Source organism: Biomphalaria glabrata, chromosome 15, assembly GCF_947242115.1.
Source record: "Biomphalaria glabrata chromosome 15, xgBioGlab47.1, whole genome shotgun sequence".
NCBI classification, from domain to species: domain Eukaryota; kingdom Metazoa; phylum Mollusca; class Gastropoda; family Planorbidae; genus Biomphalaria; species Biomphalaria glabrata.
Genome location: NC_074725.1, coordinates 4,586,594 through 4,711,677, shown reverse-complemented (window position 1 = coordinate 4,711,677; position 125,084 = coordinate 4,586,594). Strand labels below are relative to the sequence as shown.

General features: G+C 37.1%; 2 protein-coding genes across 3 annotated transcripts; both read left to right on the top strand.

Annotated features, from left to right (window-relative positions):
• Positions 1-4,020: 4,020 nt before the first annotated feature.
• Positions 4,021-78,390, top strand: LOC129923206 (FMRFamide receptor-like). 2 transcript variants are annotated; one of them, XM_056013248.1, is made up of 6 exons: positions 4,021-4,341; positions 8,238-8,377; positions 25,292-25,646; positions 26,488-26,771; positions 52,046-52,192; positions 74,202-78,390. In XM_056013248.1, the coding sequence occupies exons 3-6, from the start codon at positions 25,315-25,317 to the stop codon at positions 74,648-74,650; spliced, it is 1,212 nt and encodes a 403-aa protein (XP_055869223.1). In that variant the 5' UTR covers positions 4,021-4,341; positions 8,238-8,377; positions 25,292-25,314; the 3' UTR covers positions 74,651-78,390. The 2 variants fall into 2 exon arrangements, with proteins under 2 accessions (XP_055869223.1, XP_055869221.1); XM_056013246.1 differs by lacking the exon at positions 8,238-8,377.
• Positions 78,391-92,903: 14,513 nt separating this feature from the next.
• Positions 92,904-120,740, top strand: LOC106050906 (maltase 1-like). The gene is made up of 12 exons (XM_056012653.1): positions 92,904-93,233; positions 95,740-95,919; positions 97,592-97,749; positions 103,371-103,496; positions 107,077-107,199; positions 110,439-110,554; positions 113,107-113,290; positions 114,378-114,563; positions 115,656-115,790; positions 116,880-116,975; positions 117,834-117,981; positions 120,458-120,740. Exons 1-12 carry the CDS (start codon positions 93,062-93,064, stop codon positions 120,571-120,573), a joined length of 1,740 nt encoding a protein of 579 aa, XP_055868628.1. The 5' UTR covers positions 92,904-93,061; the 3' UTR covers positions 120,574-120,740.
• Positions 120,741-125,084: the final 4,344 nt, after the last annotated feature.

Below are 125,084 nucleotides of genomic sequence, written 5' to 3'. Positions count from 1 at the left end.
ACCGTTTCTGTGTTATTATCGAGTTGTTGTTTTTATTCGTAACTCCAGCTGAACCCAGAGACATCTGGACGAATTAAGAAACTAAGGTAGCTGAACTCAGAGACTTCTGGACGTATTAAGAAACTAAGGTAGCTGAACCCAGTGACACCAGGACGTATTAAGAAACTAAGGTAGCTGAACCCAGTGACATCTGGACGTATTAAGAAACTAAGGTAGCTGAACCCAGAGACATCTGGACGTATTAAGAAACTAAGGTAGCTGAACCCAGTGACACCAGGACGTATTAAGAAACTGAGGTAGCTGAACCCAGTGACACCAGGACGTATTAAGAAACTAAGGTAGCTGAACCAAGTGATACCTGGACGTATTAAGAAACTAAGGTAGCTGAACCCAGTGACACCTGGACGTATTAAGAAACTAAGGTAGCTGAACCAAGTGACACCAGGACGTATTAAGAAACTAAGGTAGCTGAACCCAGTGACACCAGGACGTATTAAGAAACTAAGGTAGCTAAACCAAGTGACATCTGGACGTATTAAGAAACTTAGGTAGCTGAACCAAGTGATACCTGGACGTATTAAGAAACTAAGGTAGCTGAACCCAGTGACACCTGGACGTATTAAGAAACTAAGGAAGTTGAACCAAGTGACACCTGGACGTATTAAGAAACTAAGGTAGCTGAACCCAGTGACACCTGGACGTATTAAGAAACTAAGGTAGCTGAACCCAGTGACACCAGGACGTATTAAGAAACTAAGGTAGCTGAACCAAGTGACACCTGGACGTATTAAGAAACTAAGGTAGCTGAACCCAGAGACATCTGGACGTATTAAGAAACTAAGGTAGCTGAACCCATTGACACCAGGACGTATTAAGAAACTAAGGTAGCTGAACCCAGTGACACCAGGACGTATAGAGAAACTAAGGTAGCTGAACCCAGTGATACCTGGACGTATAGAGAAACTAAGGTAGCTGAATCCAGTGACATCTGGACGTATTAAGAAACTAAGGTAGCTGAACCCAGTGACGCCTGGACGTATAGAGAAACTAAGGTAGTTTCTAGCCAATTAAAAGTATAGTAGAAAGCAGTAACATTTAAAATATGCGTCCTCGGTTTAGGGCCCCTAGATTTCAAAACAAAGAGAATGACCAGAACTGATGCAAAATAGAGCCGGGAAGTTTCAACAAATGAATATTTTCATTTGACTCAGAAAGCACCATAAGTAAACACACTAAATCCAGAGAGACTCCAAGACAAAAAGCGCATTTCTGTTCCATACGCTCTGATGAATTCCTACAATTTTGTTCTTCCCAAGAGCCATGACAGCAAGGAAAAAGCTGTCTAAATCAGTCAGGAAAACTAATGACTAAGCAGAGTTTAAATCTTTAATTAACATTTACGGCTAGATTTGAACATGGATACACGTAGGACTTAATTATCTTTGCTTTCAAAATTAATATGTAATTTATAAGATAAGATAACTTCGCCTACATTGTTTCTGTCATGTCCTCCGGAAAGACGTAGCCCAATCTCAAGTAAATAGAATGATTTCTTTAGACGTGTTGATCTCCCCTTCTGGCTTGTCAAGAAAATACAAAGTTAGAGAAATATGACACTGATTAGTCAAGGGAGACTACTTGTTTACTTTGTTTTTAATAGGGTCCCACAAGGGCCACTACTTTCAGACAAACTATGCATGCCTTAAGTGCTTTTTGTCTCACTGTTTACTAAATTAGTGAGCATGATTAAGTTAAGTTGGCCTCCGTCAGTCGTAGAGCGACTCTGGTTCATCTCGAACACTTTTTCACTATTTTGGAGAGACACTCCCGTCCACAAATATCGCAAGTTAAGGTGGCTTTTCCTTTGGTAGTAGAGGAGCTGGACATTTTTCGTAATGCACGTTTTTCTTCATCTGTTGCGGTCTAGAGCTCTGTCTGTCAGTATTGATGTTCACTGATTTGAGGTCCCGTTTTATTACACTTATGTAACGGAGGTGGGGGCGACCAGTTTTTTTTTTTTTGAGCCAGTCGCGAGTTGTCCGTAGAGGATGACTTTCGGGATGCGATTGTCCTCCGTCCGGCGAACATGCCCAAGCCAGCGCTGGCGGTGTTGTCTGAGGACTGTAAAGATGCTGGGAATACCTGTTCGGGCAAGGATCTCAGTATTGCACACTTTTTCTTTCCAAGTGATTGTCAAGATCCTTCGGAGACATCTCAAATGGAATGAGTTTAGTTTTCTCTCTTACTTTGCGTAGGTGGTCCATGATTCACTGCCATACAGCAGTGTACTCATACCGCAATACTTGTAGACTTCCATTTTGGTCAACATAGTTAGCTTCTGGTTTTCCCAAACTCTTGGCCTGAGTTTAGCGAAGGTCAAGGCAGCCTTCCCTAAGCGTTTTTTTATCTCCTCTTCTAGAGACAGGTCATCTTTAATTGTGGATCCCAGATAGCAGAATTAGTTTACGGAGTCCAGCTTGTTATCGTCTATGAGGATGGAGGGTGGTGCTGTAGCAGATGGTCCCATAACATTTGTTTTCTTCGTGCTAATACTTAAGCCTAATTCTTTACAGGCCTGAGAGAAGCGGGACATTAGTGACTGAAGTGTGAGTGTGCCACTACCGCTGCGTCATCCTCGAGTAGCATATCTCTTACGAGGGTGGCTCTGATTTTAGTTTTGGCCCTCACTGTTTACTAAATTAGTGCTCATGATAAACGTGGTAAAATTAGATTACGATCTGTAATTAGTTTTAAATGTATTTCAATAAAATTTATTGCCACTGTGCTTGCAAAGTAACACATCGTGGGGAGGAGGGGAGGGGGGAGATATATTTAGTAACGTATCTGAAGAAATCAAAGAACGATCACTCGCTCATGCTACTTTCATGATAGTACAGCAATAACTTTTACTATCAAACGAATTATATGTATCATAATTACATGTCAGGTATATTCGTGTGAAAGTATGACTTACAAAGCACATTTATTTTTTTAATTATTTATTTGAACTGTTATATCTAATAATTACAACATAGTTAAAATTAATGGTGCGGACTCGCACCGTCGGCATTAATAGTAATAAGAATATGTTCCGCCTTTTTTTATGTCCTGTCCACAGCATTTACTAGAACTGTAATTTAAAAATCATACAAAAATACTTTTAAAAAAAGATTATATACAGTTTAGGTACCGCAAAACTACTGCCATATATATATATATATATATATATATATATATATATATATATATATATATACATGACATCTGCAATGACATGTGTTTGTTTTTTTTTACACACAAACTCACGTATTAATGATAGGCCCTATGTTGGACTGCATAAAGTACCCAAGGGATAGCTACAATTTGTAGTACCACCACTGAATAATGGAATCATTTGTAGGCCAGAAGGATGTCACTTCTTATTTAGCTCCTCTATGAGCAGTGCTAAATATTAAGGTCTGCTCCTCTAAGCCTGTTACTCAAGATATGTCCATTTTTTTCATCTGAAACGCGTTTTCGCTGTTTATAGGTAAGTCGCGGCACAATAAAGATAGATATATAAAGATATAGATACTGTATTGATATATATATATATATATATATAGTTTGATATATATATATATATATATATATATATATATATATATATAGAGAGAGAGAGAGAGAGAGAGAGAGAGAGAGAGAGAAGAGAGAGAGAGATAAATAGATACATAGATAGATAGATAGAACTAAATACATTTCCAAGCTACTCAAGAGAGTGTGGAAAAAAAAGGAATAACTATAATTGTTCTCAGGATCTAACTATAGACATTAGAGCCTATTTATTAATATGTATGCGTGTATGCGGACAGTCCGTATTATATATTATACGCTCTTTTTTTATATAGATATCTAAATGTATATTTTTAGAGTTTCACAACCATGAATAAAATCCCATTCTTACAACCAATGACATAGAGAATCTAAGCGTCTAGACAGACTTACATTAAGATTAGCCAAGATTACATTTAATAGGGGGTGGGAATGACGGAATAGAGCTAAGGCTTCTGGTGGCATGCAGTCTTCAGAATCACCTAAAATGAGTCGCTTTTTTATGTGTGTGTGTGTTAAAGAGAGAGAGAGAGAGAGAAAAAGAGAGAGAGAGAGAGAGAGAGACGAAGAGAGATCGATTGAAGTGATAGCACATAAAAAGCGGCCGAGTTAGCAAGCTTGACCCGACACCCGCTAATCCAAGAAACACCAGTATCTATCTCACCGCCTTGGAGAGTGTACGCTTTCTGTCTGGAACTCTGGCTAGACAGGGGAGTTCATTTAACCCAATGAACTGGCACACAAAGAGAGGTAACTTTGATTTTATTATTTGCTAACCCAATTTAAAAAATTGACAAAATTGTTGTTAAATATGATGTCAGAGATTATACAATTAACAATGTATGTAAATATTGAGTTAGAAAAATAAAAAATAAACATTATATTACTAAAAAAAATTATTATATTAATTGTTATGTATACTTTATCTTACCATTTTTGTATCATTATATTTTGTGATCCTGGAAGAAAACTATCAATCTGATTATAGCGATCAAAACAATAATGGTACGAATAGTTCTACTTAAGATTACAACTCCTCCCACCCCCACCTCCTTTTCCATATTAATCGGAAAGTAATAAAATCGGCGGTAGGTTCCTTACTGCGGCATGAGGCCGGATTAACAAAAGAGGCATAAACCCCAAAATATTAAGGGAAAAAAGGTAGGGCCTAATGGTGCCAAGGAAGGGGGTTGACAATGTTTGTTGTTAAATTCGAACCAATGATTGCTTTAATTAAAAGCAGGACAAAGTATTGAGAAGGATCAAAGAGAAAGTTTGTTATGAAGGGCAATTTGGGGGTGCTGTGTTCAACTTAACTCACATCACACAAAGATTATTCCACATAAGTAGATTGTCGATTATTTGTATTAACTGGGAACGGCTGCTGTCCGGTTAGTCGACCGTCCGGATAACCGAATATAGAATATTATAAACGGTCTGTTTCAACAACAATATGCAGAAAATTTAAATGAGGGTATCGTATCGTAGGTAATTATGAAATTCAAGTAAAATATACATGGGAACAAATCATTATACGTAGGCGAGACAGCCGGTATGACCTCAACTGGGGCAACAAATTGTAGTCTTGTTCTCAAGCCTTAACTGGGGCAACAAATTGTTGCCATGTCCTCAAGCCTCAACTGGGGCAACAAACTGTAGCCCTGTCCTGAAGCTTCAACTGGGGCAACATATTGTAGTCTTGTTCTCAAGCCTTAACTGGGGCAACAAATTGTTGCCATGTCCTCAAGCCTCAACTGGGGCAACAAATTGTAGTCTTGTTCGCTAGCCTTAACAAATTGCAGACATGTCCTCAAGCATCAACTGGGGCAACAAATTGTAGTCTTGCTCGCTAGCCTTAACAAATTGCAGACATGTCCTCAAGCATCAACTGGGGCAACAAATTGTAGCCCCTGTCCTGAAGCTTCAACTGGGGCAACAAATTATAGTCTTGTTCTTTACCTTCATCTTAGGCAACAAATTGTAGTTTTCTTCAACGGGGCAACAAATTGAGATTGTAACATTATAAACTCTGTGGTCAGTGTTCGATTTTAAGGACTAACAGAACAGTGTGCACTGTTCTCATTCAAGTCTAGAGTTACAAGAGCCGAAGGCTCATTTCTACCTGACATTTTCAAAGAAGAAGCGACGAACGTTGAGAAATCAATATTGACAGTGCAATAACCTCGTGTCGATCTAATTTGTTAAACAGTCTTATATCTGGGTTAGGTCTGGGTTAGGTCTTTCACTTAGGTCTTCTTTTTACGTCTTTTGGATACGTTTGGTGCTAGGTCTAGCCGTTCTAGCCGTTAGGTCTTTCACTTTTTGTATGCTAGGCGCTGGTGAAATTTAGGTATTGCCGAAGCTATAATAATATTGACAATGATATTATAACAATAAAATTGAAAGATTTAAGGCTTAACAAAACTTTCTAGAATGTCCCTAGAGAAAACTGAGGACTTCCTTTACAGCTACATACTTTGTCAAGAGGCCAGCACAAGCCTCAGGCTCTGGAATATCCATTTATAAGCCACACTGAATGGGAAAGTGCCTGATGTGGAAAACATTGCGCAACTCATTTCGAATACAGAACTATTTATCCAAGACATTTGAGAATCTAATGATAATATAGAAAAAGAATTATAAGTTTTTTCTCAATGTTATTTTATGGTCTCAGAACTTTCCGTCCGAAATTCCATCACTAAAATGTCCATGTTCTTGAGTTCTAATTTTAATTACATATTGGATATGAAAAAAAAGAAAGTTCTTTTCCTCTAGATTACCTTTATGATTACATTTCTTCTAAATTAAAGAAATGCATTGTCTTACATAAGGAAAATCTGTAATATTTTCTCATGGCGTAACTCTGGGGAATCACCTTTTTTTTTTCATCTACTTAAGTCTGTTCAACCGTTGGGTCACCACAAATGATCTGTCGACCGTTTTTCTCCATTCCTGCGTTTTGCCTTGGATAGAATCTCTTTCAATGACAGGCCCGTCTATTGTATCGAATCGCTTTCTCTGTCTGCCTCTTATTCTTGGTCCATATTTTTATGGTGTGTGTGTGTGTGTGCGCGCGCGTGTGTGTGTGTGTACGTATGATGTGAGTGCATTGACTAATATAATATTCGTCACATGACAAAGAAGACTGGCCTGCATTTTCAGTGTATAAAATAGGGTTAACCCTGACGAAAAAATGGGATATCTGTGAATACTGAATGGTACCTTAGGATATGTTGAAAATCCTTCAACATCTTGTGATATAGTTTGCATTCCGATATAATTGTACATATATTAAAGTTTTGTAGATATTTCTTCATACAAAACGTAAAACAAATAAATTTAAGACAATTTCTCCAATTTTTGTAAGCGCGATATGCTTTGCTCTTAATAACTAAATGAATAATAGATTTTTTTAAAATCTAATTTTTTTTAACTCCACATTTGTCCTCCCGTTTTCCCTGTATGACCAATTAGATCAGGGGTTCTCGACCTGTGGATCGCGACCCCCTTGGGGGTCGATTTACGACTTGCCAGGGGTTGCCTAAGATCATCGAAACTATGGATTGTTATAGTCTATTTTTCTAATGCTGTATCTGTTGGGGGGGGGGAATCGCGGCAGAGTGGTTGATTGTAAAAGGGGTCGACGAGCTTAAAAGGTTGAGAACCTCTGAATTAGATAGTAATTCTTTTCCCAAAGATATGCATAAACTGTTAAACTTCGAGGAAATTCATTAGAGCCGTTTTCAAGATCCGTGTCCCCACATTTTTTTAATAGTGTTTGGACCCTATGAAGAAGTTGCAAGCTTATAAGAGGGATAGTAAAAAGGAAGTGTATTTTGTTCTTTAAATAGAATTTCAAACTTGCATTTAAATTAATGTGTGAGTTTATACAAAATCCTACTCGGGTGGGTTGGATTAGTTGAATGGAGTTACAAAATACCTAAAATAAATTAACATATGTCATACTCTTAATGATACATAACATATTTAATAGTCAAGTCTCTTTTACAATTAATCTTAACTTGCCAATTCTTTATCGGGTCAAAAAAAAACAACATAAAAAAATAAATAAAATAAACACAAATAAACCTGGGTTGATACGGTTCTCGAAAACGGCTCAAACGATTTTCCTAGAAATTTGGAAAAGAATTACTAGCCAGTACTCCGCACAGGGTAAACTCGGGTTTGACAGCTTATAGTTTTTTAAAAGTTTAATAGAAATTTTAATTAAATTTGTTCTGGATGTCTAGACACTCTCTATACGCCAGCGGGTACTCCAGCAAGTGTTCACTAAAGATTTAAATAAATAAATATTTTTTGCGCCTCGTCTGGTAGGCCTGGATCGATAGACCTATCTTTTGTTCACTCTGAGTAGATTTTATTATACATGCGCTTATCCAGAAAATTTTCTCGGAGAAAAGGGGGGGGGAATTAGGGTCTGGTAAAAAAACGTTCCTTTTTTTAAAAAAAAATCTATCATTCATTAGTTATTAAAAGCAAACAAATAACTCTTTGCGTCATATACCAAGCTTCACAAAGAAGGAATTGTCTATGTTTAAAATTAAATTTACGTCTTCCGCATTGTGTGGCTGTCGTTTTCTTACTGTAAGAAAAATCATGTCTTCCTTTTAATGTTTTCAATACAGGTAAACAAAATTTGCATATTTAAGGCAAACATAGCTCATTCAAAGTAGACTAGCTCTATTAAGCTACTCCACTGTGTAGACACTGGAACTATGACAATTCTGTGGCAACTTATCTTGATGGTTAAAGATACAGCATAGAGGTTAGTATACTCAAGTGTTGTTTGTTGCCTTGGCACACTGAGCAAGGGCGTATTTAAATAGTAAAGGTCATTCCAACAAAAATAATTCGTTCTATTTTTTATAGCTTTTGTATCACACATCTTTCATGCTTATAGCATGATCAGTGCGCCAGGTTCAAATTTCTTTTATAGGCCAGTGCGGGGTTATGATCCAAGCTTACGCCCCCTTGTTAGGTAACGGTTTTTGGCCACTCAGTCATACATCCCACTGTAAGTGTTTGTTTGAGTTTGATACAAACTTGCAATGTTTGTTTTGTTTTACATGGTTCGGGTGTTACTTTGCAATCTACATCCTAGCTCAAACCTTACGCAGGACTCACTCCCCATTGATCTCAGACAGACAACATGCTACACCACTTTTAAGAAGAACATTAAGACCTATCTGTTTAAAACGTTTTTAGATTAACTGTCATTTTAGCTCTCATGTTTTTGTTTGTAATGTTGTTACAGCGCCTTGAGCCTACATTTTGTTTGTTAACAGCGCTTTATAAATAAAATTATTATTATTATTATTACATACTAGCCCCAAACCTCACGCAGGACTACATCCTAGCCCAAACCTCACGCAGGACCAAGGGGGATAGCAGCGGACGTATATTAACCCTGTACCATTGAGACAACCGAGCGACAGTCCAGTGCGCATACCGCACGGCCAGGCAGCCATCCAATACCTAACATCCTGATCTTCTTTGATAAAGTACAAAAGAAAGTTGTGCGTTGATCAGATACCAATCTCCTTAGTAGACCTAATCACGGAGCTGTGACGTGACAACAAGCTATTTGTCTAAGCTGCCCACAGGTTGTGACGTCGCAGGCCTACTAAAACGATTGGTCTCGCCTGAACACCCAATCAAATCAATCTCTAGTCCCCCCCCCCGCCCACACATTTACGTAATACTAAGGGGTATAACTTAACAATTTGTTTCCGGGAACAGCTGCAATTTAGAAAGGCCAATGCCATCTGATCTTTGACATAATCAATTTAGGAAGAAAAAAAAATTGAATTAGAAGCCACTGTCTCATTCCACATCCAGCACAGTTCTTGTTGTTTCTTTGGTTCACTTATTAAACCTAGATTGATCTAGAGTCTGAACAAAATTATTTCCCTTGAGCATTGTATTTTTTTTTTTTACTTGGGGGCGTACTCTTCATTGACGTACACATTTCCTTTAACATAAACATTTGAATCAAATTATAATTTTACTTCATTAGAAAATGTGTGTGGGGGAAAATGTTTAAAATTTGGCTTGAAAAATTAAGGATTTTTAGTTTGTTTGTTTCTTAGATTTAAAAAAAAAAAGGATGTGCTGGCGTCCTTGGTCACTCTTAATCTTTACCTTTTTACAAAATGTAGATATAGGTAGTTCCCAGATCATTTAAAAACTGTTTTTAGGGTGCGATGGCTGAGTGGTAAAGTGCTTGGATTCAAATTCAAAGCGTCCCGGGTTCGAATCTTGGTGAAGGCTGAGATTTTTATTATGGGATCTTTGGGGCACCTCTGAGTCCACCCAGTTCTAATTGGGTACCTGACAAAAGTTGGGGGAAAGTAAAGGACGGTTGGTCGTTGTGTTGGCTCTCGTTATTCTTTGGCCACAGAAACAGATGGCTTTTTCATCAACTGCCCTATAGATGGCAAGGTCTGAAACTGGAGGTTTAGTTTTTTTATGTTTCTAGAGAAACACATAGAGTTTAGTCATACCGAAAAGAGAGAGAGAGAGGGAGCAGAGAGAGAGAGAGAGAGAGAGAGAGAGAGGAGGGGGAGGATGGAGAGGGAGCAGAGAGAGAGAGAGGGAGAGGGAGAGGGAGGAAGCAGAGAGAATTCTCTTTCCAATTACTGTGACAGTAACGCTAATTACTTCTCTTAGGTTTAATGCACTGAGTGTGTCATCGTCTCCTGGCTATTACATTAGCACTGACGTGATTGAGAAATGTAAAAACTTTCCCTTGGGAAATAGGACTGCATTAGTATGGTAGAATGTTTTTAAAAAAGCAGCATATCACTTGAAGTTTGTTTTTTTTTTCTTTTTTTTTTTAGATCTGTTTTATAAAGAGGCATCAAAATATAGTTCTTAAACATACGACGTTGTCCCTGATTTACAAGCCTCGATTTATCATTTAAATGCAATTAAAATGTTTGTAAAATGTATTACATGTTTCGGATGTTCCTTCCAATTTAAAGATAATTACTTCCTAGTCCAAACCGCCCGCAGGACGACGGGGGATCGGAGCGGGCAGGGTTTGAACACTGGACCATCGATAAATCTCAACGACCACGACCATGAAGCTATCCATTAATATTTTTATTATTAGTAACAACTGAAATCAATATAATATCTATCTTAATAAAATAGAGTTAAAATTGTAACAGTCAATGTAATCTTATATCATACAGACGTTACTTAAAAAAAGAAGATGATTACGCCCTACGCGTCATGCATCTAGTCATGCATGTTAACCAATGACTTAAATTCTGCCAAGTCACTGGATTTCCTGGCTGGCTCAGGCAACCCATTCAATACTTACATTGCACTAGGTAAGAAGGAGTATTTGTACAGCTTTGTCCTTGCATATGGAACGAGGAACACCTACAATCAATCTAATATCTATCTAAATGAACTAGAATTAACGTTTCACCAAATCAGCATTAAAAATACAGAGTGTTTAGATACAAAAAAATAGACTGATCAAGAAACTATATATATATATATATATATATATATATATATATATATATATATATATACATATATATATATATATATATAATATATATATATATGTGGGGTATAATCTATACTGAAATAAATGGAAGGGAGACGTCAGTTATCATATTATTCATGGACGTTTTCACACAAACTAGGACATTAGTTAATTAGTTTTCCTCTCGTGTATCAAGTATTTCTTTGTTCAACTAGCACTGGGAAAGACTTTTAATTTGTATTTTCCTATGAAACAGAATTGCCTTTGGAAAGAACGATTCTAATTAGTATTTTCTTATTAAAAGGACTATCACTTGGAAACAAAGGGTTCTAATTAGTATTTTCTTATTAAAAGGACTATCACTTGGAAACAAAGGGTTCTAATTAGTATTTTCTTATTGAAAGGACTATCACTTGGAAACAAAGGGTTCTAATTTGTATTTCTTATTAAAAGGACTATCACTTGGGAACAAAGGGTTCTAATTTGTATTTCTTATTAAAAGGACTATCACTTGGGAACAAAGGATTCTAATTAGTATTTTCTTATTAAACGGGCTAGCACTTGGAAACAAAGGGTTCTAATTAGTATTTTCTTATTAAACTTGGAAACAAACTGCTGTAATTTGTATTTTCCTATTCGAAAGAAGGAATTTTAAAAAAAATTAATGATCCTTTTGAAGTATTTCATTTGTGCATGGTATTTTGAAATTATGGTCCATTGTCTTATGCATTATTTCCACTTTGCGGTAAAGGCGTCAGTTATGGGGAGTCTCTAGAATACTCTAGACAGAAAGACGTCACTTACTCTTCCTAAATGTAAACTTAGGCCTAAATACACATCTTTTAGTTTTATTGGAGTATAAGCATGTGACAGAGTGAGACAAATCCAAATTGATTTTCTAACAATCCTCATTTCTTACACCATACAAAAAATGTAAAAGTAAAGTACACTCTATTAGACATTTCGATCTCTAGTGCAGATGATGTAAAGGTCATCTATTTATGTGGCCGATGATTTTATGTGACCATCACAACGACCTAATCACCTTACTTCCCCAACTAAGGTCAGGTACTTATTAGAGTTGGATGGATTCAAGGGCGTCCTTAAAATCTGGAAATTCAAAATCCCAGTCGTCACCAAGATTCGAACCCGAGACACCCCGCAAAGCGTTTTATCACTCAGTCAACAAGTACCATCATACTACAAATTCTAATACAAACTTTTTAAATCTGAAAATGTACATATACAGTATAAGGCTTGTATTCGATGCCGACTACTCAGAAGAGGTACAGTATTGCTAAATTGCGCTTTGGGCTGCAAGCTGTCTCCACAGTATTTTACTGCTAGAAAATAAATCTAGGTGTTGTTGGTTGGTCGTTGTTTTGTAGTCCGAACAGCAAGTACAACTAAACCTATGTAGACGTATTAAATTTTTGATGGAATAATCTTGAACAGACTTCTTTTTATACAAAAATAGTTGGCCTCATAGAACGACTATGGTTCATCTCGAACACTTTTTTATGTGTCTGTGGAGCCCTATTTTGGAGAGAGACACTCCCGTCCACATGTATCGCAGGTTAAGGTGGCTTTCGCTTTGGTGGTAGAGGTGCTGGTCATTTTCCGTATGGCACGCTTTTCTTCCAGATCTGAAATGTAGCAGTAGCACAAATGAAATAATAATCTGAACAAAAATCTAGGTCACCGCTGTTATGGAGTGTGTGTGCGTTTCAGTGAAGGAAGGAGTATTATTTTTTGGTCTTGGAGAATGATGAAATCACGCCAGGGTCTGTCATAATCTATGTTAAGAACGGCAGATGAACCAGTAATTTGAAATAGTAAAGACGTGTTTTTTTAGTGAGTGACATTTTGTTTAAATTTCAGTTTATTTCATGACTATTAGATCTATCTCTCACGTTAAATCTGTGAATATTGTAATAGAAATTATATGAACTTTTGTTCACAAGAGAAGTTTGTTCAGTTTATTTAAAGTTTCTTTCAATAAATACGCCTACATCGCTTACATCGGTTGTACCAACGATTTGGTGATACAGTACAACGACCGACCGACAACAACTGCACAACCAAGTCTTTACTGGCTCACGTCTCTTTAACACATACGCCCCTTCAACCGAAACACACGTGACTTAAATTAACATCCATTATGACAGACCAGCTGGTAGTTTCATCAGCTACTCTGCCCTTGGCACATATACACACATATTAGCCTCCAAAAAAGAATGTCTTTTTTTCTCTCTCCTCTAATTTAGATAAGAGGTTTCCAAACTGTTTTCTGCGGAACCCTAGTGTTCCGCGAGGCTAGAATGGGTTTTCCACGAACTACTGAAATAAGTAACTATTAGGCCACCAAGTGAATTAGTTTCTCAAAAAATAAGCAGTGTTCCGCTAAATATTCAGAATGTGCGACGTGTTCCGTTAAGGAAAATGTTTGAGAAACACTGGTTTAGATGGATTGAAGAGGTATTTTAAAACTTTTAATGTTTCCAAGTCAGTGATACCCAACATTTTTCGGCAGGAAAAGAGAGGTGGTGACATATGCATAAAACACCTGTGATTGACTCGAGGACCAAGAAAAAAAAGCCCAGAGTAAATGAAGGAGGCTGCGTAGTAAAGCGTTTGGCTTCTGGAACAGATGGTCCCAGGTTCGAATCCATGGATTTTTTTATTTTGGAATTTCTGGGAAGACTCTTAAGTCCATCAACCTCTGATGGGTATCTGACATTAGTTGGGTAAAATTATAAACGGTTGGTCGTTGTGCTGGCCACATGACACCCTCGCTAACCGTGAGCCACAGAAACAGATGATCTTTTCAACATCTGCCCTATAGACCGCACAGTCTGAAAGGGAAAATTGAGTAGAAATGAGCCACAGAAACTTATTATTTAGTGTTGGCAGAACGCTCGGGGCTTGGATAACACAGCGTTGTTGGCCTGCGGACAGTAGGTTAACCACAGAAACAAATGACCATTACATCATCTGCCCTATAGACTGCTTAATTTTGAAAGGGAAAATTTATCGGAAGTTATCCACAGCAACTTGTTAGTGTTGGCAGAACGTTTGAGGCTGTTGTAGACAGTTGTAGTACCGCGGGCCGTAGGTTAACCATCAGTGTGCCAAGTGGTTCATTTACCAACTAAATAAGCTAGACCATAAATTCAGTTCCATTGCTTACTTAGTTTTAATTGCATTGTTATGAACATATTGACACAATATTGTTAAAAACCATGTCCGCATAGTATGGCTTTAACACACTGAATCACTACACAACACATTCGTCTCTAACATTGCGTGAACACATTCTTACGGACCAGTTACAAGCACATGTAAACATAAGAACGACAATCGATACAGTAAATAATTTTCAAAACATGCATACATTTTAATTCGTACTTTTTATTTCTTCATTTGAATTTGCCTTAAGGGGCGCGGTGGCTGAGTGCTAAAGCACTAGGCTTCCGAACTGAGAGTTCCCGGGTTCGAATCTCTTTGAAGACTTTTTTTTTTCGTTTTCATGCCCTAACGCAGCTGTTTAGATCTGCCTCTACAACATCACGCCGTCGTATTCGTGGTCTGCCATTAGGGCGCATGCTCGTTGGTTTGTGCGGGTAAACAATCGTTGTTCCCCGGTACTCCGACATATCATCGAAGTGACCTACCTAGCAAAGACTGCTTTCTTTTCCAAAACTTATATCAACTCACTCTGACTGTCTGTCTGTCTCACTAGCGGATCCAGAACTTTGGAGTGGGGGGGGGCGAATTTTTTTCAAACCCTAACCCTAACGCCCAGCAAACCCTAACCCTATGCATAAACGTGCGTACAGCGCGCGCGCGCACACACACACACACATATATATATATATATATATATCATTTCTCAACCTTCGGCGAAAAACAAAACAACTGGGGCCCCGACGACAAAAGTGTTTTCTTGCTTTTTTCACTGTAGAAACGTATTCTCCTGACAAGTACAGCTCATTATTCATCAATGGAGTTCGGGGCGAAGCCAAAAGCGTTTTCTTGCATTTTTCACTGCAGAAACGCATTCTCCTGACATCTACAGCTCATTATTCATACTATTAAAAAAGGACCTTGAAAATATTCTAATATAAATTTATAGGCCCATAATACATTGCAAATAAAAAAATTATTCGATAAATAGTATTTAAGAAAATTGAAGTATAAATTGTGAGTTATAGTCCCAAATTTATTTAACTAGAAAAATATCAGATTGAGTAAAGGTTGGGAAAAGGCGACTATGAAAACACTATTTGAGTTTAGAACTCATCTCAATCATGACTTTTATACTGAAAAATTTCGTTTGAATGCAAAGTCTTTCTTAAAATAATTATGATAAATTCATGTGAAATTATATAAATAAACCCTGTCTGGAAATGGGAGGGGCGGTAGAGTGAAAACGATTAATCTTAGCTTCTTTAATAATTTCTGCTAAATATTGCATTTGGCATTAAAGAATAGGGGTGGGGCGACTCGATATAAGAATTTAATTTATAGTGTATATAAATTATATTAGTGACAGATTTTTTTAAATTTTGTAATTTCTTAACTATAATACAAAAAGAAAAAGTATTGATTTTTCCGATGGGGGAAATGCGATTGCATGTATCGCCCCTCCCAACTGGTACAACCATCTTTCATTTAAATTTACTAATGATACAATTTGAGATTAGAGTATGGTACGACATAATAAACAATGGGTCACATATCAATACGTAGTTTATATTATATAGATATTCAACTAATTTTGTTCACAAACTATGATTCTCCACAAAAATAGGACCGCCCCCCAGCACAGTGGCGTAACTAAGGGGGGGGGGGATGGGGGGGGAGAATTTTAAAATCCCCCCGGGCCCCCACCTAGGGGGGGGCCCCAAATGGGTGTCCGAAATTTATTTGTAAATACATAAATTAATATATTTGATTGACAAATAGTGTCAACGGGTGTCTTTTTTTAATCAACATTTATGGATTAAATTTATCACAAAGACTAAACCTAGATATTTTAAAAATATTTTTGCCGCACAGATCAGTTTTCAGAGAGGTATGGTTTATCCATTTTAAACTTTGTTGCCACGAATAAAACTGCATGATATACAGCGAATTCCAGGTATCTTGTTACCTCTACTAATAATAGATCTAAATGGCGAGTATTATATGGCTACACTAATTAACCTTGAAGCAAAATTTACAGAATCGAGTATAACTAAAAGTTATTCTTAACAATGCTAAAATTGTCCATTATTCGGGTTTGGCGTCTATAATTTCAGAATTAAACTTCACACTCGAGTTATTACCCCTTTATTCATCTTTCCTCAATCCAATGGAAACTCTCTCTTTTTATTTACATCTAATCTTTTGCTTTTGCACAAAACATAAACCAAAAATAATGACGTAATATCATATAATATTAATACATCCTTCCTATTGAAGTTATTATCACACCCTTCCTTTTAAAGTTCTTAATAGTGATATCTACTAGCAGGGCCGGCCCTAGCATTTGCGTGGCCCTATGCGAAACGGATCGCGCGGGGCCTAGTCTGGGTAGGGATAAGCATAATGTCAAAATTATTATTTTTTGAATTAGAAAATAGGCCTACTTTCGTCTTTGCAATAAATTTTTATCAAATGAAAGCTCGCAGCCTCGCAATGCCACTTTTTATTTATTGGCACCCCAAAACGTCAATTTCGTCTATTCTTCAGGAGATTTGAATAAATTCAAAAAAAAAGTTCAGGACTTTATCGTATATTTTGCCTTTTCATGAGATTTCCTGGAGGCCCTGAAAAATCAGGAGGTCGCGAAAACCCTGTTATTTTATATACGTTATAATTGTTTAATTTAATAATGTACACTTGGAATTAGCGCGGGGCCTATGAAAGCGCGGCGCCCACTGCGACCGGCACTGTCTACTAGGAACTTTAACAATTCGTCCACTTCTGGTTGTCTTGACTGAACAAGTTCTCAAGACGTTGATCTATAACTGTCTGTTTCGTTTGTAGCAACAGTTTGCAGTTCATTGTCTTCATCGGTATCATAGTACCTAGAGATGTCTTCATCGAAACTCTTATTTAAAAAGCGTTGATTTCTTCTGTATGTTATTCCATTGTTTGTCTTTATGATGTAAGATCTGGGTGCTGAATTTTTTTTTATGACAACTGCTTTCTGCCATGTTTGACCTAGACGAACTCTCCGACAGAATAATCTTTAGGTAGTCTTGCTTTTGCATCGTATTTCACTTAGCTTTTCATCTGTCGTTCGTTGAGTAATGTCTCTGCATTTTCAGCTACCAATGGTTTCAGAAGATTGTGATCAGTTGGAATGATTCCCTGAGTCTTTTACTCGTCAGCAGTTGTGATGGTGAATACGGCAGTCCACTTATCGGAGTATTTCTATACTCGAGCATAACGAGATATGGATCTTTCCCACTTTTGTATACTCTGAATCCTTTTGCTTTCGCACAAAACATAAACAACCAACAATGACGTAATGCCATATAATATTAGCACAGAATCTTCTTTATGCAGTGGAAAATTACGAATATAATTAATATAGTTCGGAAGAAACTACAAAAGTCTGGACTGCATATACGGGAATCTGCTAAAGAAATTAGTACCCTTTCATGCTTTCTGCAAAATGATGAGAAACTGACAAAAACCCAATCCATCGAAAAATCAAAAGAAGGTAGTGAATACTATGGATTCCCTGTAATCAAAACAACCATATGAAAGAAAAGACTTGATGGGAAGTTGAGTTCTAATGTAGGACTGTCAATATTACTGCAATTCAAACGTGTTGCGACAGAAGTGCTGGACAGATTTCATATGGAGATGAAGGGCAGATTCCAAAGGCTGGAAAGAAAATGGATACCTTTGGGTTTCTTCTTGAACCAAGACACCTGTTAGAAGACACGCTTGTGACAAACTGTGCTACTTTTCCTGTTTGTATGATGAAATAAATGGAAAATCGCTTTTTCAATGATGTCATTGATGCACGAGCACTTTTCATCAACAAACAGTAATACAATCACCAATAGACATATTGAGGAAACAGGCTTCATATGGGAATTACGTTTGCTAAGACTTTGCAACCTCCTCCGAATACCGCTAACTCAGGCCACTTCCATTACATCATGTGAGAGATCATTCTCAAAGCTCAAGCTCATCAAAAAGTATCTCAGGAGCACAATGACGCAAGAAAGGCTTATCATGGTTTTAATGTTAGTGAAGTCACAAATACTAGAAAGTATCGATGTAGTTGATGTTATAGATATCTTTGCTGCACAGAAAGCAGGACGTGAAGCGATATCAATTTAGATTTGTCACTTGTGCATTATTTAACTAATAAACAACGGTATTATTCATTAAAAGAGTCTTGATGATTACTTTTTGTTAAGTTTACTGATATACTGAACCAATTTGATTTGAGGCTTATATATTTTTGCGTACATTATCTCATGTCATATGTCGAATGTCAAAATGCAAGGGGCCCCCAAAGAGGTCAATCCCCCCGGGCCCCCGAATCCCTAGTTACGCCCCTGCCCCAGCACTCAGAGGGCTAGAGTGGGGAGGGCAGTACATGCAATCGCCCCCCCCTCACCCCACCGAATCGGCTAATATACCAGAAAGGGAGCGACATAATATAAAATGTATATATTAATTCAACTAATTTTGTTCACAAACTATGATTTCTCCATAAAAACGGACCGCCCCCCCCACTCAAAGGGTTTAGGTGGGAAGGGCAGTAGAGGTATTCGCCCCCCCCCCCCCACCAATCGGCAAACAGGGAACGATATAAAGATCGGTTAAAATATCTATAATAAGTTTTAATAATATAGATATTTAATTGATTTTGTTAGCAAGCTGTGATTTCTACAAACAAATTGGACCGCCCCCCCCCACTCGAAAGTGTAAGGGGGGGGGGCGCGGGATTGATACCATCGCCCCCTCCTGACCCCACCAAATCGGTCAACATACTAGTGGGGGGGGGCGAAATAATCTAAAAATAGGTTGAAATATAAATAATTTGTATATATTTTTAACATAAGTAATAAATTCGTATACAAATTGTGTGAATCCTATACTAAAGTTCGTCCGCCTCCCCCCCCCGGGGGGGGGGTCGGCCGAGTGGGGGGGGCGATCGCCCCTACCGCCCCCCCCCCTGGATCCGCCAGTGGTCTGTCTGTCTGCTAAACAATTTGTACACGTTATTTCTCCCTCACCCAAGCTCGGATCAACTTCAAAATTTAGCACACCAAAAAAAAAATTCACAAAACAATTATCAATAAAATAAAAAAAATTAAACAACTACTGAATTTGATTATTATGTTCGGTATCGAACAAGGGACAGTTGGGGTGTTATACGTTGAATTAGCTCCCTTTATACTTTGTGTAGAGAATTAGGTCGTCGCTTAAAAGTTTGAAACTAACAATAGATAAAAATAGATAACTGTAAAGCCTTCTATTTTCAATTGCACTTCGCTGGCTCAATGGTAAATGTATTGGCTAGAGCCCTCGAGTCGTACACATTTTTTTTATCTAAATACATTGAAAAAGCCATCACGGTGACCTTCACACAGATACCCCATCCCCTCCCCCGCCCCCTTTTTCCAACTGGTCCAGATAAGTGATAGGATCATTGCGCTTTGAGAGAGCTAAAAGCAGGAAATAGCGCTAAATGAAAACATTTGGTGAAAATATTTCTATTCGCACAGATTTATCATTGTTAGTCTAGATCTATTATAAATATAATTACATGATTGATCTAAACTAATTAATACAATTGCCCTTAATATGAGGTTTGTTTTTATAAAAAGTATATTTTTTCTTTTTTTTTTTTTTTCATCAGTATATATATATATATAGGCATCAGGGGCGGACTGGGTGTCAAAATCGGCCCAGGCATTACCATATAACCCGGCCCACAAATGACATGTCATATTATATGTGTATAATATATGTAGATAAAGTTTGATAATGCGTCAAATACTGGATGTATGCTTGCGTAGGATTACATACTGTATTTTATTTATACATGTATGTAGTCTGAAAACTATTAACAGTACAATAGCAGCCTTAATAAGTTTGAAATGAATATATTGTTATATCTCTGCTCCCACATTGAAGCGTATGGTACGCACCAGGGCACTGTTAAAGACGAGTGAGTGGGTAGAAACAAGATGGTGGACTGTTGATTCCAGCCAAGTAGATAGAGAGACAGAACAGAGATAGATTAGAAGCTTAGAACCGCCTGAGTTGTAGAAGGGATCATTGCCAGTGTGGTAAGCGGGTCAGAAGCAGTGTAGGTTGTCTGGTCAGGAAGAAGTCGTGTGAGGAAAGTGGAAAAGGTCATTCCTGTTAGTGTATGTATACTATTGTTCCTGAGACATGTCATGTGACCTGCGTTAGTGGCAAGATAGAGAACCCTGTTGGAACGTTAAGACATAGGCGGCAGCAGTGAACGGTGTATGCTAGTGGAAGGCAGTGGCGGAGACAGTGAACCCTGCAGGCCAGAGCAGTTAAATGAACTCATAAGACTTTTATGTTGTGATCGTCTAATATCTTGTAAAAAAAATATCTCTTCACCTTTATCTTTCGTGGAGTGTTTGCCCTCGGTTACAATAGTATTAAATGTTACGTTATGATATTACTTATAGATGACAGATGTTACTTAAAAAAAAAAAGAAAATAATTGCGTCCTAGGCATTTCATGTGTCATGTCACTGGGTGTCTGATAAGTCGTTGGTTTTCCTGGCTGGCTCAAACAACCTATTCCATTTAAAGACTAGAGTAAGCAGAACGGTTAGAGGGGAACTTAATGTGAAAAGATCTTGCTTCGTCTTAGTACATTCTCAAAAAACGCGAATTTTATAAGAATGTACCATGACCCATTATTTATAGGGCCTGATTTAAGTATGTGGGGACCCCGGGGCAGGGTTTTTGTGAAGGCCCCCTACAGTTTTTCAAAAGCTTTCATGAAATTCCACTTAGAAATAAAAATACTTATATCTAAAAACATGCTAAATTTAGTCTCACTTTGCTTTTTTTAAAAACTTTTAATCTGAAAATTTTAGTTTTAAGAAGTGTATAATTTTGAGTTTGTGGAGGGTAAGGGCCGGTAAGGCCCTTGGTAGATGTACTGCCGTAATTCCGGAGATGCATTCATATATTACGAGCATGCCACAAGCGGACACTTAACGACAGCGTTGCCAGCCGACCTAAGTTTTAAAGTGTTAGCTTTAAAAAGGAAAAAAAAAATGATACTTAAAAGTTTCAGAGACGTCGAAATACCGATATATATATTTCCTCGGGGATGTAGCCCCGCCTGCACTCCCTTAAATCCGGCCCTGATTATTTAAAATATAAATCTCCTTTCATTAAATATCGGATGTATCAGCGCTAAATAAAACCAGTTCATTAGTATAAGAATGTACGTCTTTAATGACTTCGAAGTAAGCAGAAAGTTTGTACATGCCGACCAGCAAAATGATCAGACCAAACACAACCACGAAGACATCAAAGCAGTGCTGAAGTCCATGGCGCTCGTACATAACAAAACATTACGGTCTGACGTTTTGCAAATGATAATAAGTATAGTGAAACGTTTTTGATATTCTAGTTAAATTTTAAACAAAATTAATTGTCCAAAAAAAAAAAAAAAAACTTGAACATCTCTTTCTTGCTGCTGTCACTTTTTTTTTTTAAAGTTGTCTTGAAAAAAAAAGTTCTCTGGTCACGACCAGACCGGCCCATTTGGTACCGGCCCACCGGGCATTTGCCCGAATGCCCATATAGCTAGTCCGCCCCTGATAGGCATTGTGTAAATACACTACCTGTTTACACTTCTCTTGCAACCTTGAGGCGTACACCATGTGACATTCCATGTAAATGCGTTTACTTCATAAATCCTTCAATAAGCAGAGCTCATCTTTTGTCTGACGCTAGAAACACGTGACAGACCTTGTTATGGTAAACATTATTTCACTGTGACAAGAGACACTGCCACCGTAAAGGTCATTATCGTGCCATCCTCAAATGACCAGACGTCCAGACAAATAACTCTTCCTTTTATAGCCAGGAAATCGCGTGCTGCGATGGGGGAGGAGACGTACTAGGTAGCTCTGAAAGGAATGATGCGTTATTAACTCCAGCCCCAAACTGGCCTAGGGAGGCATAAACAAGATCAGTTCTTAGATCCTTGTTCAAACGTAAAGGTCTTTGAAAATCTGACAGCAAATTATAGGGTGGAATATTAGTAGGTCATATAGCGAGAGAGAATTGAGCAGCCTCGCTGTCGAGCATGCACATATCCCACCGCCCACACTATCGAAATATTAGAAAACAAAATAGATCAAAATGACTTGAAACTATTGTTCTAAATCAGCCTTATTTGGCCTAAGGGTCATTTTAATTTCGACACTCGAGTTGCGGGCCATATCGTCAAAAAGGTAAAAAAAAAGAAAATAAACAATTTTATTATAAACCTGTGACTCTAGCCCTTGCAATAATGAATGAGAAGTTTATCTGAAACCAACTTCTTTTCATCTGGTTACATCAATGAGACGGCAAGTTGGAGCAGCCTTTGTGATGGTTGAAACTCTTTTTAAAACATGTTTTTGCCAGTGGGGGTCTAAGAGCTACTAACTTCTCTATGATTTCAAAGTTGCTGTTTTTGCCTCGAATAAAGATTTGGATCAGTATCAGATATGTCGGTGGACTCGTTAGCGGAAATAGAAAACATTACCAAATCTTCTGCCCTGTCTTTTAGTTTTGAATTGAGATCTTATACCACATCCTTCACTCGTAATTCCCATAAGACAGCCTTCAACTGCATTCCTTTTCTTGCTCATGAATGACTGCAAGCAAGCACTTTTTTTTTACGCATTCGAAGTCTGAAAATGACTTCCTTACTCTGTCGATATGATCAGCTCTGTAGCTGGTCTTTCAACAGACTTAATTCTTAGAAAACAAAATAGATCAAAATGGCTTGAAACTATTGTTCTAAATCAGCCTTATTTGGCCTAAGGGTCATTTTAATTTCGACACTCGAGTTGCGGGCCATATCGTCAAAAAGGTAAAAAAAAAAAAAAGAAACAATTTTAGTATAAACCTGTGACTCTAGCCCTTGTTAGATATTCGTATCTCTTTGTCTTATTTAATTTTGTGTTATAATGTTGGGTGTTATGTTCTATAAAAAGAGCTCTACATTTCCTCTATAAAACATAAATATATTGGCTTTTTATCAGTGCCACAATCCATCAAAGAAATAGTAAGAGCCCTAAGGTAGGGAAACATTTTTTTCAATTTTTTTATTTGTGTGGGGACGTGCTATTCAACACTTGGTGGGCTGATGTTTAGGCGGGCCGGATGAAACGACGTCGCGGGCCGATGTTCTAAATTATAGTCATTGAAAATGTGTGTAGTTCTGTGAGTGAGTCTTTTTACAAGATGCAATAGAGTGATCGTCATATAATAATATTCAAAAAAATGTATAACACCTACAAATCTTTGAATGTATGAATTTAAAATAATGAATGCCAACTTTTATGATTAGACTTCTATTTGTGAACGAAGAACCGGAAGTAGAAGATATTTAATGTTAATTTCTTTCTACGTTCAGACATTGCCAGTGACAGATCTGAATGGAGACAGCGTGCCGCCTAATGCATTGATCGCGGGGGAGGATCTGTCTAAGTAAGAATCTCTTCCAGTAACAGGCCTGTCCACTCTTTGATGTTGTCTTCTCATCGCTTGCTTTGCTTGCATCCTTTTCTTTTTCCTGGTACTGCTCCCTGCAGGAAGGTCTTTGCAAGCCCTAAGGACTCTATGTTAAAGTTTTTAGTTTGCGTTTTTTGACAGAGCTCAGCAGGTCATCGTGGGATCCGATTGATTCTTTTCCGAATCTTGTCATCTGTGATGCGGTCTTTGTATGTGATACCTAAGATCCTTCTATATCATCTCAATTCTTTTGTTAGGATCTTCTTCTTTAGTTATGTAGTTAGCGTCCAACATTCGCAGGCTTACAAGAATGTTTCCATGATGAGAGAGAGAGCATCAGTCTGATTTTAGTGTCAACGGCTATGTCTTTGTCTTTCCAGATTGTTGTGACTTTCTTAAGTGCTGCTGTGGACTGTGAAATTCAGGTTTGGTTCCTTCATTTCAGACGATAGCTCCGAAGCATTTTAAGTATTTTAAAACTACTGATTCTTACCAGCGTTTCGCCTCCAATACAAGATGTCCCTTTTAAAGCTCTGTTGGCGAATGTTTATAATTTGTTTTTTCGGCATTGATTATTTCGGTGATGATCACCTAGTCATCTAGCTCATCTTCTCTACAAGACCATTTAAGAAACAAAGATTGAATAATAAAAATAATAAATAATAATATATTATATCAGTTCAACTCTTGTAGCAAAAATAGAATTCGATTGATTGATAAACAGTCTATAAAGACATGGCTTAACTAGTAAACAACAAGTACAGATACAACAAGCAATATAAAAAAAAACAACAAAAAACAAAAACGAAGTTTATCAAAGGGAAAGAACCGCTAATTGTTGCTTTTCATCTCAAAATTATGGGTTTAGCTTCATTTCTGCTATATACAACAACATTAATTAATTAGTACAAAATGATTAACTAATTGGTTAATTTTTGGAGGGATTCGTGTATTGTCAACGACTATGAATAATTATGCAAAATTTCAACTTGATCTGAGAATGGGAAGTGGGAGGAAAAAAAAGTATCGAAACGTAATAAGGGGCTTGAATCCAAATATACATCCACATCTCTCATTAATTAGCATTTATTCCCCTTATTTCGATATCAAACAAAATAATTAAATACCAACAATTAATTAATTAATCAGTTAATTTTTTTGATTGATTGATGTCTTGTCAGGTTCAATGAATAATTGTGAATAATTGTGCAAAGTTTTAACTTGATCTAAGAATGGGAAATGTTCAAACTTTTTATCATACAGACAGACAGATAAACAGACAGACAGAATGAGTTGATACCCGATTTCTAAAAATAAATTTGATTTTAGAAGAGCTGAAATATAAATTCAAATTGTAGTTTTTCTTAGTTAAACGATTTAAAAACCCAACATTTTTAGTAATATGAGTCTTTATGGTTATGTCATCAGCCATCCTCAAAGTTACCTGGGAAATGCCGAACCACAGTACATATGTTTCTAATGTCAGCTTAGATATTGGGGGCGGCATTGTGGAAAACATCACTAGGATTACCACGGCGCCCGACTACAGCAACGAGTTGCCTAACTTCGCGGACATTGCTGACGTCCCTTACAACGAGGTCATGCAGCTGCAGAAGTTTGTGGTGCCAGTCTTGTGCCTGCTGGGATTCTTCGGAAACCTGACCTCGGTCACTATTTTTATGGGTCAGACGCTCAAAAAGAAATCGTGCATCATGTATTTGACCACCAAGTGCCTCACTGACACCCTCTTCCTGGCCGCCCTACTGGTCGTCTGGCTGGGCGAGTAAGTATATTCAACAATTATTTTTTTTTTAAACTATTAATAGGTGATTTTCATACCAAAGTTTGATTTGTAAGATCCCCTTTACATTCTAAAAGTAGGCCAAATTAAGTACACCCAAAAGGGAAGGGGGGGAGTGACACGAGAATGCGATGAGGAGTAACGTGTGGGGAGGGGTTCGAAACCTAAGAAAGTAAAGATTTTGGAATACATAGACAAAATTAGCACTGTCAAGGATGAAAGATCAGTGTTGCCAATCAAATCATACTAGCTTTCCCTAAATGAAGACCTAATGCCTGGCACTCTGGCAGCAAAGGACTTTGATCTTCTCCTATTGTGAGGCCGTCACCTGTAATTTCAAAGATGTTTTAAAACCTTTTTACTTTTCATCTTAACAGCTAAGGAGTTTGGCCTATCGATTAACCACTTCATAATAGCTATAATTGTTAACAATTCCATATTTTATATCAGTGTTTCCCAAACTGTGTTCCGCGGAACCCTACTATATCGCGAGGCCGGAATACGTGTTCCACGAACTACTGGAGTAATTAACTAGTAGGCCACCACGTGAATTAATCTATCTAAAAACAAAATAAGCAAAGTTCCGCTTAACTCTTACTCTCCGTAATTATTTACCACATTCTGGTGGAATCAACGTTGGTATCGTCAGTTAGGAGAGAAAGAGTTAATACTCTGAATGTGTGAAGTGTTCCGTTAAGAAAAAAAGTTTTGGGAAACATGTTAATTATATTGCCAAATCGATTAACCACTTCTTGATAGCTATACTTGTTATAAATTGTATATGTTATATTGAAATAACGTTATAACAATTGTTATGCCGCAGTATTAAGGTGTACTGGTTTCACCGCCACGGCGTCTGCCAGATGATCGTGTTCATCACCTACGTCTGCGGCTTTCTGTCTGTTTGGCTGGTCGTCATGGTTACGGTGGAGAACTACATCCGGATATGCCACCCTCACAGAGTTCACGACTTTTGCACCACGGGGAAAGCCCAGGTCGTCCTGCTCTGCCTTGGGATCCTCGCCATCTTCTGCTACAACTTCCCCCTCTGGACGACTCACATTGTGATCATGGCGAACAACACGAGCCGCTGCTCTCTCGTTCCAAGTAAGTTAAACCTTGGTACAATTGCTTTACAAAAAAGTTTAACTTTAGTCATAATTACTGGATCTAATAAGTTCAACTTTATTCTAAATACTGGACCAAGTAAGTTCAACTTTAAACTCATTAATGGACCAAGTAAGTTCAACCTTAATCTAATTACTGGACCAAGTAAGTTCAATCTTAATCTAATTACTGGACCAAGTAAGTTCAATCTTAATCTAATTACTGGACCAAGTAAGTTCAACCTTAATCTAATTACTGGACCAAGTAAGTTCAACCTTAATCTAATTACTGGACCAAGTAAGTTCAACCTTAACCTAATTATTGGACCAAGTAATTACAACTTTAAACTAATTAATGGACCAAGTAAGTTCAACTTTAATCTAGTTACAGGACCAAGTAAGTTCAACCTTATCTAATTAGTGGACCATTGTACACTACAATGTATTCAAATAAACTAAACTTATATATCTACCTACTTACTTTAAGTAAGTATAACTTCAATTTACTTAGCTACACTACCACACTATAAAATGACAGTGGTGACAACGCTTTGTTAGACCTACCAGATAGATCTACTTACCGAAACGCGTCTCGACGCATACAATTCGTCGAGTCTAAAGGAAACGAGTCTCCGGGGCTTAATTATATCTTCTGGGCAGACGTTTAGGGATGCTGTTCATTACCGGCCGAATATGGCACACGGGCCATAGGTTGGGCACCACTTTGTTAGACTTACGTAGATCTTTTCACTTGACCAAGTAATTTCAACTTAAAGCACTACTCCTAGAGCGCTACACTTGATTATGAGTAAATCTTATTCTTTTGGTCACTTCCTTGTGCAAACAAGCGCGTTAACTCGTTTTTAGAGGGCTTCTGTGTCTATGATTGTAAGAGTAGCGTTCTCTTCACAATCTGTCAACACTGTTTATACTGGATAGCGTTCATTCATGACCTTAGCACTATAAATAGCTTTTGTTACCCTCCCTCCTTGCTGCCACGTTACTCCATGGTATGAGGAAATCCACACAGTGACGTCACGATGACATGAATAAATCTAGAGTTTCCATCGATTAAGAAAATGTAGTTGTCAATTTCTGTAGAGTATTATCGGCAGTTATTGGTCCAGACACTGACAGGTCATTATAGAAGGCCTCAGCACTGACCTGCTACGTCACAACCTGTGGGCAGTTTGGACCAATACCTCGTATCCACGTCGTACAGACCTATGACGTGGTCATTAGTTAATATACATGACTGAATGCATGACGCGTAGGACGTAATCATCTTCTTTTTTTAAAGTGATGTCTGTATTATATAAGATAATTAAGATATATATATATATATATTATATATATATGGCTCCTTTTGTCTCGAAAGGCAATGGATGCGCCCAAATGAGTCACTGGTTTTGGCTTAATCTTGAGACGGGGCAGAATCTTGTGTGGCTAATCAAGCCAATTCTAGAACGGCAGACTTTGCCACAATTCGTACATGTGTATGCCTCTGATTTAGGGCTAGCAGACAGGGCAGCTTTCTTTTTATCCCTCTTGATTAAAGCCGCTTCAATTCTTTTGTTCTCAGATAGATATATATAGATATATATATGTGTATATATATATATATATATATATATGTGTGTGTGTGTGTGTGTGTGTGTATATGTTAACGTCCACATAGGAGAAGCAGCTTAAGTTAATAATAATATTCAGATAAAGATTTCTTATTCTATATTCTAGTTCAAATTCATACAAGTGCTCCTTTTCCCTAGTGTGATTAAGTTGAAAAAGTTGCAGAAAAAATGCCCTGAAAACCAATGACTTAGCAGAGTTCAAGTCTCTAATTTAACCTGCATGATTAGATTAGCACCTACGAGTTAAAAGTAATTATCTTCTATTTTATAGGAACGCCTGTAAATTATAAGATAAGATAAAATCCAAAGCATAAAAAAAAATAATTAATTAATTAGTGTTAATTAGGTAATTTTGTTTCATATTGAAAAAGGGAAATGAATCTTACATTATTGAGACAAATGTCTGTAAATGTGAAGTTCTTCCCCCCATTCTTTAAAAAAAATATTTTTTTTTTACATAGTTTACTTGTTTTTATACCGACCAGAAAATGATTCATTCATATATACGTGGGCCTTCGAGATCCTGTTGAATGTTAAATGCCTATAAAATCAATGTACATTTATTAGTTAAACTCCACATTTCTGTGAGACAGTACATTCAGGGGAGACAATCCAATTAGCCTGCTCTATCGTGAATCTTTTAAAAGCTTTTATTTTCGTTTTCCCCGCACTTGTAAACTTACAAATTCAATTTACAAATCCAATAACAGCACAAGGAAGCAAGCAGGAAAGAAAGAAAGGAAAAGAATGGAATAACTTCAGTGTTATGGTGCTTTCTCTTTCTTTAGTTTAACTCTGTATATTCCAGAGTCGGCCTTAGGAGGGGGTGGGTGGGCCAACAGGCCGCCCATGCCACTGGTATATGCGTTAGGATGTTTGCCGACTCTCACTACACGAGACTTGATACGTGAAATAAAAGTAAAGTTCCCCTTTCAGACCTTCCGCTCTATGTGTCAGATGATGTAAAGGTCATCTGTTTCTGTGCTAGAGGTGTATGTATGTCCCGTTTAGAAATCAAAACCGTTTGACCAACCTTGATAAAACTTGGCAGAAATGTTTCTTGGGTACAAACTAAAACCGTTAAGTATGTATAGTAGCCCTAAAACAAACTTAAGACCCTCAAAAAAAAAAAAAGTTGCCCAACTCTATGAAAGTGATACTATTTCATGGATCTAGGCCATGTTTACGTTGTCGACATGATGAAACAAGACTGAGAGGTCACGCATGCGCAGAGATAAAAATCTTTGATCTAATGGGTTGGTAGACATATGACGCGACAGTTTCTGCGTACTAAGCTGATCCACCATCTTGTATTATATAAAGATAAATATTGGAGAAGAATGAGACATGGGGTGACGGTTTTAGATCACAGCTCCGTTAAGGAGGGAGCGATATTTCGAAGGTAAGATAGGAGTGGATATTAGAAAATGCGAACTTACTATAAATGGTATCACTAAAACTTACGTAATGAGTTAAACAAAAAAATACTTTTCAAAAATATTAAACTTATATTCAGTAAAAAATTACACCAAAGTCTGATTTTTTTTTTATCAATCATTAATTTTTTTTTTAATAGATCTAGAATTCTAGATTAACAATAATATGGAAATTGTTTTTATTTAGCGTAGTTTTCTTGCTTATACCGGACTCAGTCCGCTATGGTCTACTCCCATGGACAAGTTGCCTGGGGGGGGGGGAGGGTAAGGGAATCTGGGGGAAGGTTTCCGTGCTGTCTTTTCAAAATAGATTTTAAAAAAAAAGAAAATTGTTCGAGTGTGAATTCGAACTCGGTCCTCCAAGATGGAAGGCCGACATGTTTGCCACTGATCCTTTCAGACACTTTTAAAAATGTAATTTGGCAAGCGACCTCATTTTCTACTCAAGACTTATCTCCCTTTAACGTGGTACACTTTTTTTTTTTATATAAAACAAAATTAATTAATAACGACTAATTGATTTAATAATCGGTTATGTCTTGTCATCGACAATAAAAATTTTTTTGCAAAGTTTCAATATGATCCAAGGGGGAGAAATAACGTGTACAAGATTTTCATCAGACAGACAGACAGACTGTCACAGTGACTTGATATAAGCTTGGTAAAAAACGTTTTGACTCCATTATGCTTAAAAATTGTAGTTGGTAACATACACCATCTAGAGCAGGGGTTCTCAACCTGTGGTTCGCGACTCCCTTGGGGGTCGATTGACCATTTGCCAGGGGTCGCTTAAGACCATCAAAACTATAGATTGTTTTTGCCTACTCTTCTATAGCTGTATGTGTGTGTCTAGGAGGGGGGGAGGTCGCGGCAGAGTGGGAGATTGTAAAAAGGGGTCGCCGAGCTTAAAAGGTTGAGAACCGCTGATCTAGAGCAAACCACATCAGGTATTAAATAACTTTTAAAAGGCATACTTAGGATTTGAATGTCCATTTCGTACGAGCTACAGTTTATGGTCGTGAATATGGAGTTATTCTTTTCTCCCTTTCTTTTCAAACATCTGCTGGAAAGTTTTAAAAAAAACAACAACATGCTTTTGATTCAAAGAAACAAGAGAATTTGGAATTACTTTCTTCTCGACATGGCGTCCTCTGCACAATGATACAAAATTAAACTAGAGTGAGATTTCAGTCACTGACCTGGACAATTACTGGCGCGTCTCCTGCCCTCTGGGGTGTACTTTTGTTCATTCTCGTCTGGAAGTTGTTGTCTACGCATTACGTCCCTTGTTGGTTAAAACATCCAACGTATTGTCTGTTCGAGAGGAGCTGGAGTCTCCCGTACACTCAAGTTTCATGTACACCAAAAATACCATTTAAAAGCTTGATGAATACATAGAGGTGAAGTTTAGAGAGATAACAACAAGGATCACGTACACCCGCCTGAACTGACGTACACACACACACACATATTCACACACGTTCACTCATTCGCTCTTTCACACACACATATAACAATTATATAATCAGTAAGTTACAAACTAACCGTACTTATTTTTTTTTAAAACCAGTATTCTTTTAGTGGCATCAGAGCTCTGTGGAGTTTCTGTGATATCAGAGCTTTGTAGAGTTTCTGTGACATCAAAGCTGTGTGGAGTTTCTGTGTGTGACATCAAAGCTGTGTGGAGTTTCTGTGTGTGACATCAAAGCTCTGTGGAGTTTCTGTCTGTGACATCAAAGATCTGTGGAGTTTCTGTCTGTGACATCAAAGCTTTGTAGAGTTTCTGTCTGTGACATCAAAGCTCTGTGGAGTTTCTGTCTGTGGCATTACATCTCTGTGGAGTTTCTGTCTTTGACATCAAAGCTTTGTGGAGTTTCTGTCTGTGGCATTACATCTCTGTGGAGTTTCTGTCTTTGACATCAAAGCTTTGTGGAGTTTCTGTCTTTGACATCAAAGATCTGTGGAGTTTCTGTCTGTGACATCAAAGCTTTGTGGAGTTTCTGTCTGTGACATCAAAGATCTGTGGAGTTTCTGTCTGTGACATCAAAGCTTTGTGCAGTTTCTGTCTGTGACATCAAAGATCTGTGAACTTTCTGTCTGTGACATCAAAGCTTTGTGGAGTTTCTGTCTGTGACATCAAAGATCTGTGGAGTTTCTGTCTGTGACATCAAAGCTCTGTGGAGTTTCTGTCTGTGACATCAAAGCTTTGTGGAGTTTCTGTCTTTGACATCAAAGCTTTGTGGAGTTTCTGTGAATTGAGATGAGCTTTATGAAGTTTTCACCTAACATCAGCGTCTCTTATGGATGGATAGACGGACAGCGACTCACGCTTCCAATCATCTCACACGACAGCTGCATCTACTTGCGACTCTTCTCTGATAAAAGAAAAAGAACACAAAAATAAAATAACGCAAGAATTTCCATAATGTGTTTGTGTTCATGCGACTCCAGAATTCTCGTCGTTAGATCTAAAAAAAAATAATTTAAGAAAAACAAAGAAGTTTATTTAAAGGGATAAACAGCACAATTACTTCTATATATTTTAATACCGCCATCTCCTTTTATATATATATATATATATATATATATATATATATATATATATATATATATATATATATGTATATATATATATATATATGTATATATATATATATATATTGATCTCTCTTATCTATATTTAACTTTTAATAACTTTTTTATAGAGAGTATTTTTTGCCCTTATGCTGTCAATACTTATTGACTGAAATGAACTTATTTCTTCATTTTTTTGTATTAATTTGTGTGTCTTTTGTTATTTCTTTAACTGCATGATTTTAATTTAGATTTTTAGTTATTTTCAAAGTACAAAAGCTTGTTTGCATTTTAAATGAATTTTAATATTAGATCTAATAGCTGCTAGAAAGAAAGACAAAACAGCAACAGAAAAAAGTTGGCAAGTAATTCAAGGGAGATAGTCTAGTATTAAGCATTCAAAACAATATTGTGTATTTCTAATGACGATATATGGTAATAAGAAATAATACTTAAACAAGATTACAAAGAGAGTTTGTGTTACACAAACTCAGAGGCGGCCCCCTCGAAGTCGGATCCCTGTCGGATCTGCATATTCGCAAATAATATTCAAGAGGTGATTTAATTTTGATGGAAAATGTTTTACACGTTTCGGATGTTCCTTCAGAGTTGAAGATAATTACTTCCTAGTCCAAACCTCCCGCAGGACGACGGGGGATGGGAGCGGGCAGGGTTTGAACCCTGGGCCATCCATAAATCTGAACGACAGTCCAGCGCGCAAACCGCACGACCAGGCAGCCATCCGATGGTCAAAAGTAATAATGTTTCAAAGATTCATTTGCCGTCAATTTAAATTTAATAAAAAAAAATAGTAGATTAGTTTTAGTATATTAAAACATTACAATATTGATCAAAACGTTTGGAAATGAAAATCTAAACTTTTTTTTTTACACTTTAAGTTTAGAAATTGAAATTCTACATCTTAATCTAGTCTATTTTAGTCTAAACTAGATCTAGAAATTCTAGATCTAGACTCTAAAATAATTTTAATTAGAATATAAATCCAGATCTAGATATACTGTAATAAAAATCTAGATCTAGTTTAAAAAATCTAGATTAGATCTAAATCAAGATATCATTCCTTTTTTAAACGCGAGTCACATAACGAGGCTTAATAAACATTACTATACCGAGTTCTTTTTTCATTTCATTTGAAGAATTAATTCCATATAACGTCAGAGGGAAAAAAAAACACTACGTCACACGGCCTAGCTAGACTAAAAATCGCCTTCATCTATAAGAGCCATTTATCGAGTGTTCATAGACTTTGGTGCACCGAGTGCGTTCTTTAAGCATTTCATTTAAAGAATTCATTCCATATGACGTCAAAGGAAAAAAAAACACTACGTCACACGGCCTAGCTAGAATAAAAATCGCCTTCATCATTACGAGCCTTTTATCGAGTGTTCATAGACATTGGTGCACCGAGTGCGTTCTTTTAGCATTTCATTTAAAGAATTCATTCCATATGACGTCAAAGGAAAAAAAAACACTACGTCACAAGGCCTAGCTAGACTAAAAATCACCTTTATCAACACGAGCCATTTCTCGAGTGTTCATAGACATTGGTGCACCGAGTGCGTTCTTTTAGCATTTCATTTAAAGAATTCATTCCATGTGACGTCAAAGGAAAAAAAAACACTACGTCACACGGCTTAGTTAGACTAAAATATGTTTTCATTAATACAAGCAATTTTTTCGAGGGTTAATAGACATTGGTGCACCGAGTGCGTTCTTTTAACATTACATTTAAAGAGTCCATTCATATGACGTCAAAGAAAAAAAATTCCATTACCTCACAATAGGCTAGTACCGGTACCATAAAAAAAAAATGTCTTTATTTACACGAGATATTTAACGAGGGTTCATAGACATTGGTGCACTGAGTTCTAATAGATATTATTTAAAAAGGATCAAAGCCGCATTGTTTTTGCGTTTTGTCTGTCAGTCGGTCTGTCCGTTATCTTGATATAAAAAAAAAACAACTAAAAGTTATTAAAAATTGATTAACCTTTATTTTACGTTTCAAAACATCGCAATAATTTTTAGGTATGAACACAATTGAAAAGTTTATATAATAGATTGTTCCGGATGTTTGTATAAATAGTAAAAGAAAAAGAGAATTTCAGATATTAGTAATACCGTTAATTAATTTTTTTGGATGGTCTCGTATAAAAATTAGATGTACTACAGCCACGTGGAGAGATTTTCATACCTTACTTTGGTGTTTGGATTCTGTTTTCCTTAAAAATCGGAACATAATATTAACGATAATTAGATTTTTTAATGTTTTAGGTAGAAAGTTAAATGTACTGTAAGAGAGTAGTGAGTTAAAATATTTTTCATAAAAATCCGTAAAAACATTATTTCGTAAATGAGAAGATTATTTGTTTATTAATTAGAAGAGGGAGATCAAACAATTATTTGGCGTTAGTAGATTTTTAAATAAATTCGGAAATTTCTGGCGACGATTTGTAAGAAACAAAATCCGGAACTTCCTTTATCGATTACAAAACTTCTATGTTATGTTTTACAAGAAAATTAAATGTCTAAAAAAGTAATTTTCAGTAATCAATTCTAGTAAATTACTTTTTTTAAAAAGCCATATGCGATTTCAAACAATCATTAGGCATAATTCATGTTTTATAAAACAATATCCGGAACATTTTTACACTTAATGAAATATAAGTCAGTATAGAGATTATGATTTAGCATTAATATGCTATTTACATAAAAAACGGAACAACATATTATTGATAATGTGTTTTTGCAACGTTTAAGCATGGAAATTGAATGTAATATAAGTTAGAAGAGCAAACAAACATTTGTTGGCGTTGATTAATTTTGCACAAAAAAATCCGGAACAATCAATTTTAGATACTTAAAACTATTGAGATGTTATGGGAGGAACATTAAAGGGTAAATCAGATTTTCAATAGCTTTTAGAGTTCTAGTTTTTTAAATCTAATCGTGACGGACAGACCGACCAACAGACAAAACGCACAAAAATAAGCTTCTTTTATTCGGATGGGGGCACTAAACAAAAAATAAATAAAATCTGATTTTTAAAAAAAGTTTAAGGAATTGGTTTAGCACCTGATCATGTTGCGACGTTACGCTACTGCACGAAAATCGCTGCATAAAAAGTCCATTTAAAAAAATGTGCGTGATATTTACATACAAAGTGCATTATTAGCCTTTATAAACAAACAGAAATGTTTTCTTTTAATTTTAGCAGCTAGTTGACCAGAAAAAACGTCTTTAACTATTATTTGTATTTGTTGTAAACATTTCCTGTACATTTTAAAAATATATTTGACTTAGTGATACTGAAAATACACAAAAATTGTCCATCTTTGTTAGCATATTGTAACATTGCCTCCCTTACATTTACGTAATTGTTTTAGAATTGGTGTATTTTTATGAAAAAATCGCTTGCATAATTAATTTTATAAATTAAACGGTTTGCTTTTAGAAAACCAAAAGTAGCCGTTGCACCTAAACTTTTCAAGCCGGATTTAATGATGAAATAATATTTTTCATATCTCTTCTAGTTTTCGAGATCTGAGTGTGACAGACGGACAGACGGACAGACGGACATTTTGCACAAACCTAATAGCGGCTTTTTCCCCTTACGGGGGCCGCTAAAAATATATTTTGAAAACTATTTATCTCCGAAGAAATCAAGTTACATATTTGTAATCTGTATTTTTTTCTGCATATTTTTAAAATATAAGAGAAACCTGATTTAGCGTATTTAGTCACATAAACTAAAACCCGCTGGACAGAAAGTTATTCCATTTCAATCTCTACATTATAATCGATTAGATCATAAACAAGTTAAACCCATTGATAATTTCAGATCTACTATATCTGTTCGGGGAGTATTTGCACTTTTACGCATAGTCGATGACAGATATAGTAGATCTGAAATTATCAATGGGTTTAACTTATTTATGATCTAATCGATTATAATGTAGAGATTGAAATGGAATAACTTACGGTCCAGGGTAACAAAATAGGCTTCTAGAAGCTTAGTGAAAATGATTTTATTTTTTAAAAAAATCTATGTATTCATTCTGATAAAATCTCAAGTACATGCTATTTATTCGGCTAGTTGTAGGGTAATCTCTTCTAGTGAAGAGTCAGCTCATGACATCATTTGAATAGGGGCCTGCTATCTCCACATAAACTTTTTTATGAAATATAAGGGCAGTGAGACACACACACACACAGACAGAAAGAGAGACAGACGGAGCCATAAAGAAAAACAGAAAAGATACAGACAGAGAAAAAAGAAAGATAAAGAAAACAGAAACTGACAAAATAAAGACAAAAGCGAGAGACAGACAGAAAAAAAACACCATTTGTATTTTTTTTTTCTTTTACCACGGCGAATGCCAAAACAAAAAAAAATAATTTAGAATGTATTGTTGTTGTTTTGTACATAGAGAAAACATAAATAAAAGATAATTCGTAAATAGTTGAGCACTTCATTGAATGTTAAGATTGAATGTGAATTTGTTGTTTTTTTGCCATAAAAATATATGAGTATTCTAAAAAACGTGAACATTTAACAAACAAAAAATAGCATAACAGATACAACTTGTATAATTATTTAAACTCTGTGTATGTATTGTTCTGTTTAGACTACCAGAGATATGGTTCGAACGATTTGCCCCATAGAACAGGAGGACCTACCTTCTACGTCAGTGATGCCCAACCTAATTCGACCCGCGGGCCGTTTTAATTTCCGACACTCGTCTAGCGGGCCACATGACTGAAAAGTTACAAAAACGAAATGAAATTGTTCTGAAACTATTTTGGTAGAAACTTGTGGATTTAATACTTAGCTAATAGGTTATTGGACAATTATCTTTGTTACGTGTCAGAAAATAGCTTCATTTCTCGACTTAAAATGTGAGTACCAGTGTAGGTAGCTTAACCACCGACTCATTTTATGGTCTCTTTTCCCCATGGATCCTCCAATCTCTAGGCGTAGTTTAACACTCTTTTATTCGCGACACAAACCAAGAATGCCGCCATATTTATTTAATAATGCCGTTTTTATGTTGTTGTTTTATTAAACAGCCCAGACACTTTCTTTCTAAAATAAATATGTTGGCTTATTAACATATTCAACAAAAAAAGTACAGACAGGTTCACTTTTCCTTGTAGATTCTACATTCAGAGTTCCAAAGCATAAACACACAAATGTTAAAGATCATAATACCGATCCATCGGCGAAAAAATTAGGGCCCAAACGTAAATAAAGATACATTTTTTCAACCTTTTTTTTGGAAGGGAGATTTCTACACTTTGTGCCGACTATTCGGTGGGCCGGATGGAACCACATCGCGGGCCGGATGTGGCCCGCGGGCCCTATTTTGGGCATCACTGTTCTACGTAATTAAACGTTGACAGTCTAGAACAGGGGTTCTCAACTTGTGGGTCGCGACCCCCTTGCGGGGTCGATTGACGATTTGCCAGGGGTCGCCTAAGACCATCAAAAATAAGGATTGTTATTGTCTATTCTTCTGTTGCTTTATGTGTGTGTGTATGGGGGGGGGAGGGTCGCGGCAGAGTGGGATATTGTAAAAAGGGGTCGCCGAGCTTAAAAGGTTGAGAAACGCTGGTCTAGAAGAACACTAGAGAAATCAATAGTTTTATCACTGATAGCACTTCGATTCGAGAAAGAGGTACATCAACATGTTTCTAACTAACTTGTCTAACACAATGTTACGTAAATATTTCCCTTGACGGCAGTGGAGCCAAAGTTAATGTCTCTTTATTACAAAACTTAAATCAACTGTTTCTGTCTGTCTGTCTGTCTGGTACATATTTTGAACACGTTATTTCTCCCACTCTCCATTCTTGGATCAAATTGAAACTTTATACAATTATTTGATGTAGCTAAAAAAAACATGAATCGATTAAAAAAAAAGTTGTGATTTAGTTATTGGTAACTTAATATCTTGTTTGATACCAAAAAGTGAAATTAATACTTTGGTATTACGATATATGGTTACATATATGGGGTTTTGTCCCACTAGATAATTAAACACGCTATTTCTCCCACACCAATTCAAGGATGAAGTTAAAACTTTACACAACTGTTGTTTTTTTACCTTACAAAACAAGAATAGATTGTAAAACTAAATAATTAGACAATTTGTAATTAAAAACATATTTATATGGTTGATATTGGAAAAGGGAAATAAACTCTACATTATTGAGATATAAAGTTGTGAATGTGGAGTTCTTCCCATTTACGCTTTTGTTTGTTTAAAAGTATATTTTTATATTTCGCTTGTTTGTTTTTTATAATTACTTTTGTGTAACAGATCTACATGCTTATAACATTCTCGGCACGCTCTTGTCCAGTCTCTACAGTGGGCTTGTGGGAAGTGGCACTATGGGATATTTCCGACCTGCTATTAGACGCTCAGCAAACGCGAACTCAGCTCAAGTCGGGACTCGACCTCGATCCCCTTTGACAGGTACCCAAGTGGTTAAAACCAGCTGGCCACACATCCCTGAAGGCCCAATTCATTACCTAGCCATAGAACTGCAAACCAAAAACGTTATTTTTGTGCAGATGAACAGAAGTCTTGAGAGCCCTATGGCGCTGCGTCACAGGCCAGACTTGGCCCGACGGTCGTAATTTGGACATCACTGCGTTACGATATATCACAGGCCAGATCAGGCCCGAATATCGTAGTTTGGACATCACTGCGTTACGATATATCACAGGCCAGGTTTGTCCCGACGGCCGTAGTTTGGACATCACTGCTTTACGATATTACAGCAGAAAAAAAAATATTTAAAAAGTGTCTACGAAACCTACTGAAAACAAATTATCTATATTTGGACGTCACTATCTCAATATAATTAATCTTACCAGAAATAAAGACATTATTTACTAGGAATTTAAAAAAAATAATACTATCCTAGCCACCGACTTAATTGATAGTCTGTTGTCTTGCCCGGAAAGATAATTATCGGTTAGCATTCCAGCCAGAGTGCCTTCCCCGTAGTTAAATTACGTCATGTTGTAGTGGTACTATAGAATTTGTACTTTTAACTTTTATCATTGTTATAAAAGTACGCCAAAAAAAAAAACAAAAAAAAAAAAAAGTGATCACTTCTTTTTTTTTACGAACATGCCCTTAAACTATTTTTTTTGTGATACATATTTTCAAACATGCGCAGTCCAAAATCAACATAGAATTGCGTGAGGCAATTAATCGCCGCCCTCCTCTTTTTCCTAACATTTGTGCAATTAGTTCCATGAATAAGACAGATCTTAAAATAGGTGCTCCCCATTCCCCAAAAGGGTACCGATTTAGACTCCTAGTAGGAGTAGTCTTTTATATGTTTGTAATTTAAGGGGAGGGAGACATGAATGAAAGTTTGTATTTACGGGGGACCACCTGATGAAAGGGGTATTTGTCTTTTCCCTAGTTGTCTCCCTGTTTGCTGAACAATAGTGTGGAAAACATTGTGGGAAACTTTTGGTCAACAAAGGAAAATGCCGTGAGATATTGTGAGTCTAGTCAGAAAGGTGGGTGTGGTGTGCGGTGTAGATTACTGGTAAATCCGGAACAAATCCATTTTTTCCCCATTTTGCTTTTTTTTTTTAAATTTTTGTTAGCAAGTCGGATTATAAATAATTAGGTGTTTTTTTTTGTTCTGATGTCTCTTTAAAGTGCAAGTTACACTTCCTCGTTTTGTGTTTTAAACCGTTAGGTGTTTCATAATGTTATTGAACTTTATACATTCTCTCTTTCGATTTCCTCTCTTTTTTTCCCTCCCTCCCTCCCTCTCTCTCTCTCTCTCTCCTTAACACGCCTACACCTATTTAAAAATAGATAAGCTTCTTTGTTTTGTAAACCTTTTATAATTAATAATTCAAAACAAAAACAACAACAAGATTACTGAAGAAGTAAGCGCTTTCACACAAACTCGTAGGTGGCCCATGTAGGGCCATTGTTTGGTAAGCAAAGCAATCAAGGGGATGTATATCTTTTTCAAAAGTTTATATCAACTCATTCTGTCTGTCTGTCTGTCTGGTTCACTTTTTGCACACCTTTTTTCTCCCACACCCAATCTCGGATCGAAATGAAATTTTGCACAATTATTTCTGTCCCTGACAAAACAAGTATAAAAAATATTTAACAATTAGTTAATCAATTATTGAAAATGTTTTTTTTATCTAATAAAGGAAAGAAAATAGTATTTGACAGATGTGGCTGTATGAATTCAACTAGTCCCCTTTATACTTTGTTTAAAGAATTACGTCGTCGCTTAAAAGTATGAAATGAACAATAGATAGGAAACCTTCTATTTTTATAAGCACTTTGTTGGCACTTTGGTTAGTGGATTGGATTGAGGAGGCTTAAGCTCTGACGGTAACCTTCAACCAGATACTTCCATCTTTATCACCCCCCTCCATTCCCAACTGGTCCAGGTTTTAATTAAATTGCATACTTTTATTTTTTCGTTGTTTATTATTTATTTTTCTATTTCATTTGGGGGGGGGGGGCACCAAATTCACTTTGCCTCCAATTATCTGGCGGTGGCATCGTCTAAGATGATCTTAGCGTCCTTACTTAAAAATTGTGTGCTTTAAAAGGCACATGACAATTGTTTAAACAACTAGGAAGGATTGAAGCCAAATTTCGAATATTCAGCACTGTACAGTCTACATTTTGTTTAGGTTTGACGAGGCTATTAGTTTCATGCAGACACAATTAAGTTATTTAAATAAGGTGTTAAGTTAAACATAGATTTCTTCATACGAATAACAGGGTGAAAACTCAAATTATTCACCGCCTGATATGTCATTTTTGTAAATCATTTCGTATTATTTAAATTTGAAAATCTTGTTTTTAGATAGGTGTATATGCTTACAAAAAAACTTTATTATTTATTATAAAAACATACAAATGCACACTCATTGCGTACCTATTTTGAACACGATAAAGGCGATCTACACGCGATAGGCATCTCTCTATCTCTCTCTATGGCCTCCTTCAGTCACGAAGCGACTATGGATCATTTCATGGAAATGAGATGAATGCCTGGGCATTAGCTGTGGTCGGAACGATGTCGCCCACACATCAGTTCCCCCCACTCCACGCAGCTGATGTATCCAAAGGAACGGCAGTGCCGATACAGTTTGGGGTCAGCGGCGTCGCAGGTTCGGGCAGAAGGGGCTCGTTAGCCATGGCTGGCTACCCACCTAGGAGAAGGAAAACTCTGCCTTGCAGCTATACCCAATCATGGGAAATGCTTCGGGAGTCAACCCTGAGGAAAAATCAGGAGCTGGCGACCCAAAGGCAGTTTGCAGCACCCATTGCGAGAGGCATACTGTTTCAATAAAAGGGAACATTTAAAAGACACCATTTGTAAGCCTCCATGCACTAATGCTCCATACTGGGATTAATCCCTTACAGCACGGTCCAGGTATCTGGCAGTGTTCTGTATGGTTCACTAGTCTCCGTACAAGGCGAGACCCCGCATGCACCAGTTCTGTCTGTTCCAAGATTAGTCCTATCTTCGATTGTGTTTCTGAGCACCCTGCATTCGTAGAGGATGTGGTCTACGGTCTCGTCTTATGTGTGACAGTGTCGACATCTGGAATCGTGGTCTCTCGGTTCCTAACCAATTAGGTTCCTATCGGACAGTGTCCAGTGCGGAATCGTGCTAAGATTGCTTTCTGTCTAGCTCCCACAGCTCGTCTTTTCTGTTGTTTTTTTTTTTTGTTATTGTTTATGTTTTTCTGCGTGTTGTTGTTGTTGTTGTTTTTGTACTTATCTCTTGCATGTTTGTGTTAAAGATTCTCTACGTGATTAAAAAAAAATCCATTCTTTGAAATCATATCTCCCCATATTGTTTTTATCAAAGCCTTTATAGGCCGGTGCCTATTGTTACACTTCCGGTGTCTACGTGAACTGTCATTAGCGTTGAAAAAATGTCGTCCATGACCAGATACTGTTTCATGTCGTCAGAGAGTGTGGGGGAGTCTCCAAGCCCGTCGAGTGGTTCATATTAACGACCACCGCCCTACTGGAGATGAACGAGTTTTACATTTTTTCAACTAAGACAAAGATTGTTTTTGTTTTATTGATTCCTTCTTGGAGATTTGTTGTGATGACAAGGACAAAGAAGATGTTCATTGATGTCTTCACCACGTTCCCCCAGTCAACGAAAAGAACTTACTCAGTCTGACAGAGTCAAGAAAAAAAACAAGTTTTTGTAACGTTCAGGTATAATCTTAATGGACAAATATCACCCACGTCGCGACGACCTGATTTAGGTATAATAGAGCGGATGGCTGTTGTCTTCTAAGAGTTTTCTGACTTTGCTGAGTCTTTGCTGTTGAAAAAAATTCTTTTAAATTTGGTAGCAGTCGAGGTCTCAAGAGACGTGTCAACAGGAAGTTGATTTAGTCATTGCTTTTGCGAAATAGTAACGTTTTTTAAAGAAAAGATAGGAGAATGAAAAGTAGTGAATTAGTAGAGAAAGTTTGTATTTTATTTTCTTGTTCCAGAGGTTTCTACTTAAAGTAGAACGTCGTTTATCTGGACGCCAGTCTTCCACAATGTCAAATATCCGGACTTTGTTTTGTGTGTAGTCTTCGTCAAATCACTCTATTGCTCTCTGGCCTTGACCTATTCCGACTGTCTCATAGCAAGTGTTTCTGAAACTCACCACGTGTATATTTAAATTTTACATGAGTTTTATTTTTAGATTCGGTGCGACACCCCCCCCCCCCCCACATCACAATCACCACCACCACCCTTTCACTTTATAATATTTTATTATGTTTCTAGTGAAATTGACCGTTGTATAATATTCGGCATTCTGTTATCCGAACTATCGTGTATTCGGACAAATCCTGTTTCCAATTGATCTGGATAATTGACAATGTACTATATGAACAATAGAAAGGGGAGTCAAGCTTATATCGGGGTCTTTCAGTTAATAAGTTTGAAGCTTCATGTTAAATACTCTTGTGAATATGTTATTGAAATTAAGTTATCTTATGTGCTCATATTGTGTGATCAATCTTATTGCGATTTCTCCTGGTAGAATACAAGTGTATTATTTCTTAAAGATGATCTCATTTATCTCTTGTTATGGCATGATTACGAATTAAGTTATTTGCTTCATAGAAAGGGAAAGGCGCGACTAGTAAAACCAAGAACAGGATTTTTAGAAGGATAATGAAACGTAAACAGACTTGACGGCTTTAGAGAGAGGCAGCTTTTTATGAATGTAGAGATTTAGCTTGACGACACTCGACTGCTCCCATCGTTATTATTAAACGTCTTATTTGACATTCGCTATCGGCGTCGACTAACTTATATTGTTGGCCTCTCGCCTGTGTTATTTGATTTCGTCGTTTGTATCTGTATGAGCCACAGAGCAGGGTGCCAGGACATCCGCTCTGTTATCAGCAGCAGACGCCTTGGCTGGCTTGACCACGTTCGTAGAATGCCAGTAGGTCGACTTCCACAGGACATCCTGTATGGCGATCTAATAGAAGGCAGGAGAGCCGCTGGTCGCCCACTTTTACGGTATACGGATGTATGCAAACGCGACATGAAGCTCTTCAAAATCGACACTAGCAGCTGGGAAGAGGTGGCACTGGATAGATCCACATGGAGAGGGTAAAGGAAGTGTCACGGATTGCAGATGTCATACACAACAGAAGCAGGAAGAAGGGTGAAAATGCAACGGCGCCTGGTGATTATATATGCCCAACCTGCGATCGCAGCTGTGTATCAAGGATTGGCCTCTTTAGTCACACAAGAAGTTGGAAAAGGGAAAAGATCGTCTCTCGAGACGTAAAATGCCACAGATGAGCCACAACCACAAACACTCTTTACCTAAACAAACATATCTGGCTTACTTCGGACATTGGATCGTAAGAGTTATCTTCTGAAAAAAATCGTAAACCTATTAACTACTTAATGTCAACTTTACAGTTTTACGCTCTTTTTATAAGAGTGTCCTAGCGGCCCTAGCATACTTTTGTATATGGTAAAAACATTAGACACCAACTTGTAAGAGGACCAAACTCTCAGGCGACAATTTGCCGATCTTTGGCCGCACAGAGTGGGAGGTACTAAGTCTAATCTCCTACTGAAATACTGTTTAGCAATGCTTAATGTGATGGTTATTGATTTCTTCTTGTCTAAAGACCATTCTTTCCCATTAAACATTTGTCTATATTTTGTCTTCGATTGATTTTTATTAAGCAATAACATTCCCCCCCCCCCTGATGTTATTATACATAATGTTGGCAACTTTGAATATTTTTGTTTTGTTTGTTTTAGATGTTCTTTTAGAATTGTAGATGGTTAAATCCTAGCCCCAACCTCCCACAGGACCTCAGGTATGGCACCGGTCAGGGTTAGAGCCCGGCACTGTTCAGAAGACAGTCCAGAGCGCATACTACACGTCGTGGCAGTGGAAAAATTTTTTTTTTCTTCAAATGGTACTGTGTAAAATCAAATGTTTGTGTGTGTGTGTGTTGTTTTAATTTGCAGCCTTTGTTTTAATTATGTCATAGTGATATCATAATTACCAGAAAATGACTTTGCGAAAAAAGTCTGTCTGTGTAGATTGTTTACTGCTATGTCGTGATATCAATGCTGGAGTTTAGAGGTCACGACCCATTGATATCAAAAGTGTGATTTTGTGTTTCTTTTTATTTGGTTATTTGAATATACTGTTGTTGTTGTTGTTGTTTTTTAAACTAGTAATGCTGAGGTGGTCAATTGTAGTCATACTAAATGACCAGTTGTTTTCCCTCAATATAAAAAAAAATCAGGAAAGTCATCATTATCATCATCATCAAACTCCATTAGAGTGAGGGCTTGAGAGGCTCAAATCCTCTCTTGCAAAAGCCCTGGACAGAAACCCCGCTGTCTTGCGTAGTGCATAAATGTCGTCATACAGGTCGAGAATTTTGGGTTTTCCAGACCTGTCGAGACGGAGATCAGCAAGTCTGGGGCAGTCAAACAGAATATGAGGCACGGTTTCCTCTTCTTCCCCGCAGCGGGGGCACCGTGAATCAAAATTTGGCCATAGCCGCGAGAAATATGAGCCAACAGGACAGTGGCCTGCCCTGCACTGTGCTATAATAGCTTGCTCAGGCCTGGACAGCCTCCACCACGGGGAAGTGCGGTCAGGGCGCCTCATGCGCTCCCAGACTCCACGGGCTTTTTGGGACTTGTCCCAGCACTCAAACCACTTTTCCATTTCTGTTTTTTGAATTATAGCCAGGGCTTGATGAAAGCTTACAGCCTGATCAGTGGGTGGAATTTGCCCTCCCTGGTGGGCCAAGGAGTCTGCAATTGTGTTGCCAGTCACACCTATGTGACTCGGTACCCACTGCATTATTACAGGGGTGCCATAGCGTTGTTTAATGTTATGTGAAGCCATGATGACAGTGTTGATATTGGGGGGCCATGGTCCGGGGCTTTGCAAAGCCTGTAGTACAGATTTTGAGTCAGTGACCACAACAATCTGTGTTGCCCTCAAATGTTTCTCGCCGAGTTGAGAGTCAATGACTTTTAAGGCTTCACAGAATGCCATGGTCTCCGCATCAAAACTGCAAACACTACCACATGGTCCAAAGATTTTGACTGTGTAAGAGCCAAGAAAGTCGATGTAGGCTCCATAGCCTGCTCTTCCAGAATCTATTGATGCCGACCCATCAGTGTATGCAAAAATAGCACTGGGCTTGAAGGTATTAATGGTCTCCAGAGCTAGGATTTGAAGGTTGTTAGATGAACGGCTTTGCTTAGTGGCATTAGGGTCTACTAATTTCAATCGTATGTCTGGGGTCGTTGGGCGACACCAAGGGGAAAGGGGATGAAAGAGTTGAATGTTTTGTCGGTTGGTGGAGAGGCCAGCTTCATCAGATAGTCTAGTGGCATGATGCATAAAAGACTGCGTCTGGATACGTCTTCTGCATCTCCAACCATCCACTAGTTTTCTAGCTGGGAGGTATTCATCCAGCCTTTTATACCGCTCATAGCAGGTCAGTACTGACCTTTCCCTCCTAAGGTTTAGTGGACCAATATTAGCCATTATTTCAGCCGCATTTACTGGACTAGTAGTCTATCTGTGATCGGACTGCTCCTAAATACAGGGATCGGAGCATGTCTGCTCGGGCTCCCCACTTCGTGGATGCCAGCTTCCGCACAATGCAAAGTTTCCCTGAGGCCTTTCTTACAACATCCTGGATGTACTCACACATTTTTAGTTTGCGATCTAAAGTTACACCTAGGTACTTGGGTAGCTTTTCCATGCTGAGAGCCACTCCGTTGAGGGAGAGCTTGAAAGGTTGCCCGAGAATGCCAGTCCCGAGTGTGAACAGAGAATAGAAAGACAGGAAAGTAGCAATGGTTGGGGATAAGAGTGTCCATGCATTAATAAAATTTCCAAGAAGTGACCATATAGCCGAAATACAGAAACTCTTCTGAACATTCGCATTTTGATTTCTTTTTTTCTTTTTCATTTTTCATTGTGGCATTTTACGTCTCGATAGACTATCTCTTCTTTCCCCTTGCAGCTTCTTGTGTGACTTAAAGGGAAACTCCGATGGTTTTTCACATTTGAGTTATTGACATATTTCAATTCTGCGTGAAAAGTTGTATTAGTAAACATTTTACCATTTTTTATTTAAATGCTTAGAAACATTTATATTTAATATATTAGACAGTAAATTCTTGACTACTAAAAAAAAACGGGGTTTTTTGATATTTTGTTTTTAGGTTAGGCATACGTCACTTCCCTCAATAATACTGAAAGGGAAACTAGATTGGACCAATCGTATCGCTTCATTCTTACAGTAGCTGTTAGGCTGTTAGGCTTAGTGACGGCCTAGTCCAGAGCTACGGTACAGTTATATATAGATAGATAGATTTAAAAGCATTAGGACAACCAACTCGAGAAATAGAGTAACATTTTCGTCTAAGCCCCTCCCCGTCCCAAGAAGTAATAAGATCGCAGGTCTAACTGATTCGAACAAACTGGTCAGTGTCAGGCTGGTCGAGACTACGTGTAGTCGGTCATGGCAAGACAACCAAGCGATAGTGTTTGTTGTGTGTTGAGTGGTCAGGCCAGAAGATACACACTGCCGTGGTTAGTCAAGCATTTAAATCTCCTTTAACACGCATTGTTTTCTTTGCTTACAAGATCTAGATCTAACTGCTTAGACGAAGATTTATTTCTTTTACGAGAATGTAAAGGTTACTGTAATGGTTTTCCGTTATACAGTAAGTCAATAGATTAAATTAATAGGCATGTGTGACGTCACATAGAAACCCGGTGAAAGTCTGACCGTTTTGGATGCGCAGGAAAATTACGTCAGAAAAATATCGATTACTAAGTTATTATTGCAAATAAAAACAAAATAATAATATATTCAGTATCTGTAGATCAAAACATATATTATATCAAAATTTTTCAAAACCATCGGAGTTTCCCTTTAAGAGGCCAATCCTTGATACACAGCAGCCACAGGTTGGCATCTGCAATCGTCAGGCTCTGTGGCACTTTCGGTTTAAGTCAGGTATCCAGTAAGGCTGAAGAGCCCCTCTTACTGTCGAAAGTGGTACCTGGCGTTCCAGCTTACTCCAATCAGGTAGGAACTTAAGGGCGGTAACTACCACTTTCTGTCGAGTTTTTCTTCAGAGACATTACTGTCAGAGATGGAGCGACCTCTCCGTTGCCGAGGAAAAGTGTGAGTGGTAAATCTGCGAGTGCTGGGCTGCCCACAAACTTATATAACTCCTAGACGGCTTAAAATAATAATAATAATAGTAATAATAATAATAATAATAACATCAACTATTTAACGACAAGACACTACTTTATGTTAAAAGATTCATGGAAAGATTGTTCAGGATACAAGAATTAAAAGTCATATTCATATTTTGTGTTAATCTCTTTTTAGTTTGAATTACTTTGCTAGAGTTCCTTCACCAGAGCTATTTTGATGCTGCTCAGACAGATTGTTTTGCTTTATGTTAGCTAGTGTAATTTGTTATCGCTTTGGCGAGAAGTACCTTGTACGTAGATCTAGTAATCTAGTTGTTACTTCGTATGCTGCTATTGGACGACCATTGGTCAGTACGCTGTATGTGGGGAATACTCTCTGAACTAAAACTATATTGTGGCTGGACTCTAGAGCAGCGGTTCTCAATCTTTTAAGCTCGGCGACCCCCTTTTTACACTCCACCACTCTGCCGCGACCCCCCCCCACACACACACAGAAATAGAAGAGTAGACAATAACAATCCATATTTTCGATGGTCTTAGGCGACCCCTGGCGAATCGTCAATCGACCCCCTAAGGGAGGTCGCGACCCACAGGTTGAGAACCACTGCTCTAGAGTAATGTGTGGGATAAACAACCAAATACACCTTGTGCATGCAGACAATAAGGCACGCGCCGCCTTTCCACGTGACTCTCAACATAACTATATTTAAATATCACGTGACTTAAGGTATCCAATCAATACTTCAAATGGTTTTATTTACACGATTCTTCCGAGATGAAATTAAAAATGTCCTAAAACTATAACATCAGCAGGATGGCAGGAGATGGATACGGGGCAGGGTTAGGGACCATCTTGACGAGTTTGAATCGCATTCCACTACACCAGGCAGACATGTTTGTTTCTGAATTTACAACGGACAGAGTTCCTCTTTTCTTCTGGAGTTTTTTTTTTTTTTTTTTTTTTAATCCACATAAAAAATCGTTCAGATGAAATCTTCAAGTCATTATGTCAACAACACAACAAAACATTTTGTGCTTTAATGGGACTCTCGGCGTATTTTCAGTGAGACATCTGACGTGTCTTTAACGAGACAAATGATGTCTTGAATGAGACAAACGATGTCTTGAATGAGGCAAGCCGTTTTGTTTTCATTTCTGACCCTGAACTAGAAATCGTACGTCAATGATGAGGACAATTTGATCTCGACTTTCAGCCATATCTCCCAATGACATTATTTCTATAACTCAGTGATCCCCAAACTACGGCCTGCGGGCCATATCCAGCCCATGACGCGGTTATTTTTCCTTGCTTAAAATGTCTGCGCAGTGAGTAATGAGACCGCATAAGTTATATTGGGATTTTTTTATTTATTTATGCGGACCGTTATACGTCACCTACGCCTTCCCCTATCCCTTAGTCTTTTGAACCGTTGGGGCACCACATATGATCTATCGACCGTCTTTCTTCATTCCTCTTTTGTCTTGATCATTCGTTGATGTTGTCTCTCAATGCTTTTTTTTCTGTCTGCCTCTTCTTCTTTTCCTGGTACTGTTCCCTGAAGTTGTTTTTTTTTTCTACAGTGGTCAGCAGGTCATTGTTGGACCCAATCACCGCCGTGATCTCGATTTTAATCTCTTCGTTAATAATAAGAATAAAAGAAAAAAAAAATGTTTCGATGAATTGAACTTCGTCATCGTAGCTAAATTATGTAGGTCACATCTCGATCTAAACAGCCGTTCGAATACGCTTTGATCTTTAGAAACATTTGCGACATTATTACTTTTTGTTATTTTTGTTAAATCATTTCTCTTTTACCTTTCTGTTTAAAATAAAGTGACAATCTATTTATTTAGAAGATTTAGCATTTTTACGGAATATTGCTTATGTTTAAATGAAAAAAAAATTTTTTTCGAAAAAGTCAAAGATGTTAAGAAACACCTCAGCCTGGGTTTAGGTCAACAGAGAAATATATGTTAGTGACGAAAGGGGAGATTATTGTTACAGTTTCTTTAGAGTTCCATTAATTTATTCTGATAATTGTTTAGCGGGCAATTTAAAAACAAAAATATGTTTTAAATCCGAAGTCTGTGTGTTTTTTAAATCAACTCTGTAATTTTAAATAAGATTTTTTATAGCATAGTTGGTCTTGATTGATTTAAGGTAATACCGCTCACCCATTATTAAATCATTGAACATCAATACTGACAATTGGGAAGACATAGATCTAGACCGCAGCAGATATTTACAGATAGTGACCTAGAAAGCTATGGACAGTGAAATTACATGGGTCTCAGCTCAGGAAGAAAAACGTACAATCCGAAAAACGGCCAGCTCCTCTACCACCGAAGCAAAAGCCACCTTTACCTGCGCTATCTGTGGACGGGAGTGTCTCTCCAAAATAGGGCTCCATAGCCACATGAGGAAGTGTGCTCTGAGATGAACCATAGTCGTTCTACGACTGAAGGAGGCCAATGATGAACGAATGAATGAATGAGTGTCTGCTAAGGACAAGGGTGGGGGGACATTCCAGACCTCATCTTATCGCCCTCGTGGAAACGTCTATAAGGGGAGACAGAAAGACCAGAGGCGGCCTTTAGGGGGGTGAGGGCGAGTGGGGCAACCAAACCAGACCCCGCACCTGCGAGGAGGCTCTGTGATAGGAGATTCACTTGTCAACGTCTATCTCGAAAACCAGACCAGTTATCCTAACGAGGACGCCTTTCCAGGACCAGAGGCGGCCTTTAGGGGGGTGAGGGCGAGTGGGGCAACCAAACCAGACCCCGCACCTGCGAGGAGGCTCTGTGATAGGAGATTCACTTGTCAACGTCTATCTCGAAAACCAGACCAGTTATCCTAACGAGGACGCCTTTCCAGGTAATTATATGATACGAATTACCATGAGAGCTCTTAACATGACATTCTTAGGTTTCGAAATACCGTATGGCCACTTGACACTTGCCCGGGGCACCGCGCATTGCTAAGGCCGCCTCTGGTTAGACCAACTGGAATGGAAACATTGCCTCTAGTGGGCTCCCATAGCGCGTTCTAGCGAGCAAAACTTGCACGTGGGGAGGATAAGGGAAAGGTTCCCCTTCCCCTATATCATCTCACTATGTCTGTCTGTCTGTCTGTCTGTCTGGTAAAAAGTTTGAAGCATGTTTTTGTTTTTCGCCTACTTCCCATTCTTGGATCAAGTAGAAACTTTGCATTATTATTCATTTTACCTGTCGCCTGTCAAAACATGAATCAATAAAAAATAATTGCCAATAAGTTAATTAAGTATCACTAATGGAACATCCTTAATTTGATCTCGAAAAGGGGAATAAATACTACCATTACTACATGAGAAATATGGATGTATATATTGATTTATTCCCCTTATTACCTTTTGCCACGTTTTTTTTTTTTCGCATTCTTGGATGAAGTGGAAATTTGCTTTTTTATTCATAGACGATGACATTACACGAATCAATCAAAAAAATTAACCAATTAGTTAATCAATTAGTAGTAACTAATTAATTTTGTTTAATAAAGCAGAAAGGGAGCTTAACCCTGTCATCTTTGGATAAACAGTAGTAATTAGCGGTTCTCTCCCTTAGAATTTTCTTTTTTTAAAGTTAAATACTGGCCTCTAGCACACACACACACACACAAACATGACATTCTTCTTTAAGGTCTGCTTACAAAAGATGTCATTTTTCAACAGAAATCCTTAGAGATCGCAGTTTTTTAAATAACAATGAAAACCTATGTTATATTTAGTCAAATTATTTTGTTTAATTCAGTATCAATTTTTTTTTTTTAAACATTATGATTTGCACCGTTTCAGAATTCGCACACTTTAACGAAGGTCTGACCTACTTTGATACCATCGTGACGCTAGTGGCGCCATCTTTACTTGTTCTTCTGTTCATGGTGTGTATATTCAGCTCATTGCTAGCAGCCTACAGGAGGAACAGACGCATGAGAAAACTTGGTAAGTAGAGAGTCTTATATGGGTCAGTTGGCGGACCGAAAAAAGGTGGACTAGCTTAAGTCTTTCAAAAGATAATAGTTTAATGAAAGAGAAGCAATACGTCAATGCAAGCGCAGCTTCTCAACATCCGGTTTACAGTCAAAGGGGGCGAATCTATAAATAACAACTTTGGGTGCATCCGATGTAAATATTACGGACGTATTGAACTATTGATAACCGAACTATTTCACTAATAATGAAATAACTTGTGTGCACTCTACAGCACTGGAGACTCATATTTCCAAGCTCTGTCGCTTGTAGCACAATGTAATTTTCATTTCTTAGTTGGTATCAGTGAGCTTTCAAGATGGTGTTCTTGACTTATGTTAATAAACTTCAAACAGCCGGTACAACTGAACCGGTGTAGGCGTGTTATTTCCCTAACGTAGAACTTGAAATGCAACTTGAAATGCAACTAAATATAACTTTTATTAATAGATATAATACACATCTGTAACAGGGAGGTATTGTAGATATATATGCAAAAATAGGTTTAGATTTTTTATTTTTGTATTGCTAATTTGTGCAAGTTCTGTAATGCTAAATACTGGATTTACAAAAAAAATAACTTTTTTTTTTAAAGATAAAAATCTATTTAGTATGCAAATAAGTTGGACATAATTTAAAACAACAATTAATAAATATTTATTCATATTACCGCGTGAACTGCAAAGCACACAGAAACCCATAGAACACAAAACTAAACGAATTTTTTTTTTTTACGAAATGTTTTTTTCTTGAGGCTTTAAATAAGAGATTGACCCTTTACAAATCAATTAGATCTATTAGATATTCATTATAAGACATCAGTTAGGCCAGGTTCTTATTTAACTTCACATCTACTTTCACCTATCCCTTGGTCTGCTGGACTTTTGGGGCACCACACAGGATCTGTCAACCTTCCTTCTCCATTCTTCTCTGTCATTTGCCTTTGATAGAATTTTATTATGATATTTATTGTGAAAATATTGAAACCTGCCTTTTTTACCTGCCTAGGTAAACCACTTCTGATAGAATTTAATACCGATATTCTTCTGAAAATATTGAAACCTGCCTTTTTTACCTGCCTAGGTAAACCACTTCTGATAGAATTTAATACCGATATTCTTCTGAAAATATTGAAACCTGCCTTTTTTCCTGCCAGGGTGGACCACTTCGGGGGCCGATTTTGAGTTTGTGTTTCCCCACAAACTGTCTTTGTAATCTTTTTTTTAGGTTCCGTTAATCCTCACCTTTGTTCATATCGCTTTGTTAATTTAATTTAAAGCGTAATCTTAAACATCAAAGTGTAAACACTGAGTAGATTACTCAGATTAACATGTAGTGAGAAAAATACACATTAACTCTTTCTCTCCGTAATTATTTACCACATTCTGGTGGAATCAACGTTGGTATCGTTAGTTAGGAGAGAAAGAGTTAAGAAACTCGCAGTAACCTGGTATATAGTTAGACAGTTTTAAACGCGGTTATTAATCCATCTGTAGTTCTGAACTGACTGGTGGTACATGTATTTATGTCGCCACTGCCAAATCTCCTTAAAAATGCAATAAGTGGCATGTAGATCTTCACATGTCAATTACACATTGTATATCTTCTTCTTACATGTCAATTACACATTGTATATCTTCTTCTCACATGTCAATTACACATTGTATATCTTCTTCTCACATGTTCATTACACCATGAATGTAATATGCAGTTTTGCGTTTCTTGTGTTTTATTTCCATGATTGGTTTATTTATTAACCCTTTTATCACTAGTGCAAAAAAATATAGGCTAATAACTTGTTAATGACATTGCCTGAACACCATTGAAATAGACTTGCAAAGATAGATGTGGAACTAGTGTGCTACAGTATCAAAGTCAATCTTGATCTGTTCAGCATTGCTATAGAGCTAGAATACTCCAGGGTCTCCGTTATTTCCTTTTCTCTTTGTTTCGGTCGTCATGGTAACCTTTAGCGTTACGGGTGTCGTGTTTTTTGAGAGAATATTATCTTTCAAATTAGATATTCTACAGTGACAACGACAACTATAGTCTTCTCTTTCTCCATCTCCAACTAGCGTACCTATCAATGCCCGTCAAATGTGGAGTAAGCATTTGCTTAAATATGCATAATTGGGCAATCCATAAGTGATGTACAGTCTCTAGGGAGAAAGATTTATGTCAATGTCTTTGGGGAGTCAAGGGTGTTTCCTATAGTGCATGTTTAAATAGAGAAAAGCTAAGTCTCTGAGAGATTCTTATATCTAGAGGTGATGTTTCTGATAGATTCTTATACCTAGAGGTGATGTTTCTGATAGATTCTTATACCTAGAGATGATGTTTCTGATAGATTCTTATACCTAGAGATGATGTTTCTGATAGATTCTTATACCTAGAGATGATGTTTCTGATAGATTCTTATACCTAGATGAATGTTTCTGATAAATTCTTATACCTAGAGATGATGTTTCTGATAGATTCTTATAACTAGATGAATGTTTCTGATAAATTCTTATACCTAGAGGTGATGTTTCTGATAGATTCTTATACCTAGAGATGATGTTTCTGATAGATTCTTATACCTAGAGATGATGTTTCTGATAGATTCTTATACCTAGAGATGATGTTTCTGATAGATTCTTATACCTAGAGATGATGTTTCTGATAGATTCTTATACCTAGAGATGATGTTTCTGATACATTCTTATACCTAGAGATGATGTTTCTGATAGATTCTTATACCTAGAGATTTTGTTTCTGATAGATTCTTATACCTATAGAAGATGTTTCTGATAGATTCTTATACCTAGATGAATGTTTCTGATAAATTCTTATACTTAGAGAGGATGTTTCTGATAGATTCTTATACCTAGAGATGATGTTTCTGATAGATTCTTACACCTAGAGATGATGTTTCTGATAGATTCTTATACCTAGATGAATGTTTCTGATAAATTCTTATACTTAGAGAGGATGTTTCTGATAGATTCTTATACCTAGAGGTGATGTTTCTGATAGATTCTTATACCTAGTGATGATGTTTCTGATACATTCTTATACCTAGAGATGATGTTTCTGATAGATTCTTATACCTAGAGATGATGTTTCTGATAGATTCTTATACCTAGAGATGATGTTTCTGATAGATTCTTATACCTAGATGAATGTTTCTGATAAATTCTTATACTTAGAGAGGATGTTTCTGATAGATTCTTATACCTAGAGGTGATGTTTCTGATAGATTCTTATACCTAGTGATGATGTTTCTGATACATTCTTATACCTAGAGATGATGTTTCTGATAGATTCTTATACCTAGAGATGATGTTTCTGATAGATTCTTATACCTAAATGAATGTTTCTGATAAATTCTTATACTTAGAGAGGATGTTTCTGATAGATTCTTATACCTAGAGGTGATGTTTCTGATAGATTCTTATACCTAGAGATGATGTTTCTGATAAATTCTTATACTTAGAGAGGATGTTTAGTCTTAGTCTTATACTAGTCCAATGTGCACGATGAGTAGGGTTCTAAAACTACAAACCAACAAAAAAAACAACTCTATTGCCGTATGACAAGGTCTTTGAAACTCGCAAAGAACTTCCTTCTGTGAACAGGTGAGCAGTACCAGACAAAGTAAGCGATGGAGAGACAACATAAATGATAAAGAGTGCACAGGCCTGACATTCAAATAGGCTCTATTCAAGGCAAAAGACAGAGAGGACTGGAGATCTACATCTTATCATAGGAAGACATTGCCGTTATTGTCATGTATAAGACATTAACCACGTGACTTATTTCAAAGTAGGTCAGAGATTCAGAAAAAAAACAAAAACATTTCAGTTTCTATGCCCTGACCACTGGCTGTCGTTTACGGCTTTATCAAAAAGACCATTGCTGTCTTAAAAAATTGGGTGCAAAAAGTTGTGTTTTTTTTTTATCCAGGGGGTGTTACTAGTAAGTGTGTAAAACACTTTACTGTACTATTACTTGAACCATTGCTTATGTGACAACTGTCATTGACAGTTGAAACTATTGTTTAGGACACAATGGACTCGAAATAGCCATGTCACTTGACATTAAGTTACTGACATGAACGACACTTACACACAAAGCGGTCTGTTTCGGAACTCAGTCTAGTGGATTTCTAAATACCACAAGAGTCTAGCATTCTATTGCAAAGCAGATCTTCAGCTCATCACAATATATAATTAGCATACAGTCATAACCTGAAAACATTACAAAACAAGGAAAATTAAAGAAAAGTTTCTTTTTTAATCAATTCCTCATTTATGAAGCTATGACGGTCTAGTTATTTCTCCTTCGAGGGATTTCTTGGAGGCGTGCTGGATGAGCAGTAAAGCGCTCGGTTTCCGGGTTCGAATCCAGGTGAAGACTGGGATTTTTAAATTCGGGATTTTTTGGGAGCCTCCGAGTCCACCCAGCTCTTGACCCAACACTAGTTGGCCAGCTGTGCTGGCCACACTACACCCTCGTTAACCATGGGCCACAGAAACAGATGACCTTTACATCATCTGCCCTATAGATCGCAAGGTCTGAAAAGGGAAACTATGTATTTCCTGTAATGCTTCAACATTGGAAAGAGTCTTCATAGAGCACCTGCATAATCAAGTACTTCTTTTACAGTCCTGCTAATTTCTACAGAAGACAAAATGTACACAAACGTATATCTATTTATTCAACTCTATACTGATACTAAGAAACATTTGAGGTGAGTGTGGGGATTCCCGCTCAAGTACTCTGAAGTGAGTTCAGAAGAGAAGGAATTTGACAAACCAACAACAGAGTTTTCCCTGTGTGGCCAATGACACAAACTTACTTACTTACTTTCTTAATCCTGTGCACTCCCAGGGAAGCATAGGGCCGCAACCACACCTCTCCACCGAACTCGGTTCTGAGCAGCTTTCTTCATCTGCTCCCATGTCATTCCAGTACCCTCAGCTTCACTGATGACGGACCTCTTCCAGGTTTGCTTGGGTCTGCCCACTTTCCTCTTTCCTTGTGGGTTCCAGTCAAGTGCCTGCCTTGCAACATTGGTAGCTGGTTTTCGCAGGGTGTGTCCTATCCAGCTCCATTTTCGTTTTGTAATGTCTTGGGCTATGGGCTTTTGTCTAGTTCTCTCCCACAAATCGATAGTAGTTATCTTTTCTGGCCACCTAATTCCTAATATCTGGCGTAGGCATCTGTTAACAAAGGTCTGGAGCTTTTCCATGTTTGTTTTAGTGACTCTTCAGAAACTTGGAGAGATGACACAAACAGAAGCTGTCAAACGTGATTTGAAAAATCGTTAAAGACGTTTTTGAAATCTACGTCCAACCTATGTCCGTCCACCCATAAAGAGTTGGCAAGTGAATAAGAGGAACTTTCGACAAGAAAATTTAAAATGGTCGTGGATTACTACATGGTCGTATGCGCTACGGACTGCCGTCACGATGGTCCCGGGTACGAACCTTGCCCGCTGATGTGCCCATGGAAGTCTGGGCTTGGACGTATTCATCTTGAAGGAACATCTGAAACTGATAAAACAAAACAAAAAAAATAACGAAATAAAAACTTGAAACGTCAATCAATATGAAAACACAAGTCAAAGGATTTAAAAAGCTAAGTCATCGTTGTTGGCAAGGTCAGTCAATACGTATGACGTCACGTCTGGTCAGTCAAGTATTCACTGTTGGTGACTGTTTGAAATTGGTTTGATTAAACCAAGGATTTTTTTAAGCCAGGGATAGTCGTAATGAAGTTCTACACTTTTCTCATTCTTTTTCTGATCTAGTTTATGAGGGCCCTAAGGGTTCGCCGTACTCACATGAAACATTTGTACACAAACTCACTATAAACGGTGTGCATTGTCGTTGCCATAAGAGTACGGTTGTTAAAGTATTGAATTAATACATTCTACTTTTCTGGAAAGCGTGGTCGAGAGGCTAAGTACACATGAAATTGGCTTGAAAGGGGCTCGAGGTTCGACTCGAGCAAAGTTGAGAGCGCCTAAAGGCAGCACGGAAAACCTTCTCCCAGTTACCCCCCTCCCCCCACTGGTCCACAAATGAGATTGGACCATAGCGCTCTGAGCATGCTATAAGCATGAAAGTAGCGCTATATAAAAGCTATAATTTAATTCTACCTTTAAATCCTATCTTTAAAAATGGTTTATTGGTGTATCGACCACCGGCGGACAATGGTTATGCTTGCCCTGGATGTGACAAAATATGTAGGTCACAGCTGGGGCAATGTATCCACGGGAAATACTGCATTCCTTATTAATCTTCTGACTCGAAGACAAGCCTTATTATTGGTGTAATCATAAATCTGTATACTTATTAAAGAACAAAAAAAGATGTATACTTATCGACAACTAAAAAAATAGCAAGTCACAACTAGGCACAATGAAGGGGAAAAAAATTTGTTCAATAATTTTAGCGAGACTTCAATCCCCCTGATATTAATTGGACACAAAAGTGGCGGTAGGTGTCTATGTAAATAAAACGGATTGAGGCCTCAAAAGGAGGCTTAAGCCCAAAAAAGGGGCATTAGCCAGAAAAAAGCTTTAGCTGATTGAGATTATCCACAATTCCACAGAAAGTACACAAGACGCCAACAAATATCCTCATTTCTCCTTCACAAAGTTTATTTATGATAATGGTTCTCACTTTGGTGAATTCAAGGACAATGTTGCGAATCCTTGTCCGTTAAATGTTTTTGTAAAGCTCTCTCTATCTCTCTCTCTCTAGGTATGTGTGTGTGTGTGAGAGAGAGAGTCATATCAATTTTATAGTCTTCTTTTTATGAGCTCTTCAAAAACTACCCCTGGGACTAAAGTCGCATACAGGCAACATCTTGCAATACATCGCGGTCAATATTAATTCCTTGAAACTTTAACTTCATGTATAACAATAAGAATAATATATAATTAAAAAATGTCATTTCAATGAATCAATAATGACCGCGATTGCAATATGATTCATGTATGTCAGTAAGTCTCATGGGTTGTTTTTTAATCTATTCAACTAATGGAAGAAAAATAAACACAATTCAATTTGTACTTTTAAACTTAAACCTTTTAAACAGATCGAAATTCGAAGCATGTTTTTATTATTATACTAGTAGACCTATTAGTCTTGATTTAACTCATCTCTTTGCCTTCATCTATCCCTTAGTCTGATGGACCGTTGGGGCACCACACAAGATCTGTTGACCATCTTTCGCCATTCCTCTATGTTTTTTTGCCTTGGATAGAATCTCTTTCAATGACAGGCCCGTTCATTCTTTTTACGCATCTTCCCTATCTACCAGCAAGTTGTTTTTCTAAAAGTATTTTTTTAGTCGAGGGTGGAATAACTATTAATATAGTTTATATAGCGCTACTTTCATGCTTAAAGTATGCTTTGGTCCATTCTTATTTGTTGACCAGTAGGGGGATAAGGTTTACGTGCCTCTTGGCGCTCAATAAGCACACATCTGCTTGAGTCGAGTGTTGAACCTCGAACCCTCTACATACGTAGCCAAGCCAAGTTCAAGCGTACAGCCTCTCGACCACGCATCCCGCTAGTAAAGATTTGAGAAACACTGCATTAAAATCGGTGTGAAATGGCTGCATAATAAGATTTGACGTGTAGAAATGTGACTTTTTTTTTTTGGAAATGTGGTCGAGAGGCTAAGTAAGCTTGAACTTGGCTTCGCTTGGCTACTTATGATGGGGGCTCGAGGTTCGACACCCGACTCGAGCAGAGTTGTGCTTACTGATCGCCTAAAAGCAGCACGGAAAACCTTCTCCCAGATACCCTCCCCCCACTGGTCCACAAAAAAGATTGGACCATAGCGCTCTGAGCAAGCTATAAGCATGAAAGTAGCGCTATATAAAAGTCAAAATTTAATTTTAATTTCAAAATCCTTGGGCAAGAAACTCTACCCGACTCTAACGGAGAAAAGATTCCTAAACGTTATCTAGACTGACTGGACGCGCCCATCTCTTAACACTACACTAAGGTATCCTGAAACAGGGTGTTGTTTTGTAAAGTAGTTCTAAGAAGTAAACTTTTTTTGTTCAATCCTAACCTATATATCATATAATATGCATAATATCACTTTCGCTTATCCCTTAGTCAGTTAGACCGTTGGGGCACCACACAATATCTGTTTACCGTCTTTCTCCGTTCCTCTCTTTTGAAAAGGAAGTAAGCTTTATTAGTTTAAATCATAGATTTACGTAAATATATAGTTATGTGATTAATACCTCATTCTTGAATTATATATTTCTAGACTTTGAATAAAAAACTTTAATTTTCTGCCCCACACACATAAATGTTACTGTACACTGCGTACTACTCATTTGTGTAAAAGGTTGAGGGAAACTTTTGAAAAAAAAAAACACAATAAAATATGCTGTTCTTGGCTTTAATCACGTGAATTAAGTATCTCTCTTAATCTCTTTTAATCTCTCTTAATTTCTCTCTCTCTCTCTCTCTCTTTTTTTCTATTTTAAAACTGAATTATTGTGTTTAGACGTATCGAGTTTCATTGATTCCAAATATAGAATGTGTGACAATCAAACAGGGGAAATAGATTTATCTTGAAGTTTACATCGACCTAGACAAATCCAAAGCCTATGTAAGCCTGTCGGTCGCGTTCGTCATTGTAAAGAGATTATTTCCAAAGTCTTCAAAAAATATATTATTTATTCTTTATATGCAATATCAAAATAAATAATAATTATGTTTTGTTAGGAAAGCTTACGTAAATTTATACGAAATAATATCACAATTAGATCTATACAAATTGTAGAGCTACAATATTATGAATAGAAAGTTATGGAAATATAACTCGAGATGTCGCTAATTCATATTTCACTAAACAAAGCTTAGATTTGTAATAGATAAGTAGATATATAAACAGATAGACAAACATTTCAATTAACACACTATAGAAGCTAAATGTAAACTAAACGTAACTTTTAAACAAATTTTTTAAAAATCTTTTTAATATGTACTAACACACTAACAATTAAAATTGATTAAACCGTAAATGCCATTTGGTTATAATTGGCCAGCGCTTAGCTGAGTGTTAGTGTCACTAGATCTAGCACATAGAATCCCTAGGACGTGAAACCACACAGCGCCAAAGTGAAACAATACAGCACCAGCGTTTAACCACATAGCACCAAAGTGAAACTAGATAGCACCAGTGTTTAACCACATAGCACCAAAGTGAAACTAGATAGCACCAGTGTTTAATCACATAGCGCCAAAGTGAAACAATACAGCACCAGCGTTTAACCACATAGCACCAAAGTGAAACTAGATAGCACCAGTGTTTAACCACATAGCACCAAAGTGAAACTAGATAGCACCAGTGCTTAACCACATAGCACCAAAGTGAAACTAGATAGCACCAGTGTTTAACCACATAGCACCAAAGTGAAACTTGATAGCACCAGTGCTTAACCACATAGCACCAAAGTGAAACTAGATATCACCAGTGTTTAACCACATAGCACCAAAGTGAAACTAGATATCACCAGTGTTTAACCACATAGCACCAAAGTGAAACTAGATAGCACCAGTGTTTAACCACATAACACCAGAGTGAGCGTGAAACCGGGATGAGGGGTAAAGTGGAGAGTATTTTACGACCTCGCGTTCATATTTGTAGGCTTTTAAATGTTCTGTTGTAGCTGAAGTGAGACGTCTATTGTGTACACGCACTTGAGTTGTGTTGCTCTACGCTAGTTCAAGTTTAGTATCCAACTCACAAGGAATGGTTTATACATTGTCTGACCTAATATCACATGCTATCCAGATTCAAAGCAGATGTAATACAGGAGAGAGAGAGAGAGGAGAGACGGAGAGAGAAGATAGAAAGGAAGAAGAAAAGGAACAACAGAGAGAGAGAAAGAGAGAGAGAGATAGAGGAAGATAGAGAGAAAGAGAAAAAGGAACAACAGAGAGAGAGAGAGGAAGATAGAAAGAAAGAGAAAAAGGAACAACAGAGAGAGAGAGAGAGGAAGATAGAAAGAAAGAGAAAAAGGAACAACAGAGAGAGAGAGAGGAAGATAGAAAGAAAGAGAAAAAGGAACAACAGATAGAGAGAGAGAGATAGAGGAAGATAGAAAGAAAGAGAAAAAGGAACAACAGAGAGAGAGAGAGGAAGATAGAAAGAAAGAGAAAAAGGAACAACAGAGAGAGAGAGAGGAAGATAGAAAGAAAGAGAAAAAGGAACAACAGATAGAGAGAGAGAGATAGAGGAAGATAGAAAGAAAGAGAAAAAGGAACAACAGAGAGAGAGAGAGGAAGATAGAAAGAAAGAGAAAAAGGAACAACAGAGAGAGAGAGAGAGGAAGATAGAAAGAAAGAGAAAAAGGAACAACAGAGAGAGAGAGAGAGGAAGATAGAAAGAAAGAGAAAAAGGAACAACAGAGAGAGATAGAGGAAGATAGAAAGAAAGAGAAAAAGGAACAACAGAGAGAGAGAGAGGAAGATAGAAAGAAAGAGAAAAAGGAACAACAGAGAGAGAGAGAGGAAGATAGAAAGAAAGAGAAAAAGGAACAACAGAGAGAGATAGAGGAAGATAGAAAGAAAGAGAAAAAGGAACAACAGAGAGAGAGAGAGGAAGATAGAAAGAAAGAGAAAAAGGAACAACAGAGAGAGAGAGAGGAAGATAGAAAGAAAGAGAAAAAGGAACAACAGAGAGAGAGAGAGGAAGATAGAAAGAAAGAGAAAAAGGAACAACAGAGAGAGAGAGAGGAAGATAGAAAGAAAGAGAAAAAGGAACAACAGAGAGAGAGAGAGAGGAAGATAGAAAGAAAGAGAAAAAGGAACAACAGAGAGAGAGAGGAAGATAGAAAGAAAGAGAAAAAGGAACAACAGATAGAGAGAGAGGAAGATAGAAAGAAAGAGAAAAAGGAACAACAGAGAGAGAGAGAGGAAGATAGAAAGAAAGAGAAAAAGGAACAACAGAGAGAGAGAGAGAGAGGAAGATAGAAAGAAAGAGAAAAAGGAACAACAGAGAGAGATAGAGGAAGATAGAAAGAAAGAGAAAAAGGAACAACAGATAGAGAGAGAGGAAGATAGAAAGAAAGAGAAAAAGGAACAACAGAGAGAGATAGAGGAAGATAGAAAGAAAGAGAAAAAGGAACAACAGAGAGAGAGATAGAGGAAGATAGAAAGAAAGAGAAAAAGGAACAACAGATAGAGAGAGAGAGGAAGATAGAAAGAAAGAGAAAAAGGAACAACAGAGAGAGAGAGAGAGAGAGAGAGAGAGGAAGATAGAAAGAAAGAGAAAAAGGAATAACAGAGAGAGAGAGAGAGGAAGATAGAAAGAAAGAGAAAAAGGAATAACAGAGAGAGAGAGAGAGGAAGATAGAAAGAAAGAGAAAAAGGAACAACAGAGAGAGAGATAGAGGAAGATAGAAAGAAAGAGAAAAAGGAACAACAGAGAGAGAGAGAGGAAGATAGAAAGAAAGAGAAAAAGGAACAACAGATAGAGAGAGAAAGAGAGGGGAAGATAGAAAGAAAGAGAAAAAGGAACAACAGATAGAGAGAGAGGAAGATAGAAAGAAAGAGAAAAAGGAACAACAGAGAGAGATAGAGGAAGATAGAAAGAAAGAGAAAAAGGAACAACAGAGAGAGATAGAGGAAGATAGAAAGAAAGAGAAAAAGGAACAACAGAGAGAGATAGAGGAAGATAGAAAGAAAGAGAAAAAGGAACAACAGAGAGAGAGATAGAGGAAGATAGAAAGAAAGAGAAAAAGGAACAACAGATAGAGAGAGAGGAAGATAGAAAGAAAGAGAAAAAGGAACAACAGAGAGAGATAGAGGAAGATAGAAAGAAAGAGAAAAAGGAACAACAGAGAGAGAGAGAGAGGAAGATAGAAAGAAAGAGAAAAAGGAACAACAGAGAGAGATAGAGGAAGATAGAAAGAAAGAGAAAAAGGAACAACAGAGAGAGAGATAGAGGAATATAGAAAGAAAGAGAAAAAGGAACAACAGAGAGAGAGAGGAAGATAGAAAGAAAGAGAAAAAGGAACAACAGAGAGAGAGATAGAGGAAGATAGAAAGAAAGAGAAAAAGGAACAACAGAGAGAGCGAGAGGAAGATAGAAAGAAAGAGAAAAAGGAACAACAGAGAGAGAGAGAGATAGAGGAAGATAGAAAGAAAGAGAAAAAGGAACAACAGATAGAGAGAGAGAGATAGAGGAAGATAGAAAGAAAGAGAAAAAGGAACAACAGAGAGAGATAGAGGAAGATAGAAAGAAAGAGAAAAAGGAACAACAGAGAGAGAGATAGAGGAAGATAGAAAGAAAGAGAAAAAGGAACAACAGAGAGAGAGATAGAGGAATATAGAAAGAAAGAGAAAAAGGAACAACAGAGAGAGAGAGGAAGATAGAAAGAAAGAGAAAAAGGAACAACAGAGAGAGAGATAGAGGAAGATAGAAAGAAAGAGAAAAAGGAACAACAGAGAGAGCGAGAGGAAGATAGAAACAAAGAGAAAAAGGAACAACAGAGAGAGAGAGAGATAGAGGAAGATAGAAAGAAAGAGAAAAAGGAACAACAGATAGAGAGAGAGAGATAGAGGAAGATAGAAAGAAAGAGAAAAAGGAACAACAGAGAGAGAGAGAGGAAGATAGAAAGAAAGAGAAAAAGGAACAACAGAGAGAGAGAGAGAGGAAGATAGAAAGAAAGAGAAAAAGGAACAACAGAGAGAGATAGAGGAAGATAGAAAGAAAGAGAAAAAGGAACAACAGAGAGAGAGAGAGGAAGATAGAAAGAAAGAGAAAAAGGAACAACAGAGAGAGAGAGAGGAAGATAGAAAGAAAGAGAAAAAGGAACAACAGAGAGAGATAGAGGAAGATAGAAAGAAAGAGAAAAAGGAACAACAGAGAGAGAGAGAGGAAGATAGAAAGAAAGAGAAAAAGGAACAACAGAGAGAGAGAGAGGAAGATAGAAAGAAAGAGAAAAAGGAACAACAGAGAGAGAGAGAGAGGAAGATAGAAAGAAAGAGAAAAAGGAACAACAGAGAGAGAGATAGAGGAATATAGAAAGAAAGAGAAAAAGGAACAACAGAGAGAGAGAGGAAGATAGAAAGAAAGAGAAAAAGGAACAACAGAGAGAGAGAGGAAGATAGAAAGAAAGAGAAAAAGGAACAACAGATAGAGAGAGAGGAAGATAGAAAGAAAGAGAAAAAGGAACAACAGAGAGAGAGAGAGGAAGATAGAAAGAAAGAGAAAAAGGAACAACAGAGAGAGAGAGAGAGAGGAAGATAGAAAGAAAGAGAAAAAGGAACAACAGAGAGAGATAGAGGAAGATAGAAAGAAAGAGAAAAAGGAACAACAGATAGAGAGAGAGGAAGATAGAAAGAAAGAGAAAAAGGAACAACAGAGAGAGATAGAGGAAGATAGAAAGAAAGAGAAAAAGGAACAACAGAGAGAGAGATAGAGGAAGATAGAAAGAAAGAGAAAAAGGAACAACAGATAGAGAGAGAGAGGAAGATAGAAAGAAAGAGAAAAAGGAACAACAGAGAGAGAGAGAGAGAGAGAGAGGAAGATAGAAAGAAAGAGAAAAAGGAATAACAGAGAGAGAGAGAGAGGAAGATAGAAAGAAAGAGAAAAAGGAACAACAGAGAGAGAGATAGAGGAAGATAGAAAGAAAGAGAAAAAGGAACAACAGAGAGAGAGAGAGGAAGATAGAAAGAAAGAGAAAAAGGAACAACAGATAGAGAGAGAAAGAGAGGGGAAGATAGAAAGAAAGAGAAAAAGGAACAACAGATAGAGAGAGAGGAAGATAGAAAGAAAGAGAAAAAGGAACAACAGAGAGAGATAGAGGAAGATAGAAAGAAAGAGAAAAAGGAACAACAGAGAGAGATAGAGGAAGATAGAAAGAAAGAGAAAAAGGAACAACAGAGAGAGATAGAGGAAGATAGAAAGAAAGAGAAAAAGGAACAACAGAGAGAGAGATAGAGGAAGATAGAAAGAAAGAGAAAAAGGAACAACAGATAGAGAGAGAGGAAGATAGAAAGAAAGAGAAAAAGGAACAACAGAGAGAGATAGAGGAAGATAGAAAGAAAGAGAAAAAGGAACAACAGAGAGAGAGAGAGAGGAAGATAGAAAGAAAGAGAAAAAGGAACAACAGAGAGAGATAGAGGAAGATAGAAAGAAAGAGAAAAAGGAACAACAGAGAGAGAGATAGAGGAATATAGAAAGAAAGAGAAAAAGGAACAACAGAGAGAGAGAGGAAGATAGAAAGAAAGAGAAAAAGGAACAACAGAGAGAGAGATAGAGGAAGATAGAAAGAAAGAGAAAAAGGAACAACAGAGAGAGCGAGAGGAAGATAGAAAGAAAGAGAAAAAGGAACAACAGAGAGAGAGAGAGATAGAGGAAGATAGAAAGAAAGAGAAAAAGGAACAACAGATAGAGAGAGAGAGATAGAGGAAGATAGAAAGAAAGAGAAAAAGGAACAACAGAGAGAGATAGAGGAAGATAGAAAGAAAGAGAAAAAGGAACAACAGAGAGAGAGATAGAGGAAGATAGAAAGAAAGAGAAAAAGGAACAACAGATAGAGATAGAGGAAGATAGAAAGAAAGAGAAAAAGGAACAACAGAGAGAGAGATAGAGGAAGATAGAAAGAAAGAGAAAAAGGAACAACAGATAGAGAGAGAGAGATAGAGGAAGATAGAAAGAAAGAGAAAAAGGAACAACAGAGAGAGAGAGAGATAGAGGAAGATAGAAAGAAAGAGAAAAAGGAACAACAGAGAGAGAGAGAGAGATAGAGGAAGATAGAAAGAAAGAGAAAAAGGAACAACAGAGAGAGAGATAGAGGAAGATAGGAAGAAAGAGAAAAAGGAACAACAGAGAGAGATAGAGGAAGATAGAAAGAAAGAGAAAAAGGAACAACAGAGAGAGAGAGAGAGGAAGATAGAAAGAAAGAGAAAAAGGAACAACAGAGAGAGATAGAGGAAGATAGAAAGAAAGAGAAAAGGGAACAACAGATAGAGAGAGAGATAGAGGAAGATAGAAAGAAAGAGAAAAAGGAACAACAGAGATAGAGAGAGATAGAGGAAGATAGAAAGAAAGAGAAAAAGGAACAACAGAGAGAGAGAGAGAGAGAGGAAGATAGAAAGAAAGAGAAAAAGGAACAACAGATAGAGAGAGAGGAAGATAGAAAGAAAGAGAAAAAGGAACAACAGAGAGAGATAGAGGAAGATAGAAAGAAAGAGAAAAAGGAACAACAGAGAGAGAGATAGAGGAAGATAGAAAGAAAGAGAAAAAGGAACAACAGATAGAGAGAGAGGAAGATAGAAAGAGAAAAAGGAACAACAGAGAGAGAGAGAGGAAGATAGAAAGAAAGAGAAAAAGGAACAACAGATAGAGAGAGAGAGAAAAAGACAAACACCCTGTAAGCCGATTAAATTGATGTCATCACCTTTTCTGAATATAATTCATCTTGATTTCTGATTAGCTAGTTGTTTGTTTTTGGTCTTCTTTTTATATGTTTCTTGACTTTATTCTCATAGAATGAAATGCAGTGGAATCTGGTTCTTTGGACCAGCGGTCAATCGAACCAGCCCATTATTTAGATCAAAACGATCGCGCCTCGATGTGCTCCGACTAAGCGAATTCAAGTGTTTTGACATATCCACAATAGTGACATCAGATGTGTCTATTTGATAAACTTTACAGGAAGATTTGTTGTACCCTAACCAGTGGCGTCACTAGGGGGGTTAGGGGGGTGACACTCTGAGCTGACCGCACCGGGTGACACCCACCCTAGTGACGCCACTGACCCTAACAACTTTTTGTGCTCGCCCCCATGAGGACGTCTTCCACAGCGTAGCTCCCACTGTAGACATTGCCCTCAACACTAACATCTGACAGAGGCGAACCCTGGTCATAGCCACATTCTTATATGCTTGGGAAACCTGGACGCTGACTGTATACCTCGAAAAGAGGATCATAGCTGTGGAACTGAGATGCTAGAGAAAGATCTAAGGTGCCACTTACATAGACCGCATCATAAATGAAGAGATTGGAAACAGGATTAATACAGTTATTTGACCCCACGATGAGCTGCTAGCCACTGCCTAAAAAACGCAAACTAAAACTCTATGGCCTTATCACCATGTCCTCAGGGCTCGCAAAGATCTTCCTACAAGGAACAGTACCAGGAAAAAGAAGAAGAGGCGGACAGAGAAAGCAATGGGAAGGCAACATGAAAGAATGGACAGGCTTGTCAATGACATCAATTCTATCCTAGGCAAAAGACAGAGGAATTGAGAAAGATGATCAACAGATTGTGTATGGTGCCCCAGTGGTTCAACAGACCAAGAGAAAAGTGAAGGGATATCGTAATGCCGGGGGATTCTAGTATTAGTGAAGACCATTTTTTTTAGATAGACTCAATGAACTGATTTAGAGACATGATACACGTTCACCTCTTTTATTTCCTTAAACTCAGTTTGAAATCGAATATTCTCTTATTTTCTGGTACAGGGATCTCCAACCAAAGTGGTTCTCAAACATAATAATCTCAACAAACACTCCTTCAACAAAATGTTGTTGTGTTTTTACATGTATAACTTTTATAATATACATTTTTGGTAGCTTTTTGCACTTAAGGGTCCGCGAGGAAGCTTTAACTATGTAAAATGTCCCCTGGTCTAAAAGGTTGAGAATCAGTGATCTATGTTATTGGAGAGAATTGCTGCTATTTAGATAACCAGAAAAGACGACAAATGAGTATGCATTTTTCAAATCAACTCTGGCTGACAAAAACGAGAAACTCATCAATACTGTGAAGAGACGAACGCTGAGCTGGTCATATTGAATGACTTGACCAGGGCCGGATTTAAGTAAGTGGAGGCTGCGGGGCCGGATTTTGTGTGGAGCCCACTATACCTTTTCGAAAGCTTTAATAAAAATCCAGTTATTAATAGTACTACTCCTATCTAAAAGCATGCCATAGTTTACAAGAAAGAAGTTGTGTACTTGTACAATTATTCTAATTTTTCTGATATTCACGTAACACCTTACCATTTTGAAGGATCAGATTATATTGTTATAAACTAGTTTCATTTATTTCTATGTTTAACACAGAAACGCAGGACTGACGTGTGATTCTCTCTCTTTTTTTTTTTAGCCCCGTGACGTCAGAGAGTTAGCGACATTATGCAAATACCTAGAGACTCTCCCCAACGCGTGGCAATTATCTCTTAAGCCGAAAAGAGAGAACCGCTTAAAGCTCAGATGGCTGCTTAGCGTCAATATGTAGCCATCAGGTTTTTTTATTTTGTGTCACACATGTTGTAAATGATGAGACCTTACGGAAGAGTTAGAAATAATGATCGGTTTTTAAAAGCATTTACAACAACAACAAAAAAAAAGAGAATGGACCTGATTCGAACTCGTGGCTCACGCCGCCTCACGCCAACAAACTAACCACTCTGCTAGTCCGTTTCTTATGACTAAAGCAGATTGTATAGTTTTGTATTGCTTGTTTCAAACTTACTTTAAAGCGGCGACCTATAAAGAGGAATAATTATGCTTATACCGCCAATATTAACGGAAGTCCAGTTGAGAATTGCATATTTTGCCACAACTGATGCAGGTAAAGCCTTTGTCTGTCCGATGGAGGATCGATATAAGTACATGTTTATTACATTAGAAATACGTGGATTTTACACTTATAAATACATGTATATTAAATTAGAAATACATGTTTATTACAATTATAAACACATGTATATTACAATTAGAAATACGTGTATAGTTCAACTCTGAATTTATGTACGTCAGTTAGTATTGTAGCATTCCAATTTATTTTGTTTTACTTTCATTAAAATTGCAGTACTTATACTGTTAGAGTTACATTTCTTTTCATTTGGCTTTTCATTTCCTTCTAACATCTCCACACCCATAATCTCTCTCTCTCACGCACACACACACACACAATCAAAACACACACTTCGTCTCACAAAGTCACACACACAATCATATACATTTGTATCTAGCAATAATTTTCCAGCCTATACATCGAGTTCTAAGGTTTCTTCATTTCCTTTCAAACTCCCTAGCAAACAATTCTCTTGACTGTAACAGACTAATGAAAGTATAATGAGGTTATTTTTTTCCCTTTTCCTTTCATGTGCACTAGTTTTGAATGACAACTTCTAGACTGCAATTTAAAACAAAAAAATATGAAGCCAAAAAAAAAAACAAGGTTTCATTTTGCAAGCAATTTTTTTTTTTAAACTGTCGTGTCTGGTGTCAGAAAAACGTGACCCAATCACATGAATGTCTGAACTCAGTGGACAGTTCAACGTGTCATTTGAATAAACAATTATTAAAGAGAAACAAAAGTTAATTTCTTGTGGGCTGAATTAAGACCACACTCTGTGTGACCGTCAAGACAGTTGAGGTCAGAAGAAATCAGGGTAATAAGATACACATTAGAAAAAGAAGAAGAAAACTTGCTGTAAGGTTTTATGTAAGTTTAAATAAAAATGTGTCAACGATTGAGGGAAATTTTTGAAAAAAAAAAAACACACAATGAAATATGCTGTTCTAGGATCTAAGCGTGTTAGGCAGGAAACAATATGTTTGAGCAAATCTATTTATTTTAATGTTATCTTTACTATTTTAAAAAAAAGCAAAATATTTGTTAAAATTTTATCTAAGTGGAAGAGCCGCAAAATTACACACACACACACTTTATCTCTCTCTCAATCTCTTGATAATGCAAAGTTTAACTCCCTTTTTGATATCAAACATAATTAAAATAATTACCACTAATTGATTTAATAATGTGCATGAGATCTGACAGAGTCAAATGTTGCTGTCGACAATAATTGAAGTGAAATTTCAACTAAATCTAAGAATGTGAAATGCGATTTAAAACAAGGTTACAAAGAGAGTTTGTGTTGAAACACAAACTCAAAATTGGCCCCCGAAGTGGTCCAGCCAGGCAGGTAAAAAGGCAGGTTTCAATATTTTCCGAAAGAATATCAGAATGAAATTCTATCAAAGGCAAATGACAGGGAAGAATGGAGAAAGAAGGTTGACGGATCCTGTGTGGTGCTCCAACGATCCAGCAGACCAAGGGATTGGTGAAAGTGAAGATGAAGCTAAATGTGAACCTGGCCTAACTGATGTTATATAATGATTATCTAATTGGTCTAATTGTTTTGTAAAGGGTCAATCTCTTTATTAAAGTCTCAAGGAAAAAAGAAACATTTCCAAAAAAAATATCCTTTAGTTAAGTGTTTTATGCATGTTGAGTTGCACTGCAGTTCACGCGATAATATGAAAAACTACTTCATAATTGTTGTTTTCAAATATGTTCCACTTCTATACATATCAAATAGTGTTTGTTACCAGTAATAGTGAATAGTTGTAAAAATGGTGTATTTTGATGTAAAAACTGCTTGCATAGTTGATTTTAAAAAATTAAATTTTTCGCTTTCAGAAAAGAAAAAGTAGCCGTTGCATCAGAACTTTGAATGGTCTAAAATATCATGATGTAGGTATGCAAATACAAAGGGGTGAACGGTTGAAAAAGACGAGACAGTACAGACATGTGATTCTTATACAGTGAAAGCACTACATTTTAATTGATCTGAGATATATCTTTAAAAAAAAAACGGCGAGGAAAAGCAGCTTGCAGGATTCGATCCTAAGACCTTCAAGATGACAGTCCAGAGCGCATACCACAACACCCTTCAGCCTACCATTTTATTTGTAAAGAAAGTTATCGAGCTTCTCGCCTACAAGGGTTAGTTGGACTAGCTGTTATGAGGTACAACCTAATATACAACCCAGCAGCAAGCATCAATAAAAAAATGTATGATCTAATTATCATCGACTCTATCATCACATGTAGCATCAAATGATCACAACTGTATCATTAGATTATCATCAACTGTATCATCAGATTATCATCAACTGATCATGCAATCTCCGCTGATGCTAGAAGCTGGAGTTAAACAAACAAATCATGTTATTGCCCAGTCTTTGCAAAGAAATCTATTTACAGTTATTCCAAATGTTATTTTAAACTTAAAATTGCAAGTAAAAAACAGGTTGTACCAAGAGAATCGGGCACTTACAACTTTGCTTTGAACCTGCTGTCTGTAGTCCTGTGACACTTGTGGGAATTTATAATAAAAGCCGTCACACCTTAAAATAGCTTTGAAAGATAGGATTAAGTTGCCAGCACCAGAGGTTTTAGTTCGATACCACACGGGAATGAAATGCTGTGACGTCAAGAGAATGCGTTTATCAAAACATTGTCTGGTTCAAACTTAGCAAAACAAATTCGCGTGCCATTAAGCAAAACAACATTAAGTGTGAAATTGCTGTTTATTAAACATTGTCTGAAGGTTTCAAAACATAATTATTTGAATCCTTTAAGAGCTTCCATGCTTTGTTTTCATTATAATCACTTAGTCTTAGTTTGTAGGCAATTTATGTTTGAGAACAAGTATAATATACTAAATGCTTTTTTTGTTTTTAAAAATAACGTTTATATTAAATGTAATTGTATGTCCTCATATGACTAAATCATGTAATTAATTTTTAGTTAATCAAGAAGCACAATAATAAATATGTGCTAATGGAAATATTTGTACCAATTTTTTTTGTTCAGCGCTATATCATGTTCTAAGCATGTTTGGTTTACAATAGTTCAATCATCTGTGTTGAACCAGTGTATGAGTGTGTGTGTGTGGGGGGGGGGGAGGTAACTGTGCTGGCTTTTCAAAAGCAATTTTTTTTTTAAAGTTGCTCGACTTAATTTCAAACTCAAGGGCTCAAGCCTCAATGATGTAACGCCGACACGCTAGCCACTGAGCTAGACAAGTGCTTATGAACATAGAGGGTTTCATAATTACAATAATATTAACAATAATAATTGTTTCAAATTTGTAGGCAACAATCTAATTATTTACACAAGGCTTATCTCCCCTTAGCTAGTACTGTCTCTATATAATCAAAATTTAATAAATTACAACTAATTGATAAAATAATTTTTTATTGATTCACGTGTTTCTAGGGACGATGAATAACTCTGCAAAGTTTCAACATGATCAGAGAAAGGAAAATTGTAGAATTTCTCTAATTCAGTGATGTTCCTAAGAATGTTACTCTTGTTAAATGTAAATGTTTGTTATAAAAAGGCTTAATATATTGGACTGATGTCATCCCATAAAAAAATAAATAAATAAAGTTTAATACTTGACTTGAAATGTGTCGTTCAATTTTCATGAACCCAATCAGATGGTTTACAGTAAAACGACAAAGTTCTTTTTGATTAGTTTCATGAGTATCGCAGCTTCTTTTATTGTCTGGTACTTGGTTGAGTTCTTTGAGACGGGAGAGAAGAATTTTTTTTATACACAGTAGTTTCATCCTCAGAACATCTGATGATTGATGTTTCTTAAATCTACCCAACTCTTCACCAGTGGCGTAGCTAGTTTGGGGGGAGGGGGTCCGAATTTGAAAATCCCCCTGACCCCCACTTAAGAGAGGGGGGGGTCCCCAAATGAGTGTCCTAAATTTTTTTTTACATTAAATATTACGCCATTATCTCATGTTATGATGTTGAATGTCAAAATGCAGGGGCCCCCTAATGAGGTCAAGTTTTCCGGGCCCCCAAATCCTTAGCTACGCTACTATTCATCACCATCGTCCTCTTTCCACCCGTTCAATGATTATTTCACAAAGCCATTGTGTAGTATTCAGGGGCATAGCTTGGAATTTTTCATTATTTGGGGGCCCGAGGGGCTTGACCCTTTTTGAGGCACCTGCATTTTGCTAACATTTAATATTTAATGTAAAAAAAAAAACCCACTCATTTTCAATTTCTCCCCCCTCCTCCCTCTATCCTAGCTACGCCACTGGTAGTATTTGTGAAATATTTTATCCAAAAAATGAGCTTTTTCGTTCTGCATATATTTGCTCCATTTTCTCTCTATTGTAGGTCGACAACGCCACATACATTTCTTCTGCTTGTCTCCCTACGGACGCGTCACCGCCATGCTGCTGGCAGTGTCCTTGACCTTCATTACCCTCCACACCCCGAGCCACGCCATCCGTCTGCGCCTTATCTTCGGGGAGATCCTTCTGCAGCACCCGGAGCAGTTCCTGCCCGCCTTGCGTCTGCAGCGGCTCTTCGAGCTGCTCTACTACACCAACTTCGCCACCAACTGCGTCATCTACCTGATCTTTGGAAAGACGTTCCGGGACCTCTACAGGCGGTTCCACTGCTTCTGCTGCTACAAGGGCAAGCTGATCGACATGGACCGCGACTCAGAGTTCCTGCAGTACATATGCGACTCTGCGCAGAGGGAGGAGGCTCTTTGCGGGACCACAGAAGTGGAGAAAATCAGCGTGGAGGCGATCATGCTGACAGCCAGCGAAGTTCACTGACATGGCTTTAATACCTTGAAATCTAGAAGACATGCCTGCTCAAAAGTTATGACAGTGTCCACGTCTGATTAAAGATCACGTGATTCTACGCCATAGTTGTATTTAATACATTTGCTTGAAGCCACAAAGAAAGTCTAAAATATCTCGGTAATGGATATAGAACTATTTAACGAAAGACATGTTGACCTGTTTTTAAACATATATTTGTTATATATTATGATTACAACAATGTTCGATAGTCCAAAACAATGACCTAAACATGCTAAAGATCTCCTCTTCAACAACAACTTTTCTATCATCTGCGTCAGTTAGATGATTTTACATGCGGTTCCGTTGCTCCTGCTTCTGCTAAGACAAGCTGGACCGCAACTTTCCTGCACTACGTTTGCGACTCTGCGCAGGGGGGGGGGGAATGGAAGTTGTTGAGTCAGCATTTGAGAACATCATGTTAACTGCCAGCGAAACTCAATGCCATGATTCTAACCTGTTTAAATCTTGAAGACATTCATAATTTCCTACACATATTCAAGCCCCATATAGCAGTATACGATCGTGATTTAAAAAGTCACGTGATTCTGTCATTGCTGCATTCGTTCTGCTTGCTTGAAAGAGGGGGGAAAATAAGCCAAATCAATATTTAATCTTTTGGTAATGGTTTTACACCTTATAGCCAAACGAAATATTTATATATATTGCCTAATTTGATAACTGCCATGGGTATAGAAAAGATCTACCTAATCTAAGTTTGTAATAACTACCTTTTACAAGATCTACTTTTCAAGCATTGATCTGTGTAGTACATTTACTGAGAATGTATATTTGACATTGACGTGAGCGGAGTTAAAATGTATTTAGACGCTCCTTTCATCAGCTCGCCTTCCAGTTCTTGGAAATTGTTCGTATATCAAAACAGAATACCTCGTGAAGTTATAACTACGTGTACACACTTCCGGTGGCTTCCATTCAGGATGTAACCACCCAGCCGGCCTTTAAGGATCTATATCTTCACAGTTCAAATAAACTAGACAAGACTAGATTGAAACAGGTCTGCTTTCTGAAAAGAACAACAAAAAAATGATAACATTGATACTGTAGGGGTGATGAGATTTAACAAAGCCCTAAGGCCTAAGGTAACCTTTATACAAGAACATTGTGTGGTCAGGCTAAGGTGTAACAAGGTTTACTTTGATATTGTTACGTATTTCTGAATCTTCTAGCTAAATGTACTAGTTGGCACACAAATAAAAATACTGCAAAGAACTTGACGACTAAACTTTCAGCTTCATATAACTTTAATGACTATTAACTCTAACAATTCGTCACTGTAACATGTAGCGTAGAAGACTGTACAATATCTGTCAGTTTACACTTAGCTATACTTCGTTGCTATTCATCTCTTTACTTCGTTGCAATTCATCTCTTCTCAACTTGCATCGAGCCGTATTCCACAGAACAGACCAACGACACACTTCCCTGTGTCGCTCCAGGTCTCCCAAAGCTGAACCAAGTCGTACTCAAGTCTACCGAATCAGAGCCGTACACGTCTTACATCGACTGTAACGGCTCAAGTCCACTGTAGTTCGCTGTATAGACTTTAACGACAGTAGTCCACTCCAGTTAACTCTACCCTAGTTAACTTGCATCGAGTCGTACACATCTCTCTTATTTACTGTCTCGCACAGTAGACTACAGTACCGACGACTCATTCACGACTGACTTTCACATTAACTCTCTGGCTTATATAGAGTCCCTTATCGCTTGTCCAAAGTTGCACAAACACGGCTAGTATCCTCTGGAATAACACGTGAGGAAACGTCACATCCTGGCTTTGTTTATACATGTAGATTCCAGAAAACATCGGCTGCAGTGTCATCTTGCCGGGGTCACAAGTTGTGACCTCTATCTGTCACTGGACATTGCTAGTACCTTCTGGAATAACACGTAAGGACACGTCACATCCTGTCTTTGTTGATACATGTACATTCCAGAGAACACCCGCTGCTGTGTTATCTCGCCGGGGGTCATACGTTGACCTCTACCTATCACTGTCATTTGTAACAATATTATATCAATGTTGCAGAGACCAAAGGGCTTGTAATTGGTTCGACTTGTATATTATTTTCAAAGAGATGATAACATACAAATGAATTTAGTAAGTCGATTTATGGACACATTAAGTTTATTACACAATACAGAATAATATATATGTATATAGGCATTGTCTTTGATTCGGAAGATTAAGAATAAGTGAAGTAATTCACATGACCACGCCAACCGAGTAGTGACCTACATATTTTGCAGCCCGTAAAGTAGACAAAGCCGTTATTTGCGGAGGATCTACTTAACTTGTTATTTCATCATCTGCCCTTTTCTTCGCCAAGGCTCCTTCTATGAGTCTCAAATGTGTGTGTCCCTCGACCTTCCTGAGAGATCTCCCTCTGAGGCCATCCGCTATCCCCTGCCTTCCTCTATGCCAGTGAGAGCCAACTGGTGCCTGATTTCATCCTGATAGTGCTTGCGTGGTGCATCTCTGTTACGCCGTCCTGTGATGTAGTTCCGTAGTTCCAGTAGAATTAACATCAACATCCAATATTAAATATCTGTCAGAAAAGCTCAATAGTAATTCTCAAACTCGTCTTTCTAACCTCTCAACACAAAAGTAACTGTCCAAAAACTTCATAATGGCATAACCAGATTTGTTCAGTCTTTAAAAAATTCGACTTTGAACTCTTTCTCTCCGTAATTATTTTTCCACGTTTCGAAGGAATTCTTCATTTGGCTCAATACTATTTCACTCCCCTGTTATGATTAAGCTTCAATAGCTTTGTCGTTTGTTATCAGAAAATGTTGTATTTGGTATAGGATTAAAGGGAAATGCATGCTCTTTTTATGTAATACAAAGTCAAGTTTTTAAAATTAAGAATTAATTTAATTTAATGAGGTCAAATCAACGATGGTATCGTCGATTAGGAGAGAAAGAGTTAAGTACTGTTCACACACTTTCATCCGCTTTGTGTACATTAAATTTTAAATTTAAATATGTTTACCTTGACCCCAATGCCTAAAGGCATGGTTACAGTGCTGGGTGTATTTGGGGTCTACACCATGGGGAGAACATTTATGAAAGACCAGGGAGAAGCAAAGGAAAAACAAATGGCGCCTTATTTCCTCACCTCACAAACTATGACATAAAGAAAAAAAAAGACTGGTAACTACACTAATCACTATGCCTTTATTTACGTTGGCGCCTTTTTCCTTAGAGAAAGGAATGATCGCGACCCCTTTTGCATTAGGTGACCTTCACCTATCCATTAGTCTGCTGAACCGTTGGGGCACCACACATAATCTGTCTACCGTCTTGTTCCATTCCTCTCTCCTCTCTGTCTTTAGCCTTGGATTGAAATCTCTTTCAATGACAGGCCTATGCTGTCTTCCCATCGATTACTCTGTATAAATCTTGTTTTCCTGGCATTGTTCCATTTAAACAGAGCTCTTCATGAAAACATTCAATGGTATTAAATTAATAGACAAAAGGATTAGCCGTTCAGAATGAAAGACAATATCTTCTATATAACACTTCTAAGGCCGCGACGTAAAATTATTATACATTGGCCAAATCCAAAATAATATTTTGTTGGAATATAAAAAATGTCTAATACAGTATATTATTTGTTATATATTAGATAACAAAACATTTGTTACACTGTAATAAACCATGATTCTGTTTTATTTCAATGTAGAAAAAGACTGTGTTAATAAAATAAAAAGATTGTATTAATAAAATATTTTAACTTTTTTTGAGTTGTTTCGCAAGTTGTGTTTATATAGCTATGGCCTCCTTCAGTCACGAAGCGACTATGGATCATCTCATGGAAATGAGATGAATGCCTGGGCATTAGCTGTGGTCGGAACGATGTCGCCCACACATCAGTTCCCCCCTCTCCACGCAGCTGATGTATCCAAAGGAACGGCAGTGCCGATACAGTTTGGGGTCAGCGGCGTCGCAGGTTCTGCCAGAGTGTAGCACTGGGTGCTGCAAACTGGCTTAGGGTCGCGAGAGTATTTTTTATAACACAATGTTATCTTATGATAAGAGTATTTTTTTTAAACAACACAATTTTATCAATCTCATTACTTATAATACTTTTTCTTTCTTTTTTATATATGTTACAGACATTCGTTACAAATAATACTAAAACACATTAACAATATACTCATTTCCAAGTTCATTTATATTCTACTAGGTGTTAGGGTTTCCTGGTTAAATCAGTCATGTGGGAGCGTGGTCGAGAGGCTAAGTGCGCTTGAGCTTGGCTTGGCTTGGCTACCTAGAAGGGGGCTCGAGGTCCGACACCCGACTCGGGCAGAGTTGTGTTTACTGAGCGCCTAAAGGCAGCTCAGAAAACCAACTCCTAGATACCCCCTCCGCCCCCCCCCCCCCGGCTGGTCCACAAATGAGATTGGACCAAAGCGCTCTGAGCATGCTATAAGCATATAAAAGCTGTAATAATAATAATAATGCCCCGCGAATCTCTTACTACGTTCGGTGAATATTTCATTTTAGTGTGCCCGTGTGTGAAAAGACCTCTATTGGGTTACATTATCTCGGTATGTTATTCCTGGGATCCTTCTCAGCTGTTGATGATATACTAAACTCAGCCTCTTGTCTGCCTGTATGGATGACATCTATTTCTTGCCAGCAATGGTGGCCGTTGTAGCAATGATTGTATGGACAAGGTGGATCTTGGTCTTCAGGCGAAGTTTTTTGTTGGCCCAGGCCTTAGTTGTTTTTATTCCATTGACATGTCATTAATTATTTCTAAACGCAACAACCGAGTGCTCTGAAATGATGTACAAACTACATAATCCATAGCTCCGTGATCAAAACGGGAATAGGCCTGCAGTGTAACAAGACTGGTAGCTATAAAACCTTGAACAGCAGACTTTTCCTATGGCAGTACAGGGGAGGGGAGTAGACCCGTGCTATTACTAACTTAATCCTGTGCACCCCCAGGGGAGCATAGGGCCGCAACCACACCTCTTCACCGAAGTCGGTTCTGAGCAGCTTTCTTCATCTGCTCCCATGTCATTCCAGTATCCTCAGCTTCACTGATGACTGACCTCTTCCAGGTTTGCTTGGGTCTGCCCACTTTCCTCTTTCCTTGTCGGTTCCAGTCAAGTGCCTGCCTTGCAACATTGGTAGCTGGTTTTCGCAGGGTGTGTCCTATCCAGCTCCATTTTCGTTTTGTGATGGGCAATGGGCTTTTGTCTAGTTCTCTCCCACAAATCGATAGTAGTTATCTTTTCTGGCCACCTAATTCCTAATATCCGGCGTAGGCATCTGACCCGTGCTATTGGAGCATGAAATTGGTTGCCTGAGCCAGCCAGAAAAACCAGTGACTTGGCAGAATTTGAGTCATTGGTTTTGGTCAACATGTATGAATAGACAGGACACGAGAGGACGTAATCATCTTCTTATTTTGAAGTAACGTCTTTATTTGATAAAATAGGATCTTTTAATATAGTGGTCTCGTTTCATTTGCTAGTTCAGGTAATGAAATCCAAAGAGTGATTAAAGACAAGAGTTCCACTAAAATAGAATCTTGAAAGAATCTTTATAATAAAATTAAATATGTTAAAAGTCGACGAATTGGATTGTGTATTCATGACATTAATCACAGGCAATCCCAAGATGCTAAAGTAATTAAGGTCTTGAAATAAGATACCGTCTTTGGTTGACGTCATACTGGTTTTGAACATAACATCTCAACATTAATAAATACCTAATACCTTATTTTGACTCTTAAAATTATCTTAAACTACGTAATTCAATTGCAGCTTTTAAAATTAATATGTCGGAGCTAAATATTTCTTGGGGCTCTAAGTGATGTGTGATTGTTCCAAAGGTTAAATCCGGACCTGTTTATACTGGAATGAGAAATGGTGTAACAACTGTTTAATTGCAAAGGTGTAAAAGTGAATGAGAAAAGAAGTAACAACTGTTTACTTGCAAAGGTGCAAAAGTGAATGAGAAAAGATGTAACAACTGTTTACTTGCAAAGGTGTAAAAGTGAATGAGAAAAGATGTAACAACTGTTTACTTGCAAAGGTGTAAAAGTGAATCAGAAAAGATGTAACAACTGTTTACTTGCAAAGGTGTAAAAGTGAATGAGAAAAGATGTAACAACTGTTTACTTGCAAAGGTGTAAAAGTGAATGAGAAAAAATGTAACAACTGTTTACTTGCAACGGTGCAAAAGTGAATGAGAAAAGATGTAACAACTGTTTACTTGCAACGGTGCAAAAGTGAATGAGAAAAGATGTAACAACTGTTTACTTGCAACGGTGCAAAAGTGAATGAGAAAAGATGTAACAACTGTTTACTTGCAAAGGTGTAAAAGTGAATGAGAAAAAAATGTAACAACTGTTTACTTGCAAAGGTGTAAAAGTGAATGAGAAAAGATGTAACAACTGTTTACTTGCAAAGTTGTAAAAGTGAATGAGAAAAGATGTAACAACTGTTTACTTGCAAAGGTGTAAAAGTGAATGAGAAAAGATGTAACAACTGTTTACTTGCAAAAGTGTAAAAGTGAATGACAAAAGATGTAACAACTGTTTACTTGCAACGGTGCAAAATGAATAAAACGTTAAGTTTGTCCTGATATAGTTCGGAAGAAAATGTCCAGTTCATAGTCATGTTTTTTTAAAATTATTGTCATTGTTTTTAAAAATCTTTTCTTATCATTCGATATTTAAGCATTATTCCCCTTTTTGAACTTTAGCCCCTCCAATTCCCTCCCTTATCTCTCAACTTTTAATCTGATATTTAAAATTTATTTAAGATTGAAAAAAAAATGTTTTCTTTCGTGTCTTGTTATTTCTCTCTTTCCCTTCTCTTCCATCTTTTGAAATGTTTCATTAGTTTTGGGCGAGAAACTTTGTCTTTTAATTGATTTGATAAAAATCGTTAATCATATTTCTCAAGCTTTGCCATTAATGAAAATTCACATTACCAAAATTTTTTTTTAGTTTTTCTTCCTGGTAAAAATGTTTGAATTTTTTCTACACTAGTGTTTCGACCGGCATGGTTTTTATCAAGTTGAAATTAACATTGGCAAATTTCTTTAAGATAAAATAAGATAATTTTATTAATCTTATTTTTGTTGTGCGTTGTCCACTTTATACGTATCTAACGTACATTGTCAAGTGATCTTGGCCAGTGATGTTCAAAATATGACCCGTGGGCCAAATTCGTGCTTTCATCCGGACGTCAAAACGTCGATGTATAAAATGTATCTTTACCTACGTTAGGGCTCTAATTTGTCTCTAGTGAATTGGTACCATGACCTTTAACATTTATGCGTTTATGAAATGGGACTCTGTTCAATCTACAAGGAAAAGTGGACGGATCTTTACTTATTTACTGAACATTATAAAAAGCCGACAATTTTGTTCCATAAAGAATATGTGGCTGTTTATAAAAGAAAAACGGAACAACATGTGAACATCAATCTTGCCTTGTGCCCCGAATAAAAGATTGTTAAACTACGTGTACTAGATCCACAGGTTTCTACTTTCTTATAGTTTCAGGTTAATTACAGTTCGTTTCTGTATCTTTTCGTTGTCACGAGTAAGGTCGAGTAAGGGTATCACTGATCTAGGCGGATGTGGACAGTAAGAGATGGTATGTATGCAAGTGACACCCTCGTAGAAACGTCCGTTGAGGGGAAGGGATAGGTAAACACGGACAAGGAAAGTTTCCTCTATGGTACAGATACTTACTAGCCAACATTCGTTGCACGTGGAAAGAAAGTAAGAAATACTCCGCTGGACGGTCCAGTTCACCACGTCGTTCTTCAAGGGAGACGCACGCTGACCGGGCGGCCCGCTCATGGTTAGTGGTGGTACAGTTTAGAAATACGTCAGAATCTCTAGCGAAGTCGAAACCGGCGTGGCTCAGTGAGGCGTGACCCAGATTAAATGGTTGTGTAGGTGATGGGCGACCCTGGTATAGAAGGGTCGCGGTGAAGAAGGAATCTCTCTATTCTAGCCTCTGGGTAGAATCGAGATAGTAGTGCTAGAATCTAGAAGTTAGATTCTCGCAGTCCAGTCGACTGTTTAATAAAATTAATAAGCTAGATATTCATAGATATTCATGGATATGTATTCTCCCGGTCAAATCTGAACCAAATCAACAATTGAAAGACAGAAACAAAGTATAGATCTATGTGGAGCTCAAGCATTAGTGAGAGGTACTAGACCCCAGAGGATCTACACACCAGAAGTAGGGGAAAGACTGAAAAAGATGCAGCCATCTTGTGATTACAAATGCTAACTTTTGAGAGTAAATGTATATATCATGGACTGGCCTCTTTGGTCACGTTGGAAAACTCGGTGGTGTAGCTCATAATATGAGCCTTCTATTCATCTGCGAATAAAAGATTGTTAAACTACGTGTACTAGATTCACAGGTTTCTACTTTCTTATAGTTTCAGGTTAATTACAGTTCGTTTCTGTATCTTTTCGTTGTCACGAGTAAGGTCGAGTAAGGGCATTCTTTCATGGAAGAAAATTAACACTCAAATTTGTTGTTTTATCTTTTATTTTTTATTAAGGAATTCATTTTTAAAAATCTTTTCTTACTTTCGTTCAGTCATTTCACAAACTTTTACATAATCCAAATATTTGAAAGAGAAGAAAAAAAAAAGAGATCAAAATGCATACTTCTAAACAACTTTTGAATAGTTCGTGTTAATGCAATTAAAATATCTTTACATCTTTCCACAATCAACTTGGATAATTGCAAATAGTTTACGTGACGATATACCAATCATTATTCGTGAGCTTATGCCACCTCTGCTCCTCTGGGATTTTAGGCAAAGAGAAACTTGTGCTCTTTCAGGATTGATATTATTGAAAGGTATGATCAAGAAAGGAGGCGCGGTGGCTGAGTGGTAAAGCGCCTGGCTTCCGAACCGGCGGTCCCCGGTTTGAGTCCTGGTGAAGACTGGGATTTTTATTTCGGTATTTTTGGGCGCCTCTGAGTCCACCCAGCTTTAGTGATTACCTGATATTGATTGGGGAAAATTAAAGACAGTTGGTCGTTGTGCTTGCCACATGACCCCCTCAGAAACAGTAGGCCACAGAAACAGATGACCTTTACATCATCTGCCCTTCAGACCACAAGGTCTGAAAGGGGAACTTTTTTTAATGATCAAGAAAAGACCCGCAATCTAAAAATAAACATTGACCAATTTTACTTGCAAAATGAAAATAAATATGGACATTTTTTTGGGACTAATCTTTCAACATCTAGTGACCCGTAGCTGGAGTAGCGGTCCCTGCACGGAACAGTGGCGGTTACTGTATAGGAATATAAGCTCCCCGCAGTCAGCACTGTTCTCAGCCACTTGTAGCGAGTGGGGCCCAGGAACGGGGACGGAGCGCTGTGTACACGGCACGGCCCGGTCTGGCCCAGTCAACCGATATGACCGCCTACCGTTGAGAGCCCTCAGACAGGACAGGGGTGAAGAGCCCTATGGCCAGGCCTGGTAGTTAGATAAAAGCCTTTCTAACCACCAACGAGATCGCCCTACTAGACTTCACTGAAGGTGCCACAATATTTGTTCTATTTTATCAGATAGAATTTTAGTCTGTTGAACCGTTGGGGCACCACACATGATCTGTCGACCGTCATTCTCCATTCCACTTTTATTTCATTTTTTTTTTGTCTTGGATAAAATCTCTTTCGATGAAAGGCGCGTCAATTCTTTTATGTTGTCTTCCCATTTCTTTGTCTGCCTCTTCTTCTTTGTTCTGGTGATGTTTCCTGAAGGAAGGTCTTTGCTAGCCCCGAGGACCTTGTGAGTTTGTCATAAAGTTTAATTTTGCTTTTTTTTTTTTCAACTCGTTTGTGAGACTCTTTAAAAAAAAGAGTTCAGACAATTCGAACAACAATATTTTTTTTCCTTATGATTCTTAAAACAAAAAAGAAAAAAAAATGGAAGATTCATTTTAACAACCAATTTTTTTTATTCACAGAAAATGCTAATAATAATAGGCCACCTACGCCTTTATGTATTTTTTCCTATATTTAAAAACTTTTACAATTTCAACGAAACAAAGAAATAAGGGTAAACAATGGTATTCTAGTTTCTAGTTTTTAAAGGGTTTTTTTTTTACAAATTAAAAAAATCATGACGTATGATCATAGACATAAATAAATAAATATATATATGTATGTATGTATGTATGTATGCAGGGCCGCCGCTACCTATTGTGCACTGTGTGCATTGCACGCAGGCGGCCGAATTTAGGGGGCGGCCAAATCATTATTCCAAGGTTATCTTTTTTTTTAAATTATTATTTTTAGTTTAATTTAAAAAATTATTTAAATATTTTAATGTTATATTTTAATTCTAAATTATTCCATTATCCTGTAAAAACAACAAAAGAAAAAAAAAGATATTCTTACATGGAAGTTATTTTGGAAACTTATGAAAGAAAATTGAGCGAAAGATTCCCACTATAGGCGCCTACTCCTTTCTGACCTTGAATTTTCGCGGATTGTTTGTAATATTTGTTTTGAATGACGCTTACAGAAGCAGATCAGTTAACACATTTGTTTCTTTTTTCTTCTTAGTATCTACATACTACATATGAATATTATTGTTTAGTAGAATACCCCGCCTTGCGAGCAGATCTAGTCATTATAAAGTCAGTTCACTTGTATGTTAAGAAATGGCCGTTAGTTAAGCGTAGAAAAGTTTTGGGTGATTATAGAGGTAATATTAGTAATAATAGTTCGTCCATCGTGGTTCGATGATGACCACTTTGTCATCTAGGGGGCTGAGGGCTTTGCACTGGGGTTTTGTGCCTCTTCGTGTGGCTGGTGGGACCTATGTGAGCCCGGAATGTTCGGCCGCACACTGGGCAGGTTATTAATATTTTAAGATTATAGATGTAGATCTACATTGAGTTGTAAGCTACAAGCCAAAGACCGACCAACAGCTAAGGGGGAGAGGGGGACGACAAAAAAAAGGATTTATTTTCATTGTAGTTATTAATATATTAGTAACATTAGTAAAATGACTTTATTACCAATGTTTAAAAATTAAAATATCTTAAGTAAGAAACGTCGTTCATCTTTTAATAAGACTTGGTCAAATGTAGACCGTTTTCGCGAGAGGCGTATGCAACAATATGGGTAAAAACGTTTTAAAAGAGAACCTGACTAAACGTCTCCGCTAGTCTGATTCTTCTGGCTTTTCTTATCTCAGAATGGTCGACTTTCTTCCGACTATTACAGTTCATTATAGAGACGATTTTTGGTGTGAAATAAAGGTCCGCCACAGAGAAGTCTTACTTTCCACGAAGATGATCATAAATAGACCACGCCCATTACATACGTCCGTGTGTTATATGTACCTGGAATGTCCTCGCATGATACTGTTGACCAGGGCTGCCTCTTTATTATTAGACTTAATATGATTCTCAACTTTTATTTTTACTAGGATGAAAAGTCCGCTCGAAAAGAAAACACTTTAATGTTGGCCTCTTAAAACTATTCTCTCTTCTTATTACGAGAAAAAAAGACGCCAGGAGAAAGAATTTCTGAAGCTGAAATAAGCTCAGAATAAGCTCAGCGCCCCGGAATCATACCCCTTGGCTACTTGAGCTGAAACTTGCCGCATCTCCAATTCTTTCTCCATGAAGAGCTTTTTACAACGCTTAAAAATGATGTAGGCAACACTATATCTGAAAGTAAAGCACGGTTTATATTGAAATTGTATGTATGTGTGAGGGTATGTGCGTGTGTGTGTGTATGTGTGTGTATGTATGTGTGAGGGTATGTATGTGTGAGGGTATGTATGTGTGAGGGTATGTATGTGTGAGGGTATGTATGTGTGAGGGTATGTATGTGTGAGGGTATGTATGTGTGAGGGTATGTATGTGTGAGGGTATGTATGTGTGTGTATGTATGTGTGAGGGTATGTTTGTGTGAGGGTATGTGCGTGTGTGTGTGTGTGTATGTATGTGTGAGGGTATGTGCGTGTGTGTGTGTGTGTGTATGTATGTGTGAGGGTATGTATGTGTGAGGGTATGTATGTATGTATGTATGTATGTATGTATGTATGTATGTATGTATGTGTGTGTGTATGTATGTATGTATGTATGTATGTATGTATGTATGTATGTGTGTGTGTGTGTGTGTGTATGTATGTATGTATGTATGTGTGAGGGAAATGCGCGTGTGTGTGTGTGTGTGTGTGCGTGCGTGCGTGTGTGCGTATGCTATTCAAACACCAAACAAATAAACATATTTAATCGGTCACTCTTTTTTTTTTTTTTGTCTTATTCAATGCTTTTCAAACTTTACTCCAAGCGTACTTTTTTAATTTCATGTTTCAAAAACAAAACAAAACAAAAAAAAACAAAACACTTTCATGTTTCTATGTTTGAAATTCAATCTATATTTAATTAGGTTATCGTCTACTTACGATAACATTCTTTGGACGTCCATTTTTCCTTGTTCATTGACGTCTTCTACCTTCTTCTATAATATTTTATTTTAATTATTGACATTTTTTTTTTTTTTGACAAGCACACAGAAAAGAAATTTCGTAAAATTGTTGTTCTCAACAAATATTTTAAATAACTACCCACGCGTGAACTTTAGTCTGTTAAAACATATATATTGTGATAGTATCTCTTTGTATCTGTTTTAGTGTAAAACAAAAAATCACAAATATTGAACAGACAATTTTTATCACGGAAATTATCACGTTAGTAAAACAAAAAATTGATTTGTTCCAGAGCTGGGAAAAGTATTAGTGTTTTGACGACTATTGAACATTTGAATCATTCGGCCATCTTTGAACAAGTGGTGAAAATCTGTCACTGAACAGGTGATGTACGTTTGAATCATTCACCCAGAGATGAAAGTATAGAACGACTTTATTTTGCTCTCTCATTTAAAAGAACGACACTATAGATGTTTGATTAAAGACAGTCACGTCAAACCCTAACGTCGAAGTTTGATACAACTCACGAAATTTCGTACATAGCTTCCTTTTACCTCCTGGACTCTTGCTAAGAATCGGTTTTGACTGATTCGCAACCTGACGACTGCTAGTTGTGAAAAATTTTGCTATCAAACATTTGTATTTTATTTTTAGTCTTGCCCCAAAAGGCCGCAGTATATATATATATAAAGCATTAAAATTATCACACAAATATCGCATTTTTATAAAGCAAATGATTTTTTTTATGTAGAGACCTAAATACCACGATGATTAGGCCAATAATAGAATATGCATCCTCTGTTTGGGATCCCTAAACTCTAGATAATACAAAAGAACTGGAACAGACACAAAATAGAGCAGTGAGATTTATAACAAACGAATATTCACATTTGACTAGAGTAACACCTTTAGTAAAATCACTAAATTTAGAAAGCCTTCAGGACAGAAGGCTCAAAAAGTAAAGTAGCAACTATACATAAAACACTGAACCATAATCTTTAAATACAAAAACAAAATTTAATAAAATACTCAGAAAGACACAAAGATAATGACAAATTCCTTGTTCCATATGCTAGGACAAATTTGTGCAAATACCGCTTCTTCCCTAGTGATATTAGACATTGGAATGGGGTTGCCTGAGCTAGGCAGGAAAAACAGTGACTTAGCAGAATTTAGGTCATTGGTTAATATATATATGTAAAAAAGAACAGACTACGTTGGGCAGGTCACCTTGAAAGAATGTCAGACAACAGAGGAGCGAAAATCGTATACAGGCAAAAACCAAAAGGCAGGCGACCCAAAGGCAGACCCCGAATGCTATGGATTGACGATGTGGAAGCAGATCTGAAGCAGCTTGGGGTTAGGGCGTGGAGACGAAAGGCCCAGGACAGATCTGAATGGAAGGATGTATTAAAGCAGGCGAGAGCCCTCCATGGGCTGTATCGCCACTGGGATGGATGGATGGATGGATGGTTAATATGTATGACTAAATGCATGACGCGTAGGACGTAATCATCTTTTTTTTTTTTTTGAAGTAACGTCTGTATTATATTTATATAAGATAAGATAAGATAAGATAAGATGATTGTAGAAAGGGGAAAATGAATGTTGTTGACGTGAAAGGGGGAAGCAAACAACTAGGCCCCCTACACACACCACTAAAATTAACCGGTCCAAAATGTGAGAGCGTATTTGTGTCGGGGATTCATTATGAAGAGGTTCTTTCTAAATTAAGTCAAAAGTGTATGCGGGAGAAAATTACGATGCGATGGTAAACAAGCAAAAAATAAATAATTCTTTAAAAAATAAAATCAGAGCTCAGCTAAAGGGGAAGAACTCCGTCCTTAAAAATATATCTAGCAATAATTTACAAGTTATGTCCCTTATTCCATATCACACCAAATAATTGATTACCAATACAGATCATTGAGTTCACGAAGGACTAACTTTTGTTGGCTGGTGAGGGGGGGGGAGAGAGAAGGGGACCATAGTGTCAAATGATCTATATTGGGAATACAAGGCATTATCTTAAACACACGACTCCAAGAACACCTTAGAGACATTCGCAACTTTACAACTAAGCCCGTCTCTATCCATTTGAATAACACACATCATAGAGGTACCACCGACCTCTTCGTCACTGCTATACAACAATGCAATGACAAAACAAGGTTACAAAGACAGTTTGCGTGGAAACACAAACTTAAAATCGGCCCCCGAAGTGGTCCACCCAGGCAGGCTTCAATATTTTCAGAAAGAACATCCAAATGAAATTATATCAAAGACAAATGAGAGATAAGAATGGAGAAAGAAGATTGACAGATCTTGTGTAGTGCCCCAATGGTGCTGCAGATCAAGGGATAGGTGCAAGTGAATGCAAAGTTAGATGTGAACCTGGCCTAATTAGTTCCCCTTTCAGACCTTGTGGTCTATAGGGCAGATGATGTAAAGTTCATCTGTTTTGTGGCCTACGGTTAACGAGGGTGTCATGTAGCCAGCACAACGACCAACCGCCTTTACTTTTCCCCAACTAATTAGAGCTGGGTAGACTCAGAGGCGCCCAAGGATTCAGAAGTTGAAAATCATAGTCTTCACCAGGATTCGAACCCGGGACCCTCGGTTCGGAAGATAAGCGCTTTACCGAGCCTCTCCTGGTCTTTAATAGATGTAATTGTTTTGACAAGGCTTCGTCTGTTATTTGAATTCTGAAAACTGAAAATATGACACAGGATTAAATAATGCTCAAGAAAATGAAGTTTATAAGATTACTTTTCGTTTTAAATTAGGTCTAACTTATAATGCATACTAATTAGCTTTTTCTCTTTAAAAAGCTGCTTGCATAACTGATTTAAAAAATTAGATTTTTCGCTTTCAGGAAAAAAAAAAAGTAGCCGTTGCATCAGAACTTTGAATGGTCTAAAATATTGTGATGTCGGATTTTCAATATCTTTTCTAGTTTACGAGATCTAAACGGGACAGACGGACAGACATTTCGCACAAAACTAAAAGCGTCTTTTCCCCTTTCGGGGGCCGCTAAAAACAGCCGTCTGCAGATCGAAAACAAACTTTTTTACATGTCAGGCACCCTCCAACCTCACGTGATCAACAACCAACACACTTTTATTTAATTTGCGATGGGTACTAACACTACCCTCTTAACCATTCATCTTTGCTTGACTTCTTCGCCCCCCCCCCTTTTCCGATTTCCCGCGCTTTTACACCAGCGTAGCTCATTTCTTTAATGCCTCGTTAGAGAACAACAGCGGACAGATAAGTTAACTTAAGCCTATTTTGTGTTAATTTTTTTGTCATTTTTGTTTGTTTTGTAGCTGATGAAGGACTTGTGGCCCAAACCTCCTTTGTTTTACATGGTCCGGCAGGGTTACATATGTGCATGTTTTTCGTATTTTTAAAGAATGTCTCCATATTTATGCAGTATGTTCCTTGCCTTCAGCTCCAAACTCATTTGTTAACACGTGGAGCGGCAGGGAAAAAACTCCTATTCCGCCTGCTAGCAAAAAAAAAAAAAAAAAATACACCACAATTCGAGGTAAGTCCCACATACTTTACATAGTCTATTGCATATTCCACATTTCCCCTTTGGAGTGTTCTAGAACTATACAAAAAAAAACAACAGTTTTATTTAGATTGCATGAAAGTCTTCTTGTGACGAAATTGGTAATTATTATTTTGACTTTTATTGTCTAATAGAATTAGCTCCTGTCACTGTAGAATGTGTGTATGTGTGTATAATCATGTATTGTCAGTTGCAATGTATGAGTCACATGAGGAGGCATAAAACCCCCAGTGGAAAGCCCTCACCCCCCCCCTTCTATGATAAAAGTGGTCATCATCCAACCATAATGGACGAACTATATATGAGAGAATGACCGGAAGTGTTTAAGTTTGAACGAGGAAAGTGGCCAGTGTGTGATAAAATTAAGTTTGTGTTTGGTGATTCGAATGAGTTATTTTAGTGTGTTATAGTAACAGCAAGAACTCGAGGGACACCTAGACGATTGGTGAGAGATTATTTAACTGCTTTGTGAAGGTATTTAACACTCTGTGGACTGGACCTGTGCCTCTTTCTCCACGAGTCTTGATCAGATCATTAGATATTACTTTTATAGCGTGACCTTTAGCATGTGCAGAGTATTTTCTTTCTACGACACAGTGGCTCATTTAATTCGTCATATTGTTTGATATTATTTTGAGGCTTGTAAACATTAAGCCATTTGGTTTTATTTTCTTTTTTTTTTAAATCCTTAATAATAAGTATTTTTTGTAATCATCAGTAAATTACATACGTAGAGGCTATAATTGGTTGCAATATAATTCGGCACCACCCAATACCGTCAGACTAACGTGCCAGTAAGTTGCCAGTACAAGTGTCCCTGTTCTTATCACCTAATACTAGCATCAGGTCACACTTCCTAGTTAGATCTATGGTAATTTTAAATTTCAACATTTCTTGCGACCAAAACCTGGTCAACTTAGTCAATAGTAACTGCTGTAACTAGTGTTAAACGAACAGGTTATATTTAATGAGTAAACTCTGCTACTATTTTTAATTTACATAAATGATTTACCAAATTGCATTACCTCAGGAACAAAAGTCAGATTATTTGCAGACGATTTTACAAAGAGAATTAGATGAATTACAGAAATGGGAATCAAATTGGAGCATGTCTTTCCACCCAGAAAAATGTCAGTTGTTAAAAGTAACAAAAAAAACTAAAACAAATTAATTCCACTTATCTTATTCATGGCAAACCAGTAACACAGACTAAAAACGCAAAATACCTAGGTGTTATAATAAATGAAAAACTATCATGGAATCCACATATTGATGAAACTACAAAAAAATCAAACAAAGCATTAGGATTTATTAAAAGAAATTTCTATAAATCAAATAAGAACATAAAACTAAAATGTTATTTAACCTTGGTTAGGCCAATAATAGAATATGCATCCTCCGTTTGGGACCCCTCAACTCAAGAAAACATTAAGAAACTGGAACAGACACAAAATAGAGCAGTGAGATTCATAACAAACGAATATTCACATTTGACTAGAGTAACACCTTTAGTAAAATCACTAAATTTAGAAAGCCTTCAGGACAGAAGGCTCAAAAGTAAAGTAGCAATCATACATAAAACACTGAACCATAATCTTCAAATACAAAAACAAAATTTAATAAAATACTCTGAAAGACACAAAGATAAAGGCACATTCCTCGTCCCATAGGCTAGGACAAATTTGTACAAGTACTCCTTCTTCCCTAGTACTATTAGAGCATGGAATGGGTTGCCTGAGCTAGCCAGGAAAACCAGTGACTTGGCAGAATTTAAGTCATTGGTTAATATGCATGACTAAATGCATGACGCGTAGGACGTAATCATCTTCTTTTTTGAAGTAACGTCTGTATTATATAAGATAAGATAAGATAAGGATACGAAACTGGCATTTAAAAACATTAACGGAACTTAATATTAAAGATATTGAGAAAAGTTGCAAGGCCGGTCAAATCACGCCCCCAGCTTTCGTAAAAGTGTGGACATGTGTAGGTGTGGTCACAGGTCAGACAAAATTCAGTTTACACAGCACATGACACACTGTGTCGCTATCTTGCATTGTCTTGTACTTTACAAGGCTGAGATAATGATTGACACTACTTATGTGTGTTTTCAGTCAAAAACTATGTCTGATTCAAGACTCACTAAAGATAAGGCTAGAGCTAAGTCAGAATGTAGAAAATGGAATCAGATCAAAGTCGTAAAGTAGAGAATTAAACCTCAGTTTTTGTTCAGTCCGACAGTTTATAACGCAGTCCAGAGAAACTTTGAAATATTTTTTTTGAGGTCTCGAATTTCCTGGTCGTGGCCAAGATGCTCTTGTTTCTATTTTTAATGTCGTTCAGTGGTCTAGGTGTTAACGCGGAAGGGAATACGACAGTGGGCGTTAGCTCGAATCTCACCTGGTGGCAGAAGGGAGTGTTTTATCAGATCTACCCACGATCTTTCCAGGACTCGAACGGAGATGGTGTTGGTGATTTGAAAGGTAAATCTTATCAGAAAATGACACATGAAATATTTATTTAATTATAAAGTGTAGGACTAACAACAAGATTACATCTCCCTTTCCCCACCCCTCTCTCTTTTCTCTTTTTCATCTAATCTTTTCTCTCTTAGTCTCTTGTTACTTTCTCTATTTCTTTCTTCTCTCCTTCTTTCTAAACAATCTCTTCTCTCTGTTTCATTCCTTCCCTTCTTTCTAAACAATCTCTTCTCTCTGTTTCATTCCTTCCCTTCTTTCTAAACAATCTCTTCACTCTGTTTCATTCCTTCCCTTCTTTCTAAACAATCACTTCTCTCTGTTTCATTCCTTCCCTTCTTTCTAAACAATCACTTCTCTCTGTTTCATTCCTTCCCTTCTTTCCAAACAATCTCTTCTCTCTGTTTCATTCCTTCCCTTCTTTCTAAACAATCTCTTCTCTCTGTTTCATTCCTTCCCTTCTTTCTAAACAATCACTTCTCTCTGTTTCATTCCTTCCCTTCTTTCCAAACAATCACTTCTCTCTGTTTCATTCCTTCCCTTCTTTCTAAACAATCACTTCTCTCTGTTTCATTCCTTCCCTTCTTTCTAAACAATCTCTTCTCTCTGTTTCATTTCTTCCCTTCTTTCTAAACAATCTCTTCTCTCTGTTTCATTCCTTCCCTTCTTTCTAAACAATCTCTTCACTGTTTCATTCCTTCCCTTCTTTCTAAACAATCACTTCTCTCTGTTTCATTCCTTCCCTTCTTTCTAAACAATCTCTTCTCTCTGTTTCATTCCTTCCCTTCTTTCTAAACAATCTCTTCTCTCTGTTTCATTCCTTCCCTTCTTTCTAAACAATCTCTTCACTGTTTCATTCCTTCCCTTCTTTCTAAACAATCTCTTCTCTCTGTTTCATTCCTTCCTTTCTTTCTAAACAATCTCTTCTCTCTGTTTCATTCCTTCCTTTCTTTCCAAACAATCACTTCTCTCTGTTTCATTCCTTCCCTTCTTTCTAAACAATCACTTCTCTCTGTTTCATTCCTTCCCTTCTTTCTAAACAATCACTTCTCTCTGTTTCATTCCTTCCCTTCTTTCCAAACAATCTCTTCTCTCTGTTTCATTCCTTCCCTTCTTTCTAAACAATCACTTCTCTCTGTTTCATTCCTTCCCTTCTTTCCAAACAATCTCTTCACTGTTTCATTCCTTCCCTTCTTTCTAAACAATCACTTCTCTCTGTTTCATTCCTTCCCTTCTTTCCAAACAATCTCTTCACTGTTTCATTCCTTCCCTTCTTTCTAAACAATCTCTTCTCTCTGTTTCATTCCTTCCTTTCTTTCTAAACAATCACTTCTCTCTGTTTCATTCCTTCCCTTCTTTCCCAACAATCTCTTCACTGTTTCATTCCTTCCCTTCTTTCTAAACAATCTCTTCTCTCTGTTTCATTCCTTCCTTTCTTTCCAAACAATCTCTTCTCTCTGTTTCATTCCTTCCCTTCTTTCTAAACAATCACTTCTCTCTGTTTCATTCCTTCCCTTCTTTCTAAACAATCACTTCTCTCTGTTTCATTCCTTCCCTTCTTTCTAAACAATCACTTCTCTCTGTTTCATTCCTTCCCTTCTTTCTAAACAATCACTTCTCTCTGTTTCATTCCTTCCCTTCTTTCTAAACAATATCTTCTCTCTGTTTCATTCCTTCCCTTCTTTCCAAACAATCACTTCTCTCTGTTTCATTCCTTCCCTTCTTTCTATCATAACAATTGATTTAAAATTGCTTCTTTCTTCATTTCTCTCTTATACCCACATTTCACGCTTTTTTTTTACTCATACACTTTCTCTCTTTCCATCCTTCACATTTTTCTTTTGTTAAATTCTATCTAATCCTCTCTCTAGCTTATCTTTTTTTCTCTTACTCCTCTCTCTTATTCCTCTTTATTTTAATCTTTTTCTTTTATTTGACCTTTTTTTTTGTCTCTTTTTCTCCTTTATCTTTTCTTTTTTTTTTCTCACTTTTAAAATTCTTTATCTTTTTTTTTTTTGTCTCTTTTTATTTCCCCCATCTCATCTCACTGTTTCTCTCTCTGTTTTTTTTTAAATCCTTTGTTTTCATGTACATGATTGTGAGAATTACCATTCATCATTTGTGGCCTTGTTTTCTATAAATCATATTAAATATTGTTTTTTCATAGGTCAAGATGTCTTCCCATGTAAGAGAAGACACGTAGTTGTTAGAAACAAATGCTCATTAGCCCATGATGAGAAATCTGGACATAAACCTTTTGAATACACTGTTACAGTTCTACAGTTCTATATAATCAAATCAATTCTATTTGTGAATTTGTGAAACCTATTTAGCCTAATTATTTTTATTTATTTATTTTGTGCTTTCTAATTCGCGTAAATATTTGACCAACACAGACGAGAAGAAAACTTGTTGACCTGCACTAAATTAGCTAAATGTAGAGAGTAACTGAAAATCGAAATGACTTTCTGAAATGACCTTACAAATAATGGTAGGAAAAAAAATGTTGCAGGTATCACTACAAGAATCGGTTACCTGAAAGACCTTGGTATCGACTGTGTTTGGCTGAGTCCAATCTGTCGATCTCCCATGAAAGACTTCGGTTACGATTGTTCTGATGCGGAAGATGTGGATCCTATCTTTGGAAATCTAGAAGACTTCAAGGAACTTTTAGCTGAAGTCCACACTCAAGGTGTGTCTATGTGTCTGTTTGTGTGTGTGTGTCTATGTGTCTGTTTGTGTGGTGTATGTGTGCGTGTGTGTAGGTCATGAAATTTTATTAAATCCCATACTTCCTGAATTTTTTTTTCTTGTCTAAATTGAGTTAGTCGGTTCCAGGATGTTTTTCTTTGTTTTTATTAACTTTTCAATGTTTCCCCTTTAAAAAGTTACAATTACATTGCTATTATTTTGAAGATCTCTAATTATTTGAAAACTTCAACAACATTCGCTATATTTTTTTTTTAATTTCTTTTTTTTTTTGTTGTAATTTTTGTTTTGTTTTTGTTTTGTTTGTTTTGTTTTCTTTTATGTATAATATTTTCTTTCTTGTCCTGCCAGATTAAGACTTGTCCTAATAAAATGGACACTTGGAGATTTTCACGATAAACTGACCCATGTCAAGGACACCTGATGAACATTAAATAAAAAACTAAAATAAGAAATGAGTTATATATTAAACATTATCTCAATGCAAAGCAGTTGATCTTCGTATCTGCTCTCCTGTAGTACAGTTGATCTTCGTATCTGCTCTCCTATAGTACAGTTGATCTTCGTATCTGCTCTACTATAGTACAGTTGATCTTCGTATCTACTCTGCTATAGTACAGTGGATCTTCGTATCTGCTCTACTATAGTACAGTTGATCTTCGTATCTACTCTGCTATAGTACAGTTGATCTTCGTATCTACTCTACTATAGTACAGTTGATCTTCGTATCTACTCTGCTATAGTACAGTTGATCTTCGTATCTACTCTCCTATAGTACAGTTGATCTTCGTATCTGCTCTACTATAGTACAGTTGATCTTCGTATCTGCTCTCATATAGTACAGTTGATCTTCGTATCTGCTCTCCTATAGTACAGTTGATCTTCGTATCTACTCTCCAATAGTACAGTTGATCTTCGTATCTGCCTCCTATAGTACATCTAGTTAGTTGGCCAGTTGTTTTAAATACGTTGTCCTAGAGTCTTATGTTTGCTTTGTGTTGAAAGAGCCTCTTTTCTTTGCCTCTTTTTTGGGCTTTATGTGCCTCTTTTATGGGCCATCTTGCCTCTTTAGTGGGCTTTTTTAAATTAATTTTTAATAGGTTTTTATTTGTAAGTTCTCATAATTCACAAGTATTAAATCATAAACAACTGAAAAGTGATTAACCTAAAAATATAATAATAGTATTAGAAATAGTATTTAATATCAAAGACATACTACCTAACCATTGTATTCAACGATTCAAAATAAAATTTCTCTCTTCCATGCATTTTTTCTAAAAATTCCAATAAACGTAAACATGGTTTCATTAATTTGCTTTTCTTATAATTTTATGAAAATAATGAAAAGGTCATGCGCTTCACAGTGGCAGCAAAACATGTCATCATTATTGGTTTATGTTAATTTGTCTTCATTTAATCAACCGAAAAACCAATGATTTTGCAGAGGGTTAGTCTCTAATTGACTAGATTAGAACATATGAGCAATACTTTACTTTTTTGAAGATATAACTAACATTCAAGATTATTGACAATAGATAAAGTCTTGAGATCTGAGAACTATAAAGCTTAATATCGATTTCTCGTTCAATTTCTATTATTTCTGCTAATCAACCATCTCTTTTCAAAATGAAGTATGGTCTTTATACACTTGCCAGGTCTGAAGCTAATTGTGGACTTTGTACCTGGCTACACCAGTGACCAACACATTTGGTTTCAGAAGTCCATCCGACGAGAAGGGAAGTACACCAACTATTATGTCTGGGACGACGGCAAGATACTGGACAATGGGACACGCGTGCCACCAAATAACTGGGTACTTTGTACTTTCTTTTGTACAAAACTTGTATCAACTCACTCTATCAGGTCTAGTTCGAATCTTGTGCACGCTTTTTCTCTCACTTTCCATTCTCAGATCAAGTTAAAACTCTGCACAATTATTGATTATCGAAGACAGTACACGAATCAATTAAAAAAACAAAACATAACCAATAAGTTAATGAATTAGTGGTACTTAATTAATTTTGTTTTAAATAGGAAAAGGAAGATAAATCCTGCAGTATTGAGTGATAATTCAGTCATTGTGCAGTTCTTTCCCTTTTAAAAGCTGTTTTTTTTTTTTTTGCTTTTTTTTTTTTAGATATATGTGTTATTATTATTATTACTTTTATTATTGTAGCTGATTTGTAAGACTTCTCTTTAGTTCTCACTATGATCTTATTGATTACTTTTGTGGACATTTGGGAAAGGATATGTGAGAAAAGGTTTCCCTGTGGTGTTTGGGGGCTCAGCAAACCCGGGTATGGTCTTCGTTTACTTCGGGTTTGAACTCCAGCCCCGTGTTTAGAAGCCAAGTGGTTTATGACGCAGAGCCTGACGTCCCACTAAAAATACATCATTCTTTCTTTAATATCGATGATTTGTGTCCATTACACTTTCCTTTGTGTTTTTGGGAGTGCATTAGCATAGTACTTGGCGATGTCAAGTCTGTCCAGTAGTTCTATAAAGGAGACATTTGCAGTACTTTACAGGTTGCGAAAGAAAAAGAAAACTTTAGCCATCAATCTTGTAGCATAATTATTGTCAGTCCACATTTTCGGTGGGTAAACACTTTAGAAAGACAAAGATACTGAGATCAGATTCAAGCGCACCCTGGTCATGGCCACGTTCTTATATGCTTGCGAATGTAGTAGAAGTCGAGAGCATGATCCTAGCAAATTGAGATGCGAATTGAGATAGGTATCACAAATAAAGACCGCATCACAAAAACTACGGGATCACAACGGCTATTGGAATCTACGGTGACCTGCTAGCCACTGTCGAAAAAAAAAAAACTACTTAAACTCTATGGCCATATCACAATGTCCTCGAAGCTTGCAAAGACCTTCCTTCAGGGAACAGTACCAGGAAAAAGAAGAGCAAAGAAAGCAATGGGAAGATAACATAAAAGAATGGACTACGTTTAAAGCAAAAGACAGAGAGGAAAGGAGAAAGACTGTCGACATGTTATGTGTGGTGCCCCAACGGTTCATCAGGCTAAAGGGTAGCTGAAGATGAAACCGTTTTTGTTCCTAAACTGTTTTTTTTTTAATTTTGGTCTGTTTTTAGTCTGTTTAATGTCTTTGGTCTGTGAACTGTTATTTTTGTGTCCACTTATTTTGGTCTACCCCGGGTTGTTATTTTCACATGCCATATCTGGATACCCAACTGTAGTACTTTTTGTTTGTACAGGACCGTCCCTCGAGGTTTCGCTAGTTGCTCACTAGATTTTGAATTAATTCAGGGAAAACAAGAAAACGTCTTTTTTAGTCGGTTTTTAGAGCTGTCTAGAAAGACTCATGGTAAACACCCTTTTGAATATTAGACGATGGTAAGGATTTCTTCGAATGACCAGGAAAAAGATGATAATCTCTTCATTGACTTCATGTTGAAGAGTCCTCATCAACTAGCACAACGTTTTGAATCCCGACTATTACAGGGTTCAGTTCTTTTAAACTACATCAAATACCCCGCAGGTACCAGGCTGAAGATCAAACAAACATGGGGGGACAATCTTACTCGTACTTTCCAGATTTAACTGCGTGAAAACAAAATTGTATTTGTCAAGTGGACTGGAGACAACGAAGAAAGTGGAGCACAACAAAGCAGACAAAAGTGGAACAGAAGTAAAGTAGCAATCATACATAAAACACTGAACCATAATCTTCAAATACAAAAACAAAATTTAATAAAATACTCTGAAAGACACAAAGATAAAGGCACATTTCCTTGTCCCATATGCTAGGACAAATTTGTACAAATACTCCTTCTTCCCTAGTGCTATTAGAGCATGGAATGGGTTGCCTGAGCTAGCCAGGAAAACCAGTGACTTGGCAGAATTTAAGTCATTGGTTAATATGCATGACTAAATGCATGACGCGTAGGACGTGATCATCTTCTTTTTTGAAGTAACGTCTGTATTATATAAGATAAGAAGATAAGAAGATAAGACATTATAGTGGAGAAGTGTGTAAGAGTCAGACTTTTAATAGCACCAGTGAACTTTGTATTAGATTGACATGAGATGTCTGATCTGTGCTACCTTATCAGAGTGCTACCTTATCTGCACTACCTTATCAGTGCTAGCTTTCAAAGACATTGCACACTCTCCAATTATACACAACATAGACTTACACAAGTGCGGTCGATTATTACAAAGTGTATATCAACTCTGTCTGGTACACATTTTGAACAGGGTATTTTTCCCATTTTCCAGTCTCGGATGAAGTTGAAACTCCGCACAGCTATTCTTTGTCCCTAACAAAATATGAATAAATCAAAATATTAACCAGTTAGTTAATTAAATAGTGTTAATTAATTAATTTTGTTTGATAACGAGTAGCGGAAATAAATCTTACAGCATTGAGATAAATGACTGTAAATCTGGAGCTATTCCACTTAAATAAACTTTGTTTTCTTTTTTAAGAATTTTTTTTTAATATTTTGCTCGCTTTAGCGATACTACGTAATACATTCTATATTCTTTCTTGACAGTGTTTATCAACCTTTTTGTTTATCAACCTTTTTGTTTATCAAACTTTTTGTTTATCAACCTTTTTGTTTATCAACCTTTTTGTTTATCAACCTTTTTGTTTATCAAACTTTTAACACTCCTTAAACCGAAAAAAAAAATTTACGTTCACACCCCACGTTCTTCTGCGTACTGAGCTTTAGATAGTCATTCTTCTGGATTCTACAACGCGCAATATCTCCCAATACTAAGAACGCAGGTCAAGTAAAATTAAATTAATAATGTCAGAAAAATTCAGGCTGTAGAGAATGTGCTATTGAAATAGGCTTGATTGTCGTCTGATAACCTTTGAGTTAAGTTGTAGTGGGCCTGTTTTGTTTACGTAAAAAGTCAATATCTCGACGACATGGGCTGAGTCTTTCTGGGGACAGTTGACCGTTCCGCTTTAAAATTAGCCCTGCGGGGATAGGCAAGTGGAGAAGTGGCAGGTGTAGATACACTGGCAGCCATACGTATGACTGGTGTAGATACACTGGCAGCCATACGTATGACAGGTGTAGATACACTGGCAGCCATACGTATGACTGGTGTAGATACACTGGCAGCCATACGTATGACTGGTGTAGATACACTGGCAGCCATACGTATGACTGGTGTAGATACACTGGCAGCCATACGTATGACTGGTGTAGATACACTGGCAGCCATAGGTATGACTGGTGTAGATACACTGGCAGCCATACGTATGACTGGTGTAGATACACTGGCAGCCATAGGTAGGAGACGAAAGGTCACTTATTCAATTATTCAATTTTGGAAATGTGGGGGATGGGTTGTTGAGGGACATATTCCGCTTGGCTCTCTATCAATGGACCTCGAGTTCAAAGCCCGACTTGATCAGAGCAGTGTCTGCTGAACGCCTAATGGGCAACATGGAGATGTTTACTCAAGTAACCCCCCCCTCCCACTAGTTCATAAAGAAGATTGGATGCACTGTACAAAAGACAATTTTAAAAATGTTAACTTTTATTTATCAAAAATTGACTTATTACTAAACTTCATTTACAGCCAATGTTTAGTTTTAAAAATAAATTAGACCAACTTCGCTTTCTCCTTGACAGTACATTGCACTACATAAGAGAGTGTGCCCTACAGTTTAAGAACTGTTGGCGAATCGCGTAAATTTCGGGCACTATCAGAAAGTTTCTTTTGGATCCGTCCCGTGGGAAATTTCTTCGTAGAAAGATTTGTAACTCCCCACAAGGGAGAAGCTTAAAATGTTGACAAAATGGCTGAATTGTTTGACTTTCTGACTTTCTCATGACAACGTAAATTAGATTTAATAACAGTCTTATGTAAGGTTCAACAAAACACTTATTTAGGTTTAACAATTCGGTACCATACCACTACATTATGGTGAACTGTTTACAATTCCTTCTATTAGCTAGCACTCTCTTCATGGTTGGAAAAAGATGGAAGAAAAAAATTTTGTATCTTGAAAACATTTCAAACCATTTTCCTTATGTTTAACTAAGGGGGAAAAAAACTAACTAATTGGTCACGCAGTGAAAAACTCTGGTTTGACCGATAAAATTTTCAGAATTATATAATCATCTTACACTAAAATTCAGCATGCGTCTTTTTATCACAAAAATTGTTCCGAAATATATTTAAGAAAAAAATTAATATTTTTTTTACACGGCTTAGTGAGAATTACCTCTGCTGAAATGTGTCTTTGTATTTAATAAGAAGTTGAATAATAAAATAGAAGTACATGAACATTCTAAGTATCCCTCTTATGTAGGCTGGAAATTCCTTTCCATTAGCTGGACTGTATATAGAAGCTGATTGCACAAGGTCACTGGAAAGACTCCTTGCAAAAAAAGAAGCAATACAGGATCGATAAAAAGGAAACTGATTTTAAAACAAACTTTATTTTTTTTATTTTGCCTTGAAGGCCTCTTACTGTTTAGAAATACACTCTTCGTCTCTTGCTTTTAATTTTTTTTTTTTTGCCCAATATTCGTCAGCAGACTAAGTAGTACTTAACTTTTAGAAAGTTCACTTTGGTAAGGAGGGGGGGGGGAGGACGGCAAAGACTCGAGAGTTTGAACAAAGTGTGGAACCAGATGAAGTTAAAGTGCCACCTAGCGAGGATGAAAAGTGTATGGAATGTAGGTCACTGGCCAGTTTAGAGATGTTTTGGTTCCTGATAGCTTGTGTACTTTTAGTTGATATTTTAATTTCTTATTCTTTCATCTTCTCTTTCTCTCTGACATTCTCTCTTTATTTTTTCTCACTTTCTTTATCGTTCTATATCTCTTTCTCTCTCTCTCTCTCTCTCTCTCTTTCTAACTTTCCCTCGCCAGCTGAGGCGCAAGGAAAACAAAGAAAAAATGCTAAAGACTTGTGGCAAATGTATCGGCGCCGCCTTCTATCGCCTCTAAAACAAAATGTTCCGCTTATGTATCGCTTCTCAAAATAAATGTTCCTCAGTCCCTCATATATATTACCTCTCCAAATATTCCTCGTATCTATCGCCTCTGAAACTCAATGTTCCTCGTATCTATCACCTCTGAACCTAGATGTTCCCCTATCTATTGCCTCTGAAACTCTGTGTTCCACGTATCTATAGCTTCTTAATATCAACGTTCCACGTATCTATCGCCTCTTAAAATCAACTTTTTAAGTATCTATTGCCTCTCATGATCAATGTTTCACGTATCTATCGCATCTCAATATGAATAATCCACTTGTCTATCGATTCTCAAACTCAATGTTCTTGCTATGTGCTCCTTGGGAAAATATCCATAGAATATTTTATTGGTTGTTTTTTTTTTAATTAAAGTTATTTCTTTTTAAATATTTTTTCAAGAACGAATTTCAAAAGCCATCGTCTGATAAGAAATATCATTTCTATCTTTCAGTTATCCATCTTTGGCGGCCCTGCCTGGGAGTGGAATGAGGTCAGACAACAATACTACTATCACGTGTTCATCAAAGAAGCCCCAGAGATGAACCACAGGGATGAGAATGTGGAATGGGAATTAAAGGTAGCTATAAGTATGTGTGTGTGTGTGCGCGTGTGTGTGTTGGCTGATGTAATGCATGCATTATTAAAGGGACTCAAAAGACTTAATTAAAACTGCTTGAAATCAAGAAAACATGTCAGACGCGTTTTTTTTTAACTTTTTTTTCGGTCCATATACTAGATCTACAGACTAAGTTATCATGTACATTTTAAAAGTGATAAATAATGCTCTCTCCCTCCCCCTCTCTGCCTCTCTCTATCTCTCTCTCACTCTCTAATGTGTTTTTACAACACTGATCACTATCAGAACTGAAACTCCCTCATTAAAGTAAAGCTGCGGGTAGAAGGTTCCACAATGAGTTCTAAGTCGTCTCTCTCTCGTCTGTCACACAAGGTTGGAATAAAAACTAAGAATCTTGTCAGAACGAACTTTTGAAACTTTTTGTTCTTTTTCATTTTCAACAAGATCTTTTCATCTTTGGTCACATTGTGTTGGTTTGTTCTCTTTGTTCATCTTTGGTCACATTGTGTTCGTTTGTTCTCTTTGTCCATCTTTGGTCACATTGTGCTCGTTTGTTCTCTTTGTTCATCTTTGGTCACATTGTGTTTGTTGTTCTCTTTGTTCATTTTTGGTCATATGTGCTCGTTTGTTCTCTTTGTTCATCTTTGGTCATATGTGCTCATTTGTTCTCTTTGTTCATCTTTGGTCACATTATGTTCATTTGTTCTCTTTGTTCATCTTTGGTCACATTGTGTTCGTTGTCCTTTTTGTTCATCTTTGGTCATATGTGCTCATTTGTTCTCTTTGTTCATCTTTGGTCACATTATGTTCATTTGTTCTCTTTGTTCATCTTTGGTCACATTGTGCTAATATGTTATCTTTATTCATCATTCTTCTTATGTTCATTTTTTTTCTTTTTTCATCTTCCTATATATATTTTTTCTTCATGTTTATTTTGTTGACCTTTCTTAGTTCATTTTCGCTCATTTTTTTATCTTTAAAATTTTCTATCTTCGGTTCATGCGGGTTAAAAGAAAGAATTTAACAAGGACATTTTAAAGTGGGAGTTTCTTTTTAAACTCTGGGTTTTTACGCAATCAGAAACCTAGATTATTTAATCCTAAGCGTAAGCAATATACTCTTGTCTAAAGATAACAGTCAACTCATTTTTTTTTCTTATAACTTAATAAGATTATTAGGTTGATAGTGAAATTATTTAGAAGCATTCCATGATCTTTATTAGGTCGCACTAATCTTTCAATAACTATAAGTAAACAAGAAATTACAAAAATTTGCCATCAACAGAGAAATGAAAGTTATAATAGTTGTCATTATTTGGTGTTCTCTAAAGTTGACCTAAAGAAACTGACTCGTAAACAAAAAAAAAAACAAAGTAATCTGATAGGCAGAGAAGCCAAACAAAACCAAGATAATTGTAACATTGGCTTCTGTGGCTCTGGTGCATTTAAAATAGCGAGTTTGTTAAATGGTCATCCAGTCATCATGACATATTTATACTCGTAAAAAGCCAGACTTATTTGTCAACACGAGAAAGTTAGACCGAAGAGATAAGAGTGAAGTAATGGATGAATAAGAGATCAGAGAAAGTGCAATGTATTAGAAAACAGAAAAATATAGACAACGAAAGAGACAGAGAGAGAGAGACAGATAGAGAGAGAGACAGAGAGAGATAGAGACAGAGAGAGAAAGAGAAAGAGATAGAGAGAGATAGAGAGAGAGATTGAGAGAGAGAGAGACAGAGAGAGATAGAGAGAGACACAGAGAGAGATAGAGAGTGAGAGAGAGAGAGAGACAGACAGAGAGCGAGATAGAGAGAGACAGAGAGAGAGAGAGATAGAGAGAGATAGAGAGAGACAGACAGAGAGAGAGACAGAGAGAAAGATAGAGAGAGACAGAGAGAGAGATAGAGAGTGAGAGATATAGAGAGAGAGCAACAGAGAGAGAGACAGAGAGGTACAGAGAGAGAGAGAGAGACAGAGAGAGAGACAGAGAGAGATAGAGACAGAGAGAAAGACAGAGAGAGAGAGAGACAAAGAGACAGAGACAGAGCGAGAGAGACAGAGACAGAGAGAGAGAAAGAGAGAGAAATGGAAATAATTATGTAGAAAGATATAAAGTAAAAGTCTAAAAGATATATTTTGTAATAAGGCAATGAATAGACTAGAGACCTAAGAAAACAAATTGAGAAAGATAAGGAGAGTATAAGAGAAATAAGAGAGAGGGAGAAGGAGAGAGATTAACTGAAAGAGTATGGGGGGGAGACAGAGAGATGGTCAAAAGGAGAACAGATACTGTTAGAAAGCTAAAAGAGAGAGAGAGAAAGAGAAAGAAAGAGAGAGAGAGAGAGAGTGTCTGTAGATTTACTGTAGAACATTCAATACTTATTTAATATCCAGACTATTGATTTCAGCAAACTTCTTTCATAACAAGTACAGCATAAAGAAACGCTCTAATGAATATTATTTTTATAATTAGTCTGGCAATCCAGGGGAAGGGAAAATAGTTGAATAGTTTGAAGACAAACACACACACGTGCAGATACTGACCGTCTGGAAATGAGTTCACACAAACACACACACACATTCAACTCTAGCGTTTACATTATATAAACAGATGTATATGTAATGGAAATGTGTTGACTTCTTGAAGAGCTTACATCGTAAATATTTGTTCAACTTAATCAGGTAGACAGCTTATGCTTGGCGAAGTGCTCTTGTAGAAGTTTGACCTCTCACAATGTCATAAATCAGTGGGAAAGTACGCCCCGATTCGAGACTATTACGTACTTTAACTCATCTTTAAAAATGTATTTTTTCCTTGAAATAGGCGACGGAAGAAATAAAATTTCTATACGCTCCCCTGTGCCCAGGCTTTCAATGATAATGTAATAATGTGCTGTTGTAATAGAAAGGTCTTTTGCTTTTTTATCTTTCTGTGAATTCTGTATGAAAAACGAAGCAGGTCGTTTTGGCTCAACGACAGGCCCGTCCATTCTCTACTATCGTCTGCATCCTTTTGGTTGTCCTGGTAGGAAGGTCTTTGTGAGCACTGATGAACCAAGTGGTATGGCCATAGATTTATCTAATCTTATATAATACAGATTACTTCCAAAAAGAAGATGATTACGTTCTACGCGTCATGCATCTAGTCATGCATGTTATCTATAGAGTTTTGGTTTGCGTTTTGGACAATGGTCAGAACGATCTGCTATGAAGCCCCACCATTTCAATGCGTGGAACTGGACAACAGTGGTATAACATGTGTAGCACCACCTTAAAAGTGCTATGTCAGTTCTACAAATGTAACTAAAAAAAATCCTTGACCAAATATTTTAAGTACACTCAGTTGTCACACATTGTCTTTATGTATACTGTTATTCTTATTTCGAAATTAACAATTCAATAATATAACGGGAGAATTCAAATTTTGTATAGCATTTGCACAAGACGAAATTCCCATAAACTAAGTTAATGTTTTTATTTGCTGTGATGCTATCGCTCAAATCTTGTTCAGATATTGTTACGATGTTGTTATTAGACTTTTGTTGTTGTTCAATCTCTGTGTTCATGAACATTGCCAGAGTATTCTGCGCTATTGGCTGGATCTTGGCGTCGATGGTTTTCGCGCAGACGCTATTCCAAACATCCTGACAGTTAGCAACCATTCTTGGGATGAGCCTTTGTCTGGGAAAGATGTCCCACCGGTAAGTAATATTTTAAATTTAATTTAGTAATGAGAAACAGATAGCACTGTGTTCCAAAATTATGCAGAGTTATTTCCCTCATTAAGTTATGAGTGTTCCATGTCTCCCGATTCCTGCAGGTACTTGGGTCAAGTTAGAAATTTACATACTTATTTATAGTCTATGATAATACACGAATCAATAAAAAAAAACAATTTAGCTAATCAATTTTTAGTGGTAAGTAATAAATCTTGTTTGAAATAGAAACAGATAGCTTATTTATGCAGTACTGAGATAAATGGCAGGGATTTTCTTTCCTTTTGCTTTTTCGTTCAGTCTAGACCATAGACATATATAAATATAGACTGGAAAAAGGTAGGCCTAATAACTTCATGTAACTTGAAAACATGTATATCTATTGTTGACGGATTTCCGAATTCTGAAAAGTTGCATGATCTTCAGTCTTAGAGATTAAACAAAACAACACTGCTCAGAAATGCTGTATAATAAAGTACACAAAATTGCAAGCCACAAATTTTCGTTTCATAAAACTCTTTTATAGCCAGTCTATGTCTATATTTATTTATGTCCATGGTCTAGACTCAAAAGAATTCCGTTCCCTAATTCTAGTAGAGCCTAGGAGAACATATAATTCAATTACGACATCCTAGGGTTTTTTTTTTTTAAATCAATGCGTATTAAGATTGAAGTCATCCTAGCTTATTTTTTTTAGAAGCATAAAAAAATACAGGTGATAGAATGATATACATGAAAGTGATAGAATGATATACATTAAAGTGATGGATTGATATATATATATATATGACAGAAGCGACTGCAACAATTACAGAGGAATCTCCCTCTTAAGTATTGTAGGCAAAGTCTTTGCTCGAGTGATACTTCCCAGGCTACAAAAACTCGCTGATCGGGTCTATCCAGAATCACAATGCGGCTTTCGCTCAGGGAGATCCACGATTGACATGATTTTCTCCATCCGCCAACTTCAGGAAAAGTGCAGAGAACAAAGGATGCCTTTGTACATTGCGTTTAAAGACCTGACAAAAGCCTTTGATCTAGTTAGCAGAGATGGCCTCTTTAAAATTTTACAGTTAATAGGCTGTCCACCCAAGCTACTAAATGTAATCATATCTTTCCACCGAAATATGATGGTACAGTGCAATTCAACGGTGCCAGCTCTGAAAGTTTCAGTATAAACAGCGGAGTTAAACAACGATGTGTCCTGGCCCCAACCCTCTTTGGAATACTATTTTCACTGCTAATCCACAACGCGTTTGACAAATCCACTGAAGGCATTTATCTCCATTCCAGATTTGATGTCAAACTCCTAAATATTGCCAGACTGAGGGCCAAAACTAAAATCAGAGCCACCCTCGTAAGAGATATGCTATTCGCGGATGACGCAGCGGTAGTGGCACACACGCAAGAGGAACTTCAGTCACTAATGTCCCGCTTCTCTCAGGCCTGTAAAGAATATGGCTTAAGTATTAGCACGACAAATGTTAACAAATGTTATGGGACCACCTACTACAGCACCACCCTCCATCCTCATAGACGATAACAAGCTGGACGCCGTAAACGAATTCTGCTATCTGGGATCCACAATTACAGATGACCTGTCTCTAGAAGAGGAGATGAAAAAAAACGCATAGGGAAGGCTGCCTCGACCTTCGCTAGACTCAGGCCAAGAGTTTGGGAAAACCATAAGCTAACTACGGTGACCAAAATGGAAGTCTACAAGGCATGCGTTATGAGTACACTGCTGTATGGCAGTGAATCATGGACCACCTACGCAAAGCAAGAGAGAAAACTGAACTCATTCCATTTGAGATGTCTCCGAAGGATCTTGAAAGTCACACGGAAAGAAAAAGTGTGCAATACTGAGATCCTTGCGCGAGCAGGTATTCCCAGCATCTTTACAGTCCTCAGACAACGCCTCTTGCGCTGGCTTGGACATGTTCGCCGGATGGAGGACAATCGCATCCCGAAAGTCATCCTCTACGGACAACTCGCGACTGGCTCAAGAAAAACTGGTTGCCCCCACCTCCGTTACATAGATGTAATAAAACGTGACCTCAAATCAGTGAACATCAATACTGACAATTGGGAAGACATTGCTCTAGACCGCAACAGGTGGAGAGAGACAGTGACCAAGAAAGCTATGGACAGTGAAAGTACATGGGCCTCAGCTCAGGAAGAAAAACGCACAATCCGAAAAACGGCCAGCTCCTCTACCACCGAAGCAAAAGTCACCTTAACCTGCGCTATCTGTTGACGGGAGTGTCTCTCCAAAATAGGGCTCCACAGCCACATGAGGAAGTGTGCTCTGAGATGAACCATAGTCGTCCTACGACTGAAGGAGGCCAATGGATATATATATATATATATATATATATATATATATATATATATATATATATATATATATATATATATATATATATATATATATATATATATATTGTTATAACCCTAGTGGCGGACTGAAAGGGTTAATGTATGTGCGGCCTATTGACACACATGATTCAGGCCAATCACACAGGTCAAGGGCTGGTGAACAAGGGACATTATTGCTAATGCACGCAATATGACCAATGTTATGGTCATGTGGCCAAAAAGCCTTTATAGGCGAGAGACAGTGTGTTAGAAAAGACAGTAGAGTCCAGGACAGCAAACAGAAAGGACTGTGTGCTACGAAGTGAGTCCTCGAAAATGTAGCTGTACGAGCTAGAGAGACTTGTGATTAGTTAGGCAGTTCTGTTGTGTAGCAAAGCATTTGAAGTTAGTGTAGCTAATTGTGTTGAATTGTCTGTCCTGGTTCTGCCAGGATGTAGCACTGGGTGTTGCAAACTGTCTAAGGTACGCCAGCTCCTGATTTTTCCTCAGGGTTGACTCCCGAAGCCTTTCCCATGATTGGGTAAAGCTGCTATTGGCTGTCGATGTAATTGTAATTAAAACGCTACTTTGTTACTTGAAGCTCTTGTTGTCAAGTTGATGATTTAGATGTGCTGTGTTGTTTTTAGCAGTGTTTTGCAGAAGTCCTGATAGAGAAGAACGTAACAATATATATATATATATAGAATGATAGAATGATGTACATGAAAAGAATAGTATGGTATACATGTTCGTACTCTGTTCATATAAAGGGCCACGCTTGTGTTCAATTCATTTTTCATTCATTACTGCCTCAAAATTTGACCCTGTTTTAAGACTCGACATTTGTTTCATGTTCTAATGTTGAGGACCAAGATGATTACTTGGACCACATCTACACCCAACATCAGCTAGAGATAGCGCCAATACTCAAAGGATGGTACGATCTGCTGCACGAGTACACGCTGCAAGACGGAAGACTAAGGTCTGTGCATTCACACCGCGAGTAACCTTTTATCTAAAATAAATGCAAAGGGTGCAACAGTGTAAATTAGAGGTAAATCTCAGACATTATTAAACGAACAAACTATCACAGAAACTCATTACACATTTACTATTATAACACAATCATACGCAATTATTGATTTCTTGATTATAGCATAAAACTTTACACAACCACTACAAGTTTGGTTTTAACGAGGCATATAAATAATTACAGTACATACATAGCGAATTACCTATGACTCTTTGAAATCAACATTACCGCGTTTTTAAGCTTTGTGTGACACAGAGTCTATGGCCTTCTTCAGTCGCGAAACGACTATGGGTCATCTCATGGAAATGAGAGGAATGCCTGGGCATTAGCTGTGGTCGTAACTATGTCACCCACACATCAGTTCCTCCCTCTCCACTCAGGTGTATACGAAGGAACGGAAGTTTGGGGTCAGCGGTGTCGCAGGTTCTGCCAGGGTGTAGCACTGGGTGTTGTAAACTGCCTTAGGGTCGCCAGCTCCTGATTTTTCCTCAGGGTTGACTCCAGAAGCTTTTCACATTCCATGATTAAGTATAGCTGCAAGGCAACAGATGTTTAAATTCAGAGTTTTCCTTCTCCTAGGTGGGTAGTCAGCCATGGCTAACGAGCCCCTCCTGTCCAAAGCTTACTGGTTAAGGCGCCAGTTACTCGCCTTTGCCCTTTTTCATGATAGTGAGAATAGTTCCGCCGGACTTTATATCTGAGCCACACGTGAAGGCCAGGAGTTGGACTCGTTGTCAGAGTCTATTTGAGACGCATGCCAATTGGAAGCATTTTATAGGTAAGTGGAGTGCTTCCATCCATCACCACTTCCTGCAATGACAACCTTGCGGAACCTGTGACACAGTGACAGTGAGCCTAATTGTACAGTCACGCATTAAAACAAAATTCACTATTTTCATTCACCACCAACATATGTACCTAGTACTGACGTGTAAAATTATATTTGTACCCAGTCTGAAACACCAACATTTAGATAGCTCTTTAGAACCAAGTACAGAGTAGAATGAGATTTAGTTTATTTACATTATATCATAAGTAGCTTTGAAAAACGGTAATTAATTATTTTTACATTATACCATTTCCTATGATGTTGATACGCAAATAATTAATTTTATATACTACAAAAAAAAATTTTTTTTTAATGTTACGAAAATTTATAAAAAATATAATTATAATTATTTAAGTTTAAAAAAAATAAGCGCAACAAGGTAGACGACTGAGGTCATAAATTCATCAACATTAAACGGATGACTTCCCTTTGCTAATATCTTCCCAAAACATTTTTCAACTTCTATCAGGATTACAGCTAACGTGGTCGCTAATTGTGAGAAGACAATAATAACTAAATAAAAGTAGAAGGTAGTGACATACATCTGGTGCCTTCCATTTGACTGATTTTGTAGTCTTAATGATGTGTCGTCATAATTCCAAAAATATAACTTTGTGGGTTTTAAAATATCAATAATTTGGTGTTCACATTTCTTATTCTGGGTACATGTTCTAAATTCATACAAGTACTCCTTGTTCCATGGTGCCGTTAGAGCATGAAAGGGGCTGCATGAATCAACCATAAAATTAACCATATATAAAAAAAAAAATAATTTGGCTAGAGATAATCTTTATGTCTTATGTCTTCAGATATTTCCGCATGTAGGTCCTATTCATTAATCATTAATAGACGTCAATGAACATTAGGTGCACCATCTTCTCAGTGTGGATCTACATGAGAATTTTATTGGACATTTTCATACATGGCAGAAAATCTATAAATAGCAAGCTTTTTTGGTATATCAGGTGTACAAAATAAAGGAAATGTTAAGCTTTGTTTTTTAAAAGTGACATAGAATTTGTGTGCCCTTTTTAATACTGCGGAATAAATGTTTTTATCTCTTCTGTTTATAACTAAATGCTAATCATGTTATCATATAACTAAAGGCTATTCATGTTCTCATGGAACTAAAGGCTATTCATGTTCTCATGGAACTAAAGGCTATTCATGTTATCATAGAACTAAAGGCTATTCATGTTCTCATAGAACTAAAGGCTATTCATGTTATCATATAACTAAAGGCTATTCATGTTCTCATGGAACTAAAGGCTATTCATGTTCTCATGGAACTAAAGGCTATTCATGTTCTCATAGAACTAAAGGCTATTCATGTTATCATATAACTAAAGGCTATTCATGTTATCATGGAACTAAAGGCTATTCATGTTATCATGGAACTAAAGGCTATTCATGTTATCATATAACTAAAGGCTATTCATGTTATCATATAACTAAAGGCTATTTATGTTATCATATAACTAAAGGCTATCCATGTTATCATATAAATAAAGGCTATCCATGTTATCATATAAATAAAGGCTATCCATGTTATCCTATAACTAAAGGCTATTCATGTTATCCTATAACTAAAGGCTATTCATGTTATCATATAACTAAAGGCTATTCATGTTATCCTATAACTTAATGCTATTCATGTTCTCATTGTCCACAGATATATGGTACTTGAGACGTACGCGCCGCACTCAATCAGAAACTCGTTGTACGCCCAAGGCCAAGGCAACCCGTTCAACTTTGACCTCCTGCAGATGAGCCGACCCCCGACCACGCGGGAAGTGTACAAGACCATAATGGAGGAGTACATCAATCTGCTTCCTGGGAAGTGGCCCAACTTTGTGGTACGCCTTTTAGTCCTGTAGCTGATACATCGCGATCGCTTTTACCTCAAACCCCTTTGCAACAAAGATTGTCAAAAATATAGACAAAAATAAACACACTTCAAAACTAGGAGGTCTTAGTAAAACCAATTATTGACTGATTTTTTCATGCGATGGAATTTTTGGGGTAGAAAAATCTAAAAATGAACTATGAAATAAATAACTTATACAAAAGACAAAGTTAAAATCCCACATTTTTTGACTTGGGTGCTTTACAGTATTCTGACGCGCCTGTCTTCGGTATCACGAGTGGCGTAGTTAAGAATTTGCCATCATTTTGGAGGCCAAGGGGGCTTGACCTCTTTGAAGGCTCCTGCATTTTGCGTAATATTTAATATTTAATGTAAAAAAAAACAACACTAAAATGGGGGCCCGAGGGGAACTTTATATTCTCCCCCTCCCTCCTCCCATCCTAGATACGCCTCTGGGTATCACCACAATAAAGTGGTCATTTAATGGAAAGAAGCCTCTGCGGTTTAATGGAACACGTCAGGTTTCAGAAGTTTCAAGCAACCATGACAGCACAATGTAAGGCGCCGGCTGAGGAATGCGTGCCATAGGTTGGGCATCATTAAGTGACAACTTAGAAACACTCACAACTGATCTTCAATTTAACCAATGGAACTAACTGGTTTCAGTAAAAAAATACAGTATATTATGGAGTCCTACTGTTGATCATGGTGGTCTATGAACAGAGAACAAGGATGCATAATAAAAGCATGATTGACTATAATAATAATGACTACAATCAAATTAGTCAACTATAGACTTGCAGCCCAGTAAATATGAAATAAATTATATCATGTAAATTCAATGCAGAAAACGCACAATAGTGAGTGGTTCATTGTACAGTAGTGACTGGCCCGGTGTAACAATAGTGTGTTGTGTCTATTGTTAAGGCACCATTCTCGGTTTAAAGACTATTGGAACTTGTATTATAAATATGGTTTACAGTAAGGAATTAAAATCATTACTGTTCTGACATTTTTACGTTTTTTTTTACAGTTATACTGTTAATTGTATGTTAACTACTTTTTTTTTTCGTTAGCTTGGGAACCATGACAACACCAGGGTCAGCGCCAGAAATGGCTATCAGTACGTTGACGCTTACAATATGTTGCTTCTGACACTAAAAGGAACCCCTACGACGTACTATGGGGAGGAACTGGGCATGTTGCAGGCAGACATCTCTTGGAATGAGACCAAGGACCCGTGGGGTCTCAACTATGGTCCGGTTTGTAGTCATCATTAGTCATCGGTCTCAAACTTTGTATAGTTAGTGGATATAGAAGCTCTCTATTTGCCAGCTCAGAATGTTTTGACAATTTTTAATAAAATTCTCCAATAACTTTTTAACAAATGTAATCTAATGCCACTTTTAAATCATAATCATATAAATGTGTACCAATCTGTATTAAACACTTAATAGTATTTTAAATATATTTACACAATCGCTCAGACCTTGTGATTTCGTTCAATTTCCTCATTCACCTTTCACGTCACAACTCTCCCTACAATGCTTGAAACCACTGCCTTTAAGTTAAACACCTTTCCATTTAAGTTAAACACCTTTCCATTTAAGTCAAACACCTTTACATTTAAGTTAAACATCTTTCCATTTAAGTTAAACACCTTTGCATTTAAGTTAAACACCATTACATTTAAGTTAAACATCTTTCCATTTAAGTTAAACACCTTTACATTTAATTAAACATCTTTCCATTTAAGTTAAACACCTTTACATTTAAGTTAAACATCTCTACATTTAAGTTAAACACCATTACATCTAGGTCAAACACCATTACATCTTCCATGTGCACACACCGATTTAACTCTAGGCCATTTTCTAGGCGACATTCCTTAACAAAGTTTAAAATATTGAATATTACAAAATATTTTGGATAATCCATCTAGAAATAGTTGTACTTGGATCCCTCCCAGACATAGATTTTTTCTACCAGTTGTTAGGACAGGCCAATAGAGGGAAGGTTACAATGACCTAGAGTTTCAAGAGTTTTGGAATCGACTCTTAAGGCAATTACAAGAAATGGGATAGGAAAATGAAAATGCTAATTTAAAATATCCTTGAATTAGCGTTCTTTTATTTTAGTGTAGACAGTGGTCACAAGAAAACAGAATGACCTTTACAACTAGATCTACCAACATGCCAAAATACTTTGAATAATACGAATACACAGGAGTGCAAAGAATGATGTCTAATGAATAAATGTTTAGAGGGGGGGAAATCGTTTCCTTGTATACAATATAGTAGGTCTGAAACTATTACTAGAGAATAATTTTAAAATGCGTGTATTTTCTCTTCCAGGATCGCTATAAACAAGTCTCGAGAGACCCCGAGAGAACACCCATGCAGTGGACGGATGGCCCAAATGCAGGATTTACGAATGGCCCGTCCACCTGGTTACCTTTGGGGAAAAATTATACAAGTCTTAACGTCAAGGTGATTGAAAATGTAGAAGATAGGTAGATACAGATAGAGATACAGACAAATACAGATAGAGATAAATATATCCACAAACGTGATCTAAACTAGATTGAGGCATATGTTGTTACTGTAACTCTTGTGAATATGTAACAAATGTTGCAATTGATAGACATACTCGTTTGGGGTTTATTTAATTTTGTTTCTCAAAATATAAGAGTTGATGGTTTGGTAACATTATACAGTCCAACATTAAGATGACATATTTCTTTCTACATTTCAACTGTACGGTTTATAAATTAATCAGTCGCGTATATTGTAACCGTTCTTAGCAAGCAAAGTATAGCCTAATTTAAAAAAAACAAAAAACTTATATAAGTAAAGGGGGAGTACTGTTCAATCGCTGCCATATCTCTCAATATTACACGCTTTATCTGCTCCTTTCCTACCTAAAACAAAAACAATTAACACTTATTAATTAACTTACTTGTTAATTTTTTTAATTGAATTACATGTTGTGTTGTCATCGACAGTCAAATTGTGCAAAGTTTCAACTTGTTCCAAGAGTGGGAAGTGGGAGAAACAAAAAAGTGTAAAACAATCCACCCTGACAGACAGACGGACTGAGTTAAAATAAGCTTTGTAAGAAAAAAATAATTTTAAGGCGTCCTACGCCTATCCATATGTTAATCTAGTGCACGCTAGTTAGAGACTTTCTTAAATCATTTTTTCCTGGCTGATTCAGGCAATCCCTTCCATGGGATGAAGGAACACTTGTATAAATTTGACCAAGTCTACGGAACTAGAAATGGAAATAAGACACGTGACTTCTGATAGAGTTAAAGAAATATAAATAATAGGCGTAGCTGGGTGGGGGAGAGAGGGGGAGATTTTGAAAATCCCCCTGGACCCACTTGATCGGGACCCCCAAATGAGTGCTTTTTTTTTAAATAAATTTTAAATATTACGCAAAATGCAGGTGCGCCCAGAGAGGTCAAGTTCCCCCGGGCCCCCAAATGATGGCTAATTCCTAGCTACTCCACTGCTATAAATGAATGGTTCTGTTTGAATGATTCCTTTAAAAGTGAGAAACTTGTTTGTCTGTAGGTTGAATCTGAGACACCCGGACAGACAAGTCTGAAGCTGTACAAAGAGTTGCTGGTTTTAAGAAAAAACCCAGCTTTCACGGAGGGATCATTTAAGGTAACCATCATGAGGAGGGGTATCACTTCAGATTATATTTTATGATTTTCTTTAAAAATTGTCCTTAATAGTCGAGGTAGAAGACTCTTTAATTTATCTGGAGCTAGCAGAAGTTTTAACAAACGAATCAATCAATATTGTTTGAATGAATGATTTGTCTTTATTCCATTGTTGAAGAAATAAGCTTTTCTTTATTCCAGTTTTAAAGAAATAAGATTATCTTTATTCCAGTGTTGAAGAAATAAGCTTATCTTTATTCCAGTTTTAAAGAAATAAGATTATCTTTATTCCAGTGTTGAAGAAATAAGCTTATCTTTATTCCAGTTTTAAAGAAATAAGTTTATCTTTATTCCAGTTTTAAAGAAATAAGCTTATCTTTATTCCAGTTTAAAAGAAATAAGATTATCTTTATTCCAGTGTTGAAGAAATAAGCTTAGCTTTGTTCTGATGTTGAAGAAATAAGCTTATCTTTATTCCAGTTTTAAAGAAATAAGATTATCTTTATTCCAGTGTTGAAGAAATAAGCTTATCTTTATTCCAGTTTTAAAGAAATAAGATTATCTTTATTCCAGTTTAAAAGAAATAAGCTTATCTTTATTCCAGTTTTAAAGAAATAAGCTTATCTTTATTCCAGTTTTAAAGAAATAAGATTACCTTCATTCCAGTGTTGAAGAAATAAGATTATCTTTGTTCTGATGTTGAAGAAATAAGATTACCTTCATTCCAGTGTTGAAGAAATAAGCTTATCTTTGTTCTGATGTAGAAGAAATAAGCTTATCTTTGTTCTGATGTTGAAGAAATAAGCTTATCTTTGTTCTGATGTTGAAGAAATAAGCTTATCTTTATCTATTCCACCAGACTGCTTTGGTCACAGATGACGTCCTGTCCTATCTGCGACAACTTAGGAATGAAACTTTTCTCGTGGTTCTAAACTTTGGCAAGGAGGCCACCGTCGACTTGTCTTCATTTGGAGGATTGTCAGGAACCGCATTGGCACTAACCCCAAGTACGTTGGAACTGTAGCCCAGACTTTTTAAAAAAGTCTTTTTTTATGTTTCAGGAGATTATTTTATTAATAGAATTCGATACATCGCTAGCATAAGTAACGGTCTTGTGCCTTTTTGTTTTTTAACTCTTCCACACTTGAGTCTATCCTAATTTTGGCTAAGATTTTAATTTTATCTAGAGAAGTGGTTCCAAAACATTTTCATTAACGGAACACTTCGCACATCCACAGAATTTAGCATATACACTTTGATTTTGTTTATTTTTTAGAGAAATTAATTCACGTGGTGGCCTATTAGTTAATTATTCCAGTAAGTAGTTCGTGGAACACTTCTTTGACCTCACGGTACACAAGGGTTCCGCGGAACACAGTTTTGGAAACAGTGGTCTAGAGCTTACTTTAATTTTGGCTAGATTTTATTTTGATTAGGCTAAAGTTTATTCCAATTTTGGCCAGAGTTTACTTTAATTTTGGCTTGAGTTTTTATTTTAATTTTATGAAGACTTCTTTTAAAGAATTTTATTTTCTTATATTTTGGCTAAAGTTATTTTTAATTTTAGTTTATTTCAATTCTGCCTAGATTATTTTATTTTGCCTTTTTTCAATTTTATTTTGGCTTGAGTTTATTTTAATTTTAATTAGAGTTTTTTTTTGTTGTTTTTTTTTTTTTTGGTTTTTCTTACTTTGGAAAAAAAAAGATTATTTTTAATTTCGGCTTATACGTTTCTAGGAGTCTCGAATTGTGTTGTTGACATTTTTTGTTTCCTTAACTGAGATGGCTGCCTGGTCGAGTGGTATTTACTCTGGACTGTCGTTTCGATGGTTTCCTGTTAGAACCCAGCTCCCCGCCCTCACCCCTCTTCTTTCCTAGAGGAGGTCTGGACTAGGAAGCAATAATATTCACGTCTGAAACTTGTAAAAGTCAATATAAAACTGAACAATCTGACATTAAAATCCAAATCTTCAAGATTCAAACTCGGGACCTCTCGGTTCATAAGCCAAGAGCTTTAACATTCAACCACCAAGCCCCTTTGAAAATCTGGTTTCCATAAATTTGAACCAATTTTTCACTAATGTTTCTGAAAGGATCAGCTATGTCATCGCCAGATGCTGAAAACCAGATCACAGTTTCTTAAGATAGTTAGAAAAACAAAAATTCAATCAGTTTAACCGGATTAAGATTTTATTGAAGATTTAATACCGTATTTTGCATTCTATACAGCCAGTGGAGTAAGGCAACATAACCTATAACTTTGCTTGTTTCACCCCCAAATATTGTTTTGAAGAAAAAGCAAAGGAATGGATTGCCGTATGTTGATTACAAGAGGCCCCATTATCTCAAATATCTTAGGAGCTTATCAATTGTAAATCCGGCCCTGTAAAATATGTTCATTCTTGATATGTGGCATTTAATTGCCGAGTTGAATTACGAATTCGTTCAAGATGTAAACGCACTATTATTTAGTGTGTCGTCTAACTATCATCCAGGGGTTGTAAGGTACGTCAAAATTGTAATGGTAGGAGATTAGCAATTACTCTCTCATCTGTACCTTGACTTTCATAGTAGAGGTGCTGTGACAGTTCGTCGTAGGGATGCTGTGACAGTTCGTCGTAGGGGTGCTGTGACAGTTCGTCGTAGGGGTGCTGTGACAGTTCCTCGTATGGGTGCTGTGACAGTTCGTCGTAGGGGTGCTGTGAAAGTTCGTCGTAGGGGTGCTGTGACAGTTCGTCGTAGGGGTGCTGTGACAGTTTGTCGTAGGGGTGCTGTGACAGTTCGTCGTAGGGGTGCTGTGACAGTTCGTCGTAGGGGTGCTGTGACAGTTCGTCGTAGGGGTGCTGTGACAGTTTGTCGTAGGGGTGCTGTGACAGTTCGTCGTATGGGTGCTGTGACAGTTCGTCGTATGGGTGCTGTGACAGCGTAATCTAATCCCTCCACTTTTCACGGTCAGCAGCTGTTCTAAGAGAGATATCGAAAAAAGCCGGTCTATTTTTTAATGTTGTCCAGCCGGCTTCTCTTTGGGCGACCCGTTCTTCGTACTCATTTCACTGAAATCACTTTATTAAATCTCATCGAATCATTTCATTGCAATCTATAAAAAAAAATTACTAATGCCAACCGTTATATGCCATAAACTGGAAGAATATTTTACTTTGTTGTTAAATATGTTACTTGAAGATTTCAGAAATTAAGATCAATACCTCCTAGCCCAAATAATCTGCTAAAGACAGGGTTCGAACCCTGGACTGTAGATAAAACGGCCCGGTGGATACCACACCACCAGCCATCCTTCAACCTGGTATTTTGGAACTAATAGATACGTTAGATAGATAGATTTCCAATAATAATCGTTGACTGTTATTCATATTTGTCATTTCATGATTGTTACGTTGTCCTCTCTCTAAATCGTGAAACAGACTTTCATGTTATTTCTGCTTCAGACAAATCAAAACTCTTCTGTAAATTTTTTTTTCACAGAAATTACGTCATGGAAGAAAGATGACATCGTTTCCTTGACCAGCCTGACGCTTGGGGCGGGCGATGGTGTAGTGCTGAGGGTTAAAGCCCCATCTGACTCGGAGTTAATCGGCTGAGTTTGTACATATCTAAGTCATGTAGTCTTACAACTTGTCATGTATCACTTGTATTTTATATTTCTCTTATATTATAAAGGTAGCCACGGATATACTGCATGTCTCATTAATCTTCGGACTCGAAGACAAGCCTTATTATTATTATACTATAAAGAATATCATTTGTACAGTGTTGTCACGTCTTTTTTTATCATTTTGAGTGGGTTTTTTTTTAATATGCTGTTACATCTTTACTTTGAATAGTCACTTTAAGACCCATGTGTACAATTCTATTATCAGCTTGCAAATTATTCATGAGTTTTAAAAAAGACTAGAAAAAAAAAAACGCCTCTAACGATTTTACTAGACATTTGACATTTTATGTATATCTTTTGGGATAATAAATACTAAGCTTATTAAGCACAAATGGAAAACTCTGGTTTGACCGTTATCATAATTCAAAGAAATAGACGATCAAGAACATTTAGCCCACCGCCTTATTAGAAATCTGCCTGGACAAATGTCTTGTTATGTGTTGTTGTTTTTTTAATCTGTCATTAATTAGTTATTAAGAGCAAAATATAGCTCTTAACAGCAGCCATTAGTTTGATACAAAACAAACACTTTTTGTTGAAAACCTTCTTTAGTGTTTAATTGACAGTTTTGAATTGTGGGATAATGTATTTTCCGACACAAGAACAGACAACTACAGAGAGATTGTTTTCAATTAGAATGGTGGTGCCTCGACGCGCGAGCACGTTGCCCTGCTTCATCGTGGCGCTCGCGTGGAAACGGCCATTAGAGGAAGTGGTTAGGCTAAATAGGTAGCAACACAAGACTCCTGTGGGGATGCCATTGCACGGGCGGGGTTGCGAAAAAGTCCCCACAAACCTGTCACACATCCATGCGCTGTTCCTCAAAGGGACCGTTACATAAATGGCGGGTCCCGCACAGTTAGCTTGGTATAACGAAGGAAAATGGCGGAGGCTCCCGGTGTCCTTGGCCTTCGGCCATGTGCAGCCAAGCATGCGTCGGGGGCCAAAGGCATTGGAAACAGCAATGCTTTACATAGGCATTGACTCGGGTCTCTCTCAAACAGAACTGTGTTCTCACAGGTTTTTTTTTTTTTTACTGTTTGGCGTCCAAACAGGGTTTTTTTCAAACTAAGGGCTCGAAGAGCCTTCGGCTCAGCCCTTGGACATCAACAAGGTGCCTCAATGTGAGAATAAATAAATTTCATGAATATTATCAATCACGAAATTAATTTTCAATATTAATCTTTATATAAGAAATAAAATACAAAATACAATCGCTTATCCCGTGAAAATACGTATTTATTTATACAGGTGAATTAATTGAAATTTATAGACGATATAAATTATCAATAAATTTCTCGTTCACCTTTCAATTAGCCTGTTAGACCGTCATGGAGCCATACACTAACATACGTATGTTTCCATTCATTTTTCCTTAAGATTAGAGAATCATTAATCGACAAGCCTCTCAATTTTTTAATGTCTCATCCTTCCAACGCCTCTTCTAGACTGCCTCTTCTTCTTTGACTGCCTCTTCTAGACTGCCTCTTCTTCTTTGACTGCCTCTTCTTCTTCCCCCTGGTACTTCTAACAATTCGTTGCTATTGACACACATAACAATGTAATCTATTTTCCAAGCAAAATGTCATAGTGTATATGAATTATGGGTAACGTTACACGCAATAGATTTACACATGAATAGCTCGCAACGCAAAATGAAGTTTTAATTGAACTCTTTTAAGTGAAAGTCCAGAAAGAGCAACATCGTCGAAATTTTGCGTTGAACTTGTAGCAGACGACGAAGTTGAAACATGAGCTTAGCATCTGAGCAGACGTCATGACGTTCACTTCCGCCTGGATAATGTTCTGGTACCTTCTCCCTATGGTCAGTTCCGGTTCCAGTGCCACCGCGATGTTGAGCACGACCTTGGGGAAGTTGCAGACGATATACACTACGCAGATAATTATAATCTGTTTGACCAGGACTTTGTCCTTTTTCGCGCTGTTTGAGTCCGTTATTTCGATAGGCTGAGAATTGTCACTATGTCTTTGAGTGATCTTTATAGAAGAGATGACAGCCGCGTGCTTTTTACGAAATTGGGACGACCTTCGAAGAATCGTCGCCATGACAACCACACATATGCTTATAATGACCTGTGAGGCGATGGATATGGCGGTGTCTCGCGTCGCCCAAATGATTACTTTGATAAACTCCCTTTCCGAGGTGATCCACAGTAAGAGTCTTGTGCTGTTAGTCCTATGGTCCACTTGAGCGTCCATGCCCATCTGAAACAAAAGCGGTAGGTACGACCCGATAGTGAAAACGGCCAACGCACAAAGGCTGAGCACAGATCTGCGTTGAGTGAAAATGTTTTTGAAGTGAAACGGCCTGGCGACGCAAAGACACCTGACAATGGCCAGGTACAAGGTGGTCAACATCGACATTACGTAAAGCATGAAACTGACATTGGCGGATATCGTGTACCCGCCAAACGGGTCGACAACAAACCACATCCTGTATCCGGTACCCATCTCTAAAGCCCAAAAGATGGAGAAAAATCCCATGGACATGGACGAAACAACATACAGAAGATCCGCCACTGAGAGAACGAAGAAAGAGAGGGTGACGCCGTCTGTCAAGCCCATCGCCAGAAATGTTCTGATGCTAATTGCGTTAGTGATAACTCCAAAAACTCCCAGAAAAAGTAAAATCCAAGCAAACATCCAGACGACATAGATCTGTTCTTCATCGCTGATAATTCCATTACTGACATACTTTTGAATAACAGTTATTAGCATTGTTTCCTTATCATATATGCCTGGTATGGCAATCTGAGCATTAAAAATAAAAATAAACTTTATAGAATCCTAAATGCTGCTGGTCAAATCATTGGCTAAAAACAAACCCCATTTGGGCAGTTGTTTGAGACAAACATCTATAAAAAAAGCTAACAAGATCCTCGAAATAAAGAATCACCCTTTGTGTCAGGATTTTGTGATTTTACCATCACAAAAGAGATACAAGACACCGATAGCAAAGACAAACAGACACAAACACTCTTTTGTTCCCCTGGCAATCAAATCATTAAATAAGAACAATCTGGTATAAACTTTGTCACATGTAAATTATGAGTTAGTCTGGTGTGAATGTACACTTTGGTTTCTTATAGTTATAATGTTTTTTTGTTTGGTGTAATGCACAAATTGTAAGACAAATTTCCATACGGACAATAAAGATTATATATATATATATAGTTGTACAAATTTTTGCATCGGTAGTTCTTCCACTTGACAGGCACGACATGGCCTAAATTGTGCCGATGTGCCTAAAACCAAACCAAACCCTCTTCCACTTGCCCTGACTAAAAATACGAAAATGTAACCTGTTGTTGTTGTTCTTGCGCCTCAGAGATGAAGTACTTTTCACGATTGAAGCGGTTAAATTTACCCCAAAAAATTCCTTCTGTGCCATTTCGACTCGAAGTTTTTGAAAGACGGCATAGTACAAAATTAGAACTTCCTGTTTGCTCCAAGCCTAATCTTTTTTTTACCCATGTAGATCTAGATCTAGACCAGAAGTTTTTTTTACTATTTTATTACCACTATCTTCTGCTAAAAGGAACGCCTGTAATCTATAATGAAAGAACAGATCCAGATGGACATGTATTATAGATGTAAAACAAAAATAAATTCTTACAGTAAATATAGACTCTCGATTAGCTCGGTTGGTAGAGCATCAGACTTTATATCGGAGGGTCAGAGTCCCTTTTAAATTGCGTTTTTCGCACGAGTTAATTTTAATAATTCTATCTACATACAAATTGAAACGGAATTTCTAACCTTGGAATACGAACTGAAAAGCAGATGAATAGTCATATAATGGAAATAAGACGAGGCTCGATTTTGTTAGGGAGGAGAGTTGGGGGGGGGGGGGGGGGTAGAGAAGTGATACTCGAGTTTACGGGCTGGTCCAGTGGTCAAAGTAATGTATAGGCCTACTACAGTTAGCTGGCCATAGGAATGTATGGAGGAGCTATTAACTGTATATCATTCTATTGCTATGAGTTGTTTTTTTTTAAAGGAGGGGGGGGGGCTCCATTCTATTGTTATTGTTACACGGAAACCTTCTCCTAGACACTCTCTCCACCCTCCCCCCTCCTTCTCCCACGGGATCCATAACCAGAGCGTATTGAGTATGCTTAATGCGTGAAAGTAGAAATATACCAAAGTAATGTTTATAAAAATTCAAAGACTCATATTTGCAATAAAACTTTTGTGACCTGTGAAATTTGCGTATTATCTCAAAGTTGTTTTAAAACTGTTCTAAGGGAAGTAAACACACACACACTTGACATCAGCCTAGAGTTCTTGCAATTCCAAACTATAATACAAAAATGTCTATGGCATTTGACCGAGTCAACCTATTCGAAACTACTTCCGAGAAATCCGTTTTCTATTCTATCTAAAAGTTGCAATGAAACAATTTGAAATTGATGA

What these genes read in the sequence shown, in the direction of transcription:
- LOC106050906 (XM_056012653.1), top strand. Translation starts at nt 93,062, where the DNA reads ATGCTCTTGTTTCTATTTTTAATGTCGTTCAGTGGTCTAGGTGTTAAC. An exon ending in GCGTGCCACCAAATAACTGG is followed by an intron (nt 97,750 to 103,370) that starts GTACTTTGTACT and finishes TCTATCTTTCAG; the next exon opens with TTATCCATCTTTGGCGGCCC. An exon ending in CGCATTGGCACTAACCCCAA is followed by an intron (nt 117,982 to 120,457) that starts GTACGTTGGAAC and finishes TTTTTTTCACAG; the next exon opens with AAATTACGTCATGGAAGAAA.
- LOC129923206 (XM_056013246.1), top strand. Translation starts at nt 4,320, where the DNA reads ATGAACTGGCACACAAAGAGAG. An exon ending in CTGGTCGTCTGGCTGGGCGA is followed by an intron (nt 25,647 to 26,487) that starts GTAAGTATATTC and finishes GTTATGCCGCAG; the next exon opens with TATTAAGGTGTACTGGTTTC. An exon ending in CCGCTGCTCTCTCGTTCCAA is followed by an intron (nt 26,772 to 52,045) that starts GTAAGTTAAACC and finishes GCACCGTTTCAG; the next exon opens with AATTCGCACACTTTAACGAA.